Below are 144,179 nucleotides of genomic sequence, written 5' to 3'. Positions count from 1 at the left end.
CCCTCCCCCCAACCACACCCCCCGCCGACCGAAGTTGGAATGTGTATTATCAACGTATAAGTACGATAATTTACTCAAGCCTAATAAAAATACTCTTATGACGGCCTTTTTTAATATTTATTAAAATTGTACTAAAAATTCCTTAGTTACAACTGCAACTGCAACTAAACCATTTCATTTTAAATGACACACAATAATTACAGCCATTAACTCGGTTTATATCTCCACTTTAACACAAATCGACATGTGCAACAAGAAATGAATCTACCCGTCCATTTGGGTAGATACGGGTAAATACCGGGTAGATGGGTATTTACCGGGTATTTACCTGGGTGGGTAAATTGGGTAAATACCCGCGACCCATCTCTAGTTTTACACCTAGCAGGATCCTTTGTGCTCCGACATCGCTGTTTCGCGAGCTTGTAAATGGACTTCTGGCCTTCTTTTGTGTTTAACTGCCTGTAAAGGTTTTTCTGTGAGTTTGCCTGTTCGATGGCTATTACTTTTTTGGTACTCTTTTTTGCTATTTTGTATGCTTCTCGATCTTCAGGGGATTGAGTGGACTGCCAGGTTTTGAAGGCAATTTTCTTGGCATGAATGGCATTCTGTGCGTCTTGTGTCCACCACCAAGTTTCTCTGTTATGTCTTCTTCCCCCTTTTGTGCGACCGAGAGTTTTATTTGCTGCAGTTATAATGGACTTGCTTAAGAGCTCCCAGGTGCTGTCAACATTTAAGGTATTGTCTACCTTAAGATTGGCCAGATGTTGACGGAACTCCGGGATTTTTTCACCTTTTAGGTTCCACCACTTGGTGAGCTCTGGAGTTTGTGTTGGATTCTCCTTTGGTATTTTCTTAAAAGCCATGTCCATCACAACAATGCGGTGTTGTGGAGTGACACATTCTCCCGGAATAACCTTGCAGTTTGTAACCCGACTAATGCACGCTCGGTTTATTAAGATGTAGTCAATTTGCGATGATGTCTGACCGCTTTTGTACGTAATAAGGTGTTCTGGCGTCTTAGCAAAAAAGGAATTTACTATTGCGAGATCAAAAGCTGTGGCTGTTGCGAGGATGACCTTACCAGCGTCGTTTATTGTACCGTATGCATGACCTCCGTGTACTCTTTCAAATGCACTGTTTGATTCTCCAATATGGCCATTTAGGTCACCTCCTATCAGGATGGTTTCCTTTGTAGGTATTTGCTGCAGTGTACCTTCTAGGGCGGCCCAGAATGTATCCTTCTCGTTTTGGCTACAACCCACCTGGGGAGCGTACGCCGAAATAACATTTAGGACTTCCCCTCCCACCAGTACTTTTAGAGATATAAGTCTGTCACTTATACGATTGATCTCTAGGATGTTGTTTAGGTGTTCTTCCTTACCCGCAATTCCTACGCCGTTCGACAAAATGGCGAAAATGAGTTATGAATGTTATACTTAGTATTTTTTTCTCTTTCGAATGGTATGTTTAACGTCTCGATAACTTGAAAAAAATGTCCGTTAAGCCCTATGGAAAATCAATACTTGAACACAATTTTCCAACGCAGTTTGCCGTATCTGCCAATTCAAATAAATGTTGTGAGACATTTTGGCGTAACTCCACATTTTTTGTACGATACGCCCTTTTGCGTCAGAAATTTTATTAAATCTGTGGTAATTTATTGTCAGTTACGCCTATTTGCAGTACATTTTTGAGTGGTTAATGTACGTTACGCCCACAAGTAGTGGATATTTATACGAGTGTTAGAGAATTCAGTGTAAGAGATACGCCAACATACTATGTAAAATTTCAAGTTTATAATTGTTGTTTTTTTTTGTGTTTAAGTGGGATGACCTAGTACTTTCCTTGTCATTTTTTTTATTACGTAGGTACTTGCATTACCTGCTCATGTGTTCATTAATGCTTTATTCATAGGGTTACTAAAATTTGACAATTTATTTTCATCACTTTTATGAAAATAATAAAACATGACTATATTCAAATGATAATTATGGCGATTAAGGTTAGACTGATAACTTTTAGTTTTGTATGTGACTGGGGCATTTGCGATTTTGATTAGACGTAATATTAATACTTTTTTGTTTAAACCCTAATTTATAGGATTAGCTTTATGAAAGTTACTGTCTATAACGTTTGGATGCTGTCCTGCATCCAATCAATCCATAGAAGTACGTATGTCTGGCCATATGCCTATTTTGCTACCTACTCTAATGTTATGTCATAAATAATCGCATAGGTATTCATTAAGTTTTACTGAACAGACATACGAAATGTCAAAACCACTATTGTACTTACCTAATAGTATTATAGTATGTAAAAGTAAAATGTCTTATCAAATTAAGATTACAAACAGAAATAACGCATACCTACATACTTTCTACAGTAAAAGTAATTGTTATAAATTGTTTTGATATACATAAATAGATATAGATGGTAGGACAGCAGTGATTCTGTTGAAGTAATATAAACAAATAAAAAAAATAGACATTGGTTTTGTGCCTAAAAAACGACCTTTTCCACGTTTATGTATCCAAAATAACAAAAATGGGGAAAAGAACTTAACAGTGAATACATCTCTATAAGTTTGTGAAAACAAATGTAAATTATAGTACTTAGAAGTATAGTGTTCCTTAAATGCAAGTTGCCAATATTGCAACGAAATTGTTGGATTTACGCCAAATGATTCTAAAACAGTTAAATTTTTTGTACATTACGCCCTTTTTCTAATAAGATAAACCATAAAAAAGAGGCGTAAGAGACGCCCTTCTTAAAAACAGTCGTGTTTTTTGGCTAAACGGACATGCTATTTTCGTAAATAAGTATTGTATTATAAGTTCAAGCAATCGATTTAAAAGAGCTCAAAAAGTTAAGAATAAGACATACAGGCATCAGTTTATTCAAACAAATAAAAAAGTTATGATTTTTTTTCTCAAAACAAAACTGTTTTTTGGCTCTCCTGAAAAATCGCGTTTTGTCCGTTAAGCTCTTTGAGCCTACTGTAGTCGATATATACATATTTGCCTATTAGATGTAGATACGCCCCTAGTGTAACCAAGTAAGTCGGTACATAGCAAATCTCATTATAGATTTTCCAATGCGTGTGCAGCAGTTTATAAGGTTTCAGTTCTCGTTTGCTGTCCTGCTTCCAATCTACATAATTGCATTACAAAATCGCGATGGCAGGGTAGTAAAGGGTACACAGAAGCCAGACTATTGCTGTGTGGACATACAGTGGAGGGAGGCCCATGTACACATGAATAATTATGTAAACTTAGTAGGTAGCTACAGTTATGAAGGCACCTACATAAGACGAGTATTTTTAGTATCATAGAATAAATATTTAATAGTACTACCGTACAGACAGGGGCGTATTTACCCTAGGGCCATCCGGGCCATGGCCCGGGGCGCCAACCTCCAGGGGCGGCATATGCCAACCCCCAGGGGCGGCATGCCGGATTGCATTTTGTTTTTCTTCCTTGACTTCTGGGGCGGCAAAACGTATTGGCCCGGGGCGCCAAATTTCAAAATACGCCCCTGCGTACAGAATGGAAACTTCCTACCCTAAAAAACCGTTGTTTGACAACGATTTACGGACGAATCATGTCCCTTTCTAATGTATGTCCCTTTCGGCTATTTAGGGTTGTCAAAATTCAAGTCATTATCTTATTCTGCGGTTGTGCACGTCTTCCTGAACAACATTACCGTACCTATTAGTATATCTAGCAGAAATTGCGAAGTACTTAGATACAGTTAAAAAGTTTTTGGTGTACGTCATAAGTACCTAGTTTTTCTACCCACCTATCTAACAGCAGCCGCAATGGCCGCATGTAGGTATTCGTATTGTAAGCAATCTACCAATTTGTTTTGTTATCAGTCCAATAAACGATATTAAAAAATTCTTTTAGTGCTCCATCCTCACATTAAATCGACGTGTATCACGCGACGGCCAGCGTATTTTGATTTCGTTACTACATTACTCGACAAAATGAAATGAAAACGACACAACAAACACAATTAATTCGGAATGATCGTCGGAGGTGACGTACAACACTGTTCACACCTCACCTTACCCATTATAATAGATTGTTTTCTGTCAGTTATGTACTTATGTAGATACTATACAGTGTACCTTTAATAGTGATTTCATGAAATTATATTGATGAAATTAATGAGTTAATTCAAGTAGTACAAGTAATTACCGTCGTCATCAGATATATCGGAGCGGCCGAGGTGCCTTGACAATAGTAGAGTATTCAGGATATTTATACCTATTTGTCCACTCGGATATAAGTATCTGAAGGCGACTACTGTACGTCGTACCTACTTACAGGCCTATTCGGATTTCGAGATAATCACAAGATCTTGAGACGATTTAGAGATCAACTCTAGATCTACATTAGATATCGACTAGATGGGACTTGGATATCTAAGTCATAACTTGTCGAAATCGTTCAAGAGGACCTCCAGAATCGCGGAAACGTCAAATTTGACATATCTATCTTACACATATCTTTAAATTATCCGTATCGTAACTTGTTGAAGTCTAGTAGAAATCTAATTCATTTTCCGAATCGAGCCGTTTAACAGCTACTTATAACAATGATGATAGCTTATAGGAACACAATTATTGACTCCGTAAATTTGTTTGGATTAAGTTAACATATAAGTACCATAAATTAATTCAGCACCCCCGATTTATACGAAAATGATACCAAACACGGCCGCTTCACTTATCCTTCTTTTCTCTTAATGAATGTGTTAATTATACAGGATTTTGACTCTTGGAGACCCGATACATCTCTAAGGATAATTTGATAAACTATAATATATAATCTTATAGTTCTGACACCTAGAGACATTTACACCTCTAAATATTATAGATTTTTTTGTGTTTTTGTGTCTGTATTTTTTTATATATTAATATTATAGGTTTTTTTACGTAATTCGACATTAAGAGACCATATACATCTCTAAGTAATTGTAATACGTTAGTTTGAATTGTTAGTTGTATTTTATAAAATTGTTGATGTATTATTATTATTTTTGCTTGTATGTAAATTCAATGTTGACGTGTAAAAGTGCCCTTGTGACCCCTATTTGCTGAATAAATGTTGATGTTTGATGATGTTAGATATCAAGATAAAATTAAGAGCACTAAATAAACTTTCAAGAGCGGATATCTCAAAAACTATTCAAGATATCGAAAAACTTGATTAAATAAAACTTGTAACAAATTTTAGCAGCTTTCGGTTTGTCTAAGCAGTCATGTCGCTAAGACGCAAAGTTTCCAAGATATAAGTGAAAAACCGAAAAATGAGACCTTACCCCCTCTCCCCCCAGCACCGAGGCTACGGCCGGGGACTTTTGATATGTTCTCCTCCTAACTAGTCCAAACAAAATTACGGAGTCAAAAATTGTGTTCCAAGATTTTCCCTATACAACTGTTTTTGAGCATTCATTTCCTGACCTATTGTTACCGCCGACAGATCAAATCCATGCACTGCATGCATGACTTTCAGAGCAGGAAATTAAAATCGGAATCGGACTCTAGGGCGAAAAAAAGCACACCTCCTTTTAAGTACAAGGTTATAGGTAAGGGACTGAGTACTGATACATGGTGTCCGGAACTAGAAAAAGAGTACCTAAACTGATCACCGTTTAAAATAGTTATTTATGATACAAGTGCGGAAAAGAGGAAACACCTATTCGCACGTGTATCGTACAACGTTTTACAGTACATATGGTCCTATTTTCCCGCACTAGTGCGTAAAATATCACTTTTCGTGCGATGTCAAAAGTTTAAAGAGCCATATATATGTACCTACTGTAAAACGTTGTACGATACGTGCGAATAGGTAATTCGCAACTCGTGTCGATTTAAAACACTCCCACCGGTCGTGTTTTAATGTATCGCCACTCGTTTCGAATTTCCTCTTTTCCGCACTTGTATCGTAAATAACTATTCTAATTCAGCCTTATTTAGGTAAACATCCGGATGCGAGTTTATAGTTGTAATGAATAAGGTTCCTGGGAACTTTTAATGGGTGGTAGTAGGACCGGTAGGGCTGTTTTTAGGGTTCCGTAGTCAACTAGGAACCCTTATATTCGCCATGGTCGTCTGTCTGTCTGTCCGAGGCTTTGCTCAGTGATAGCGGGTGATAGTTAGTGATAGAAAGCTGAAATTTGGCATGGATATAAATCAACCAATCCGAAAAAATCGTAAAATATAATGGTAAAAAAAAATTTTTTTAGGGTACTTGTCATACAAAATGGATTTTTTTGTTTTTTTTTTTCGCGTGAACTTAATAGTCTGGGAACTGTGATATCGTTAGATAGGTCTTTAAAAATAATAAGGGTCTTCAACTTCGAGCAACACGGAAGGGAGGCGGCATTCGCACTATTTCCCCTCTGCCGAGGTACAAGATTAGCGCGTCAATCTAATCTAGCGCGGTAATAAAACTAGTTGCACGTGGATTTTTCACTAGACCGAGTCCAGACGCGCGCGTGAACACTGCTGCACAAAAATGCCTGTTTGCTCGGTTTTTTGTTATAAAAAGAGGTCGGGGACATCAAATTTACAAAAAGAAAGTGTTACATTTCACATGTAATATTTTTTTTTACATATCATACGTTTAATTACATTCAAACACAATTATTATATTTTAGTCTGATGTAATTGTTGGATTTATCAATTTTGCTCGCTTAGTACAAATTGCGGATCGGTCGAGCGACAAATCCGACTTCTCATCTCTCAGAATACAATAACATACTTCAACGAAAATGTGTTAGTGTGCGTGTTGTGACACTTGTCACTCGTCCGTACACAAAAAGAGATCGAGGTTTGCAAGATTTGTCTTTGACGTGTGTCATTTTCTATGTATTTGTGTCGTCATTACAGATTGGATTTTGTATGTAAGTGTGTGAGAAGTGCGACTGTGTGCACCTTTCCCCCCGCGAAAAATGGCAGAAAGATTTGTACGGTGAGGTATCGCTTGGGCCCCTCCCTTCCGATGTGTCGGAAGCCGGTGTTGCTCGAAGGTCTTCAACAACCATTTTGTAATAAAGTGAATTTTGTTGGAAATATTAGAGAAAAATATCTGTCTTACTCCCCTCTAACTTTTGAACCATGGGTCCAAAAATAAAAAAATATATCGTAAAACAAAAGCTGCATAAATACTTTCAATGCCGTTTCTCAGTTATACTAATAGCCCCCGTTTAGCCTATTCTGACAGAATGGTATGGTGCCTGTGACCTGTGACCACGAACGTAAAGTCAGGCCATAATAAACGTAAGTTTTACACGATTAAGTCCCGTGTGAGTTATAAAAGTATGAGTGAAAATCGTGTTAGTTTAAATCAATATAGAATGGTATAACTACGGAACCCTACAATAAAATATTTGTTATTAAATAGATTTTACATATGTTATTGGCCAATATTTGTTATTAAATAGATTTTACATATAAAGCTGTAAACGCCTTCACGAATTAAATTAGCAATATATTTTATATACCTAAAAATATGTAAACCCACCCAATACCCGGAATATTATCATATTATGATATTAAATAGGTAGGTAGGTATTTGGAATAAACCCTGCCACACCAATTACAGTTTACTTTCGATATTCGTGCGTAAATCTGCATTCGTATGTGACACGCGTAGGAATTTCCATGAAATCAAATACAATCGCTGGTAAATATTCATATATTAAACTGGCCTAAATAAATTACAAGTACTTTGAAAAGATACACAAAAAAACAAATTGCGTGTAAGTAGCAAGTAAGTAGGTACCTACCTATTCATAATAACTGTAAGTATCGATATTGCCCCAAGAACTCAACGCAATTTTACCTCGTATATTAGATACACGAATAACACGAATTACCTACTATTAATATCATATATAGCACTCAAGATTGGTCAAAGGGTTGTTTGCGTTGAATCCCCGAGCAATGCCAAGCAAGTGTAGTAAATATCAAAATTGAAATAAAACGGTCACCGCACTATTTAAAAATACAAGGAATAGGTATATATTTTGTAGGTCTATTCTTAACATTTATCTGGAATACAAAAATGTTACAGAAAAACGTTAAGAATTTTTACAAAGACTTTTTACGTTACATTTCAGGTTCAAAATGTTTAAGGTAATTCGGCATAGGATATGTAGTTAATTGCAATGTACCTACACAAATGTACAGATAAATCTTGACACTGGTATTATACGAGTTTTCGTAGCGGGTACTCTTTGGTGTTCTAGCCGTTATCTTCACCAATGTGCAGATTCAACGTGACGCCACACTTGCAATGAGAACACTCATTTATTATAAAATTATACTTACTAGGTAAATTAAATTAAGCTTTAATTAACTATAACAAAGAAGCGTATATTTAAACCATTGCATCAGGTGCTCGTTATTGCTAGCATAACGTATATTATAATTTATGATATTATATTTATCATCACTTTCGAATTATACCAATAAGTATAATTTGCACTATATATGGATGTCGTAGTCAGATCGTATAATCCGCCGTATTACATTACGGCTAGCCGTTTTCAAAAACAGGGGCGTTTTGAAATGCGGTGGTTCGACGATTAGCCGGATTGTCATTGCGATACGTTCTTCAATAAGGCGGCCTACGTTTAGCCGCATCGTACTACTATTTTAGATTGTAGAGTGACCAGTTCTTTCGGTCGCCTACGTAACCGGAGTTTGACAATGTTTGCAATTTAATTTATTTTTACCATGGTCCCACCGCACTACATGTGTTTCTTTTCCAAAACATTTCCTTTACAACTTAAATAGACGGAGCCCCGCAAGCGGGGCTCCTATTTCTGGGCGGTTTGCCCTTCGGGCATCTGAAGTTACCTAACGAACCTAACCTACTTACCTACCTACGCTTTTTTCCCCAAAGTATAATGTTTTCACGGACGTCTCACTAAATCAATAGGTAGGTAGGTTAGGTTCGTTAGGTAGCTTCAGATGCCCGAAGGGAAAACCGCTCAGAAATAGGAGCCCCGCGAAGCGGGGCTCCGTCTAGTTAAGTTACGGAGGAAATGTTTTTTGAAAAGAAACAGTCCGACGAACTCCAGATTTGATGGACACCCCAGCATTTGTCAGGCAGCGCCACAGGTGTTAAAAATGGGAACTAAAAACTGTCAAAGCGGCGGCTAATGACTCGCTGTATTACATTACGGCTAGCCGTGTTGAAGAACGTATGGCGCCGAATACATTCCGGCGGATTCTCATTCAGCCGCATTCAATCCGGCTACTCGTTAAACCGCCGCATTTCAAAACGCCCCTGTTTTTGAAAACGGCTAGCCGTAATGTAATACGGCGGATTATACGATCCGACTGCGACATGGACACGGGCTCTAAAATAATGTATAGGTAATATTACAGACGATAGTTATACCTATACCTATAGGTACACTTTTAACACTGCGCTGCCGTTTTCATTTCTTTTGTAGGGTCGTATCAATAAATCAGTGGCCAGTGAATAAAGATAAATCGTGCCTGTGCAATCGACCACTTTACAATATTCACATTCATAAGGTTCAACAGTCTTAAATATTTAAATTTAAATCACCTAGCACCAACCTACTTACATTGTGATGTACCAGGTTTTTGAAACTACATAATTTAAAGATGAACAGAAAATTCAATTGGTAAACGCATGAAAGAGGTTCTGAAATCGTTCTGGTAGATTTATTAAGCGCCACTTGCACCATTACACTAACCCGGGGTTAACCGGTTAAAACTGGAGTTACCGTGGTTACTAGTACAATTTGACACTGGGTTAACGGTTTAACCGCTTAACCCCGGGTTAATGGGATGGTTCAAGTGGCGCTAATATCACTATGCCTACCTTATAGTATGATATGATTTACTTGTTTTAAGGTTAAAGAAATGCATTATATTTCAGTTTTTTAAGTTTTAGTTCGAAATGTTCAATTTTCATGTAGTGCAATTGCAAACTACGTTTTTACGAAGTTCTATCGGTAACGAATTAAAATGGTAACAATAAGTACATATATAGCATTTCTGAATGATCGGTACATATTTAATTCGTAGTAGGTAAGGAACATATTATACGTTTAGTTGCCATAGGTAATAAACGGCAGGATATTCTGTAGTATTAAACTTTAAACTGGTTACTTACTTAGTATACATACATAAGACACTTGGTATAATTTAGATAAATTAGTACTTAATAATATAGACCTGGCCTGGCTATTATAAAAAAAATCCATTCGTAATAACAATATTAATTAAAAAAATACAATCACATGAATTAGGTACACGTTGTACGAGTATACCTAATACATTCGTACAATACTTGGTGCATAAAACTAGTAATTTTGACTGTAAGTTATACTACATATTTAAATGCATAATTCATGATTGACTTAGACTATCGAATGATAATCATAATCCTTAAATTCTAAATGTATGTCAAACATTACAGTATTATTAGCACAAGTCTAAAGTAATAAGGCGCAAAGATGCAATACCTTACTGACATCTTATTCTAAATAAATAAAGCGTTTCACACTGACCTAAACCTAAGACACTTTACTTTGGTTTTTAATAGACTATTCTTATATTAATGGTCTGCCTGTATGTTTCTAACAGGTTTCTGGTATGTATGCACTCATAAAATTAACTAACTTGTATGTACATATACTTTTATCACGTTGACAAAGGACGGATTAATTAATTTCGGACAATTCATTTGTACAGCCACTATTACTACCTACAATTTAATGATCTGTAATTTGCTTGTCTATCACAACATACTTGATTGGATAAGTACATTTGTTCAATAAATGCTTTTGTTTATTAAGGTACCTATTCATGAATTGGACATGCAAAACACGTCAGTTAGCAATAAATTACTAACTCATTTAGGCACTATACCTAGGGTAACAACAATTGATAAATATAAGCAGCCTCGGATTCACAGAATCACATATCTTTTAACTAGGGACACAATGATCGTAAGGTACAAATTTGTACTGTGCCAGTGCATGAATTACATATAATTTGGATTATTCAATGAATTAAAGATTCAAATTATAAATTTGATTAAGGAGTTCAATGCCGTGTTCTTTGGTCACTAAAAAAACATAAAGGAAATAGGTAGGTACTTACCTACTACCTAGTTGACATATTCAACCGACTCGTATTGTGGTGGTAACAATGTAAAGCAGCAGCTGCCCGCCGCCGACGACTAGTGAGAAACGAGTAGCGGTGATAAGTTGTACCTATCTTCACTAGTGATTACTTTCTTTTAGGAAAATGTAAGGCAACTAATATTTGCAATTTCTGTTATATGCGTTTTTTGCAGAATAATATGACTATATCGACTGATCGCTAGTCGTTTTCTCGTCCTCATCCATAAGTGCTTAAGGTAATCAAAATGACCCACTTCGTCGATTGACTTAGAAATCATAGAACATTCCGATAGGTAGGTAACACATTAAAAATGTTCAAAGTCTAGTTGGTGACAATAGGCGCGAGAGGTGTGGGCGATTCGTCGCCGTAGTAGCGGTAGCGAAGCGGCGCAGGCGGCGCTTCGGCGTTAGCGTGCTGCGAATCGCGGTGCCGGCGCAGGTCCACCTTGCGCTGGAACGCTTTATCGCACAATCCGCACGAGAAGGGCTTGTAGCCGGTGTGCTTGCGCATGTGCGTGATCAAATTAGAGCTCTGGCTGAACGCCTTCGAGCACACCACGCACTTGTGAGGTTTCTCGCCTGCAACAAATGTTCTCTATAAATATTTAATCGTTAGTAAGTTAGTTATGCGCAAGTGTATCGACCGCTATGTATACGAAACTCGATCGAAAATATATTAGCTCCTGCAATAGCTCCCACTGCTTATACATCATAGTATGGGAAATATACTAAACCAGGAGCTTGATTTTTAATTATACTTAACTAAGAGTATTTATGTATATTCATCTAGAAATGACATAATAATTAATAATTTCAGGTCAATGTCGTCTTTGTCGGACTCTGTAGAAGCTTTAGAGATAAATAGAAGGTATATCTATAAAGCCAAAAACACTAGAATTTTCCACCAGTAAGGAAATCCCAATGACATAGGTAAGAAAAAGGCACCTGCTTAAACAGTACGAGTACCTACGTAGGTTGTTGGTTTTTGTGTTGAAAAAGACTAGGAAGGCCTAATAAAGGCATTTTATAGTAAAATCACTATAAAACAATAATTAAAACTAAGTGTCCCATTTTCATATTGGAAACAGTAAATCAAAAACAGGTGCGTAATACGCGTTTCGAAATGATTTCGACTTGTATTTAATTATAACATGCGTGGAGCCTACTGACGATAGCGTGCCATCACCTCGTAATTAGGCTTCATAAGCAAACCACTACTTGTCATAATCATAGCCTCCTTTATTATTTATAGTGAAGTTCTCAAACTGATTTAATATGCAGAATCGTTAAAGGTACACTGACATTTATTAGTATTCGTTCGGAAAGTCAGCTGGAAAAAATACTAAAGAATCGATGCTTGTATTGGTTAGGACTAGGTAGTCAAATTCCATTTTTAAAAATAAGTAAGTAAGTATCTAGCAAATGATTGGTAACCATTTGGTTTAAATTGTCTTCTATATTTAAATGAAGCTACCTTGGTCAGTTTAAATTAGCAGTATAATAGCGATATGTTATATGCTACCCACAGCTCGCAACATGTTAACAAAATGAATAAAATGTATTGTAAAGATAGAACAGGATTTAAGGTAGGTTTTTGCCGGTGGCTGGGCAGTTCGGAGCGCCACGTGAAGGCCTGTGAAGGCTGCACGGCTAATTGCAGGCCGAGCCGCATTTTGGAATATTGATGATGAGGCATTTATCGGGAGGACGAGAACCATGTAGGGCCGTTGTAAATCATTGGGAACAGAGCAGCGACGTGACGAGACGTCTCCGGCCAAGACAAATATGTCCGTCACATTTTTTAGGTAATTCGTCTTGTTGAGTTTACTGGAAGTTGTCAGACCGTTATAAAAAACGTTCCTCTTTGATCGCTGCAGCTTCGATTGCGGTCGCGCACGTAGATAGCGCTAAGTGCTGGCTATAAATAAACCGCCAGAACCAGTATAAGATTTATATAGGTTCACCTAGTAGTTTTTGTGAGAGTAGGTACCGATTCCTAGCTAATTAATGTAGAATTGTATTTTTACAGTAGCCCATATTTGGAACATAAAATGAGTCTGAGTAAGGAACTTTCAAAAATGAACAACATGAATGATCGCTTAACGACTAACCTAGCCATTGTACCTTACATACCTATACCTGCCTATATATACATAGGTATTTTACAAGAGCCGTGTATGATACGATCCAGTTTTTTTAAATTTTGATGTTGATAAGAACCTAGTGTTCTATTGCTGGATAAATACCGCCTTCTCTTTCTTTCACTTATCCTGATAATGTTAAGAAAATGTTATGTAGAAAGGAAAGTTTAGTTATTTTCTGTTTTAGGTACATACAAAAAAATCTAACTTATCTACTACTAAATTAAAACTAAAAACTAATACTAAATAAAATTAAAACGTATCTAAGTAATTGGGCCCCTTTGGCATGGTGCCGAGGACGCTAGCTATTTAGAAATAGTTATATACTAATTTGTAGGTACTAAGTATGATTGAATCAATCGTTGGAAGTATGACTACGATTTAAACACGGGCTCATCACCTTCTGAAATTTAAAGCATAAGTTACCGCCGTTACCGGTAATTAAATCATTTAATGGAGTCGATAAAATCAAAACGCTTGCTCGTGTCAGTACCTACTGTCATTTATTTTGTGGCCCCAGTGACTACTTATAGTGCATTCTGCATGAATGAAGAAGGCTTAACGGCGGATCGCGAAGCGATACACCTTCAATTTAATGAACTTGTCTCGGAAGAGGTGCACTTCGGTCATTATCTCGTTCCCGAGCGGCTCGTTAAAAGCGATGAAAACGGTTGAATAATGGTCTTCTTGCGATTGTCGTTTTACTTATAAATTATGCATAATAATTAAACAATTAACAATTTATATCCTTGTAATCATCTTTACGCTGGTTACTAAATAGCTGGAATCGTTATGTGTTTATAGATCTTTCAAACGATTTATTCAATCGTTTATTCAAATCATCAGAAGACTTAAGTATCTATTAGGAAAGTTTGAGTTGGAAATAACAGGGGAGGCTAAGTTGTAGTGACAGTCGAGTTAAAGTGGGCTGTTATGCCTGTTATCGAACGTCACAGCCAGGTGTATCTAATTGGTTAGCATATAATACCATAATATTTTTACAGATTTTTTATACAAAATATTTATCTAATTTCATAACAATAACATTTACTAAGTAGGTTTATATAATTACCTATGTATGACATTACCTAAATACATTTAAGTAATTAAAATATAAGCCTAGTAGGCTTAAGAGGAAAGGGGACGACTGCTTCTCCATACAAACGTAGTCCCCATTTTCCTCCCTGGATATTAACATTATAGAAAATATTTATATGCAATTTGATGTATATTAACGATAGCTATGCCCATTCGTTTGAATTTTTTTTTATAAAAGTTAGGAGCGAAAAACTAATTCCATTTAAGTGTTTTTAAATGCTCATAACTCTTATAATAAGTAATTAAAAATTATAGGAGAAAGGGGCATAACTGTGGTATACATCAAATTGTGTAAAAATATTTTCAATAATGTTAATATCCAGAGAGGAAAATGGGAACTACGTTTGTATAGAAAGGTGATTTCGGGGCGGATTTCCACTGTTGTCTTAAGTGGCTGAATTCCTTCATTACTGGGATTACCAGTTTACGATTCAAGTTAAAGTGAATTGTTCCTATTTTCTACTTAAACTTTCACTTAGTTACAGCTTTCATCGTTTTCATACTTAGATTAAGTTGAAGTCGAACAAAAGTAGAGGTGTCATAATTCGAATAGTTGGCCAAGTTGTTTCAAACTACGAAATTGCTCTGTGTTTTTGCTATTATTGAATATGTAAGTAAGTAGCTAGCTATGGAAAGAATGACTATCATTAAATTCATTGATTTACATCCACCGCCTGCCATACGAATAATTTGCAAAATAACACGCACATTGTACAACAAAAAAGGGAATAGGCGAGTCATTTTTATAGTTCAAACCTTATTTCTATAAGAGTTTTAAAATCGATTTGAATTTATTCTACTTAACTATCCGAGGGAACTTACTAGGTTATAGAGGAGCTGCTGGAAATTTCCGATTATTGCCGCGGACGCACCTCTGTACTAGTACCTATTATTTTTCTACTGACCTGTATGTATGTATGTGTGTTTCTTCATGTCGGACTTCTGGTGGAAGCGTTTCCCGCAGTACTGACAGGGATAGGGTCGTGTGTCCGAGTGGATGAGGAGGTGCGTCGACAAAGTGCTCGACCGCTTGAAGCATTTTCCGCACTGCTTGCACTGCGACAAAAACACAAGCTACTTATCTACAGATATAGTGCAGAATTATTTTCCATCGTATTTTCACGGAAACGTACGAAAGTGTCGTGGTAGTTCAGTCAGTCTCGGTACAAAAAGTACTGACGTCGACTGAAGTAGCATGACGAATACGAACGTTTCCGAGAAAGTACGATGGAAAACAATTATGCACTAGGTACATCTGTATCTGTAGTTCTGTACTTAGTAAAGATTTTAATGTTATTGTTACACTGAAGGCAACCCTTGAGTCGTTTCAAAGGAGCTTTATATCTATTTAGTGCAAGATATTGCATTATCGTATTTATCGTATATTGCACATTTGTATTGGATTATCTTACGTTAAGCGTAACTGCTAAAACACCTTGACACAAAAAGCTTCAAAAGTTTCTAGTTTCAAAGAGTTTTCAGACGATATTTCCGTCCAGCATGAATAGATAATTCTACATTCTGTGTCCGAGACAGTACACAAAGGTTAGTAGGTAGATAGGTACCTACTATATTATCTGAGCGTAACATCAAGCGATCGAAGTTGATGAGCGATCCAATAGAGTTTGATTATCTTGATTACAATATTATTGGGAATAGGTAGGTACATATGTATATAAAAAGTAACAATTTTGCAAAACAAAGAAAATGTGTGTTCTGATACAAATGATGCGTTAATTATTAATTAGACGAGCAGCCTCGCGGCCGTCGGTGTCCATCACCTTCAGCGGTGACAGCCCGCAATAAACTAATTACAGGCCTCACCCTGGCTTTCTTTGATTTCCTTCTACCCGTGATAGCTAAAAAACATTTTTTCCCTGCCCAGTAATTAGTTTCTATCAACGGGTTATTACACGTATTTTACACGCAGTAGGTAAGTAAAACTCGACGTTGAATTTAAAATACAGCTACGGGTTTTACCTGAGGTTCGTTCGCGATCATTAATTCAGTAAGACTGGAGTTCCTATTAACACCTTTCTATCAAATTTTACCTAGAGCTTTTCCTAAGGACCGATTAGGTGGTACCTAGCGATTCTTCTTCTTTGTCGTTATACTCTTTGAGAGTCGTGGTGAACTGACATCAGACACAGATTAAATTTTTAATTAATTTAATTTATTTTCTGCGATTTTCCGCGGTTGGAGGTCATTCTGGCAAATACATTCAGGGGTCTACGTCATAGGTGATGGCCTTTTCATTCATTGTTTCGCCTCGAGACGTGACCGAAGAAACTGAGTATGCGGGTCTTTACGAGAGTCGAAAACCCTTAGCGATCAGATACTAATATTTTAGATTGCGGAAACATAATATCTATGCGGTTCTTAAGTATACATATATATAATTTTACAGTACACTTTGGTTACGATTTTAAAATAGTATTTTAGGTATTTTGTATAAAAATGTTACCAAGAACCTATTGCGCCATCTCTCAACTCGAGTTGGACTCGAATAGAATATGAATTCTCGGCAAACAAATTCTTGCCACTATTGCTACTGGATTGTTGGTTCTGGATTAGACAATAGGTTTTCTTTAGATTTGTTTAAACAGATGTTTCTGGTATGCCACTGAATAATTTCGTCACCTGACTGTTGTGTATTCAAACTTCGTTTTTATGAAATAAATCCGGGCCACGGTATGTTTCAGTTTATTTAGTAAATGTACCTAAGTGTAGGTAACGTATTTCGTGAGTTTCAAATTAATATTTTAACAGACTTGAGTCTTCTTTCTTAGCCATGCCTGTACCGTTTTACATATTCATGCAACCTATTAACCTTAAATATTAATCACGTTTTCAATATTTCCGATTCTTCGTAATCTTACAATCTCGACGTTATACCTACCCGTACCTACCCGTACTAACCGCGCGAAACTTTTACAAGAATCTGATGAAGCCACAAAAATTAATGTATTTGGTCTCATTGCAGGAACGATTAAAGGTGTAATGAGGATCGAGTAGCGGCCATAATCAGGCGGTTAGCCGTTAAGTGCGCCCGCGCAATCCGCGGCGCTCGGTGACAGTTGGCCGGGCAGCTGCCTGCACTCGCGCGCACAAAAACTGATACTTTTTTGGCCGCCTTTTTATACAGTCGATGCACTCTCTTATAAACAACACAGGTGCTAGGGGATGACTGTCCACATATGGTTATAAAGGCAATAAGATTCTTCGTAAGCTTTATAGGTGGAGAAATATAATAATTAAGTACAATTTTGATAACTGACTAAAATAATAATATTTGATAACTATGAGAAAGTATAAATCTAGAAGATGCACCTAATACAACATCACTACACCTTATAAAACTAAGTCACCCGACGCGTCTGTCTATTTGTATGTTCGCGTTAAACTCTAAAACTACTGAACGAATTTTCACGCGGTTTTCACCTATCAATAGAGTGATTCTTGAGGAAGGTTTAGGTGTATAATTTGCTAACCCGTGCGAAGTTGGGGCGGGTCGCTACGCTAGTACCATTATAAAAATATCCGCCGACCGGTCTTGCCTAAGGGGTCATCCATTAATTACGTCACACGTTTAGGGGGAGGGAGGGGGTCAAGAAAATGTGACATATTGTGACATGGGGTAGGGGGGAGACACAAACTTTGTGACGTCACTTTAACTTCATCAGTAACCGAAATTTTTTTTTAAATTATTTTATTCGCTGTACATTTAAATAACAAGTTTTTAAAACGATAATCGTTTTTATTCTTTTAATTTTCTTTCCTAAGCAGTTTTGGGTTATAAAATTACTAATATTTATATCGTCAAAAATATTTTGATAAAATATTAATAATACTTAGGTACTTACTTAATTCGATTTGGCGATTTCGTAGAAAAAATGTGACGTCACACTAGGGGGGAGGGGTTTGCCAAATGTGACCAAATGTGACAAGGGGGGGAGGGGTCAAAAAACCTAGAAATTCGTGTGACGTAATTAATGGATGACCCCTAATGACGCCTATGAAGCCGGGGTTCGAATCCCGGTAAGGGCATTTATTTATTTATGTGATGAGCACAAATATTTGTTTCTGAGTCATGGACGTTTTCTATGTAGACTTCTTAAGATTACCGTGGGACTTAGACAATTCGTGTACTTAAGAATGTCCCTATAATATTTATAATTTATTTATTTATCTGACGTGCATCAACTCGAACATAAAAAAATGCGTCGCCACAAAGTTACTCAAATTACTTAACCTTTGTCGCGAGTAAAACGAACTAAGTAAATTAGTTATGAATGTATCAGATCGTAATAAACGGCTCGTATTTGATTAAGCACTTAGCTAGATCGTAATGAGAGGCACGCGAGCGCCACGCGCCTCACGCCGGCCCGGACGGGCCGCGCCGGCCGCCGCGCGCCGCGCGCGATCTTATGCGGTCCAATGCTAATGGTACCTAATCTACAGTGACTACAGTGACTGTAATTAGTCTAAAATTTGAAAGCTCTTCAATACATCTTAGAGTGTGAACTTTATGGGATAACGAATTTTCCTTCGTAATATCGTATTCCTTTATAATAACGATTGTTTAAACTATGATTTAAGTGACACTATTTACCACGCAAGCTGTTTGGAAGTTTTTAGTACCGCTGTTCAGGCGAACATCGCATACCATAAGTACCCGCTGCTTCAATGCTACCACTTAATTTAATGATAAAGTGTGCAAAACACTGAGTGGCGCTGCAACATTTTTATCGCCGTATGACACAAGGTAATTATTTCTCCAATTATAAACAGAGCCGCGCTGTGATATTAAAAGTTGGAATTTTGATTAAAACCGATGCGGATTTTTATAATGGCGGTGTAGAAAAAACGAAAGGTACAAAAATGGCGAGAAGACGAGCGAGAGGCCGCGCCGCGCGACTCGTTTCGAAGCGCGACTACTTATTAAGACAAGGGCAGTTTTTGCTATTTGATTTGTTAAAGAGACTCAAACGGGCTACTGGTTTGCTATTTAAAAACATTTCGAACGGAAACTGGACAGTTATTCTACTGGTTATTCTGGACTCACAGGATGTCGCTTCGCTGATTTCAAAGCTGTAGATTATTTTCGTCCTTTTTCGTACGTTAAACCAAGTATATATGTGTATGCAACCTTGAACACACACAAGGCAAATATATACCTATACACTACTATACATAGGTACAAGGATTATTATATAGTGTAGTCCACGATAAAATCACAAATAATCGGCCGACTTACTTGAAATGACTTTTCGCTTCTGTTTTCGCTCTTGATGAGTGAGAAATTGAGATCAGCCGCGGGCGTTTGAAGGGCAGCGTAAGGTTGGTGTTGTGGGGTGGAGGGACACCGGCAGGGGTCGGGGGTGGACGGACGGTCGGCGTCGGGGCTGGTGCGGCCGCGCTTCACCAGCTCCAGCGGCGCGTCGTCGCGTGGCTCCCAGCGCGGGGACTCGGGCCCACGCTCGCGCTCGCACGCGCTGCCCGGCGACCAGATCTGACGGTTCTTTGTGGACAGGTTCAGCGGCAGCTCCTCGTCGTCTGCAAACAAACTTGTCGGTCACGCAACCGTTCTTCACGCTTTAGGCGCAGGTCACAGAGAACGTCTGAAAGACTTCTAAAATCTCTACAGCTGTTTAATGTTTACAGAAAACTACGTCAATGTAAATGAAATTCATTACAAAATAGCTCATTTTAAGAGACTTCGGCAAACGGCACTTCAAATATAACTTTTTAAAATTGACCATGAGATAGGGAAAAATCTGGATTCTATGGTGATGCACTGGTATCTGTATCTGGGCTACTTGGATACCTACTGGTAAACCGGTGTTAGTTTGAGCACTTTTTTAGCACACGTAGTCAAGTACGAGCTCTTTTACTTCTCATATTTAATATGGCGCTGGTACTTAACCATGGTATAATAATATACTCCGCCTGGTACTCCATTCCCGTCTTTTCTAGGTCACCTAACTGACACGGGCCTACGTCATCATGCGACAGCGCTATATGATAATATGCGATAGCGCTATATATAGCGGCCATGTTGTTGTGACGTAGGCCCGTGTCACTCTGGGAATGGAAGACCATGTTTTATTAGACTATGGTACTTAACGAAAGGATCTTAAATACCTATCCTGCAAATTCATTAAATAATTTTAAATTTTGAGCGCGCTTTTACCGGAACTACAATAGTCCAATTTATTTAAAATTAACATACGTTTTTATTATTTCCATAATAACAAATAACATATATTTACATAAAAGATATATACAGTGGTACTACTAAACTAAATTAATAACTATAATTAATATAGGTTTATAGCTTAAATCTAAAATAGGCCCTTGAGGTATTGTACCAAGGATGCTGGCGGCATTTCCTCGTTGTATCGCAATGCTGATACATTGTGCGAGGAAGCCGCCAGCTCTTCGGTCACCAGTTACATCAACCAGACGCTTCGCGATTTCTGCAAACAACTTGTGCACGCTGGAGCCCCATAATATAGTTTTCCAACATCTCTAACAACTATTTTCATAAAAATCGTAACTAGGTCCTAGGTATGTCTACCTAGAGTCTGGCTACTGAAATATTACACAAATGTTTGGCGGGAAATTCAAAAAATCTTGGGCTGGTCACACTTTGTGTAGTAGGAATTATAGTTTTGATACTAGAAAATATTTTTGATTTTCTGTGCACACGTAAGGTACCTAAGGATATAAGTTAAATATATGTAGACGTGCACTCAAAGTCAACTCACATAATTTCTACCACTATGTAAAGTACAGTCAACGATAAACACATATGTTAACACTTTCTCACCATATACCATTGTTACAAGGCGAAAAATGAAATGTAGTGTAAATAAGACCTAGCTCGATAATACCGTAATATTAATCCATCACCAAAAACAATACATAAGTACTACGTCAAATATCTAAATGCTAAGTATCAAAATATTTATAGAGCACCAACCTCCTAATTTGTTTACATTTGTGTAGGAGTTGTAAACATTGCAGTTTTTTTGTTATACAACGCTACACGTCGACTTCGCACATTGTCGTAATTATTCAAGAGCTTAAATAATAGTTTGCGAACCTCACTCACTATAGACATTATTCATTTTATTTAAAATAAACCCCTTATAAACCGCAAACAATTTGAATGAATGACATAAATTGACAACTGACTTTTAGCTTTTTTTTAAATCATAGACAATTGGTGATACAACAACGAAATATCTGTCAACAATTTTTGGCTAGCCAGACTCTATCTACAGTATAAACATATAAAAAAAATTTATAAAAAAAAATATTGTCATCGTAGGTATTGACAATCATAGTGAATGATATCTCTAGAGGTTAAATAAAAGTTGCTTAAATATTAATTTTGTCTGAAAACATGACGCACCTGAGCAATCAAATATTTTAAAGGTTATACTTTACATCTGATTTCAAGTTATTACCGAACGAGACTGGCGATCCAACAAGTTAAAATGTACTAAGTATATGTTTCAGAAATATTCGCAATTCGTCATTAATCGTGATAAATGTCTTGTATCAATGGTAGTATATCACTACGATAATGTAGGTGTCTACATACATTCTAACCTGTTTGAAGTAGGTAAGTCAATTCACTGCGCATGTTAGATAGTGAGTGTTAGCAATGTAGGTTTTCACTATCTTTACTGCTGAATCTTAACTGGCAGCAATAGGTAGGTACTCAAACGCGACAATTAGAATAAGTAATCAGACCTCGGTGTGGAAAACTCGGTTTTCGCCGAGGAGGTAAACGACTTTTAACTAACGTCGTATCGTACGAGTTATTAATCAGCACCTTACTTACGCCGATAGCTATTCTAATGAGGCATGTACCGAAAGAGGAAGCCTTGTAAGGAGGCCAAAGTGACATGCGTATGTCGCTACAGGTTTTCGACTGCTTTTAAAATATTTAGGTTACGTGGCAGATTCTTGGAAAAAATAAAATATGCAAATACCTTTTTAGATGCGTTTCTTTACATCAACCATTACATATACTTAATCAGTAAATACCTATACCTAGTAGAACACCTCTCCAAAATTAAAAGTTATTAGGTATCCATTTTTTAGTAATAATTATTTAAATTTAACGTGCCAAATGGGAAAGGAAATGTACATCTCCGCCTAAAGGATGACTCACGCTAGACCGGGCCGTGCCCGGGCCGAGGCGTTCGATATGTCATTATCTATGACGGCTGATCGGTGATCACGTGGTGCTTTCCATAGAAAACGAAGCTCCGGGCCGGCCTCGGCCCGGTCTAGCGTGAGTCAACCTTAACGCGGATGGTATTCATAAGTAGAGCACGGGTTAGTATTTTTAATACATGCCTTCTCTAGGTGGCGTGTGTCTGGCAAGCTCGATAGGAGTTCGGGCGTACTGCGGAGAGTGGCGAGGCAGCAGCAGTGGCCAGACACCTCCTCCTGCGCCGTATAGGGCTCCGAGGCCGCTGCAGTACATCAATGCTCCTAGTTCTGTGTATAATAGTAAACAACGGTTTATTAATCTATTTCATTAGAGGTATTCATAAAATATGTGAAGTTTAGGGCCGTTTCTCATTGTTCGGCCCGTAATGGGGTATCGCATATGACTCCTATGTGTCAGTGACTATAGTAACTATATTTATGATGAGCTACCAGCAACAGCCGAACCTTACACAATAATATGTTATGATCGGGCAAAACGGCACCTACCCGTGGCTCTAGCATACTGCTTCAGAGCTCTGCCTGCTATCTCGATGTCTCCGAGCTGCAGCAAGTTATGGGGTAGAGTCGGCGACTGCGGCGGCGACTGCGGGGAGGACGGCGACTGGGGCGACACACTTCGCTCAGGGGAGGGGAAGCGGTGCGCGGGCGGCGGGGACGACAGCTGGAACTGCTCCGCCAGACGGGAGAGAAGTACGTGCCTGGACATCCTGAAACAAAATAACCAGAATGAAGATAGCAACGCCCAAATAGAAGTCCATCAAACTCTGTGCCGAAAATCATTCTGAAGTAATTTTACAGGTCAATAATTATCTCTACCTACTATTCATGGCAAATAAGTTACGAATACCCTAAATTTACCATACACCGATTGGAATTAATCCCAAGCAAACCTTTTTATTAGTATCTAATTAAGTAATTGACTCATCATCATCATCATCATTTCAGCCTATATACGTCCCACTGCTGGGCACAGGCCTCCTCTCATGCGCGAGAGGGCTTGGGCTATAGTCCCCACGCTAGCCCAATGCGGATTGGGGACTTCACATACACCTTTGAATTTCTTCGCAGATGTATGCAGGTTTCCTCACGATGTTTTCCTTCACCGAAAAGCTAGTGGTAAACATCAAATGATATTTCGTACATAAGTTCCGAAAAACTCATTGGTACGAGCCAGGATTTGAACCCGCGACCTCCGGATTGAAAGTCGGACGTCATATCCACTCGGCCACCACCGCTCCTAAGTAATTGACTAAAAAGTAAAAAATATCCTTAGATTGATGAACATACTTAATTGGTGTATTCTCTTTCGTTGACAGCATAACGTGCATAGCAGCAAAACACATTTATCAAGATTTCACAGGCATTAGTGAACGATTCTAAAGTGGCGATATCATCGTAGTTTTCACGTGACCGGCGTCATTACGCCGGCCATCTATTTGTCGACACCGCTCGCCCTGATTAATCCATTCGCTTGTGTTGACAGCGAATCGCATTAAAAGCTCAATCAAGTAAATGTAGAATCAGAATAATGGAGCGACACGGCGCCCTCTGCGTACGCGCATTAATAATGCACACTTCAGCAAAAACAATCTTCATTAAACTAACGCACCTCCACCACCCATTTGACCGATGAAAGTGTCGTACGTAAACATCAATTTACGGCTACTATAGCTATTCCCATTACAAATTAACAAAAATATATCATACGTTCACATCAAAATGTCAAAGCAAATCAAAAGTAATGAGTTTCAGGAATGATTTGCCGAAACTATCTAATTACTGTAATGACGGTAGAAATGCAAAGCTATACGATACGTTAGATTAGTTATTAGACTCTATATTAATCGTTCCAGCGAATGTGCACCTTATAGTGAGGGTCCCGATAACGATCTTATTTATGAAGCAAATTGTGTAATTTCATTTCTTGTCCTACAAATAGGGCAATTGATTCGAGCTACCTATTACAGCTAATTGAGTAACGAGTGAACTTATGAGGGGGTTGTGTGTCGCAATTTCTTGTGTCTATAAAGAGTGGTAATTATTTGCCGTCGACTGCTGTCATATTTTTTACTGTGTGAACCCAGTGGGAACTCGCGCAAGTGTTAAGAAAATCAATCAGCGCTATATAGCATTCGAGAACACCTCGAATGCGAAAACTAGATATGAAAACTCGTTGTGAGTTCTATTAAGAAAGGAATAAATTATTATTTTTCATCACGATTGAAATGTACCTATCTGTATAATTAAATTACCCAGTAAAATCGATATACAAAGACAATACAATCCAGCAGCAATACATATATCGAAACGAGCTAGATTTTCACAAATATCTGGACACGACTTTATTGTGACAGCAAGGATGACTCACGCTAGACCGGGCCGTGCCCGGGCCGAGGCGTCCGACATTTCATTTTCTATGAAGATCTGTGATCACGTGGTGCTTTCCATAGAAAACGAAGCGTCGGAAGCTCCGGCCCGGCCCGGCCCGGTCTAGCGCGAGTCATCCTTTAAAGTGCATGTTCAAATAATTTTGAGCATAGTAGAGTATAGAGCAAATACGATGGCGTATTCATGTGCTCATTAAATGTGAAGAGCGCTTGTAGTTAAAGCCTATCCAAGTTTTGTTATAATTAGTTGTAGATTCTAATCTAACGTAGGTATAATTGCTGTATTATCGATTTCAATACGTTCTAAAGATTGCTGTGCTTTGAATTGTCACAACCTGGTTGGAAAGCGCTAGAATTACCCACTTCAGTGTAATTTGCAGCGTATAACTTATACTACTGGCGGAATGTAGGCCTGAATAAATAATATGCTAAAATTACCTTCGCTATCACTTATGACTTTTCAATCAACATTTAAGCAGCTTGTCAGCCAGTTATTTCATGATACTTTTGCAGAAAGGATTTAATGACGGACCAATTTGCTCTGGCTATGTTAGGACTTTAATTTGTATCCTTAATTTACCTACTTAATATCGTGCATAACATAATTTTATTGTATTTCTAACTTCCATCAGATGTGAGATGAGATATGACCAAACTAAATAACTGGCCGAGTTTTAGGGGCGAAATGTTGAGAGAAATCTTTGCAATAGTGTAAGCTCGAAATGACATCTGGGTCATACTACTTTGTCTTGTTTGTCCCCAAAAGTAAACATTGAGCATTGGTAAATCAAATGTTCCTAATTTTTGTTCAACCCAATACTACAAGGCCGGATTAAGGCGACATAAGTCACAACTAGAAATGCGGCTATAATTATTAAACATTAATTTTCCTTTTCTTAGGCCGCTTGTAGTTGTTATATAAATTATAATCTGAAAAAACGGGGCACTTAACTTATAGCGTGATGCCTGCTGTTATTTGAGTTATATATGTCAACTTATATGAAATCAGAATCAGTATTTAATGCTACTCCGGGTCTTCGAAAGGAATATATTTTAATTCTGTATTAATTTATTACGATAATAAGCTATTTATATTATATTATATTTCTATATCTTATTTATATTATATTTCATTTTATTTTATTTTATATTTCACGATACCATAAAATACACACGTAAGTATTCAATTAAAATTAATAAATAATAACTACTTAAAACATAAATCTAAAAATATAAAAATTAACCTAAAAATAAAAATCTAAGACTAAAAACAGATAAAAATATTCCTAAAATTAATGCAAATCGTTAATTTATTATTCATTTTATATTGATCGTAGTATGTATGATATTTGCTAATTAGATAGCAATAAATTTTGTTCCTTTTTTTCTCACATCCTGTCATAAAGGAAGCATCTATCGTATTCTTTTATATTATGCAATTTTAGTTCTTAACAAATTTAATGAATATTCAATAGGTATTTGTTTTTTTATTATTATTAAGAAATGTCAATGTATTAAAAAAATACCTAATATTAAAAGAAGGATCGGATAAGATAATTCAGTAGATAGGTAATTTTATTTGATTTAATTTCACACACACGATAATGGCATCACAAACACGAGGACAATTAGAAGGCTAGGTACCTACACTACTAATATCAGTTATCGATTTACACTGTCTTTGTTATTGAAACGTCGCCTTTTCATACAAACGTTGTCCACATTTTCCTCTCTGGATATTAACATTATTGAAAATATTTTGACACAATTATTTTTGAATTAGTATAAGAGTTAAAAGCATTTATAATTTTGTATGAAATCTGGTTTTTGCTCCGAATTTTTACAATAATCAAAAAATCGAAAAAAGACACGTTGAGGCATAGCTATGGTTAATATACATAAAATTATATAAAAATATTTTCCATAATATCAATATCAAGAGAGGAGAATGGGGACTACATTTGTATGGAAAGTTGCCGTCCCCTTTGCTCTTAATTACTCAAACAATTTTGTTGCGGCTGACTAAACACAATGAGCGGTATTATGAACTTTTGGGTGTTTGTGTGTCTGATGTCTGCGGCGTCGTAGCTCCTGAACGAAAGTTTCAGTCTTCGCAATGCTTGAATTGTCCCCGGTAAAATGTTTGATTTTAACAAATGTACGTGTATCCTTCACTTAAATTGTGATAGGGTGTTAATTAGGAGAGGTAATTTAAGAGTCTTAGATAAATTCGAAGATCCATTCCTAATCAATTCATAGAAAAATTGTTCAATGTTGTTTGAAATAGGTACATATTTACTATAAAACTGTTATAAACACCTTATAATTGTTTAAATCTGTGATTTGTTCGTTAAAAATCAAATTAGCTTTGATTATTAAAGATTAACTTAAAATGGGCGGGCGTACTTACCTCGTTTGGGCGGGAAACTACAAAATGATTTTCCTATCGCACTCACTGCTGCTTCCACTGTAACGTTGACGTCAATGTACTTAGAATTGATTTCAAATCCACCAATTAATTCTAGATTTAATCATAACTAGAGGTTGTGTTACGTAGGGGTGTCGAGATCGCGAGCGCGCAGGCTGCGACGCTGGCATGCGCTAGAGGTGCGGTGCGTTCGGCGCTCGGCACCTGACTGAGTGGAGGCTCTCGCGCCCCGACCTACCCGACTACAGTACCACTATAACGTTATTTTTTTCAAAACTCTGCTAACAAAAAACGAGCAGGTCGGGGAGGCTGCGCATTTAAGAAATGATTTGATGAAACGGCCACTTGACAGGTGGCTCGCGTCGCGCTCGCATCGAGTACCAGTTAATTGTCGGTTGCACTTAGATAGTACGCCGACGGCAAAGAGAAGCCCTGAAAAATTGCTTTTGTACATTAATGCCCTCAAATAAGCGGTTGCTGCTTCTGTGACATTAAAGTTCCCCTATTTTGAAGTGCTGCTTTTAGCTAGAAGCAGGTTTTTAAATTGCAGTTCAGCTGAACGGCATGTTGCGCTTGCACCTTTGTAACTCTTGATTTTCTTAATAATTTCAAAAGCGCGGGGGCCTTATTTAGATGTAGGTATTTTAATTTAGATTAATTTAGTTTTTAATTTTATTATAAGTAGTTTTATATAATAATAAGGAAAGTTTATTTGTAACACCCAATATTATAGTAAAATAAATGTAAAATTTACAAAGTTTAAACACATTTACAAATATTCAGGTAAATATTTTCAAGCACGTTAATCGCTGGTTCTCAATACTGTCTGTATAGGTATGTCGTTATATACGTATGTAATCAGTGGCTAATCTTTAAATCCGAGTACTGTAATCGTATATGTTGAGATTAGAGGATTTTAGGCGCGCGGGAAGCTCCGTTAGTTCGGGCGCGCTCCGCCCACCGCGCCGCATTGGCTGCCGTCTAGCGCTGGGCGGGGCGACGCTTAGATTTGACTTAGGGAAACAACGTGAAAATTTGCTGTGATTTGTTAAGTATCAAACTTTGTCGTTTCATTTAAGTACCATATGTAATTAGTTAAGAGAGTAGAAAATACAAAGCAAATCAAATACAATTTTGGATTTAAATTGCATAGATCTGCAACAGTCGATTTTTCAACGCTGAAAAGTATGTAAAAAAGAGGCCGAGCCGACGCCACGGGAGCAGCTGACCGAGCCTTATTTATTCGCGGCCGTTGTAAGGCGACGTGTACAAAGAAACGTAACATATATCTACTATAGGTAGGTACCTTACTAGAGAAACAGATAGGAATGTTTTAATGATTTTACGTCTGTTTTTGTTCGGTTTATAAAACGAGCTTTAGACCAATAAAACGATAAGTAGGCTTATAATTACAGTTTTGGCCTTTTAATTTTTCTTTAATATTTCATTTCGGGACAACCGGTATTGCAGATGAGGCAAGGTTCATAGTCCTACCAAATTTTCTAACCAGGTTCACCAAATTAGTATTTTTTACAGTTACATTTTTTGTAGCGCTACCTATCCATTTCAATATTTATAATTGCTCGTGTATTTTTAAGTGTGTGTGAGAGTTGTAAAAACCTGTGCGAATTAAAAAAACACTCGCCGACTACGAGATGAAGCAGTTTTAGCGACATTAAAACCTATTAAAGTAATTATATACTTAGTCGATTAACTCTTTGTAATAGCAATCTGGGAAATTCAATTAGGCGTCTAATCTGCTTTGGTTGCATCGTGTTGCGTTACAGGAGCTTATAGGGCTTCAGGGGAGGTGCTTCAGGCGCGGCGCGTGCAGCGCACAGACTAACGATCACAGAGGTTACATTGGGTTAGCAATTTAGCATTTATGTATCACGTGTGACATTAATATATCAAAAAAGTGACAGCAATACTTACCTATACGGATTGAAACGTACTACTTATAGGTAATACTTACCTCTCTTGTCGAATGATGCTCAGTGCGAGTAACTGTCACATAAAATGTTTGTAGACAGTTTTGAAGTTTAGCACACTAATTTATTTCCTTGTAAATGTAAGATATAAGTAATAAAAATACGGTATATATAGGTTTCGACCGGTAAAGATATAGATATGTATGTTTTTATACTACATACATACTTTAATAATTTTTTAAATTAAGTTAAAAACTTTCTTTATTTTTTTGCTTAAAGTCTGCTATCCAAAAAGAAATATACTTACAATTATGTAATTCAGTTTCCTAAGGGGATTAATTTCTATGAAATTTTTTAGACTCCAAACCAATCAGGTAGAAAGATTAATACTTAGTAGTCGGTTAAAAATTTATGGAACTTTTAGGTAACAACTTAAAACTAAACTGAGTTGAGAACCTGGAGTTTTTCAGAAGTCATATGCTTAATAGTGACAAGACCGTGGAATCACTGTTCGCTAAACTACGATGTGTCATAACGGCGAGCGAGTCGCGTGGATGCGCAGGCGTCGCAGGGCGCGCGGCGGCGGGGGAGGGGCGTCACGGCCCGTTAGCGCGGATCCTCGGCGCGTGCACATGTCGCCCCGGCACGCGCCCAACTTTTTATCATCCTTTTTCTGTTTTTGTTTTCTCCCTTTGTTCGAATTTTGAATTAAATCGGTTTTTTCGATTCGGCATTAATGAAGCTCTGGGTCGGTTACGATTGCTTTTGTGATTCAGAGATAAGTAAAAACGTGGACACACGTTTTTAAACTGAATCAGAATAAGGATCTTGATAATTTACATACGATTAGTGCGCACCTACTTAATATTTACTCAGTTTTCTGTGTCCTAAGCGAAAAATTAATGTTTTTATTTGTTTAGACTTTTAATCTGACAGCGCTTAGATTGCATCGCAGTACACATTACAGCTTTTAAGTGAAGTGACTAGATAAGTAAATCAAAATAAAACGCCGGGAGGGTATGTTTCAGCTGCGGGCGTACCGGTTTGCGCAGCGCAGGCCGCTGTCGCCGCTCGCCATTCCTCGCAGTCAACTTTTATTAATTGGGCAGATGAGAGCCACGGCTACCATGATGAATACTTCTACCTTATAAGGCCATCAGTTTGCGAAACCTTTTATAGATTCTCAATTAAAAGTGTCTATTATAGTTAATAGGACGCTCGGACATAGTAGTTTATAGAAAAAGGAATATTTGCTTTAAGTACGGGATAAAAAACAGGTAATATAACGGAAAGGACGATTAAGTGGAATAAAATATAGCGTGGGGGTGCGGGTGGCAGGTGGCTGCGGCCTAGTGCGGAGCCCGGGCCGTCCTGCCGACGTGCCAACGCCGCAGTGCCCGACTGACTAAACGTCTTTAAGATTTTATTTCCTTTCTTTATTAGGTTTAGATTTAGAATCGAACATGCTTTATTTTAATGAGTACATTCCGTAAAGCTGAAATGTATTTCCTATAACTGAAGGGCTTTATTTCTTTCTTTAATTGCCAATACTTGGACTCCAGACAAATGAATGTAATCGGTGCCTAAGCGCGTAGTAGGTATTTTAGAAAATTACAAAGCTACTACCTAATTAAGTACATATTAAAATGTAGGGTGCAAGTTTGTGTTCTTCTAATAAGAATCTAATCAGTAAATAAATAAAGCAGAATAAACTTGGTAAAATTTTGCAGATTATGTATCAAATTTAAAAATAAGGGCCTAAAATAAAAAATAAAAAACTCATGCATGAACATACATCGGGGTTTTTGGTGCGGGAATGTTAACACTAGCCATAAAATAGGTAAAAACTGTAAAACAGATACTTTTTAAACATACTAAGGGCCACTTGCACCAGTACAATTAGGACACTGGGTTAACGGTTTAACCGGTTAACCCCGGGTTAGTGGTATGGTGCAAGTGGCGCTAAGCATATTTGGAGCTTACTACCTACCTATTTTCAATAGTTTGGTAATTATTTTACAATAAACAAAGTTAATAAATACACGCAATCATTCCCGCACCAAAAACCCCGATGCATGTATGTTTATGAGTCACCTGGGTGTCTACAATCATGTTATCATGTATCGCCAACGTTTGTGTGCGACGGTCACATCACTACCCACCCTCGGTAGACACGGCCAAGACTCTCGACTAGCGGCATGTGCACCCTTAACGGATTTATGTAAACGCGCGGGTCGCGTGCCGCACAGATGCCTTACACACCGACCGACCCTGATTTAAATAACCGACTTACCTGTGCCGGACTAAAAGTGTCGTTTTACTAATGTGCCTAAATGAAAATATTTATTTATTTTCAGGCAACTATTGGCCCATAGATAAATACCTTAAAACTAGCATACCTACATATTATTATAAAATATATCTTAAAACTAAAAACACACAATTATGGCTGTGATCTAGTTCGCAACCCCACAGTGTCAGGGAGCCGGCCGCGGAACCGCCGGAACTTGACACTCTTCGGCCAAAACTCCTCCTTGGTTAGATGTTCAGTCGGAACGCTCAGCACAATAAAAAAATCACACTGTGTCGAGATTCCAACTTCACGACCCTCAGGATGAATCCGGACTTGACTCGTACATACTTTACGATCTCCTCGACCTTCGTAAGAGAGTTTTCTAAAGAGGGATCAATTGAAAACGAACTCAAAATCCTCCATCGACGTAACAAACCCTTGATAATTCTGCTGTGCTTATGTTTAATTAAGTTTTAATAATGAAACCTACCAAATTAAGTAGGCGTGGACTGGATCCCTCAGTATAGATAGAGGGGTAGAAGAAGACCCAAACGAAGATGACGGGACAACCTCGATACATTCTGTGTGGAGTGGCAGAAATGTGTAATTGTGCACTGGACTGGACAGAGCCAAGTGGCGGGAAAGAGGGGAGAGCTTTGCCCAGCAGTGGGGCACACCGCACACTAAAAGGCTGATTTAATAGGTAGACGCGGGCAAAATTCCTGCATCGCGGAGGCCAATTCGAACCTACATTCCGATATCAAAATTATGTCAATTTTTTATTATTCGTCCGTGCCTCTCGTGCGTGCGTATATTTGAATGAATTTGGCCTCACTGGCATGTGCTGGCTTGGGTGTAGCTGTCGGTTTCTTTTGAAGATTTGATTAAATTTTATTGAGATTAAAACAGTATTTTATTACCGATTTAATCAAATTGATAAGTTTAATAACGAGTAACCAACTTTGTCCATAAGTACTCTTAATATCAGTTTTATTTTAATATCAAATTCTATCATGGCTTTAATACTCGGCTATCATTGAAGTGGAACGAGATTATGTTCAGTATAATGTCAAGCCTGCGTAGCCGCCGCTGTAATCCACTCAAATAATCGCTAAAAGGTCTAAGCATATTATATATGAACCTTATACACATGTAATAGAGTCGTAACTCCATCGCAGACACAAGCCCTGTATTTGTGTTTGAAGACTCGCTAATAAACCAGTAAACACTCATGATTTATACGATCGAATCTCGCAGAAGCGCCATTGGCTTTTATTGCATTATTATAAAATTTATTCTTATTAAAGCTGCCTGTATTACAGTACTGGGTGAAATATAGCTCATCGATTTATTTTAAATGGATTGAGAAATTATTTTTAATAAATTTAATTCTGTTTGCAAGTGTTTGTTATAATTAAAGCTCTAAACTCGGTATCTACTAAGTTTTTATGGCTTGGGCAAGCTGTGAGCGTTTACGTTGGATTTACGTTTAATACGGTGTTAGGTGTTAGTTTTGACTTTGCGAACTAAGGACTATAAGTATACCAAAATAGGTCTATGAAGTATACCTGATTCTAATCGTGCATAAGTAACAAACTAATAAGGCCAATTAAAAAGTAAATACGTATTGGGAAGGTGCTCTAAAGTAATTAGTTAAAGTTTTGTAAGAATAAACGTGGTAGGTAGGTAGTTAAAAGAATCACTTAAATGGTTGGTAACTCAGGTCCAGTAGAAGTTACATTTACAAAAAAAATCAATACAGTTTTTTTTTAATTTATAGGTAGGTATGTACTTGTTTCCATTTCGGTTCAAATCTGTTCTATTAAGGAACCGCCTTAATGTAGGTACCATAGCTATGTATGTATTAGTATTTAGTAGCATAGCTGATGACACTTTCATATTTAATTGACATCATTGATGTGTGAAGGAGCTGATGGTGTCATCAATATTGATGACACCAGCTCCTGGTTCACCTCATCGCGCAAGTCGACTATAACCAACCTTCCCTTTCTTATTAAGTATATAGTAGAGCTACGGTACTGTGCGGCAAAGGGACGAAATACGCTAGAGTTAGACCAAGAAAAGTCCGGAACTATTTTGATAGCAGATAGCACAAGCAGTGCAAGTGTTATTTTAAATGTCAAACTTCTATGAAATTCGTTGCAGACTTGTCTTGGTCTAACCCTAGCTTGACTTGAGTCAAGTCTCAAAATACGAGTAAGTAGCATATTTGCAAACCGTTAGACGTAGGTACCTACATCGAAACAAAAATCAAAGAATTTCGGTAGGCAAAAAGTACAGTTTTGGCTGAATGCTCCGCCGAATGTGAAATTTGGGTAAAAAATGCTAACATATCTATAATTACGAATTCGTGATATAGGATTGAAGGTCCCAGGGCAACAGTTTGCCGGAGTCATATGGCGGGCGGGCGGCGCGCGTACAGAAACCGTAAAAGATTGTCGTGGGTACGCAATCGCGCTTCGAGCGATACAAAGCTGCATTGTGTCGCGTGCAGGCGGCGCGCGTTGCACAAGGCCATGGACTCCCATCGGTTTAAGAGAACAGGCGCGGCAAACGAGTCAACCAGTGTAATTATATTCTGAGGATCCGTGAAAACTATACGCCACTGGAGAACGGGATCTTAGTGGATATTCTGAACGTATAACTTATAAGTGATAGGAACAACGCCCAAGGTACAACTCTTCTGCACTAATTGCGGTCATTCTTGCGCGCTCCCATATTGACTGAGCACATGCTGCCGACTCCGAGGCCGCAGACTGCTGCGATGTTGTGGTTTTCGATTACTGCACACGTAATTACTACGCACGCTCCCGACAATACCCCTTTTACGCTATTATAATATTTTATAACTTTTATTAATCAATATTAACTTGCCATTAAAAATAAATCAACAGCAGTTACGAGTTGCGGTAGCCGGAACGGCGCGCGTGTGTGCGAATAATCACAAAAGTACAGCTTCGAGGGAGGGTATAAATACTTTCTTGACTTTTGATTATTTCATGCTATCAGGAGCGTACGTACACGGGTCTTTGACAATTTAATAGCATATGCGCGCGCACCTGCCATTGCAAAAAGTAGGCGCACGCTTCAGGCAGTGCGAGGCGCGGAATTCGTCGCCGTGACCATGCCCCTAGCCTATCTTATACGCTATTTATTGGTAATTGATTGGTGGTATAGGTACTTTATATCCAGTTTTTATTCCTTCGTATACAAAGACCTTTCGCCATTTTAATGTGTTTGATCTCCCTATATAATTCTTTATTGAACAAAAATACATACAATTAGTAATACTTATAAAATAAAATTATTATAATATAATATAACATAATATAATCCCTATATGTATAATTGTTTTATCCATAAATGCCGATTTCATAAAAACACATATGTACTTAAAACAGTCAGGTGCTTTATATATTATTAAAACGTTGATACTGCAGAATTTATTTACCTAATTAATCCAATGATGTATTTTTTAATGGAAGTAGCGGTAAAACTCCTTCGGCGAATAGCAAAATGGGGAATATATAATATGTTCAGATTTCAAAAATGCAATACTAATATCATACCAATCTATAGGTACTATAGGTAGGGCTGTCATCGCCTATATCGACGAAGCTGAACAAAATGCGCGTATTATTATTTCCCATAAGTACCAGGAAAAAGCTGGGGAGACCCGGACGGATGACAATTATATACCCATTTTAACACATTGCTCTTGCACAAATAAACTAAGTGCAAGTAGCACGCACCAAAATTGAAAAGTATATAGTATATATAGGTACTTTTAAAATTGGAATACGTCTGTAGCTTCTGCGCGGGCGCAGTGCAGTGCAGTGAAGATGTCTGCGCGAGTTAACGCGCGCCCCGCGGCGGTGCTGCGGTCGCCGCGCCGCTCATGTCCGCTTAATGAGTATTTTAACTACTGCAGCTAAATCATACCCCACGTCCTTCATGCTCACTCTGCTCTAGCCTTACATGCTACCAGTAATGAGAGGTTTCAAGCGATGGAATAGATTTAACATGAAGCCTGGAGCTTGCCTAAGTGCCTCTTGAGATGAAAATAAAAGTGCATGCAGATCGTAAAGAGCGACCGTAATCAAGACTGGGATACTTGCTTCGGGTATAAGTGGATATATGTAATAAAATTAATATTCAAATCTTTGTCGCTTGAACGGACAAGACCGACTTAATTGATCGAGTTCATTTGATAGCTCATTTTATGTTCTTTGTACTATTGTACATTTTGTATTCTTTAGGTACTCACTTATTTAAGTTTATTAACAGATTGCGAGCGTTCTATGGGACTAGCAAATTTTGCAAAAGTTTAATAAAATAAAGCTCACCACAACACACACAGGTCAACGAGATAATTGTACGTCGCCAGTTATTAAATAAATTTAAATATTAACTAAATGACGATACGAGTAGGAATTTTAGCGCAACAATTGTCTTGGTCTAAATGTATGAACATATTTATATTATGAATTTATGACCTAGTTAAAACCTACTTGTATAATATATAAATAAATATATAAATATTATAGGACATTTCTTACATAAATTGACTAAGCCCCACGGTAAGCTCAAGAAGGCTTGTGTTGTGGGTACTCAGACAACGATATATATAATATATAAATACTTAAATACATAGAAAACAACCATGACTCAGGAACAAATATCTGTATCATCATACAAATAAATGCCCTTACCAGGATTCGAACCCGGGACCATCGGCTTCATAGGCAGGGTCACTACCCACTGGGCCAGACCGGTCGTCAAACCTGTCATGGTATAATAATATACTCCGCCTGGTACTCTATTCCGAGATTCGCGTATGACCTAACTGACACGGGCCTACGTCATCATGCTGTTTACAGGTTCTCAAACTTTAAAATGTGGGAGAATTTTAACCAACGGTGAAAATTATTTTAACGGCATTAATTTTAAGTTATTCATGTAGAAACATAGTAAAATAAAACAAATCTAATGTATTAAATTAAACTTTATTTGTCTATACAAGACAAACGTTTGAAAAACTAATTCACAGTTACACATTAATTACCAAGCTTACGACGTGAAAAGTTTGGAAAACACTGCGACTGCTGACACTGAGCGAGAAGGAAATAACAATTAACACGCGTTCGACAAGGATGACGGTCAGGGCATGAAGTTATCTAGATCCGAATTGTCAAATGTGACAGCGCTATCCTGTGGTGCCAGTAATGTAAACAGAATTACCCGAACGTCTGAAATTTCTTTTGTGAATCGGAAGATATTGCTAACGAATAATTAAAAATGACGTGTTATTGTAAAATTTAAGATAAAATACATATAAATGAAAAAATCTCAATAATAAATATCTGGGAATAGAAGACCATGTTTTATTAGACCATGAAACCTGTATTATTCTCGAGCATTGAAAATGTTTTCATTGTAATTCAGCGCGTAAAGCCGAAATTGAATACCGCTTCTCCCGCAAAAGCGTTGTTGTGACAAAGTAGCTGAATGAAATCTGGCCAAATACTCTCTTACATAATATGCAAAACGTGACTGCCTTATGCAGGCCCTTGCGCGTACTGGGCCTCCGTGCGTCCTCAGGCTAAGTTTCGTAAAACGTATAACTGATAGCATTAATTTGTCCTCAGCAAGACGTATTCGTTCATTTAGTCATTAATAACATTTAAATAAATCGGTTGGAAGAACGGTGCCGATGGAGCGGCGCGCAGGTGCCGCGAAGGCCGGTCGGGAGCACCCGGGCGCCTCGCCTCCAGTTAATTGATTCCAATCAAGGCAAGACCCTCGATAATTCTCCCTGGGCACAGTCCAGTCTGCTCTGCATCGTAATTATTAACAGCTGACCGTAACGTTGGTAAGTAACACTTTGCTGGGACCGCAAGTACACATTACAGAAATAAATAAAGGTAGATAGTAGATATAAATTTCATTTGTAGGTCGCGTCTTAGTACGTATTAAAGCGCAATGGATCCAAACGATTGCTTTGAGAGCGTTAAATAAACACTTATTGGTTTTAAATATATAATTAGATTTGGTATTATGGATTAAAATAAAACATTAATTTAATAATTATTAACTTAATAGGATTAAAACATTAATTTAATAGGATTAAATTAAAATTTAATATAATATAGGTACATACAGTGATACATATGGAAAAAGGATAGAATAACTGTAATAATTTAAATATCGTAAAATGGTTCCAATTTTCATAATGAAATATAAGTTTGTCAGAATAGCGTTGTTAAAACGCTACGCGAAGTAAATGGTATTTAAATAATTCGTTAACTCAAAAGATTCATTAAGTTAATCATTAAGGCGGCTAGCATAGTGCATTTAAAGACGCAGTACGTTATGCTTGTTGTCGAATGCTTCTTAATCAGGGAGCCAAAGTGCTTTTTGCACAAATAACTTGTTAAGATAAGCGTAAGTTATTTCGTTTGCTGGATTCCGCAGATAACTTCAATATTTTTTATTAGTTGTACAAACTCGTACTTATAATATTATGCGCTATTTACTGAAAAGTCTAATATACCTACTTATAAACTATCAGGCCGATTGTAATTTACGAATTGATGACAATTCGATCTCATTTTGATATCACTCGCACATGGTGCGACTATAGGGTTACTATATAAAAAAAATGGAATATGCTTAGATAAGTCCGGACATAACCCTAAAACCTTTTGCTGGATGATCATTTCATCAAACTTTTAGCTAGCTTGTTCCCCACTTTTAGACCAAAAATCCTGACGAATGGCAACCCTATTATAGGTCTAAAGTCTAACTATTAACAGTCCGCCGGACGGTATCGGCCTGTCACTTGTTCGGAACTGTCAAAATTTTGTTCTAACTGACAGGCCGATACCGTCCGGCGGCCGGTTAATCAGTGGGCCCCTTAACTGAAATGCGTTAAGAGCTGTATTAAATAAGAATAACAAACAGGCGTATTCGGATTTTAATAACAGGTTTTGATTAGATCTAATCCATATCAATCCAGATCTAATTCATAACCTGGTATTACAATCAGAACACGCCTGAATATCATTAGATTACAGTTCGATGCCGCTCTTGTCGATTAGTAATTGCTACGAATATGTCGGTAACCTACGCACGCTACGCCGTAGCTGGTAAGTACCTACCGTGCTTACCAATAGAAATAATTTCACTTAAGTACCTACATACTATGAGCGGCATATTAGGTACAGTCGACGTCAAAGATATGTTTACATTTTTCACCTTATTACAAAGGAGTAAGGTGCAAAAGTGTAAACATATCTTTGACGTCGACTGTACATTATGATATCTACGTCATTAATACATTGTAATGTGACTAATGTGGAGGTATGATAAGATTTAGTTAAAAATATAGCCACAATATGATTTAATATCGTCGCATTCCTTTCCCATATATCCTTGTGTCAAGGTTTAAAACACTTGTAGATAGACTTGTAATTTTTTAATACGTACCTTCTTTACACCTAAATAAAATGTTACACGTAAGTTTGTATTGAGTATATGGCTAGGAGCAAATTAACAAACTAAAATATAATAATGAATTTATAAACATTCTGAGTAAGTGCACTTTTTTTGTGGCGAAAAGCTAAAGGTATCGTTCGACCGAGGTCAATGCTACATCTCGAGATTCTCGAGCTAAGATCTACATGTGTGTTGTCGCGCGGGTCCCTAAAAACACGCTCCCGACCGCGGCGGGCGCCGCCGTCGAAGCTCCGATTTAATTGCGACCATTAATCCGTGATCACAGATCACTTAGGTACCAACTAAACTGACCATGCAGGTAAGACAACACATTGCCGATCTCGTACTCATGTACTTAGCATAGAGAACGAACGCTAATTCCTAGTTACGACTGACCGATACAGTCAAATGTAAAGTCACCTTTTCATGTCCATACATGATTGAGTATTGACTTTTTGATTGGCGTTAACGATTAATGCTTAGCTAATATACGCGCTGTAGTCATCATGTAGGTACATTAATTACAAATATAATAAACAAAAATTGAGTTCTAGTGTGAACATGGCCTATTATAATATTTATAATGCAACACAAAATGATGTAAAAAGCAAAAAAGTGTGTTTCGAGTTCTAATATAAATATTACATATTAAAGAGTACTAGTTTATGTGTGGTGACCTAGGCAGCTATAGGTTGTATAAACGCGGTACCGTAGAGTCTATGTGAGGTGGTCTATGTCCGCGATCAACCGCTTCCTCTGCGTACGCGCATCCTTTTTATAGCCATTTTACAATAAGCATTATTATAATAACTAAAAATTACCACAGGATGTGCACATTCGGTCCTTGAGCTTCTGAGCGGTTTCAATTAAACAACTTGCTCATGCATTGGGGCATATATTAAAAAAAAACATATTGTAGCGGATTTCAGATACATAGGTAGGTACTTATTGTCAAGGCAAGTATAAACCTTACTAATATTAATGCGAAAGGAACTTTATCTTTACATTTTATATACAGTTGCATAAATAGTACAATTTACAAGTAATCCTAAAAACAAATTATGCTAATAAAAATTAATAAATTAAGAACTAAAGAGACTATACTAAAACTACATAAAAAATAAAAACCTACATATAAAAAATTGTCCCAAGGTCTGTGCCGTCCGGTAGGGTGCCCAGAAGGCTGGTGGCGTTACCGCGCTCAACGGCAACGCCGATGCGTTGGGCGAGGTAGGCTCCAGCCTTCCGGTCACCCGTTGCGTCTATTAGGCGCTTGGCCAACTCTTTATAGATGCTGCGCGCGCCTTGACCCCACGGCCCAAGCGTCTCCACACCAACCGGCTCAAACATGCAGACGCTGTCTATGGCTGCATATTTGCGCCGCTTGAGATGCTCGGCCGCATCGGCAGCGGCGCCAGCCCTGGAAGATGGGACGGCGCGAGGGTATCCACGCACGTGGCGTCCCAGACGAGGGGTCGACCCAGCCTCCAGGAAACCAGTGTCATGCCATCTGGCCTCTTCCCATCGTCACGCGCTAGACCCGTCGGTTCTATACATATGACGAATGCCAGCATGGCATGGGTGTTGTACACAGGATGGCGAGTGGGCGTAGTATCTCAATGTATTACTTCACAGCTAACTTAGTATGCTACCAGTGCATGAAATAAACTTTCGGACTTGTTAACCATACTAGTGCCTACTAAAATATCTAGTCGCTATTGGGATGTATTTGGATTGCACTCAAATAAAAGGATCGCATAAAATCGTTCAAGTCTTTATTCAAATCAAGCTAGGCCGGCTCCAACCGTACACCTCTGACCCGAGAAGATTTAATTCCTTCTCAATTGGAGAAGGGTATCCCAATATGGGACCGGCAACAAACTCGGCGGGACACATCTTTTCAAAACAACACGTCTTCTCTTTATTTTACAAAGGTAAGCTTCTAATCACACGTAAGAAATCAAAATAACACTTGGAATAAAACACTTAGCTCAATGGTTAAAGAACGTTGGATTCTATAAGCTTTCAGAATAATCCTTCAGGTATAAGCCTTCAGGAACGTGGCGAATTAGGCACGAGGTTGGCTAACGTCCGATCTCTAGCGCAGCTCGATCAATTCTCTTCGAGGAGCCTCCCCGCTCCCGCCTTTAAGTCAAGTAGGCAAACCTGCTCGACCGGTCTACCAACATAACGACAAAAATGCCAACTCGTACCTAACTTCACCCAAGTTACACTACTTGACGTTCCAAAGCCTTCTACCTGTCATCTTAGTTCAACAATACGCCAACAGAGGGCGAAACAAGTACTCTTTACGCGACTTTATGAATTTCGTTACAACCAAGTAATACATAGCTCAACATTGCTAATCGATTTTATACAGGCGTCAAACTATGAAACTGTAACGCTGCAATACGTCCTTCTGGAGTCACGCTCCGACACATATATATATTATATGTATATATTTTAACGCTTAAACCGCTAGTCCAAATTAGGTGAAATTTGGCATGTAGGTAGATAGATAGTTTGAATCCCGGGAAAGGACATAGACAAGATATCAATCGTTCCTAAGGAGGCAAAAGTGGGGGAGGGGGGGTCGACAGAGACTACAGTATAACTATAGTCTGCCAAATAACTTTCTCAGTAGAAAAAGGAGCGAAATTTAAATTTTCTATGGGACGATTAACCTTTCGCGCCAAATTTTTTTAAATTTGTCCTTTTTTCTACTGACGGAAATGGCTTGACATACTATAATTAAAAAATATATAGGCAAATTTGTTATGTAGATATATTACGTTAATACAATAAATAGTTACAAACACCTAATTAAAGAACAAGTATAAATTGCTCTATTTCAAGATCACACCGGGCGCGGTGCGGGTTGACAGTTTAAACACAGTTAATTAGCTAGAACGATTAAAATCGAGAAAAAATGTTAATCAAAGGGCGAGTGTGCTGCAAAGTAGCACTTTCCATACAAGTCGTATTTAGTTATTATAAGACATAATAAACAAGAGCTCTACTTCTTTGTGCTGTCTAGCGGGTAACCTAATCACATACATACTTATATTATTAATTTGCATCTCCTTAGATAACACGGGCCTATAAATCCCGGTCTTTTGATAGGCTTGCGTGGGGATATAGATCCAACACGTAGAGGCCCTTTGGAGAGCTTTAATGTCATGTAGAACGCCTGCTGGAACCCGTTCACAGGCGCAACAATAGACACCCATGAACCGGTCTCAGCAGGCATTGGGACTATTGTAGAAAAAGTGAACAGTATGCCGGTCTATGGATTGATGTTTGGGTGGACAATGAGACTGGGCTATTGTAAAAGAGTTCCGGACACCTGCCATAACAATGTTAACACCGTCATCGAGGCAGGCGGTGACTCGCCGCTGACTAGATGGGCCCCTGAAACTGCCGTCGTAAAGACGACCAGGAGCAACACCGGTGTGAGCGGCTCAGGGGTGTAGAGAGGTGTGCGCCGCTTTCTACCCAGTGGCTGTTACCAGCCACTGTGCCAACTCGCGTCTTATGCGTCTTATGCTTTCACTTCCACCCCTGGAGCATATAGCTCTAGCGACTCCTCTCTGGACGGCCAATGAAGGCAAGCCAGAGCTGAGAGTCTTGCGGGTCCCCTTGGGGTCCACTCCGACCGACGAAGACACGCCGGAGACGGAGACCCTGACCGACTCTCGGGAGCACTCGGGTCCGTGGGGTCGTTACTTCCCAACAGCTCGCCACAAGCTGCCCTGTAATTGTTAAATCTTGACGAAATATATATATAAATATATATATTGTACCTCTAATTAAAATCTGAAATATATATTATGTACAATTACAGATTTTACATTATATGAAATGTCTTTAGACTGTCTCTATTGTATAGGTACTTATGTACAGTATATCAGTAGAATTTATGTATATGTTTAGATGCGTGTAAGCACTTTTGTAAAATTTTATTTTGTTTATTGAAGCCTGATAAGAGTGATAAGCTTATAGAAAAAAAATTGATAAATATTTGTGTGTATGTTTTAGTGCCCTGAGTACTTTAGGACTAGGTCGATTTGTGAAAGATTGTTCTATAATTATTTAGTAAACTGTTGTTCAAAATGAATTAGAGTATAGGTTATGCGATGCGTGTGCCGGTGCGCACGCGCTAATAATTACAGGCAAAAGGTCGCGCGCGCACATTGCGCCGCCTGCGCCGCGCCGCCCGCGCCGCGCCGCCCGCGGCATCAATGACATTTGATTATGCGCGCCGCGGATAGTACCGTTAATCTGAAAATTATTATTTAGAGAACATAATAAGTATGTGAAACAGGAGAAAGACCACAACGAAGAAGTTCAAGGAAAGAATGAGCGTGACGAAAAACGAAAGAACATTAAAAGTCAGACAAGACTTTAACCAAAGAAGATAATGACAAAAAGCTAATAAGACGAATAAAGAACGAGGGATGAATACAGAATAATACGAAATAAGAAAAAACGTAAAACGAATGAGACGAGCGCTGATGATACCGTGATTGCGAAGGACCATCAAATTAAATCATGTGATTTAATTTTATTACTCGTTTTAACAAAAAAAAAAATTACTGCTGTAAGATATTCACTGCAAAGATTATTCTTCAATGCTTTTCCACAAAAGGGCATAATTACACTATCGGGCCACTACTTCATCAGTATTCACCGAAGCTTCTATATTTACAATTTTACATAACACATGCATATACTTTAAATGCACATTTAATAGGCATCTACTATTTTCATGCATTGCCAGCAATCGCCTGCAAAAAACACTCGTTGACTTTTGTAATTACCATATCAAGAATGCGCAAGTATTTGTAGAATCTTTGAGAAGCAATTACTTACACCGCTGCGACTCTATGTGAGTTGAAACAGGACTCCTGCCACTGGCGAGTGTGTAATCGCCTTATCTTATTGCTCCTAACAGACTTGTATGAACATTCTTACAATGTATCGTCGCAGTCGTACAAGAAGAGTATTTACTGTTTACCTGTTCTACTCGTACTTATTAAGTTTTTAATTTGTTTATTAACGATGGTATGTATGCTTATTTATGCAAACAATGTCAGCAAACTGATTTTCATAAATTACTTATTATAAAGCCGCTATTTTACGTTGAGTGGATTCGTTCAAACGAAACCTAAAATACATAATACACACATAGTAAAAATATACTGATTTTTTTAAAGTTGTTATATATATTAACTAAATACCTATGTACATATATGTAATAATGTTATATATGTTATGTGGTAATGTTCAAAGAAAATATTTTGGTCAACAGAGGGAATCGCCCTAAAATGTAGGCGAGACTTAGAAACAGGGCTCGGAACCGGTATTTTTTAAAAACCCCGAAATAGCACAATATTTATAATTATTTTATGCTATTTACGTAGGAGTGAATCATGTATTTAGGTAACGACTTTGTATTATTAGGTCGTTCCTTTAAAAATGAAATAATATACCAAAGAACGAAAAATACCGTAATAATACCGATATTTTTGTATGGAGCAAATACCGGTTTCCGAGCACTGCTTAGAAAGTTACGCGAATAACGTTCCTGCTTAGAAAGTTAGTCAAATTTACGCAAGACGCGTAAATTTGACTTTTAAGAAATGATTTCAATGATAAATATTATTTTCATACCGTTTTGGATTTTATACAAATATTTTAATAGTAATATTTTTCAGTTAGTATTTCCTCGTGTTGGTGTGGTGTATCACTTGGTAGCAAAGTTTGTTTAACCCACGTGCCTTGAAACGCAACGCTCAAGATTTCACTTTTCGAACCATTCGCTACGCTCTTGGTTCAATTTTAGAATGTTTCGCTTGTTGGGGTATCAATATTAACACTTGGAACTGAACAACACGTGTGCCCTCTTGTGAAACAAATAACTATTTACCTACTCACTGTCTCAGATTATGTTGTAAATGTTGCTTATATGCATATACCTAGATAATATCTGTGCAGTGTTTATTCGTACTTATTACTTGTTGTCGGTCAAAGGATTCCAAGTCACGCAATGCAGTATTTAATTAAAATGCATTAAAAGGCAGTTATTTTTTTAAACGTATTCATTTACCAGCCCCGGGTATGGAATCAAAGTAACCAAGTTAATCGCCTCAAAGTATTCATAAATTTATACAGAATGTCTGCATGCTCGTTTAAACCAGTAGCAAAATACTCGTACTTACCACTCAGCGAATTTCTAAAGCTACTTTTTTTCTGTTTTATAGAATTAATATGATGGTGATATAGAATTAATGAAAAAGGTTTAAAAAAGTGAGAAAAATTCCTAACGGATTTAGCGTGTCTTGTTTTTTCCTGTTCTGATCTTTAATCCCAAAGGGAGGCAGCGGCGTGTAAGCATTAATAGTCGCATAAAGTGCGTTTATTGGCCACCTAAGAGCGTTTTCACATTGTCCGATCCGATATCGGATGTCGGTAGGAAGTAAAATGTAAGAAATATGTGTTACCTACTCTGTATTTATTTATACATTGAATAAATCATTATTACTAGAAAACGATAGACAACAGAAAAAAGGCGGACTTAATGCCAATGGCACTCTCCTGCAGCAATTTTTGTCATAGGCGCCATCCGACATCCGATATCGAAAAGGCGCTTCCGATAAATTCAGCCATGTCGGAGCCCTCCGTCAGCTGTCGGACCGATAATATTTGCTTGTGTGCGTATGTATAGGCATAATGTTTATTGTAGTGTGCGTGACCGCTAAAGACGGCACCTGGGCGAGCCCCCGCGGCCTGACTACGCGGATGTAGGATCCTAAAGTGTAATTCTATAGAACTTGCTAACTATGTAAACAAACCGCCATATTGAAATTGTCAAAGAATGATGAATTTACTAGTGACTTTTGTTTACATAGTTAGCAAGTTCCATAGAATGACACTATACATCCGATATCGGATCGGGTAATGTGAAAACGCTCTAAAGCAGATGTGGCGTCCGCAGCGAGTCGGGCGGATTGTCACAATCATAACCAGATGAAATTCACGGTCAGTGGGCTCGTAATTGTGGCTCTGCTGCCCTACCGCTCGCAGGGCTGCGCAACGCCTCTGCGCCTGCTATGTTTCATATAGTGTACGCCATTATTTTTCTCCACCCTTTATAGCAAAAATGGCGTTGATTTTAGAAAAGTACAATTTAATTGAATACTTACCTACCTCATGTTTATCGGTAACTATTAGCTAATTTAAGTAGGTACACGAGAGTTTTACATACCTACATTATATATTAGTACATATAAATAAATAAATAAAGTTGCACTGTTCGCTACGTTTTAAGTTAGATATTTACAGTGGAACCTGGATAATTGCAATCTCAAGGGACCGGCCATTTTTTGTCAATTAACCAGGTTTTTCATTTAAGCAGGTCGTGTCAATTAACGAGGTTCAAAAAATCGTTGTGTCAATTATAGAGGTTTTCATTAATAGAGGTTGCGTTCTGACAAATTTCTTTTATGGAGGTACAAATAACCATTGAAAGTAGATTTACACGCTTACGTTCTGGGTTTCTGGTCTATTATATACACTACATTAATTACTACTTCATTTTCTTATTAATCATTTGGGTTTGAAAAATTTCCTTGAATTGTAGAAGAAAGTTTTACTAGAATGTAAAAAGCATACTTTGTTTTTGATTTAATCAAAACTATTTCACCTACTACAGGCTGCGATAAATACCCAATAAATAAATTGAATTCTGGATGAAGATATAAATAAAATGATCATTGCTATTAAAATATTGTTTCTGCTGTCTATTATTTAATTTATTTCAATTACAGAGGTAATAAGTAAGACTAGTTTCAATAATAGAGGTAAAAAGAAGAGCAGAAATAACGGATTTTTTTAGCACAGTGTCAATTATAGAGGTCTTAGTTGCGATGTGGTCAATTACAGAGGCAAAATTACGAAAAGCCCTAAAAATCTAAATTGCAATTATAGAGGTTCCATAATTTCAATTATAGAGGCCTTTTGGTCTCAAGGGACCGGGACCGGACTTTTGGTTGCAATTATTGAGTTTTTCCATTTATCCAGGTGCCAATTAACCAGGTTTCACTGTATTTATAAATGCCTTATATTTAAAAAATAATTAGCATAGTCTCAATATTTCGTTACGTTACGCGGACCTGTACTGGAGCAACTACCCGCAGCTCAAGCCCAGAGGCAAAATTGATCGAGTATTATAGAAATTAACCATTTTAATTGTTAAATTATACGTATAGTGATAAATAGCGGCCGCAATTTAGGTCGCAATCTATAAACGACAGACCTTTATTTCATCGTCGATAGTATACCTATAGGTATGGACTTTAAATTTCATCTCCATTTACCTCGATTGTGGGAAATGAGCTAGAGGTATCGACGCGGGCAGCCCTGGCGAGCGAGGCGACACGTAATTGCAATCGACCGTCAGTAATCAACCGGCTCCGGCGTTTATCGGAAACATCTTTATTAAATTTATCGAGTCTCCATCGTCATTGCCACTCAAACTAGGCAAAGAATGTCTCCTAAAAAAATCTTGAGATATCCTTATAAGGTGTTTATTAAAAAAAACTTTTCTTCAAAAGAAATCAGATAAAGGCACTTAACGGAATACTGACATTGTTGAGAATATACATAGGTAGAGTCGGACCGAGCTAACTCTGCACGGCATTTGCAATGACAAAGTGTGGTCATGTTATCATTCATGTAAAATTTCTAAGAATATATGACGTGTATGATGGCACTTTCTCACTTTATTTTGTTCAAGTCACTGCTAAGTTAACATAGTTAGATTTAAGAACCATATAATATAATGTATGCACGTAAGTAGATAAATGGACTGAATAGATATTTCTAAAGCTTATTATACCACACAAGACTACATGAATGATATTACAACGTGGGATTAATTGTTATTCGAAATGATTATGTATTTATTAGGTATATTTGATTATTGATGAGGAAATGGATATTCCGATGTAATACTATCTACTTCTTTTGTTACTTATGCTTTTTTTTTTGACATTTAGATTTTATTCTAGAAATTCTAGACTAGTATTTTTTTATACAATCTTTTTAATGTTTGACGATCCTTTTGTGAAATTCTGAATTTTGTGAATTTTGTGGAGGGTGGGAATATTAATTGCATGTAAAAATACGCAAGTAAGTATAACGGGTTAGCACTGATTGACTAGCACGTTATCTTTTCGCGGATTAGCAAAGTAATATTTTGGTTTTAATTTGAAATTCTTAGTGTTAAATTTGATATGTATAATAATCCAATTTTATTATGGAATAATATTAACATCAATAAATTGCTCTGATAATTAGATTAAGATTAATTACGATTCATAAGAGCTTGTTGCTAGGCCTACATGAATAAAGTATATTTTTGATTTTGATTTTTGATTTTGGACTCAATATGAATGCAACACCAAATGATGATATTTCTTTTAGGATTAGTAAGTGCCTTGCCTATATGCCTATATATACCGCAGAATTAACAACTTGAAAATTAACCATTAGGAATTGAAGTCACGTCCAAACACCCGCAATTCGACAGGTGACTGCAAACAGCAATTTATTTGCGCCTAAGCCATAAATTCGTCCAAGTCGGATCCAAACCGGCTCGATTCGGAAAATGAATTAGATTTCTACTAGACTTCAACAAGTTACGATATGGATAATTTAAAGATATTTGTAAGATAGATATGTCAAATTTGACGTTTCCGCGATTCTGGAGGTCCTCTTGAACGATTTCGACAAGTTATGACTTAGATATCCAAGTCACATCTAGTCGATATCTAATGTAGATCTAGTTGATCTCTAAATCGTCTCTAGATCTTGTGATTATCTCGAAATCCGAATAGGCCTGTAAGAACATTTTTCACAAAATTACAAGCTTCATGCAGTGTAATCGCCGTGATGCATTCGCGGCTATAAATAAAACGTTTGCGGCGCAAGCGCGTTGAATCGAATCCGACGATGGCTGGAACTCGTCCGAGGAGCACCTGCGACAATTTTTATAGTATAAATTTGCATTAATTCATTTAGGCCTGTTTTCATCGCGACGGCGTATAAATGGGTTAGCCGGTAAGTGGTGGATCTAGCCGGTGGGGACGCGACGGGAGACGGGAGGCGACGGTGGTGCGAGAGGGAGGGTATAATTGACGGAGTGTGCGCGGGCGTCGCGTCGCTACAGCCTGTTTTTAATCGTAAAGCGGATTTTGATTAGATATGGGTTAGCGGTACTTTATATATTAAATATACATATAATAGAAATTAAATATATATATAATGTGCTCTCTTTTTACTTTATCAAAGAAAGTCTTATATTTGTATTGTAGGTACGTCGGTTGTTTGTCCATAACAAGACGTAAAGTTTAATAGCGATTCCAAATTTTATTTTAACTTTGTTTAATCATTCAGCGAATCCATAAAAGTTAAACATCGAAACAATACATTAAAACATAGCTGTGCAATCACATATAAATAGTATATGTATAGGTATACGTAGTAAGAGCCTATTCGAGTATAATAATTGAAAATAAAAATAAAAATCTGTGGCTTACCTATTAGTGGCGCTACTAAATTTTGATCATCCGTAAGAAAAAACTCTTTCATTTAAAAGGAAACAGGACAAATCGCCCTTGTTGAAGCCCTAGCCTCACCTGTCACTGCGCGTAGGCCGCCGCGTGTGTCGGTTACTCGCAAGTTACAACTGCACCATCGAACATTTCAAATCTAACATCTCGCAGCCCTTGGAATTATGTCAAACTGACATTTGTTTGCCACTTGTCCAGCCCATAAACAAGACAAGGAGGGTAATTAACATTTTATAAGTTTGTACGACTGTACGTTTGAGCTCCAATATAAATATATGCAGGCATTCAACGCATTCTATTGGTCTTATGCTGCAAGTACAAAAGTGTAAAAACATATTTATGACGTCGAATGTCTTAAGTTGAAATAAATTCTGGTATTGAAACGGCCGGGTGTAGGTATTATTGTATCGCAAACTGTATAGGTACGCGTTACCTTCAAATAGGTACCTAAATCTTGCGTTGCGAGTGATATTGCTATAAAAAAGTAAGAAGCAGGTAGGTAAGTAATTAATAGAATATAGACAGATAGAGGCGAATTCGTTTTTTTATTTGAATAATAAGTAGTTATAGTTTATTATATTACAAATAAATTTTGTGCTAGAGCTCTTAGCAAATAACATGTATTCACTACGAGTATGTAGCTGTGTCACAAATTTCAGTCTCTCAATACATATTATGTCGTTATAAAACTAAAATAACTTGTAATAACATCATAAGCATTAAGCTAATTATGTTTCAGCGCACGTGTTTTGCCGTGGACATGGAAATGCACTTGAAGACGGTTCCGGGCGCTTCCAAGCCTGCGTCGCCGGATCCGGGCCAACCGTCTCAACGGGCTTTCTGGATTCGGTTAGAAACAAACGGTGTATTATCAACATAAAATAAACAATAAAAAAAAAAATTAAATCTTCCTCGTGCTTTGTCCCCCTTTTTCTCCCTGGATATTGACATTATCAAAATTATTTTAATTAATTGCATATTAACTATTATATAGCTAATGCACCGATTATTTTGAGACAGGAGCAAAAAAATATTTCAATACGAATGTTTAAACACTACCAACTCTTATAATAACTAAAAAGTTGAAAAAAAAACAAACGAAGGGACATAGCTGTTATTAATAGACATAGACATAGAAAAACTTTATTTAACATCACAAACATCACATTAATGGTACATTTGAACATAGATCTAATGTATTTAGTCTAAGCATTTAAACATAAAACCTTAAAAACTTTTAAAACAAATTAAATTTATGTTTACATATAAACAAAACAGCGTGATGTTAAAAAGGGGCTCGACTCAGCATGATGTTACAGTAAAATTAACTGCAACGCTGGTTTTCAGTCGTACCCTAATAAAATAATAAAGAACCTAAAGTAGGTAAAAGAGGAAAATAAAATATGTGACGGAACGGAGAGCGGAGTGCAAGTTATAAAAAATATATGTGTAATACCTACTGTGTATTTTATGTGTGTTCGTTAGTTTGTGTAATACAGTATCATATTAAAATATACATATTAAAAAAGGAACGTTTTGTGTATATAGATTGGGATATATATTGAGTGTGAAGTGCATACGTATTTGTTAAGAATATAGTCTAGTGTATTGTTTGGCTGGGCTATTATCAGAGATAAGAAGGTAGGTAAGAGGGTATTGCTCTACCGCTAAGAGGTAGTTCTTTTTGAATCTGAAGAAGATGTCGCTTAAGTCGGGTTTTGAAACTATGAAGACCATTTAATATCTGTAGTGGTGGAGGTATATTATTCCAGCACTTAGTTGCTGTGTATTTAAAACTACCTCGAAAAGCGGTGGTGCAGTGATGTGAAGCTACTAATTTGCTGCTGACCGATCTAAGGCCATATTTCATTGAAGTGTTTGAGCGCCAGGTGAACTTTTCAAAGAGGTACTCCGGTTTTGCAAACTTTACTACGCCGAACAATAAGGAAGAAAGATGGAGTTCTCTTCTGTAAGCCATTTTGAGAATGCCTGGTGAATTTAAATAAGGAGTCACATGCGCTCGCGGGGAAATTTTAAAACAATAGCGCGCACATGCATTTTGGACTCTTTGTATGATGCGGTCTGTCCGTGCTAATAAGCGTGGACCATATACTACATCCGCGTAATCAAATCTTGAGAGTATAAGCGTATCACAAAGTTTGATTCGAAGGTCTTCGCTAAGAAAATCACGGATTCTATAGAGGATTTTTAGTCTATAAAACGAGTTTCTGGCAATATTTGCTATGTGACTTTCAAACCGAAGAGTCTCGTCCATTATAAGACCTAAATTACGCGACTCGAAAACACGATCTATTTGTTCGCCTGAAATGAAAATTATTGGTTTATGGCTATCTATTTGTATTAATTGGTGTTTGGAACCGAAAAACATAACTTTTGATTTGCTGGGATTTAGAACTAAAGAATTTGAGGAGGACCAAGTTGTTATATTGTTCAAGTCTTCATTTATTTTGGCAACTGCTACAGCAACATTAGTAGGATCACATGGGATGTAGATTTGGATATCATCAGCGTATAAGTGGAAGTTACTATGTTTTATTACATCACGGACATCAGCTGTATATAAAATAAATAATAGCGGGCCTAAGATCGATCCCTGTGGCACTCCTCTTGATAATATAGATGGTTTAGACTTCAAAATCATACCGCTACTATCTTGAAGTTTGACCATTTGTGTTCGATCAGTAAGATAACTCGAAAACCATTTAATTGTGTCCGGTTCAAAACCATAATATTTCATTTTGGATAACAATAAGTTTGTATTTATGGCATCAAAGGCACGAGAGAAATCAAGCAGTGCCATTATAGTTCCCCTGCCCATATCTTGTGCAGATAGTATATTGTCTACTACATCAAGAAGTGCAGTTGCCGTGCTATGCGATTTACGAAACCCAGATTGTAGAACAGGAAGAACTTGATTTTTTTCAAGAAAAGCAGATAACTGAGTATATACAAGTCGTTCGATTATTTTAGATATACAAGGAAGAATGCTTATTGGTCGCAAATCTTTAAAACTACTTACGTTACTTTTTTTGGGAAGAGGCGTTACTAATGCTATTTTCCAGGCATCGGGAAAGACTGAGGATATTATAGATTTATTTATTATTGCAGTGATAGTACCTAGTGAATGAGGAAGAGTTAAAAGTAGCATATCTAATGAAATACCGTCATCGCCCGGAGCAGAGGATTTAAGTGATCTAATTATTTTTAGTACTGAGATTTCATCTACTGGCTCTAAGCTAAATGATAAGGCATGGTAGCGATTGGATTCAAAGTAAGATTGATATGGCTGAGGAGCTACAGGATTACCTGCAACTTCGAGAAAATGCGAGTTAATAAGATCTGGGTCACGTAAATGAGTAGGAATATCATGGTTTTGAGATTTCTGAGTTACTTTCACGGTGCGTTTAAGATTGTTCCACAGAGATCGAGAATTACTAGCATTACGGTTAATATGTTGATTGAAATATGCCCGTGTTTCATTAAATATAGCTTTGTTAACGCAGCTTTTTAAATCAGTGTAGTATTTTTTATGCTCATCTAGTCCTTTTTGAGGTGCATATAAGTCAAACAATGATAAAACTATGCTATTAAAAGAATTTACCATATCATTTACAGTTGATAGTGAAATAATGTTGTCCCATGGAATACATTCAAGAGTTTGATTGAATATTAGTGTGTCAATATCTTTTAGTGGTCTTAAAATAATTTTCTGTTGTACAGGTTTACTTTTCTTTATATTTAGTTCACAAGTCAAGAATGCATGATGACTAAGGGTAGGTATATATTCTACTTGAGTATTTAAAACGGCTATGTTGCTACTAATTAAATCTATTAATGTACTGCTATGACTTGTAAAGTGAGTGGGCTCATTTACATGTTGTGTAAGATTGAAATAGGTAAAAAATTGGATGAGTTTAATGCGATTCCTGTCGTTACTTAACAAATTTACATTAAAATCTCCCATTAACATAATATAGTCGTAACTGGAGAACGAGGAAATAGTTTCAGTTAGTGAATCTATAAAAGTATCAATGTCAAACCACGGTGGCCGGTAAGCTGTTCCTATGAGTAAAACTACGCCTTTAATAGATAATTTAAGCCACATTTGTTCAACTGCGGAGCCGGAGGGATGGGCACAGCGCCGCGCAGTAATACCTTTTCTGATGTAGAAGCCGACGCCGCCGCCGCGCTCGCGCACCGATCGCGGCCGGGGGACGTGGCGCAGACTATAGTTCGGCACGACCGGTATACATATTACATCAATTTGCGCAAGAGGTGATTTCATAAATGTGGTGGCAATTCCAATAGGTACTGGACAATTTAAGCGTAATGAACCTAGTAACTAGGTAAACTTAAGTACAATAAATCCGACCATATACTAATCCACAATAAAAATTACTTATTCCCACATCGCATAACCAGTCCTGCTTCTTATATCTCGAATAGCTTTATTTAGCCGGCAAATAACTAGATTATGAAGAGTACATTTATGTTCACGACCATACTTTAGCTTAGTATGTAGCGCACTGGAATCCCTCCAGGAGCAATAACGCCTATCGATTCACGGTAATAAAATCATTATTCATAGGATATTAATACGGGCCATACAAAAGACATCAACGGCATGGCGCGCGTTCCGCCGCCTGAGCTTCCAATTTCTCCCCACATGAAAACCGTATGTAAAATAAAACCACGTCACTTTTTGTGATACACCTTATGATATTCTAAAAAATCCAGGTTTTTCTTTAACGTAAAAAGTTGTGGGGTGAAGTTAAGAAGCCGTTAGCTTAAAGTGAAGTGGACGTATGTCGCATCTGGAAATGACTCAGTTGCCCGTTTAATGGTATCGAATAAAATATTTAAATTAAAAAGTTTACGACCAATAAAGTTTGAAATACAAAGAGATTGAGAATAAATATAATGCGAGTAAGACAGATATTGCATGGAAAATATGTTACATATTATAAATATGTTAATTTGGTATATAATGTTGGTTGATTGAATTGTAATCGAACTATACAGTGTGTCCGCAAATACGGGCGAATCTCTTAGCGGTGGTTAGTATAGGACAAAGTAAAGGTAATTAGATAACATTTACTTAAAGTTGCAACAATAATTTTGTCCATACAAAATAATTCAGCCCGCAATGTAATGCAAACACACTCACGTTAAACGCTCGTTGACAGTTACTTTCAAAAACTCCTATTGCGTATGTAATGTCATTAACTGTCATGAGTGGGTAAATAATAAATAAGTATGATGTTTTTTATCTGACGAAATGAGTAAATGACTACCTAGTTTAAAATCAAATTACATCAAAAAATCTTATTAATAAGATTGCTTTAAAGCAATCATTTATTTTAATAACGACCCATTGAAATTACAACTGAAATCTACTGAAGTTGCTGAAATACTTCTAAAGAAAACCAACTAAAAAAGAAAACTAAAAAACACAATTTACAACAATACAAATTCTGAGAAACCTGAGTTTAGTTTTGCCGGTTTCGCCGCAAATACCTATTCTCGATGTGCCTTCCTTGTATTTCAGAACAGGTTTCGCAACGACGTTTGATTGACTCCATAAAATAACAACTCGTATTAAATCGTCTTCCTGCATCCCTTGTACTACTTTCAGGATTAAGTGCAAAATGGCGAAGGATTCGGTCTTGCAATGGAACTGGAAGCTCATCGTGCATAGCTGCTCCCTCCACCCTTCCAGTTACGGGCAATCCTTCGCGTGCTCGCTGTATCGCGTTTACAATTACTCGAGCGTTTCTTGGTACAACCCGATGAGGGAATCGCTCTCTGTACACAGCTAGCGCTCGATGACAATTTTGTAGTGTTTCACCGTAAATTAAAATCATGTCCATTAATTCAGGAGCAGTAAAAGTTGTTAAACGAGGCATTTTTATAACATACGATTACTTTTGAATCGAAAGACTGACATTGTCAAATCAGAGTTGAAATAAAATAAGAAACTTGCAATTCCACCAAAGAGTTTGCCACGTTTTCACACAATTTACCAAGTTTTGTGGTGTTTAGACGGTTTAGTTAATTCTCGAAATAATTTTGGTAATAACTGTACAACTATTAGGCGGGCCGTATGCTTATTTTCCGCCATCCTGGTATAAAAAATCAGGCAAATTAAATACGAAATGAATACACAATAATCACTTATGAGATACTGATATTAAATTAATTTTCAAAAAAGGTGTGCTATCAAAGGTGCTTGTCTATTGCTCAGATTAGAAATAATCACGTCAAGTGCTGTTATCGTGACTGATTAAAATGAAGTCAGTTTCTTGTTGATAAACATGATAAATAAATAAGATTTAATATCTTTTAACACGCCTAGTAATAGTACTTTAATCTACCAAAATAACTACAAAACATTAAACGCAGTGTAATGCTAACATGTATTGTGAATGTTCCTCCAGATAGGTAAGTTTATAAATGCTATTGTTGTATTGCTAATGAACATTTGACATTTCGGTACCGCAACCATGTTTACAGTACATTGCTGCTGAGAAATTAAAAAAAAAAAAATTATGGGCTCGTAATGAACTGCAACTTAAAAAAACCTTTTACTTCATGATTACACTAATGAATACTATGTCCGATTTAATTTATCGCCCGTATTAGACTTACACACTGTATAGTCATTCTAACAAACGTTTAAAGTTAAATTACGTTAAAAATTTCATCCTTCACAGAAAAATGATTTGTACTACTTATTTCTAATGTAAAACGAGTTAAGCTGATGCCGATTAGTAAATGAACGAATGACGAATGAACTTTGCTAAAGGAACTAACTGTTCTATGTAACTAGTAGTGATAATTGATATTTGAAATTTGTGGTATAACTTAAACTATGCACTCATTAATTCCTTGGATATTTAAGAAGCTATATATACGTTTCTGTAAACTGTATACAACTACATCCAAGAGGAGCTTTACGTAAGTTGTACCGTAATATTATAATCATTTAGCATTGTCACGAGTGCGTGACATAAATAGTAATTAGGTGAACATAAATAAGTAAAGTAGGTAGGTACATTACATTCGATCACCAGACCAAATTTTTACAGTGATTTTATAAGTATACCACAGCCTGTTCCAAAAGCCTCAAATACAAGACCATTCCAGACATTTTAGATCTACGTTGAGGATCCACGGCGACTAGCCGCGACTCGCCATATGGCAGCGCACATGCCTCGCCCAAATTGCAGGTTATTTCTATCGCTTTCATTCAATAAAACGGTTTTGGGGTACGACACGATTAAAACAACAATCAGACTTAGGTGGCCTATTACCATAAAAGAAGAAGATACTTAGTTGAATCATTAATGGGAAAGAGCTAGGTGATTGCAATATATATGTACAGTCACCGGCAATAGTATGTTACTCTTTGAAGGCCGCAAAAATATCTGACACGATCTTATTTGTAGAGCCCTAAGAGCGTGTCACATATTTTTGGGGCCTTCAGAGAGTAACATACTATTGCAGGTGACTGTACCTACTTATATATCGGAATGACAGATGCAAATAAAAGTAACGTACTTAATAAACACTTCTACTCGTATAGGTACATAATTTTACTTTCACATTGAATTGCCAAGCATACGTTAGTAAAAAATATTTAAACTACTTATCATAGGTTTTACTGAAGGTCATGAATTCAGCTGTAGGTATAAAAAAAATAGCACAAAATTTTATAAAATATGTTTTGATTTATTAATAGGTACGTCTTCATTAAATACTAATAAAATAGTTGCGTTTATAATGGTGAACACATTAATCTATACCCCATAACTAGATGAGCTTGCAGACAGCAAGGCAAGCATAGTTAGCAACGTTAGACAGCGGGCCCTTCGCTAGACGCCCCCCAAACATTTTACATTTGTAATTCCATCCCGTCTATCATGATGAGATAACCGGGTCAAACACAAAACTGTGTTCGCGTCTTTCCTGTAGACATACTCAAAAGTTAAGGGCTATAAAGGTTAATTTTCTTATGTAATCCTTATCCACGTGAAAAGGTACTCCTTTTATTTAGATAACTATGATAAAATCATTACCTACATGCCCACAAGCTGTTAAATATTGCCCACAGGAGAGAAAAATTTACAGTTCGCGCGAACACACTAGTTTTCTCTCCTGTGGGCAATAGTTAACAGCTTGTGGGCATGAAGGTAATGATTTTATCATAGTTCTCTAAATAAAAGGAGTACCTTTTCACGTGGATAAGGGTTAAATAAGAAAATTAACCTTTATAGCCCTTAACTTTTGTGTATGTCTACAGGAAAAACGCGAACACAGTTTTCTGTTTGACCCAACCACATCCTCTCAGTAACAACGCAACTAGAGAATCTAAGATTTAATTGTTACACTTTCTTGGCCTTACATTTGATATGACCATGTCCGTTTTGATAGTACATATATAACAAATTAACAAACTAGGTCACTTTATTATCAGCAGTAGAGTACACATTAGTTAAACATGTTTAAACTAATTATTGATCAAAAATTCAGCGTTAAAAAATGCTACAATACATTTGCGTTAAAATGAACACAGGTACATTAGTTAAAAATGTTTAATCTACGGTCATTGGATGGTCATAAACTCATAAACTCATTGGCAAAGAATACGAATAAAATAACTTTAATAAGAGATGTTAATGATGTGCACATTAATCACATATCCCGTAACTAGATGAGCTTACGAAAAGCATGACAAATATAGTTAGCAACGCTTTAGTTAGGTAGACCATTTGCTAAAAACTCCCCTCAGAAATTTATGATCCCCGAGAGTGAACACCCCGAGAGTGAACTTTTAATTGTTACACATTGTTTTAGATCGCAATATGTCGGCGAGCCGTTATCTGATGAAATATGTCCGTTATGATTGGCAAACAAACAGTATGGCGCCGCCATATGTCGCGGCACGTGCGCCTGCGCTTCGCTGCTCGCTCAGGGATGAAACTCCATTGTAGACTTTACAATGTTTTAGGTTAAGAAATTGTATAACATACCGCAGCAAAGAGTTAAGTTTAATTTTTATTTAAGATTTTTACTTGAATGAATTATATTTGATTTTGAAGATATCATTGTTATAATTTTAATTTGTACATTGTTATCATCATCCTCCTAGCGTTGTAATTTGCCACCACTGGCTTAGATGATATGACAGATTTTATATTGATATTAAATAATTGTATAATATTATATTTTTGTTAATGATGTTTATTAGTTACCAAGTGTAATTGGTATACTGTAACCTTGTGGAAATAAGTAAATTAGATGATCAAGGGTCCGCTCGGTAACCTAATCCTAAAAATTGGCACAGGCACTAATTTTAACGAAGGCCACTGCCATATGAGCTTCCACCCAGACCAACTAGTCCGGTTTCCTCACGATGTTTTTACCGAAAAGCGATTTGTAAATAGGTAGGTATCAAATTATATTTCGTAGGTAAGTGCATAGGTTCCAAGAAACTGACTGTATACCTACTGCCTTGCATATTTTTCACTTAGTAGAAGGAAAGCTGAAATCATTAAATATCTCACCTGACGGTTGTACTCGTAACTACCTACCTAACTCTATGGTGCAGGAAAGCCAGGGTGCGGCGTCATCCGTCACTGTAATCGCTTGTTAATCATTTTTCGGTTGATGGGGCTCATCGCGCCGCCCTTTGCGGATTATAATATTCACAGCCAATTTTAAGGGTACTAGTTTTTTCCATAACACTAGTGTTTAATGGAAAAAAAATACTTCAACAGCATGTAAGTTATTGTTGTGTTCACCAATAATAACTTCCTCCTCTTGACAGGAGTAACTACTTAGGTAGGTATAGATTAGTGTAAAATTATTTATATTGTCATTTCATATTATGAAATAAATAAATCGAGTACGATAAATATAAATAAATAAATAATTTAGCGTATAAACGTCCCACTGCTGGGCACAGGCCTCCTCTCAAGCACGAGAGGGTTTGGGCCATAGTCCCCACGCTGGCCCAATGCGGATTGGGTACTTCACATACACCTTTGAATTTCTTCGCGGATGTATGCAGGTTTCCTTACGATGTTTTCCTTCACCGAAAAGCTAGCGGTAAATATCAAATGATATTCCGTACATAAGTTCCGAAAAACTTATGGAGCCAGGATTTGAACCCGCGACCTCCGGATTGAAAGTCTGACGTCAGATCCACACGGCCACCACCGCTTCCTATGGGTACGAAAAATAGATTTTGCGCCAAAAGTTTGGAATTAAAATGTTCATACTCGTAATAGACCCAATTATGCTGCTTTTTATTAAAAGGGGGTTACTAATCCATATTTCTTCGCATCATATTTATGGGGTTTATTAATTGTATACAGTACCTAGATAGGTATAGGTAGTAAATAAAATTCCTGTCATATTCCTCTCCAGCAATAAACAACGAGCTTCAAATCGTGTAAACCGCAAATTTACCCCTTTAAAAACAAAACCAATCAAACAAACAGTGGAGTAATAAAGTCGTGTCGAAGTGCGAAGTAGCGCCCGTATCGGCCGCGGCCCTACCATTGACATTGAACTCGCGCGTTCAATCAGAGGAGGTTGGGGAGGCAGGCAGTAACACTACTGGCCAATGTAGACAGAATATGTAACAATAAAATGTAGGTAAGACAAAAAGTATAATACCAAATACTTAGGTATTCAACCCCTAATTCGACGAAATACTGGAGCATAACCGTAGCCCATCATATTTTTTGTAAGTAGATACTTATTTTTTTCCTAACCGGAATCATCAGTCATCATCAGAAAACAAAGCCGTCTTTTCTGTCGGTCTTTAACCGACTTCATATTCTTCATAAGCAAACGAATTATAAGCACTTGGGTTTAAAATGTATAAAATCGCCTACATCACCATCTTCCTACCTTCTTTCGAAAAACTGAAAAGTAGCAACAATTAAATCAATTATTATTCTACTCTACATTAACGTAGGGTAATTATTTTATTATACTGTAATAAAAAAGCCTCATAATCCTAATATCCCGCTTCTCCCCTAGCACCCGCATACCACATGCCCGCGGTGATTTGCATGCCTGTCTATACTATTACATGTATGTTACATACACACTGAACAGATAGCCGGCGTGATAACGTACCCACGACGTTCCGAAAATGAAGGGATTCCATGACGCAATTACCGCAGACGTCAGCGTTTATCTTTCACATGATTGCCTGTAATAAAACGAAGCTGGGGGCACAATAACATATGGCCTGTAATCAGGCAGGTATGCTAAGTATTGAATTTCAAATGTTAGAATAGAATAGAATAGAAAAAAAAATATTTGAAACAATTACACAATCTTAAAATGAATACAGACAAACATGTAACATAAATTATGTAATTGGTATGTTTCAGTGGGAATATATCTATTATTTTTCCTTATAAGCTTTTATGTCAGTCCAGTAACTTTGTCGAGTCTTTGATATCCGTCCACCTTTTAGGCTGCAGGGCGTGCCAAGAAAAACATTCAAACATCTACTTTGAAAAAAACTTATTTTCTATTCTTCAGTCGTGTGAAATTGCAGCTTTTTGTAGCTCTAGTTACATACCTACCATTATTAACTAGGCAATAGACTTCCACTGTAAAATATCAAACCAGCTGATAGGTATGAGTTTTTGTAAATAAGCCCTAAACGTCATATGAAATCTGCTGTTTTAATATAGTTTAATGAATTTAGTACCTCCTTTAGATGTGTAATATGCGTGTGTTATGGTGTGTGTGTGTTTATGTGCGTATGTTAAATTAACTTGTAATTTTTATTACCTAGAAATAAGAGCAATAACTATAAATTAACCGTTAATCGAATAGTCCCTTATTTCCCACAGGGTATCAATTAACCCTGAGCACTGCGCTATAAAACAAAGATAAGATTGCAAATGTGTGTATTCACACGGTTAATTTTGCCCTCCACTCTCTTTAATTTCAGTTTAGATTAAATATGGCGTAATAAATTTAACGTTTTTAATCAAGTATGTCGCGAAAGGAAATTGTCTATGGGCCCCAATTCTTAGGTGACGTGCGATAAGGGTTATAAAACAAATAAACATCGAGGTGGAACTATTAGTGAGGTTGTTAATGTACGCACCTGGGTGCGCAGGTGCCCGCGCACGGGTGTTATTGTCATTAAATTAACCAACTAACCAGTATAGCTGTCACGGCGGACGCCTCAGGACTCTACGTAATTGGGGATACATTTAAACTGGTATTGACAAGGGATTCATGGCGCTTGGTAGGAAAGTTATGGGAATAACGGTGTTGGATGCGCCTGTGGGAATTAACGTGTTCCTATTGTTTTAGGACACTTTGGTTTCGTCGATTAATTTGGGGTTTATTGGTTGCTGTCATGCGAATATTTGGGTTATGACGAGTCGTAAAACTATTGATTATGGAAGATAGTGGAATATTGCGTCGACTGCGACGAGTGGTTGACATAGGTAAATATTTATTTATACATATACAATTATAATTAGTTGATGAGTGGTTGTTGAGCGTAGCGAGGAGTAATATATTTTTTATATTGATGGAAATTTCTAGTGGGTAAACATTTTACGAGTACACTTTAGGTAACTACTTTAATTTACACATTTTAATATTCACATAATATTAGATAATTTCGGGCTATTTTTCATATAAATAGGTTCAATAAGGTGCAGAAGTAAAATAAAAAGCATCTGATTAACACTTCCCCCTTTATTTAGAATAATTCAATAGTATTATCACATGTCTGATCGAACTTGTATAGGTATGTATATGTAAGCACGTTAAATATTCTCTTTATGGAGAACTTCACAATTTCACACTTTTAACCGTTGTTAAGGGCTCGGCGCGGATACTATTATTTCATATATAGTCAAGCAAAAACTAAATTATGAGGAACCACTGCTTAGATAGGCAAGATACCAGCTTGATCGGCATAGATTATTTCCCATAGATTTCGCATACAAACACATTTGGTACAAACACAATACATGTAGCTATGTAGCTAGCTTTACCAGCATACATGTACAAAATGAGTTGGTTACTGACCAGGGTGCCTAGCCAAGGTGACAATCGCTTACGCTACGATACCGAAACGCGTTGTCTCTCTATCACTCTTCCATATAAGTGCGACAGTGACAGTTGCGTTTCGTTCGCTACGGAGCGTAAACAATTGGCATATTGGCTACGCACCCTGACATTTGTAAACCTATCAATGGTCGATTACATGTGTGGTGGTTAGTAGGTACGGCGCTATTATAAAAAACCGGACAAGTGCGAGTCGGACTCGCCCACCGAGGGTTCCGTACTTTTTAGTATTTGTTGTTATAGCGGCAACAGAAATACCTACATCATCTGTGAAAATTTCAACTGTCTAGCTATCACGGTTCGTGAGATACAGCCTGGTGACAGACGGACGGACGGACAGCGGAGTCTTAGTAATAGGATCCCGTTTTACCCTTTGGGTACGGAACCCTAAAAACCTGTAAAGTACTGCTCTACGTACACAGACATCATTACAGATCACAATTTTCGTTGATATTTTTAATTTCAGCACGAACTTGTCTAACACGTGACTGAAATAAGCGTCTGATCGTGTTTTCATAAAAAATTAGTATCGATTGTGTAGTCAAAGTACTTGTATGCGCTATCTATTGGATAAGTAACGTGTACCGAACGGTTATACCGCAGCCGCGCGAGCCCTAGCCAACATTAACATACACACATGTTATGCAAAAAACTTGACAAATGCCAACGCAGCAGCGTCCGTCCCCACAAATGTCATGCAACCAGTTATCGTGGCACCATAGACACCGATATGTCATAACCGCGCACTGTGTTTATGTCTAGTGAGCCACCTTAGGCTTGAGGTGCGGAGACTAAGCAGCTGCGTCGCTAACAAGATACAGCTAAGTATAGACAGTTTGAGATATGGACATGAATTAAAAGTGCAATGTGGACGTTGAAAGTTATTTAGCTTTTTGTTATCTGAACAAGTCAATCCACATAGAATAATTGGAATACAGGCCGATTCACCGATGCTGGCGTGAATTACGCCTTTGAATTTCAAAAAAAGAATATTCTACTTTTAATTGGATTAAAATTTCAACGGATTTTTCCTTACTTAAAAGGGTTCAGTAATGAACGTAGTTCACGCCAGCATTGGTAAATCTGTAGGTACATTATACGCGTTGTAAGAGACAATACGCGTTGTAGGGGGCGGGTTAACATTAAAGGGGATAAGTATAGTGAATATAATACAAGGGCTAACACGTTTCGTGGCCACTATATGTATTATGAAATAAAATCATATTTTGCTCCCTGCTTCAAAAAAGCTCCACGTAGCTTTTAAGAAAGTTACATTAAAACTTCAAAAATAGCTCTTAGTAAATCAGATGCCATAGCTCCATATAAAACTAACGCTACAAAATTTTAAAATATTTATACCTCAGCGTAGTCATGGAAATATACATCACAATGAATAAAAGTGACATCCACACATAAGTTAAAAGTAATACTAATGCTAAGACAACTTCGAATTCTAATTTTGCCCTTTAGAAAATAAAAAGAGGGAGCAAAAACTTCTTAAGCCTAAATGGTAACTACTTAAGTTTAAAAATAAAGAAGTATAATAAAAATAAAAAGGTACAAGGAACATAAGAATAATATCATGAAATAGACCATACGCATACGCAACCCTGCGTGGGTAAAGAAAATTGAGATCACTCTGTTTGCTGTCAGAGTATCGAGCACGAAAAAAAGGTCTAAAAGGTTTTGATGTCATTAAATGGGTGCGTGTCGGATTTTAATAGCAGCCTCCGGTGAAATTCATTAAGTTGGTGTTTGAACTGAGGACCCGAGTCCAGGCCACTTTGCATGACGACTGGTTACGCGGCCTATGTACATTGTATACTAGCTATAGGTTTATTCAGCCCGGTGACTACCTCCAATAGAATCGGCAAAGTTCAGCATATACCAAAAACCGTGTTCAACACGCAAGTGGTCACGTCACATACTTGCTAGCTGCACCATTCAGTTACATCTCACCTCATTGGATATTAAAACATGGACTTTACCCCTGGAACCCAAATTTTGATTATGTTGTTAACTAACAGGCGCATTGATAAATAACCGTTTCTAGACTTTCTAGGAAGCATGAAACTTGTAAAATAAGCAAAAGTTAAAACAGCCTTTCGCTATTATATTTTAAAAGTTATAAGCTGTAGTGAAATATTGCCTTGTCGTCAACGTTGACGTAACTGAAACAAGCGTTTGCGCTAAACGAATTATATGCGAGCGCCATTGCGTGGCGAGCGCGTTTCGTCTTATAAACACCACCTAGTGTACACATAGGTAAGTGATCTGTTATTGAACCGTCTTGCAGTAGAAAAGTGTTATAAAGGCTATACATGACATGCACCACCTGACAGCACCTGTCATTCCAATAATAGCATTAAATTACTAATAACTGGCGTAATATGGTGTAATGACTATACCGTAGCATAATGTAACATGAATTAATCCAATTATGAAACGAATAGCGAAAACGAGGACGTTAAATGTGTAGCATGTGTTGTAGTCAAACCTCAAAACTACGTCACTTCTAGGTTTGCCTACTGCAGTGAGAAACTTTGACAAATCCCCAAACGCAAGTGGATCAAATCGGAGCGTCAGGCTCTATAGGTTTGTTAACTCTAGATAGGTACCGAGGTATGATCGTTAATTTCCTTGCGTCAGTTAGTCAGCGAAAAAAGCTATATGGGGGTTTGCCAACATTATGTTTATCTAATACCAAATACAGATTTGATCATTGGGATTTGGAGGTCCATGCTTCTCCACCAGTTAAATTTGGGCATTGACCGCTCGCTAAACTTGAGGTTCGACTAATAGGTAAAACTAGTTGTGCCGAAGCTTCCGAGGTATGACTACAAGGTTGCAATTCAATGTATGTTCTTTTTGCAGGCATTGTGCGAAAGTTAAGTTAATTAAATGAGGGCAAATATAGGCATGTTCTTTTAACCAGTTACTCTTTGTCTCAATACCGCAAAATTTTGTATTGCCATACACAAATTATATAACACTATACCCTTATCTTAGGCTTTAAGCATTTAGTTTTTTTCAATGTTTTAAACCATTGTTTTATAACTTATAACCCGTTCAACGACAATTTAAAACCAAAATGAAGCAAGCGTCCCGCCTACCAAAGAGTAATTGACTGTAATATAGGTAAAATCTAAGAAAATAACGTGCCCTCTAGTTTGACAGCCGAATCAGATGGCGCTGTACACTAAAAGGCTTGCTTCGGATCGACCAAGACAAGACAACTTCATTAAGTTGCACCGACAAGAGCCCAGCTCTTAAATTGAATGAATGAATGAGTTGTCAAACGTCAACTTTCGAAAATCAGGGTTACCACATAATGTACAAAGCCGTACAGCGCCATCTCGTTTAGCTGTAGAATTCGAAAGATGAAATTGGCTTAGACTTGACACATCTTACGCAATCAATTTATCTTTGCGCCTACTAAGTACCTAACATCCCAATATACGCCTATTAAACTCGATACCACTTCTGACTATGATACAATGAATGACAATGTTAGTTAGAAATGTGATGCTGATGATTAGGATTATTAAGAACTGCGAAAGATAAAATTCCCAGTAGTTACCACCAACTCGGCTTTAGTGGTAACTACTGGGAATTTTTATTCCCAGTAGTTACCAGTGGTAAAAGGTGGGAAAAAATTCCCAGTAGTTACCACTGGTAAAAACTTGGTGGTAACTAGTGGGAATAACCCGATTTCTATAGTAAATACGGACATAACGAAAAGTTTTTACCTTAAGTCAGGGAAAAACGAAGAATATCCCTCAATGCTAGAGACACTTCTTTCCATTGTTTTCACAAGTAAATTCAGACATAAGGAACTGGAATAAAATTACATCTAGTCTATTGAATGTGACTATTATTACCTAGGTGAAAATTTCAAATGTTTCCTGGTAGTTTTGTATGCTACCTCTAGGACGATCGACATTTCTACTGTCATATTAGACTTAACGGCTTGCTCAAAATAATAAATTATACAGTCTTGTATCTTATATGCATGTTGTGTGTTGCATGTTTTACCGTTTTTGCATGTTTCACAGAAAAGTTAGTTAGCACCAACTTCATACACTGATTGCAAGTAAATTGTGTGACAATTTATGTACGTACATAAAGACAACATTTCTCTCCTATAGATGAAGACCTATGAAAACAATGAAATGTAGTTCACTCTTTACTTTTGTTTGATACTAGTCAAATTATATTATCAGTACCGAACAATCGTTACGCCAAGCTGTGGGTACTACCATAGGCAAAATATATATACTAGACTAGAAGCTCGGAGTATACAATCCAGGTACGAGATCCTCAACCAACCGCTACCAAATTTACCAAGTAATGTAATGGGGTGTGTAAGTGTGTATATTAATCAGATTACCGCGTTCTTGTTTTTAGATACCACATGCCTAAACTTTGTCACATATATTTTGTTTTTTTTCTAAAATGCCTTCGTTTACTAATTCTGAAAATGACTGTAGCTGACAAAACCACTCTAATGCTCCGAAAATCTAGTATATCATATTTTGTGCATGGTACCACAGGTTATGCGCGAGATGTAATATTTGTTAATTTACCTATAGCATATTTGCCTGCTCTACCTACATTCTTAAAGAATAAGCCTCTGAATATCACTCAAACCACCGCCGGTGCATCACTATACGCCTCTATTATTGTGAATACATAACTTTATTCTAACGATGAGCACTATAATGAAAAAATATCTCTTTCTAATTTGCGAATAATCACATATTGTTAAATATGTCTAGGTGGGCTAAAAATATCTATGTAATACAAAGCGGACATGTATGTGAATATACAATTCCAATAATAGTTTACACATATATTTGCCATAGTCTAATAAAACATGGTCTTCTCTTCCCAGAGTGACACAAGCCTACGTCACAATAATATTGCCACTTTATATAGCGCTATCGCATGATGACGTAGGCTTGTGTCAGTCACGTGGTCGGAAGAGAGTACCAGGCGGAGTATATTATTATACCATGTATATTTGCATAGAGAGTAAAATGCGACGGAGTTACAAATATCAATGACAAACGTTTTAAACAACTATCGATAGACATACAGGTGAAGGGAACGTTCCAGAACCAATGTATACGCAAGTATAATTATACTTTATAAGAAATTACAGTTTATAATTAACAATATTATCTATAAAAGGGCGACTTTAAATATGTAACACCAACTAATGGACACTGGGTTAAGTAACAATTAAAACTTAATACTTATCCACATTTTTAAAAGATCTTTTACCGATGCTCGTTGAAATAAGCCGTAATTGTGCAACTTGCTGATACAACAAAGTGACATATTGTTCAAGGGGCAAGCTATGATGGCGCCATCTATGCAAACCTTTGCCAACCCCATTGTTAATATTGAGCCAGTCACTTGTTTTGCATTACGAATTCAAAGCCACCAAAAACTTATATGTAAACGACAGTCTCACTCATGCTTGTGTTTTCAGAAATATACATACTGTTTGAATCAGAAAAACATTATAAAGTAAATAATAGGTACAATGTAAATGATATATTATTTGGCTACTCAAGGCGCTCCAGTCCTATGTACTATTGGATTCTAAACCGCCACCTCGATATTTATTTATTGCAGCATTTCACTATTTATATGAATGTAACCCTTAATACTATCTCACAAATGAACATATAGCAACCGTATTGATATATAGTGTAACAATATAGTCAATAATATGTCATCTGGCGAGTTTCCACTGGTATACAAAAGGCGGTAAACAAAACAAGAAATACATCATCATTGCTTTACAGTAAGCTTACATTTGCAAGAAGATATACATTCATAAGTTAAAATGATTTGATATTTAAATACTTTCCATTTGGTAACGAGATGATACCATCGCGTCTTAAGAGCCCATCAACGGGCACACTAGCGCCACTGCTAAATAATCGTGATTATTTAAATTTAACGATAGGTATTTAAAAAAGGGGGCACTACGTAGCGGCACACTAGCGCCCGTTGATGGGCTCTTAATATTTTCTTACGTCGTTTCAAAAAACATGACATGAAACACCCCTGGAGTAGCATGCGCATTCAGATTAGAGTATCCAAATTTCCGATTCTACGCATAGTCGCAACTATTGTAATAAAAAAAACTTAATTTCTAGTTGTAACCTGCCAGTCCAAGTGGAAATACCAGACAACACTGAATGAACCGCTAGTGCAGAGGTCACCAAATGGCGGACCGCGGTCCGGATCCGGATCGCCGCCTTATATCTTTTTTTTTGCTTATTTGAGTAGAAACGGACCGCGATGGCCATTTTATTTTAAGAACCGGACCCTTGAAGATACTAATTGGTGACCCGTGCGCTAGTGTATGGTATGTGTGATGCAGGAGGTAACGTACGTTAGTAGTAGCGTTTACTTGTGCACGAGCGAGGCGAGCCGCCGCACGCCCGACTTGCCCGAGCCCTTGGTCCTCTTCGTCTGTTCCTTCACACCCCTGAAAGGAAGAAAGTGATAATTAGTGATACTGATGCGAAGTTGAATCGAGTTTTGACATAACGGTTCACGTGGTTACTTATAAACGTAAATTAGAGATCTAGAAGTCAGTAAATATAATTCAAACTCTTGCAATATTTGATAGTATAGTCGACATCAGATATATCAGAGCGTCCAAGGTGTTCTCAAATATCTGAACAAAACCTCTATGCATGTGCAGATATTTTTGACCACCATGGCCACTCCGATATATCTGATGGCGACTGTAGTTCAATAATAACTCAGAGTCAAACTTTAAAATGGAATGTGCAGAGTACACCAAGCGCTTGGACTGCGCCTGCCCGCACCATGAGCCGCGCACAAGGACAGAACCTGCCAGGCTGTAAACACTATGACAGTGAGGATGGACTACCTACTCTATTGGATGATAGCCTCAACGTCTGCTCAAATAAAACAGTAATTATTAAATTTAAAACTTGTAGGTCTATTTTGATTGCATACTTCTACATATGCGGAATAGGTAAATATGTATACTCGTATTTACCTCGCAGAGTTAGAAGGCTAGGGGTCGCAAAAGACATTTAGTATTTTTGTTGCTGACAGACGTCATTGATTGTCTTGACTGTCCGGTGGACATGGACAATGAATATTATTGTAAGTACTCACAGATAACGGGTGAGGTCCTCGATGTCGACGAGCATGGAGTCCTGCCCCATGTGCAGCTCGTCGCGCGCCATCAGCAGCTGCACGAGGGACTCGTTCAGAGACTCGATCTGCGAGTGCAGCTCGTTCACTACCACCTGCAACGAGATTTATTGGTTTAGTACATAATATTAACAGATTTTTATCAAATTTAAACTGTCGAGTCATGATAATAATAAATTAATTTTACGGTTTAACTCAATCAAGATTTAGATTTTTTTGCAGTTTTAGACTCCGTAAAAACACTTGGCGATATAAGAAAAACAAGAAGACTTTTGTAAATAATGAATATATTAAATCGAGTAACACCGGTAAGTAAACGTGTCCGACCAAACGTCCACCAGCGCCACATGGCCAGTTTAGGAACTAAACATAAAAACTAAAGCGCTGTCTATGACAGCAGTCAAATCAGCCAATATCAAATTTCTATATTCAATACTCCCACTAAATTTGAAATGACTGATGCAATAATACAATTACTCCCAGTACATATTTAACTAAAACAAAACTATAAACCATAGGCGCGGTGTGTAGTAAAATGCGCTTTTTTGTCACTATATTTACAGACTTTTACAAGGATTTCATGCATTATTTTCTAGTATGTATAACTTCAGTTCTTGAACTACGTTATTGCTTGTCAGAAACACGACGGCTCATTATTTTCTCGATAGAATCTTAAGTTGAAAACATGCCTAACACTGTCTTTATTTCCTTATGTTAGAAGTACTGCGACGAAAATGTATATGAAACTTACTTCAGTCGATAGCTTTTAAGTAAATCTTCATTATTGCTTGTCCTTTTATCGATACGTTAATTTTTTCATTCATCATTTGATGAATTCAACATTTTGCCTACTAAATTACATCCTACGCGGCAATACCTTGCGCCCATTCCTCACGCCAGTACGCCCGTGACCACTGTCAGCGTCGGACCTATGCTAGTTTAGCGGATGTTTCATAAAATGGGTAATCACAGTATAAATATGTTATACACACAATGTTTTTCAACATACTTGCGAAGAAAAGCAAAATAATTCTTAAATACGGTGACATTTCAGACATTCGTCCGTCATATTGTCATTTTATAGCAAGTTGGGCAGCAAAGGCACACACCCATCTAACCAATCCGGAATTCAGTCACGATTGATAAATTGTGTAAACATATTTTAAAAGGCTATAAAATTAATCAAATTGAATAATTTTTAAACAAATATTTTAGACTGGTCAGATTTTTCATAAAATCGATTTCAATTGGCAAATCGTATTACTTTTTGGCAACCGGGTTTTTTAACCTAATTAGACCCCGCTGAATCCGAATTTGCTGGTTGCTTGATCGAATTCTTGACCGGAAGTGAGATATTTGATATTAAAGGACCCTTTTTTTAGTTTTTCGTAAATAACTCTTAAACGGTGGCGCATAGCAAAAAATATTCTATTACATAAGTAATCTGCATAAAATTGCCTACAAGAAAGATTTAGTACAATTTTTTGCTAGGATCAATATTCAAAGAGATATTAACGCGGGAAATTCAATTATAATCAATTCTAAGGTCCCCTTTTTTAGATTTTCGTAAATAACTCGTAAACGGTGGCCAATATCAAAAAATGTTATAAAACGTTAATAATCTACACAAAATTTTGTACCAAAAAGATTCAGTACACTTTTCGCAGGGATCAATATTCAAAAAGATAATAAAGAAGGAAAGTTAATTATAATAAATTCTAAGGTTCATTGTTTGTATGTTTTCGTTAATAATTTGAAAAGTATGACTCATTGCATCTTATACATAAATAATAAACATAAAATTTCCTACTAAACATGTAGAACTTTTCGCTAGGATCAATATTAAAAAAGACAAAGCAGCGGGTAAGTTAATTATAATCAACTTTAAAGGCCCCTTTTAGTTTTTTGTAAATAACTCGTAAACGGTGTCCCATAGCAAAATAGGTTTTAATTAATAAATAATTTACATAAAATTTTCTCCAAAAACATCTTGAACTTTTTTTCTCTAAGATCAAATTTAAAACAATATTAAAGGAATAAAGTTAATTACAATCAGTTCACAGGTCACTTTTTTTTTAGTTTTTCGTAAATAACTCGTAAACGGTGGCCCGTTGCAAAAAAATATTATACATAAATATTGAACATAAAATTGTCCACAAAAAAGGTTCTTTACACTTTTGCGCTACGATCAATATTTAAAGAGGTATTAAAGGGGGTAAGTTAATTAGAATCAATTTCCAGGTCCCTATTTTTAGGTTTTCGTAAATGATTCGTAAAATAAGGCTCATAGCAAAATAAGTTCTTAATGTTCTTGTAAATAAATAATCGGCATACAATTTTCTACGAAAAACATAACACTTTTCTCTAGGATCAATATTTGAAATGACGAAACGTTTTCTTAAATCAACTTTTTATCTCTTTGTTAACTTTAACAACCCTAAAGTATTGATCGTAACGTAAAAATAAAAAGATCCAAATTTGTAGGAAATTTTATGTTAAAACTTTTGTTATTGTTTTGTACCTATGCGATTCGTACAGATATTCGAGATATGAGCAAAAATATGAAAAAGGTACCTTCACCCCCCTCCCCCCTACACCCTCAGCACACCCGCTAAGCTCGAGGACATTAAGTATGGTTATCTGGACACCAGTGGCGGCGCGTGGAATTTTTCGCTAGACAACTCGGAGCAAAAAAAAAACACCTACATGAAACACCTACATTATGTACTTATTTTTTCATGATAAGCGAAGGTAAAGTAAAGCGCTAGGTGTGTCCTTGAGTTCGTTCTTTTGCAGTTAGTGTATAACCACCTTTGCCATACTTGTCATCACTGACGTCACATAAACAGTGTATGTCGTGTATGACAAAAGCGGATTCCTACTCCTAAATTCCTAACAATCCTAACTAATAAGTTTTTTGCAAAAATTTCATTTTTGGTACAAGCTTTTATCGCTGACTATACTTTTCTTACGACAGACAACTAATACTCATCGAGACAATTCTAAAAACCCCTAACACAATTAGGTTGCGTTGTTTCATCACAGAGTTCTTATGGCGACCTCCTGTCTCCATCATCAGATCAGTTCGACAGTATGATATTATTGTATTGTCAGCAGAACTACATACAGCTGTCAATTTTCATGACGCTACGATCCTTGGAAGATGTTTAAATTAGTTACCTTAGATTCCATTACATTAGTTACATACAGATCGACCTAATAAAAGCTTGTTAAAAACAAGGACTGACCTTGAAACACCTGCACGAACAATACGCAACACTAATAACACTCAAAAATTCACTGCTTTAGTCTTTATATATAAATATATGCACACAACTAAGTAAAATCTCATTAAAACCTATAAAACTCTAATAAAAACAACAATAACAACAAATCTTGGCAATAACCGGAACGGAAGTGTTGTCATAATATTATTCCATTTTCACCCACGACCTACGGACTTCCAAAACCTATTACTACAAATTTATAAACAGTACTTTCTTCGAAGAAACCCTCGTTATCAAATTACCTTAACTAAACTTGCGACTCCATAATATTCTTAGATTTTGTAATAAAATTTCTTTTTTTAAAGGTTTTTTGAAAATTTGGTATTAATGATAGCAAAATACAAAAAAAAATTACCCATTAATTCAATTCAATGTTTTGGTACGGCAACATTAACCACACGAGCGGCAAACGCGACTCGATTCAAAATTGTGAAACATTACACTCCAATATAAATCTTACCAATTTGTATTTAAGGTTTAAATTCAAATGAAGCATGGTGTACAGCACTCACGCCACTCGCGGACTTTGACTGTGTGCGTGCATTTTTCCAATATAAACCTTATCATGTTACGTTTAAGGTTTTTATTTAAATGAATAACTCGATACAAAACCGTGTTATTTTGATGCGTAAATACGCGGACTTTCTTTAGCGAACTTTATGAGCGTGTGCGTGAGTTTTCGTATGTGTGTGGTGGCTCATGAATGAATACTCAAGCTTAAACTTAGTCGCCCGCGCGCCCGCTATGATTAGTTGAAATTTAATCAATAGTGAAGCTTTAGTAAATCGTGTTATCGATTACAAGGTAATACGTAGTGTTTTCATTATGGATATATATGTAGCAATAAATTTTAGGCAAGCCGGTGGGAATCGGGTTGTATGAAGCCGCCGCTACTGCTGGACACCACAAGGTATAACTGTGCCAATTTTCAAAATTATACGAATTATTTCCGCAGATTTTTTTTATTTTCTTGAGCTATTAACTAACTCGAATGTCGAAGTAGAAGTGTTTTTTGTCATTACAATCTTTAAATGCTTGACTTTTACTCGTCAATTCAAAATTAGAAAAATAGTAAGTAATTACAGTTAGAGTTATAAATTGTTATAATTCTTTTTGTGAAGATAGCTAAATTATCTTAGCTTTGCTAGTATTCTTCCTTATTTTCACTACCTACTTGCCCGAAATTGACTGCTAGAGTTAGACCAAGTCTGCTACGATTTTGATAGCATAGGCAGTGCAAGTATTATACATAATTTCATAGAAGTTTGACGTTTAAAATAACACTTGCACTGCGTGTGCAATCAAAATCGTTGCAGACTTTTCTGGTCTAGCTCTATTACATTTTTAATGTCTATTAGTAAGAACTATTATTTGTCTCATAATAATTTGGTATCATTTGATTAGATTCTCAGTTTGTCGCGGTATACACTCGTATTGTATATATAATTAATAATTATTTACACTCACCGTCTTACCTACCATTTTTAATTTCATTAAGTACTCATCAAAATTCGAATTTGCTAATAAATCTTATTCAATATTAATTGCCGGAAAAAATCCCGGAACTGACAATTCAGAATACCGATGTCGTCAGAATAAGGACGTAGACGTGCTGCGCGGGAATGGTGCGGTGCGCCGCGCGGGGCGCCCGCCTGCCCGTTCTACCACGTGTCTGCTTCACCCCCTTGAAAACGTAAAACTCGAGTATAAGAGCGCCTTAACAGAACAACTTCTTGACTGTAAAACAAAGAAAATTACAATACTGAAAGTATCTGATTTCTATTATAGTTCATAAACTGAACAGCCGGTAAAGCCTTGGTAAAAATGTCTGCAAGTTGTTCTGAACTAGGCACATATTTAATATCAATCAACTTTTGTTAGACCTTTTCACGAATGAAATTAAATTTTACATCTATGTGCTTACTTTTCTTATGAAACACTGGGTTATTTATCAGCTTTATAGCACTTTGATTGTCGATACACAAAGTTGTACAATTCATGTCAAAGTGTCTTTAAAAAACTGCTTTAGCCATAAAAGATTCTTGATTGTGGTAGCAGAGCGTGGTTAGTGAAAAAGTTTTAAGTAGAAAACGTAAAACGTCGAAATCAATCTTCAAAGATCTTGTGGCTGCACCCAATATTATAGGCGAGACAAAGGCTCACCGTCTCCGCTGGCTCGGCCACGTTTTGTGAATGGAGGAGGATCGCGGCGCTAAAAGGGTATACCTGGGACGCTCGGTAGAGAGGCCGATCGGACGTCCCAGGTATCGCTGGGGCGATGCGGTTGAAGCGGACTTGCGCGATCTCAATGCCGATAACTGGCGGGAGATGGCACAGGATCGAGACAACTGGCGTGTCCTCGTGTCGGAGGCCAAGACTCATTTTGGGTCGCTGCGCCATTAAGTGGTGGTGGTACGGTTTAACTCGCGTGCTTTTAGTTATTTTCTTTAGTTAGAGTGTTTATTCTATAAAATGATACTTTGACGAGTTTGGCGAGTGACTGATAGCAACGGGAAACAGAGAAAAGTTGACTGTCTGTAAAATTAAGTATGTATTGCAAAAGTATCCTAATGTGACTGCAGTATTCGAACTATACTATATTTTGAATCGACTGTAGGCACAGGAGAAATATAACTTTTAGTACTTAATCTTAACTTCTAAAAATATATGGTAGTTAAGTATGTAGGTTGTAGACCTAATCTGTTTTACATTTTTTTTTATTACAAAAACAATCCTAATCTCCAATGACCTTCGTTTTAGTTTATATAAGTACTAACTACTACGTTAATCAGCCAACTTAATCACTAAAATAACTCATTTTTAACAAAAATAAAATTATATTCGGCAACAAACAACGTCTGCTGATAAATAGTTACTTAACAAAACAGAAGTCTACGTGACACCATTATAAAGTTCGGAAACACGCAACAAAAACACCTATTGTTTTGTTTTACGAGCCGCCGCACGCCAAGAACAAAATCAAGGTCAATAACGTACAAAAGACTAGTCATAACTGTAGCCGCGAGTACTATTCAACTAAGCGGGTGAACTAGCCACTTCCGGATTATTCGGTACCTAATGGTCATTGAATCCCTCTTTCAACACTGCCTTTAAACAAATGAGCGGACTTTCTCGCGTGTCGTAATCAAGCATCTAGCTTGAGGGAATATTGTATAAAAGGCTAGGTGTGTGTCGTACATGTTGCTGCCTTGTCAATGTCTAGGTTACAGTAACATCTAAAAATATGATACGGACAAAGTGCCAGAAATATGTATACACGAACTTATAGCCCAATTATATTAAGATGGTGAGTATCGATATTTTTACATGTAACTGTACATTACTTCACTTTTGTGTGTGCCTGTTTGAATATTTTTTACTATGTAAAACTTCTAAATATGATCACTAACGGAATGATATAACGGAAGCTTGTACCTTGTACAGTGAGCTGCGAAATTGCATGGAGAAATTATGAATGGATTCATTGATAAACTCGCCATGCATTTTTGCGGCTAATGGTACATACCTACGGACAAATGAAATAGCATCTAATCTGAAAAGTACAGCCAACATAAACAATCGAATGATTTTATTATTTTCCTAAGAATAATAATATTACATACGTCCACTAATACCCAGTACTCAGTGTGGCAAAATCCGGTAAGGAAGTTCTAAAGAAACTCAGAAACCGACTAGCTATATTTTACCCAGTTTGCGTGCGTGTAGTCTACGGCATTTTAGAACGTAAGCCAATATATTAAGGTTCCTAACTGTACAGTTAGTTAATAATTTACGTTTTTTGTGGATGTGTCAATGTGTAAATACTATCAGATTGTCAGCGTATAATAAAGGAATTACGACCGTGACGCTGCCTACACCCTGCACACTTTCTGCACCTCATTACACACTTGGCAGAACTCGCTGTACATCTAGACGAGCAAATCTAGATACAGACAGATATAAAAATGCCTACCTATACACATTTCCTGTTAAAACCAGTAATTTTATTCTACGCTAACTAAATAGAGGTACCTACATTCTGTTGTCTAAATCAGTTTTCGAACAGCTTTAATGATTTTGAAGAAATACAGTGGAAACTGGATAAGTGGAATCGCAAGGGACCGGCTGTTTAGTTCCGCTTATCCAGGTTTTCCATTTATCCAGTTTTCCACTTAACCAGGTTCAAATAAAACGTTTTCTCACTTAGAGAGGCTCTCGCTAACAGAGGTTGTGGATGCTAGTAATGTCGCTTATAGAGGTCACGTATGGTATGATCAAGACTTAAATTAGCATCTTTTATTAAATATGTATGTATTAACAAAAATAGGTATGTAATCCTGACTTTAAAAAAAGCAATACAGTAAATAATCCACAGTACCTACTCGTATACAATTTTCAAAATTACAAAAACAAAATCACAAATATTTATTTATGCAAGAGAAACCAGTATGGGTAAATAAATCAATGTACCGATTGTACTTTAATGCAAAAAAACTGAACGATGTGTGATCTCATACAAAATACGTAGTTAAAACACGAACCATAATGTTAACGAAACAAACTACCCTCCTTGTGACGGTTTATTAAAAATACAAATTTTATAACGCCGAGCTATTCCACTCATAGAGGTTTCGGAGACGGCTGCTTCCAGTTACAGAGGTAAAAATAAGAAATTTTCGAAAAAATGGATTTCGCTTATAGAGTTCCCAAAATTCCACTTATAGAGGTAATTCGTTGCCAAGGGACTGGAACCGAGAACTTGGGTCCACTTTTGCCACGCGCTAAATGTGCAATGTACCTACACACTAAACAGGAGTTTTTGATACGCACTAACAACAGTCGTTGTTGGCCGGTTCACGCCATAAGTGGTAATCGTGGCGTCTGAATGCTTTGATAGTTACTATCAAATCGTACTGGGACTCACCGGTTGACGCTTGTATTGGCACTTGATGCATGCTGCCTACGAAAGCCGTACGTGGTGTCTCAACTCGAACGTCAAAGAATATCAATGACATGCGATAACTGAGGCAGCGTGGTACTTGCGTGTTTTAAACTTTCTAAATTTCTCGAGATACTCGAGAAACTCGAGAAATCCTGGTCGAGAATTCCCGTGCCTCGAGAAATAAAAAAGGTAGAGAAACCAGAAACCCTATACTTGCGTTTAGTTGTCGACCGGAGCGTTTAGCCAGAGACAAGACCTAAGACGACTACATCGCATTACAACTTAGGAACCTTCCAGTCAGCGCCATACTGCCGTCGTCACGGTGCCGTTGCGCCAACGTTGTGCCAAGCAGCCACGGCGTTAAATAGACACCAGCACTCGTGAGACTGGGGGATCACAGTTAAAAAACCCGAAGCATCCACTTTTTCTTGTCAATTGTTGCCACGATTACGTTCTCTCAAACCTGGTGTTATGGTATCTAACTTAACCAAAAAAGCATGTTCTAATAAGTAAAAGCGCTTTCCATAATGGGCCATCTATTGAACATGTTAGAAGTACATGGTTCAACAACAGTTCCTCAAACAATTTGTTCCCTGGCTGATGGGACACTATAACAAGTAAAATAGTAGATGGACGCACCTGCAGCTGGGCGACGTTCATGTCGGTGAGCAGCTGGCGCGACACGCGGCGGCGGTCGGGCGCGAGCGGCGCGTTGGCCTTGCGCATGGAGTTGCGCAGCATCTCCGTCACCGGCGACGCGCCGCGGCTGCGACGCTCGCGCTGAAATTACACACGCTCGTGACAACATATGAACGATAACAGTTCACTTGGTTACGGATTCATGAATTTGTTTTTTTTTTACTAGTAAGGATAAAAATGTTAGTTGACATGACGTAGATAACAATACTGAAGCGAATGCGATTTTATACAATGTTAATGTAACTTTATCATTCATCATCATCATCATCATCTCAGCCATAAGACGTCCACTGCTGAACATAGGCCTCCCCCTTGGACCTCCATACGTGCCGGTTGGAAGCGACCCGCATCCAGCGTCTTCCGGCGACCTTAACAAGATCGTCTGTCCATCTTGTGGGTGGACGTCCTACGCTGCGCTTGCTAGTCCGTGGTCTCCACTCGAGCACTTTTCGACCCCATCGGCCATCTTCTCTGCGTGCAATGTGGCCTGCCCATTGCCACTTCAGCTTGCTAATCCGGTGGGCTATGTCGGTGACTTTAGTTCGTCTACGGATCTCGTAGAGAAACTCCGAGCATAGCCCTCTCCATAGCTCGTTGAGCGACTTTGAGTTTTGAGATGAGGCCGATAGTGAAAGACCACGTTTCGGAGCCGTAAGTCATCACTGGTAACACACATTGATTAAAGACTTTCGTCTTGAGGCACTGAGGTATGTCGGACGAAAAGACATTACGTAGTTTCCCGAACGCTGCCCAACCGAGTTGGATTCGGCGGTTGACCTCTTTCTCGAAGTTGGACCTACCTAATTGGACTACTTGTCCTAGGTAGATGTACGAGTCAACAACTTCGAGTACCGAGTTCCCAACAGAGACTGGGATGGGCACAACATTGGCATTTGACATAAGTTTCGTCTTGTCCATGTTCATTTTCAAGCCCACCCGTTGTGAAACTCGGTTGAGGTCATCGAGCATCATGCTGAGTTCCTCCATCGACTTTGCCATGACTACGATATCGTCGGCAAACCGAAGGTGAGTGATGTATTCGCCGTTGATGTTGATGCCAAGTCCTTCCCATTCCAGGAGCTTGAAGGCGTCTTCCATTACGGCAGTAAACAGTTTCGGAGAGATAACGTCTCCCTGCCTTACGCCTCTTCGCAATGGAATCGCCCTCGTGCTCTGCTCCTGTACTCGGACCGACATGGTGGCGTTACTATACAAACACTTCAACACTTCGATGTACCGATAATCAATATGGCATCGCTGAAGAGACTCAAGCACCGCCCATGTTTCCACCGAATCGAAGGCTTTCTCATAGTCCACAAACGCTAAGCATAATGGCAAGTTATACTCTTCGGTCTTCTGTATAACTTGCCGCAGCGTATGGATGTGGTCTATGGTACTATAGCCTTTTCGGAAACCGGCTTGTTCGGGAGGCTGGAAGTCATCAAGTCTGTGTTCGAGACGGTTCGTGATGACCCTTGAAAACAGCTTATAGATATGGCTCAGAAGCGTGATGGGTCTGTAGTTCTTCAATAGGTTGTTATCACCTTTTTTGAAGAACAGCACCACCTCGCCTCTATTCCATGTTTCAGGCGTTATGCCCTCGGACAAGACGGAATTAAACTTTATCATTAGGGACCAGAAATTTAGCAGCAGATTAAAGATTTAACAATTATTACATACAGTCGCTATCAGATATATCAGAGCAGCTAAGGTGATGAAATGATGTCTCAACTCTCAATATTGTTTTTCCAAATATTTGTGAACACCTTGATCACATTGATATTGATCCGATACTTACTGAAGTTGTTTCACATTTAAGTGTTTTAATGCACCAATTATGTAGTTATTACTCAGTAATTTAGTTTGCAGTATGTTATCTAATTATGTTATCACACTATGTGGTGTCATACACCTACCTCCATCTGAATTCGGGCTAACTCTTTAGCCTGGGCGAGCGCAATCCTTGCCTCGGTTTGAAGCGTCGCCTGAAGTGCGTAGAAATCTGACTCCTTTAGCTCAATGTGTCCCAGGGACTGTGAAGATCGAGACTTGGATGTCTTCAGTGAAAGGGATGTGGGACGCAACTTAGCAACTGAAAGGAAAGAATAATACATTATTAAAAAAAAACAAGTATTAAAAAAAAAACAGCTTCTGCATGCATTATGATAAGTCAACAAAGTTTTGGTCAACTGTCAACTCTACCGTTCGACATGCAACTCCATTGTAACCTGGACTTTGCAAGACATTCTCCCTGATGTCTGCTTAGGTGCAATGCTAAAGTCAGTAGCCACAAACAAGTCAATACAGAAAAGTACAGATTACCAACATTGAAACCATGAAACATAGAAAGAAACGGTCACAGACAAACAACAATGTTAGTTCTGCCCATTGTAACAAACAAAATCAATTTACCAATTAGCTAAAACAATACATCATATACTTACCAGATGGAACAATGCCAATTTTGTCATGTTTTGTAATGCTGACAGACAGTGGCCTTGTCTGGTATGGATGGTTATTGAGGCTGTAATTGGACTTGCTGAAAATGCTTGACCGGGACAGGCTTTTGGAGCTATAGTTGATATTCCTGTCCACCTCTGACGATGATTCATTGTCAGATGCAGTTTCATTCATGAAACATATTTGGAGATTCTTCCCTGCATAGCCACACCACAACATAACACATTTTAATGACACAACACAAAATAGCCCATAATTTAGATGGTTAGGGAACAGTAATTATGAGATATGTTAAACCCATGATAGGAATGAACTAAATGACTAGTAACATTGTGGCTCAAAATGATACAACCGATAGCCGCCCAGATACCTGTTTTTTTTTTCTTAGGCAAATCTATTATTGCATTCGTTGATAGGTTTTACCTTGTGAGCGGCTAGAGGGTATAATGGTCTACCACTCTGTGTGTTTTAGTTTAGCATCAAGAGCCAAAATGATAAGATTATCACTTTGCAAGTACTGCATTTACCAATACAAAATGAACGCACTGAGCGGGTGAATGTGTTAACCAAAAATTTGTAGTATTTCTCTTACACTTCTGGTAGAGTAATATAATGTGGAAAGAGAAAATGAACTGTTGAGCTTTTTAGGTGCCACCAAAAAAGGATGTAGGTCAGGCATAAAGGTGCAAGAGACTGCATACTGCTACCATTTTTTTTATCCCACATTTAGTGAAAATAAAAATACCATCATAACACAAACCATAAAAACTGAAGAAACTATATTGGAATAAAGCATTCCGTCAATTGCAGTTTCAATATCTAGTCTTTTTAGTATGGCTATAAACTTGGTGTTGATTACATTATACATATTTTGTAAAATGTTTAAAAACACCCTTTATTTTTTTATTTGCTATGAACTCACATTCTTGTTTAATTCTTACTAAATTATTATGTGGTCTATAATTGAAATATATTTCTTTAATAATCTCTTGGTATTTTATCTGCGGCTTCTTTCAAATTGTGTTATACATAACATAATATGCTACCATTACAAGCAGCATCCAAGACATTCTAGAGACGTTCATAATACTATTGTAATTTAAATAAAATTAATGCAAATTAGCAATGTAATATGAAAACACATTTGCTCTTATATTTTGATGCAGCAGAAAGATAAAACATCAATTAGATTTTTTTTCTAGACAACACAAACAATTACCCTAGATGAGATGTTTCATAATCTACATTTGATAACGCACTCATAACCCTCTCCCAAAGCACGACCAAAATTATTTGACTAACCAAATAATAATACAATTTATGTGTACAAACTCACCATTCTGCAGTCTTGAGTGTAGGCTGGGTTTCTTTCCTGGCCTATCAGTGTGTCCCATACTATAATATTCCTCACTGTCAGCCCCCATGGCCAAACGTTTTCTGATCTCTTCCCTATCATTGCGTTTCTGAAAATTAAATTAGAAAAAATTACATCAGAAGGCCATGAGCAAACCAGAATGTCACAAAAACAAAATTCATAAAAATACTACATTTAAATTGCTTGAAGGTTCTTCTGATATGGTAACTATTCTTGTAAATTTGTCTAAAATATCATTGTCCGTGAGAATCGGCCACTCGAACTCTGTTTCAGCACATTCAGCAGTACCGATGGTACCAATGGCTCTTGGACTTAAAGCTGTATTATCACAATTATATTCATTGGTGGGTTGAACATTTTTTTTGACGAATTTCGTCTTGAGCAAATGCAGGCTTCGCTTCAATCCTGATATTTCTAAATGATCTCCATTGTCAGGTGTTTCCAATGACGTTTTGCTAAACCTTCTTTTAATGTTAGTAAATAGACCCTCAAACATCTTATATTAAAGAACAGTCTTCTGTTTTTTTGGCAAAAATATGGCACAGCCTATTAGTAGAAACAAACTACGGTAAGTTATTAGACTTAAATAAAATAGCAAAAAATAACATTATCCTCATAGCTGTCACTTCGTTGTCGTTTCGTTTGTTGTTTGACATTTAGGGCTGTGATATAGGGCAAGGACAAGAGACGTTCCATTTTTAATCGATTCCCAGTATCCTTTATCCTTAATATCGATAAAAAAAAATGACTTACAAGGCAACAAACATTATCCACTGATTCATGGTTATCATATGTAATTGTGTATAAATCTAAAAGAAACCTTGTATCTTTTTTATAATGTCTTTGTTCGGAATTAAAATATGGCATCGATGCCATCACTCAAATTTATGCTGGAGCTATTTGCACAGTAAAATTAGCCGTAGTTAACTCAAACACTGCCCGCACACCTTGATTTGTGTTGGTGGCTTGGTAGAGACTGGCCGCCTATATGCCCGCGTAGTTGAATCACCGGTAGAAAGTTGAACTTACTACTTATTGATAATTATTAAATTGTTACACATGGTTGCGGCAGACGTGGTTCAGACGTATACTTTTTACCGTTACCTTAGTACGCGGCGCGGCTAATTTAAATATACCAATGGCTATACAAAGACTGACAATATTTTTTATAGGTAGGTACTTATAATAGGATTGTACATCATAAAAAACTCGTACCCGTCTCTCTGCTTCTTTAGCTGCCTTCAAATGATTTTCAATCGCATCGAAATCTAACTTAGGCAGAGCAGTTTCGATGTTGTAGACGTCGAAACTTCCTGAAAAATAAAATAACAATTTTCAGACTTGGTTTTAGTTAATAGAACAGGGTAAGTCTACTTCTTTAAGCTGCAGAAGTGCATACCCACCTACCTAAAGCTTACATCTATAATAAACTTGGAATCAAGATCAAGTGTTAGGAGCACTTACTTAATTTTAATTTTTTGTGTGACTTATGAATTCCTAGAGCTGTAATATTATAATATATTTTATAGTTTTTATACTTTATATGTTGTTTTAAACTGATTGTTATGATCAAAGAGTAATAAGTAAGTACCTACCTAAATAGTTATATGGTTGAGGTTAACCTCCTTCCTCCGTGTTTATGTAAATGCAGCTGAGCAAGAGCATCTCCGTTAAATGTTCTAAGTTCTAAATAATTACATACAAATTAAATAGTAGGTACTTAGTACTTTTTAGGGTTCCGTACCCAAAAGGTAAAACGGGACCCTATTACTAAGACTTCGCTGTCCGTCCGTCCGTCCGTCTGTCTGTCACCAGGCTGTATCTCACGAACCGTGATAGCTAGACAGTTGAAATTTTCACAGATGATGTATTTCTGTTGCCGCTATAACAACAAATACTAAAAACAGAATAAAATAAAGATTTATGTAAATGGGGCTCCCATACAACAAACGTGATTTTTGACCAAAGTTAAGCAACGTCGGGCGTGGACAGTACTTGGATGGGTGACCGTTTTTTTTTTGCATTTTTTTTCCGTTTTTTTTTTCATTATGGTACGGAACCCTTCGTGCGCGAGTCCGACTCGCACTTGCCCGGTTTTTATCATAATAAGTAGGTATTTACAAAATTATAAAGAGTGATGAGTGATATAGACTCTGTAATTTGCTTACCTCTTCAAAATAGAATTCCACCCTTTATACCTAACACGATTACTGAACCAATACCAAATATGGTTTCAACAACCTACATTAATGGAGAATTACACGCTCTACAAATCATTAACCCTACATATAAGTAGTTGAAGACGGGAACGGTTGAATTTTGTATGTTACGACGATTGCATGCGTAATGAGGTAATTGGTAAGTATAGCTTGTATCGTAGTATAAACCATTCTTTTCCGTAGTAGGAGTAACTAGTTTATCTATTGAAAACACTTAAACATTAATTAAACTTACCTAAATCACATTTGTCTACATTTTCACCTATTCGGACGGATGAGTTGCTTTGAGCTGATCTGGTATACTTCTTAGCAGGTGCCAATTGCTTTGGCTGTTCCTTTGGCGCCGATGGTTCACTGGATTGGAACATGATTAACACTTCAGTACAAAACACTCAGTATTTATATTTGTCAATGATCAAGTAAGTACCACACCCAAGTATGAGTGAATTATGATGAGGTAAAGCGCCACAAATGATGTTCCCGCTCAATTTGAGTTGATTAACCGCGCGTCAGTGCACCGAGTCATACTTTTCTCTCGAATTTAAGAGAGTAACTGCTCTGTCGAATCTATTTTAAGCTTCAACGCCTGTTATTGCATGGCGGTAAATTTATGTTGATTCTATTAAACTACTGACCGCTGTGCATCGATCGCAACATACCTACATATTGGTGCTTCTATGTTCAATGGTGAATTTCCATGCCTACTTACTCAATATTATTTCTGAATATAAAATTTCAGTACCTAAGTTCTCAGTGCGTCCCGTTCTCATTAATAAATAAACATAATTGGTGTGAGCAGATTTTTTTAACCAAAACCTCAACGGTAAACAAACGTATAGGTATCCCGCCATCTGTAGAGCGGTTAACTTAGCCTACGCTTGCACCGTCAGCACCCTTCAGTGCAAGTCTTCGGTGTTTGTGGGTGTTATCCTGTACTAACATTTATTTATTGAAAAAAACAATTTTGGGTAGGTACCGATTGATTGAGAAAACTGTGGAAGGTTAGAGGTTGTGCAATTGTATTCCGAATCTGGGACAAATAAGACTAAATTCAAATCGGTCTACTATTTTTAAAATCCCTCTTAATTTAAATAATAAGTATATGACTCCATACAAAGAATGTCCACACAGAGTTTCGTTTTTATTGCTTTTTAAGTACCTTCCTCCAATAGACTAGACAAATAAATTCATAATCGCTCTCCTTCTTGATGCGACTGGCAAATCATATTACTTTTTGGCAACCGGGTTTTTTAACCTAATTAAACCCCGCTGAATCCGAATTTTCCGGTTGCTCGATCGAAATCTTCACCGGAAGTCAGATATTTAATATTAAAGGTCCCTTTTTTAGTTTTTCGTAAATAACTCTTAAACGGTGGCGAATAGCAAAAAATGTTCTATTACATAAGTAATCTACATAAAATTGCCTACAAGAAAGATTAAGTACCATTTTTCGCTAGGATCAATATTCAAAGAGATATTAACGCGGGAAATTTAATTATATTCACTTCTAAGGTCCCTTTTTTTAGTTTTTCGTAAATAACTCGTAAACGGTGGCCTATATCAAAAAATATTGTTTAACGTTAATAATCTACACAAAATTTTGTACCAAAAAGATACAGTACACTTTTTGCAGGTATCAATATTTAAAAAGATAATAAAGAGGGAAAGTTAATTATAATAAATTCTAAGGTTCCTTGTTTTTATTTTTACGTTAATAATTTGAAAAGTTTGACTCATAGCAAAATAAATCTTATACATAAATAATAAACATAAAATTTCCTACAAGAAACATGTAGAACACTTTTCGCTAGGATCAATATTTAAAAAGATAAAGCAGCGGGTAAGTTAATTATAATCAATTTTAAAGTCCCTTTTTAGTTTTTTAACAAGCTTTTATAAATTTGTAAATAACTCGTAAACGGTGTCTCATAGCAAAATAGGTTTTAATGAATAAATAATCTATATAAAATTTTCTCCGACAACATTTTGATCCTTTTTTTCTGTAGGATCAATATTTAAAACGATATTAAAGGAAGAAAGTTAATTACAATCAGTTCACATGTCACTTTTTTTTAATTTTTCGTAAATAACTCGTAAACGGTGACCCGTTGCAAAAAAAATATTAAACATAATTATTGAACATAAAATTGTTCACAAAAAAGGTTCTGTACACTTTTTCGCTACGATCAATATTTAATGAGGTTTTAAAGGGGGAAAGTTAATTATAATCAATTCCACACATTATTTAACTTTCCCGCTTTAATAGCTTTATAAATATTGATCCTTTCCACATGTGTCTTATAGGAAATTAAATGTACCTAAATTATTTATGTATCAGATTTTTTTTGCTACGGGTCATACTTTACAAATTATTTACGAAAAACTAAAAAAAAGTGTCATGTGAATTGATTGTAATGAACTTTCTTCCTTTAATATCGTTTCAAATATTGATCCTAGAGAAAAGTGTTCAATATGTTTTTCGTAGAAAATTTTATGCCAATTATTTATTTACAAGAACTTTAAGAAGGAACCTATTTTGCTATGAGCCTTATTTTACGAAAACCTAAAAATAGGGACCTGGAAATTGATTATAATTAACTTATCCCCTTTAATACCTCTTTGATTATTGATCGTAGCGAAAATGTGTACAAAACCTTTTTTGTGGACAATTTTATATTCAATATTTATGGTTAATATTTTTTTGCAACGGGTCACCGTTTACGAGTTATTTACGAAAAACTTAAAAAAGTGAATGTGAACTGATTGTAAGTAACTTTCTTCCTTTAATATCGTTTTAAATATTGATCCTAGAGAAAAAAGGTTCAAAATATTATTGGAGAAAATTTTATGTAGATTATTTATTCATTAAAACCTATTTTGCCATGGGACACCGTTTACGAGTTATTTACAAAAAACTAAAAAGGGACTTTAAAATTGATTATAATTAACATACTCGCTGCTTTGTCTTTTTAAATATTGATCCTAGCGAAAAGTGTTCTACATGTTTCTTGTACGAAATTTTGTGTTTATTAAATAATAAATATGTATAAGATTTATTTTGCTATGAGTCATACTTTTCAAATTATTAACGTAAAAATAAAAATAAGGAACCTTAGAATTTATTATAATTTACTTTCCCTCTTTATTATCTTTTTAAATATTGAACCCTGCAAAAAGTGAACTGGATTATTTATGTACAAAATTTTGTGTAGATTATTAACGTTTAAGAACATTTTTTGACATTGGCCACCGTTTACGAGTTACCCACGAAAACCTAAAAAAAGGGACCTTGGAAGTAATTATAATTAAATTTCCCGCGTTAATACCTCTTTGAATATTGATCCTAGCGAAAAATTGTACTGAATCTTTCTTGTAGGCAATTTTATGCAGATTACTTATGTGATAGAACATTTTTTACTATGCGCCACCGTTTAAGAGTTTGTTACGAAAAACTAAAAAAAGGGACCTTTAATATCAAATATCTCACTTCCAGTCACGAATTCGATCAAGCAACCGGCAAATTCGGATTCAGCGGGATCTAATTAGGTTAATAAACCCGGTTGCCAAAAAGTAATATGATTTGCCAGTCGAAATCGATTTTATGAAAAATAAAACCAGTCTAGTTATAAGTTAAACAATAGCAAATCGCAAGAATTACAACTTACCTTAATACCTTGACCGGTTTTCTTGCAAGTACATCAGGATTGCTTCCACTTACGTCTCCGGTATATCGAGATGAATTTGCAACTTCATTGAAATTACCATCTGTAAGGATCACAGACGGTTCTTTTTTATTCCTTATCCATAATCTATCACGTTCTCGCATTTCATCTAACTTCGGAATTATTTTTCTTAACTCAGTGCTAAGTTGTTTTATTGTATTTTCGACGTTGTTGCTCATATTTTTTGCGTCGTATTCGTTATCATAAAGGGTAATTTCATCTTTTCCGTCTGATAAGAATGCATCGGTTATCTTATTCGTGTTATTTTCTATCAATAAAAATGTAGGCCTACTGAGATTCATCTCTTTTATTGCATTTGTTTCATTTTGTTTAATGTCGCTAATATCATTGTTTAACACTTCTCTACTACTTGTTCCATTTGCTGACTTATCCGGACTGATCTCGATTTCATCAGCATGAGTTTCAACGAGTTTCTTTATAACATGATTTACGACTTCACTTATGTTATTTATGGTATTCTCGATTGGCTTCGCAAATGTATCTTTGATATCTTTTCTTAATTCTTCTAAATCATCTTGAATATTAATGTTATAATTTAATAATTGTTTTATTTCGTCCTCAATTTCTTTATTAAAATCCCCTATTATGTCTTTAGTGTGAAAGTTATTTTCTATATCTGTATCCGTGCAAGCTATTTCAAATTCACTACGGTTAATGTTGTTATTATTTTCCGATATTGTTTTTAATAAATCAGGAATTTCCGTTTGTGAAAGACTATCTGACGTTGCTGTTATTTTACTTTCAATAGGTGAACTTAGTATTTTAGAATTGTTTAAGTCTTCCTGGTTATTATTATTGATATTTTTACATACAATGGTGGTTTCATTTAAGTTAAGCTCTGGTTCGTATGTTGATTCAGTTATCTCTAAATCTATATCGTCATCCGTCATATCATTTTCAGAGTGATAAAAATTTTCAATGTTTGAAGAATAATCCTGGAAAAGAAAAATATCCTTTTTTAATATTTACAATTATGTATAATATATTATAGGTACCTACCCTATTCTACCTTCTTTACAATACAATACAAATACTCTTTATTGCACACCTCATTACAAAAAACAATACAAATAATACGAAAGTAGAGGTTAAACAAGGCGGTCTTATCGCTAAAAAGCGATCTCTTCCAGACAACCTGATTAAAAGATATAGAGTTCCCTAATGAAATAAAAGTATTACATACTTCAATTGTTTACAAATATACATTCATATCTGCGACATCTATTAAAACCATGCTTATGATAAACATTTCATATGTATAACTTTTAACAAATAGTAAGTACGTACTAATGAGGCTTCCTGTCAGCCCCAGATCTGGGTCAGTGCCCGCACTACAAGGGCATCTGTCAGCGAAACTTGACCCACCTGTAACGTATGCGCCAAGTGTTGAAAACCTGGATAATTTGGATTCACGATTCCTCTAGGCACAGGGCGACTGCCATTCTCAGACATCTCATCCGTGTCTGAATGATCGAATGGCCGCTCGTCATCAATTGGGGTTGTATTCGAAGACACATTACTACCTGAAATATCGATTTTCAGACGTTACGCACACACGTCCAAAGTATTAGACACTGCTTCTAAACGTTCATTCACCCACGCACCCACGCATTTAACAGTCTAAATAATTAAACGCCTAAAGAAAATATAGCTCCCTCGTCCAAATAAATACGGGCAGCGTTACCTTTACGCGTAACGTGGATATTAGATTACGCTTGTTCACTTAAATTTTCATCCAAATACACTTACCATTTCATTCAGATGATTTGTAATTGAAATAAGCTTTTATAAGACTCTTGAATTATAAACCGCTTGAAAGAAATAACAGGCAACAAAATTATCAGGCGCTTTGAACGTAGTTTATATAGGTTATGAGTCGCTTAGGTAGTATTCGTGTAAGTACTTTATTAAAAGCTGATTACCACGGCTTTACCTATATGTTTACCAATTTACTTGCACAGTAAATGTTTCGGTAACATTGTACCTAACTAAAGTAGCTTTGTAAAAACAAAAGCAACATGCGTGATGGCGTATCTTGGAGAAAGATTAAATCAAGGCCTGCCAATTAAGTTTTCTTTTAATACGTACCTAGAAAGCTTTCACGGGGAGCGAGGAAGTTTTCCGTGGCGCCCTCCAGATTGCTAGCTTCTGTGTTATTCAAATTCAAGAATACTGGGTTATTTTGATTGTTCAGCCTATACAGGGTATTGCACACTGGTTCAGCAGTCAAGTTGGAGGTTTCGTTTGTAGCATTCTTATTTTGCACACTATTATTTCTGATCAAACCAGTAGTAATACTCGAATTATTGTAATTAGAATTAAATTGGAAATGTTCCGTCCTGTTAATATTATTATAAAAATATTCCGAGCTGGTGTGATTAGGTAGCCAGCTCCTGTTGTCAGAGTTTACGTGTGACAGTATCTGACGCCCGTTCTCTGCGGCCAGATTACCATTATCGGTAATCTGTTTGATTCTCATGATTACCTGAAACAACATAAAGCCGAGTTAATATATTTCTCAATACAGTAACGCTTGGCGTTTATTTAGTATTGCTTTCCTCGGAAATTCCATTTGACGGTATAAAATTATTCTATTTATACAGTATGTGTTGGTAATGCTTGGCAACAAAAATAACGTAATAATCTCTAATTTAGTTACATCAATATCATGACGAGTTTGTGTTCATAATAAAAATGTGAACCCCAATCTAGCGTGGTTCTTACGACGCTTGGGGTCAAATTATGCGAGACGTGCCAAGACAAAAATGTTTTGTAAATTAGGCAGCAAGAAATATACTGACATTGGATTATATTAAATTCTTATAAAGTGTGATAATGGGCCGGGAGGTGAGGTAGGTGTCTCCTTGGAAGTTGAACTGACTGGGGCGGAAAGGTCTCTGGGAACGAACTTTGCAAGTTTCGCGCTGTTGCCAACTAATCACCAAGAGTCGCAGCGTGTCTCGCATCACATTTTCTAACTCGCTTTCTCAATTATTTGTTGTGTAAGAAATTAGATATACAAAGTAATTACCCGAGTACAAAGTATGTACAGTCAACCAATATGAATCCTAGGCCACTATAGAACCTTGTCGCTTTAACTATTAGGTACAATGGAGAACTGTCAGATATCGTAGAAGATTTTAAACAAATTGATTCGTTATGACATGGCTCTATCTCTATAGGTCTATAGTGACCTAGAAATGAAATTGTTTGACTGTACCAACCTAATACAGTGCCAGCTTTCAGTTGTTTTTTCATGTCAGCTGGTAAACATGCTCGTTAAACCACTGATATGTTTTTTTTGTGTTGCTCATTACTAAACTTAGAAAAGTTTCTTAGCTTCTCATTCTTGAAAATCATGCAACGCACAATATTTCCCTTGTACCACTTATTATGCATGTTATTCAATTTACTACGGATAAGATTTCAAAATATGATTAGGTTAATAAAACAGAGTTAGTTGACGGTTCCTAGAATTTTACAAGACACCACAATAGGAAGAAGTAAAATCAATAATAAGATATTAAAATAAGGACCTACCTACATAGTTTCAGCATCAAGTAAATAATTAAGAGGTGAATAACACTTTAAGAATGACTCACGCTAGACCGGGTCGGGGCCGGGCCGGAGCTTCCGGCGCTTCGTTTTCTATGGAAAGCACCACGTGATCACCGATCAGCCGTCATAGATAATGACATGTCGGACGCCTCGGCGGTAAATAAATTATAATTCTAATAGGTACCTAATTTACCTACTACTACTACACTATATTATGTAGAGACTTTATACTATTCTTGTTATTTGGGACAAAAGAGCTGGCAGCTTCCTCGCTAAACGAATAAGCGTTGCGATTCAGCGAGAAAATGCTGCCAGCATCCTTGGCACTATGCCCCAGGGGCCCTCTGTAGATATAGATTTTTAGGTTGTTTTCTTTTTTCTTTTTTAGGTTTAGTTTTAGTTTTGCAGGTAGTTTTAATTTTAGGTTATTTTTTATTGTAAGTTTGGTGTTGTGTAACAAGTAATAATTAAATGAAAGAGCTTCTTGTTATTTACTTATCCGATAATTTATTTTATTTTGGTAGTAACATTACATGATGTTTTATTTTTTCAACATTGAGGTTTTCGCTCCGGGAAAACGTAAGCGTATTCCATTAAAGCTTACGGAAGCAATATCGGCGGCATACCGAAAGCGACAGTACGTATACATTAACATATATGTATAATTGTATACCTACATGTATAAAGCTAAGATTTTCCTTCCAGAAACTCGTGATGTGAAAAATGTAGCCTTAAAGGTGCCTACAACTTGCCTACAACCGTGAAATGAATTCACTTCAACAAATGTAACAGCTAGTAACAACGTATCTAAAATATAGGTAAGGTATATTTCTAACAATACTTGCTAATTGTTAAATGCGTATTTGTACTATATAAACAATATATCCAGAATGATAACGTTTTCTTGAATCCATATCGAAATTTTAGAGCCTCGAGCACCTGTCCCATTGACTGGTTTCTATATTACCCTGCGCTTAGATAGGTAGATGCGAGACAAACCTGCCGGCCTAGCCAAGGTTACAATCGCTATCGCTTCGACAACGAAAAGCATTATGTCTCTCTATCACTCTTCCATATTAGCGCGACAGTGACAGTTGCGTTTCGATCGCTACGGAGCGTAAGCGATTGACATCTTGGCTACGCGGCCAGATAGAACCTTTACCATGTTTACACAAAAGGAGGAGACGTTGTTAAAGTTTTTGTGTTATGTTATTATCATTGGATTTTATGTCCTAAATCCATAGAGGGCTATATTGCGGATCAGAGCCGGATATTGTAAGCGGCGCGCCCTCGTCCTCGCGACAGGCACGCGGCGGCGGCGCCGACCTCAATCCGCTTATACCTACAGCCTGATAAGCTCTACCCGCCATGCCATTATTACAATAAAACACTTCTTTAAAAGCAAAAGTTTCACTTTCCACCGACTGGCATTTTGAGGTCTATGTTTCATGTAGATACCCTACCGCAGAAGTAACAAACAAACAAACAAACGCCTCCCTTCCGATCACTACTTATCGAATCCAACAATCTAAATTAAATTCCAGACACGTTAATAGATATTAATCGAGTAGGAAGACGGAATATTTTGCGATTTTTTAAGAGCACGTGTTTTTTATAATTAGCCAATGTTATTCTGTACCTATAGTATAATATAGGTACCTACTTACTGTATAGTTGAATTATCGAGAAGATGGAATTGCATTTGTAGTGGTTGTATGCTGATAGTACAAGAAAATAGAAAATTCAAATATAGAATGCCTGTAAACAAACAATACTACTACATATGCAATTCCACGCTCTCGATGATACGACTATACTACTCGTATTAGAGTATAGTAAACCGTAAACTCATAATCGTTAGGTAGGTACATGACGTGGCGTTACTGAACTATTTCTCCTGAAATTACGTGTCATCAATAAATCAATTAAAATTACTGCTTCAATGGAGGGTGAAAACCCGCTTTATATACCGAAAAAAGTTAGGCATATTTTAGCAAAAATGGACAATCATGATGTACAGTTTGGACAGCCCTGTCGGCCCTCTTTAAGTAAAGCACCCAACTCCGAGGAGAAAAGTTTCAATTTTATGTCTCTAGATAAGAAAGTCCTGAGATAAGCAGCAGATTTAATTAATTTCAACTCCAGTAGGTACGTCAGGATTACGATTCTCACCAACTTCTATTGTCTTCCAATCTGTATTGTGTACATAGATATGCTGTAGGCTGTCTAATCCATGGAATTGCCTTTAATTTGATCGCAGAGTCAAGTCAAACATTGCAAGATTGAGACTCAGATAGCTTTGAGCACATTTCGTTGAATCGGTATAAGATATATTGACACGATTAAGAGTCTAGACGGTATTCAATTCCCTTTCGCTGAAATCCGTGGCATTTCACCTTTCAGTCCTTCACTAATTCAAATTCAGTAGGTACTCAGTATTGTATTTTCACAAAAGTATGGATATATGGATTTTAGGAACCTAAACTATTATGAAAGCTGCCTGATTCGACAGGTAAGTATTTTTATTTATTAGGTGTCGTGTTTTGGTTTCTCGGAAACGAATAATCTCATCTTTCTTAGACCGTAAAATATTACGGGCTTAAATTGGAAAATGCCAAAACTTAGAATTTTTAAATATGACTAGGTCGCGAATAGGAAGAGATGGGGTTGTATAGTTAAAAATACCAAATGTGAAGAAAAACGAATGCGGTAAATTGCGAATGTGAAGAATGCATACCTATTGTGCAGAATCGCGAACAGTAGTAAAGGATGTAGGTATGTAAGTATAGCAATTTAAAATTACTAGTAGTTCGCCCCGAAAGACATGTGCGCCGCGCCGCCGCGCCGCCGCCGCCGACGATTCTTCCACGCCGCCGCCGCCGATAAATCTGATCGGCGTATAATCGGCGTGGAAAATTTTGATACCTATCGTGTCTTATTGCATGTTGCGTAATGAGTAGATAGTGTCAGAGGTATAATAAGGACTGTTCATTTTATTAAGCGGACAGACAAAAAAGTATAAATTACATTTTTCTAATTCTGGAATCGCTTTATTTAGATAAATATAATAAAAACGGAAACCAAAGCAAAACATTTTAATGTAAATATAGTATAATATAATAACATCGGTAAGATTTTCGTACTTTTACACGGTTGCGCCGTTCAAGTGCCTGCACATCAATTTTTGACACTTTGAATTCTTTCAATGTTTTAGCTTCTCATCTACCCTTTTTTAAGTGCATCTTCACATTGGTCTAGTGCCACTCGATGGGGTGGAGCTCCGGGCAATTAGATGAGTTGACTTGTTATTGAACGAAATCAATGTTTTTCAAATTCAGTAGCTTCACTTTCTGACCAGCATAGTGGGCACTTGCCAAATCAGGCCGAAATGAAGAGTTGACATTATGCGTTTGATAGACGGAAAGTACTCGTTATTGGATGCATTATTTTCTATAAATGTCGCAACCAAAGTTCATGTCGCAAAATAGAACAAACTTTTTAAGGCCACAGGAACCAATTGTCTGCCAGACAAGGACTTTCTTCATGAATTGGTCAATTTTGATGTTACTCTCCTCGTCGAATATATGATCTTCTACAACGGCATGGTAGCATCAGACCTCTGTGAACTTGGCACCCGACCTTGACCAATTTTTTATTTATATTTTTTTTCTTATAGTATTTTGTTTGTAGTTAGTTGTAGTTAAAAGGATTTTATTTGTAGTTGCCCCAAAAAAAAGTTATGGGGGTGAAAAAAATCCCAGCACCCCACTTTTGAAATCTTATACTTTTATTGTTGATACTGGCTTAGAATCGTTTGTAGTTGATTGTAGTTCCTTTATTTTCATTTGTAGTAGCCAAAAAACCCCAAAAAATAAAAAAAAATAAAAACGCCTTAAGAGCCCGTTGATGTCTTTTCCCGATAGAGAGCGATAAACAGTAGTACTACGGCTTGGTCGTTACTTGACATGAACGCGCTCTCGTCTTTAATTTCATGAAAAAGCTCTTTATCGGGAAAAGACATCAACGGGCTCTTAAGGCGTTTTTATTTTTTTTTATTTTTTGGGGTTTTTTGGCTACTACAAATGAAAATAAAGGAACTACAATCAACTACAAACGATTCTAAGCCAGTATCAACAATAAAAGTATAAGATTTCAAAAGTGGGGTGCTGGGATTTTTTTCACCCCCATAACTTTTTTTTGGGGCAACTACAAATAAAATCCTTTTAACTACAATTAACTACAAACAAAATACTATAAGAAAAAAAATATAAATAAAAAATTGGTCAAGGTCGGGTGCCAAGTTCACAGAGGTTAGCATCAGAGCCATTGGTGACGTACTACAGCAAAATTTTACGCATTTTCCGTTGTCCATTATAATGCTACGAAATTTATCTTAATGTAAAATGTACAGTACAGTTTGACGCTTCTTTTTTTCGATTGCTTTCGCTGCTCTGCAATTCTTTTGTCCATTTTTTTCTTTTTATGGGTCCATTTATTGTACATACTTCTTATATTTTAATCTGTGCCTACTCTAACGCCTGCTGTCTTAGGAATTTCGCGAACCGATAAGTAATTTTTTTTATTTTAACAGCCGCATGTGTGACGTTTATACAATAAAAGTGCAATGCGAACTACCTGCAAGTCGACATTCTGTTGTCAACTGTCATGGCGTACAGGCGGGTCGCGGACCACACGTGACTGACCAACTGAGTTTTATTTATCACCTTGTAATACAACAGAACCTAGACGTCACAATGGCGACGAGGATAAAGAACGTAAGAAAAAACAAAAAATCGATGTAGTTGCTAAATAACCGACAAAAAGTTATCAGTTTGAAATTATTTTTTCAATAAAAGGGAGGGAGACGAATGACCCAAATAGCACAGGTATGATGGACCCATTGTGGACTTAATTTATAGCTCTGAGCACATAAACATCTTTATAAGGTACACTTCTGGTATTTAAACTATATTTTGATCGAGAAAAGAGCTATTTTTACGCTAATATTATTACTATAGGGCACATTTCAACGTCTTATTCAGTTTAAATACTATTTAATGCTTTTACCTTTCCAAAAAACGGGTCGGTGAACAGAAATTAAGCCAAATACAGTAAAATAAGTTATTATAAAATAGAAATAAAACTTTTATAGCGACTGTGTATTTAAGGAAGCGTGTAAAACTATAATTAAGTTATACGTATAATAAATAAACTGTCGCGCATATTGCTGTGTAGTGCTGAATATGTCTGTTCACCGGTAATTTACTACAGGTAACTAAGTATACCAACGTGGTGCTGTCTGCGTTAACGGTTGTTGAAACAATATCTGGGTGCGCTGTAGTTTATTATTAGCTCACAAATGTATCAAATTAACGACAAATGCTTAATAATAGTTCACCTAATAGGTTTAACACTTTTAACCAGAAGCTATCTACCTAAATAAATAATAAGTGTACGCTTTATTTAGCGTCAGACTCAATAAAAATCAACAGATCATCTGCTATACAACATGGTGCTACTTAGCTTACTCGTGCTAGTTAGATATGCATTTAAATTATTTAACCAAATCAGCATAATATTATCTGGGTCTTGTTTCTATAATGCAAAAGGAAAAATAAGTAAACAAACTGATACTGTCGGTGAAATTTGTCGTAAAGCTTAAGCTTAATACGAGTATTCTCCAAAAATGGAATACTTTTATGGTTGTAAATGTTGTTGTGTTAATATTGCTCTCACCCTCCTGGGGCCCAGCCATACAAGGAAAAAGTCTGAAATTTGCTATTGAAATTTGAATCTATAGTGTAGGATTCAGGGTTGATTTTGTTTTGTTTAAAATGGAACGAAGCAAAACAGATGCAACTCTGCTTCAATTAAACATTAGGTTGTGTCGCTAAGGAGCAAAATGTCATGGTTACGGCGACGGCAAACATTGAATCCTGAACGAAGCGAGGTATTAATATGGAATACTGAGCGTAGTGAGGGATTCAAGTGTTAACGCCCAAAGTGAAAATAATTTTGCTACCATGTGACCCATACTGCTTTTCACATCACATAGTATATGTATAAGGAAATAAAAAATAAAAATAAGTTAGATTAAAGAACCTAAAGTCTTAAGAGTTTAAACCTAAAGAGTCTAAAGAGTCTAAAGAGTCTAAAGAGTCTAAAGAGTCTAAAGAGTCTAAAGAGTCTAAAGAGTCTAAAGAGTCTAAAGAGTCTAAAGAGTCTATGGAGTCTATGGAGTCTAAAGAGTCTAAAGAGTCTAAAGAGTCTAAAGAGTCTAAAGAGTAAATAGTCTAAAGAGCCTAAAGAGACTAAATAGTCTAAATAGTCTAGAGTCTAAAGAGTCTAAAGAGTCTAAATAGTCTAAAGAGTCTAAAGAGTCTAAAGAGTCTAAAGAGTCTAAAGAGTCTAAAGAGTCTAAAGAGTCTAAAGCGTTTAAAGAGTCTAAATAGTCTAAAAAGTCTAAAGAGTCAGAGTCTCAAGAGATTAAAGAGTAAAGAGTCTAAATAGTCTAAAAAGTAAAGAGACTACAGAATCTAAGTTAGAGTCTAAAGATTGTAAGAGTTTAAATAGTCTAAAGAAGTCTAAAGGGTCTAAGAGTCTTGAGAGTCTGAAGAATCTAGAGTCGTACATGTGTGCAGTAAACAGATTTTGTTGAAAATAATTATAATAAAAAAATAAAAAAAACATTTTCCGAATAAATGTAAAAAAATTCTTCCACCGAACTTAGAAAGTACCTACTACAGCTGGTAGGACCGTGGGCCTTGGGAAGGTATGGCTATGCTTAATAATTCTGCCGCGCCAGCAATGATTGCGCGGTGATCGATTACATTTGGAAACTCATGAAATGCTTATCTTGTCCTCCTTAAATTAGTACATTATTGTCGAGGCTCGGAAGTAGCTACTTGCAGGCTGAGGATTCGTTTTAAACGGACGACCTTGGGATGGGAGTCCGTTTAATTGAATCCGAAGCCAGCAAATAGCCTTCCAGCCGAGTCATATATAGTGCTTTTCTCAAAAATGGTGCAAGAAATATAAATATCATAGAAATATTTTACAAAAGCAACTTTCTTACGTATATATTTTCAAAGAAAAAAGTAGAAACAATTGAAAAAATTTGCTTTGCCGCCTTTTTATTTTTTTAATAAAAAAATAGAAGTGTATTTTTCTGCCGAAAATAACCATGCCTATTTGAGACACCTTCAACCTATTTGAGACAGCTAAATAGTCGCGGTACTAATCATCTGTTTGGCTGTTTAATGGGCCTGTGCCTTCATATGATATGGCCATTTCAACTTTTAAAAAGTTTGGAACTCGACAAATAATGGAATTTGTATGCAACATTGCAGTCCCAAAATCGAGACTGCAATGTTTTTAACTTTTTAATTTTTGACTGACCATAAACTACGCGCTTCGCAACCTATTTTTTAAACGGCAAAGTCGACTTTGCCGTCCATTTTTGAGAAAAAGTTCTTTATTTAATTATTTAAACGAGTTTTCAAATGCAAGTACCGCGGTTATGGTGGTGGGGCGGGGTTGCTGATGCCGACTATGGTGTATTTAAAATAACTAACTAGACATTGACACAACCTTGCCTATAAATATGAAAACTAGAAAAGTCGAGTTTCATAGGCTGAAAAGACAATGGTATTAATGTATAGTTTATGCAAGATACGAGTTCCGTATAAATAAATACCTACAATTGGAGTGAAGACTCCGTGAGTGGAACCTAAGTCCGAATAAGGAAATACCATTGGAGTGAAAACTCCGCGAGTGCTGCATGGGATATCGGCCCATGTAGTGCAAATGATAAGTTCTTCAGAATTAAAAATAAATATAGCTCAGGAAAAATTCCATAAAATTTAAATTGTTAGTAATATGTGACTATAATTAACGTTAAGGAGTGAAACTCAGGTTATTGTCACAAAGACTCGTTGAACTTTAATGTATGTCTTGGGGTCCAATCCTATGTATATGTGTCTACCTGTTCTGTTTGTTACATGTTAGGTTACTTCGATAACTCCTTAAGTACAGAAACTCGGTAGTTAGAAGGTACTTACCTAACGCACATGTTCCGTGCTTACTTACGGATAGTATTACAATGATGTCTTAATTGTCCGCTTTAGAATGTGCCTGAGTGTCGTGTGCCTGCTAACTGCGAGCACTCTTCCAAGTACGCACGTTTCAGAAGCTAGCGAAATGGACATTTTTAAAGTTGCTGTCGACAAATTATAAGAATACTTTTCGCAAAAACAGAGTTTGTATGAACGATTCGTGTTTCGACTGATGCAACAAGAATTGTACTTTGGAAATTTCTAATCTAATCTTTTCCTAATGATTCTAAATGTGATTTCAATGCGGAAAATTGAGCCTCCGCCGATCTAAAGGAAAATATTGAATCTAGGGGTTTCAGTTACAATAAACAAGTGATTATGGGAACAAATTTGATAAAATGTTAGGAGGCAACTGAAAGAGTTTTTGGGCAAACATAACAAACAGGTAGACAGGATTGCGATAATGGCGCCGCCTTCCCCCTAAAAGATAAAATGTGCCGGCATGTGATAAATGTGCCTACAAAGGCCAATTCAAAATGCAAAGCTGCACTAGGACTAAATGAGTACCGATAAAAGTCGACGGGCCGACTAAATTAAAGTCCAAAAATAAATAAATTACCTAAAGCCAATCAACTAATTTTAGTGCCAAAAGAACACAATAGTAATTCTATAATTTTACAATCAGGTCAAAGGTCAATTTAAGGTAAATAAATAGACGCTGGGTCCGTCACAATGCCACACATTGTGTAGGTATCTAAAGTAAATGCTGAAAAAAATACAAAGTACCAATCAGTGACGATGCGTGAAACCTTGCACTCCCACTGCGCTACTTTATATATGACTTGTTCCTAATAGTGAAAACATACACATACGAACATAGTAACCAAATCCGTAAAATGGACGGCCAAGCGATGGCGTCAATATCGGACAGTTACCAGATAGAGATGAGTTTTAATTAAGTGTAATAAAAAGGCACGTTAGTGGGAAATTTATACTGTGTACGTATAAAAACGTAAGGACCAGACGTGATCTTGATTGCACCAAATTGCAGTTTGCTTAGTTGAGGTTGAAACTAACAAAATCAAACAAACCTTGTAAATTGAGGTTGCAGATCGAGCCTCTATATTTGCAAGAGTACATATATATTATCAAAGAGTTATTTACTTAAGTCGTTGTTTAATTATCGTACAGGTACTAAGTACCAAGTATGAACTAAAACCCAAAATGGCCTAGGGTTTTATTAAAGCAACGGAATAATAATAAAGTAAATCTTCAGAACAATGTACTCGGTGAAACCGTGTTCATGGTAATGAAATTCCATTGGTTCCTTGTAAAATATACATAATTAGAGTTAAACAATATATGCCACCATCAAAATGAACATACACAGGTGCTAGTTTTGCTCTATAATATATCTGTAAGTAATTGAACCTAAGGGAAGCAAAATGTCTATAAAAAAAAAATATTAATGTGACTGTAACCATGGTCAAATTAAGGCTGTGTATATTGTAGTCAAGGGCTACTGTAGACTATAGTCAAGGCTAAAATCAACTTCCAATTGTAAGCAGGGATTAAAGTTGTTTTCATAACATAAATAATATCATTCATTGTATAAGTAACATTAAGTTGCTAGATTAACAGTAGGTCGATATACCATACTTGAATATAATTGAGGTCAATACTGTATTCAGCAAGTATTATAATTAAAAAACGGTAGTAAAATAATGTATCCAATGCAATTTATAATAATAACGGTCAAATATGTACGTACCTACATCATTTTACCCGAGTAATAGAAATCTATTTGTATAGATCATGGTTTGCGTAAATAACATACCAGTACACAAGTAAAACTAAATAGGTTGTGATATCTGGTATGACTTTTTACCTTACTTAACATTGGACCATTTACGTATATTAGAAATTGCATTATATCTATATATTATACTATATTACCTATCAAACAGCCAAGTAAAACTGAGGAAATCAGTTGTTGCCAATAAATAATGTACATGTACGAGATGTTATTGGAAAGCGACCTGTATGTTACAATTTTATTGGAAATTCACGAAATAGGTATTAATTGTGTGAAACGTGTATATAGCTTGAACGCTAATGAAAATACCTAGAAAAGTGTAAGCATCCAAAGAAAATATGTATCAATTAAGGTTAAACTCGTAAGATATTTAAACCTCGAGTTATTATCATTTTGAATAAAAGAAAGCAGACTCAAAATTCAAAACTGAAAAAAGGAGAAGGAGCGAGACTGATATTGTAAAAGTAAAACCATAATTGTATTAAAACACTTTATTACGCTAAACAAGTACATAACAATAAGAGAATAGAATAAATTTGTACAAAGGCGAACTCATCCCTTTAAAGGATCTCTTCCAGCTGACCGCTAAGCAACTGAGAGAGATACTAGGAATAGTGTAAATATTCCAAGGTTATATTGTTAAAAAATGTTTATTGTTGAACGGTTGAGAAATGAATATATCCACACCTCGCCGAGTTTCTTCCGCCGGTTCTTCTCGGGTCTGAGGTTAACGCTGTTTTCCGAACCAGTGGTAGTATGTCGGAATTAGAATCTAAATTAACCTAGCAGTTATAAGATAAACAGATGTGAGATGGCTGAACTATTGTTGCATGGCTAACGCATAAAATAAAATAAATAAATCATTATAAAAAGGAAGAGATGTGACGTTTATACAATAAAAGTGCAATGCGAACTACCTGCAAGTCGACATTCTGTTGTCAACTGTCATGGCGTACAGGCGGGTCGCGGAGCACACGTGACTGACCAACTGAGTTTTATTTATCACCTTGTAATACAACAGAACCTAGACGTCACAGCATGACAATACTTTTGTTTCTGGATTGGCCGGGCCGCTTCTGTGCCGGGATTTTGTAAAATCTTCAAGCATATGATGCTCTCTAAATGTTTTAATTATTTTATTCACGTTTAACTTGGAAAATTTGTATATATTTACGATTTTTCGCAGTGAATACTAGCCTGTGCATCCTAATTGCAGAACTAACTTGCTATGTTCCAAATTTGTTCGGTCCTTCGGGAAAAATATTTGACTGTTATGGGAACAAATATGTAGCAATTGATAAATAAGGGATTGTTAATTATATTGTTATGAGCTGTACGTCAATTGATTTTAAATTCGCCGATTAAAAGAGGTGTAAGAGTGTCCGCTTAGTAAACTGAACAGTCCTTATAAGATCCTTATGCTTTTTCGCCTACTATTTGCCATTGAACTAAATTAGCATCATTTTTGTCGTTGCGGTGTTAGCTGTGATAACGATTTAACGTTAATTTAAACAAGATCTAGTTTCTGGATCTCAGGTTATTATTTGATATTTTATCGCACAGCTTTTTTGTAGAACGCATTTTGTTTTAGATCAATAGTCTCTTGATTGTCAATTTAATCAGTGAACTAAAGTCAAGCAAATAGCAGGTTCATATCCTAGGACATAAACATGCTATTTTCTTAGAATCTCCAGCAAGCTGTCACCACGATTATAATTGCGTATTTTAGGATTTCTCGTGTGATGCTGGTAACACGCATAAGGGTCTTCATATGATAGATATGATTTGATTTTTTTACAATTTAATTTAAAATTACACACGATCAATTGTTAGTCATTTTATGGTGATTATCAGCTTCTTTTACTTAACAATATATATTTCAATCAAGTCAGATTAAAGCTTCGTAATAAGCTATACCTAAACAATTATACCTACTTATAGGAACTTAAATCACCAAGTATCATCACTAAGCTAGCAGTAAAGAAAACAAAGTAGACCTTAATATTCCATAAAACGCCGACACTTCAAAGACATTCTGTTGAGCGAATCAACCTGCCAGAGACGTTTACTTTCGAAAACGATGACATCTTTATTCTAACATACGTTTCTGTTAAACTTCAGTTGAGACAAATGTAAAGTATGTAGTTCATCATTATTTCGTAACAAATCCTAGGTGAGGCGACAGTGGTTGGGAAAAGTCAATATAGATTTAAGACTTAACTTATAAAGATTTTTTTTGTGATTGTTTGTATTCCGCTTACAAAGTTAAAATACTGCCTAAAATGTAGCGTTATAAAGTATCCTTTTTATTTTAATATTTAAACATACCGTTGGTAACGGTTAGGTTGGTATTGGTAATAAATGGTTGCCAAGAAACATGATGTGATATAATTTTAGGCAATAATTTAGAAAACACACATAATATGTTTTGGATAGCCTAGTAAATACTCAGAACTCTCAGAATGCTTTAATGTAGAGTTTCTACAGCCAAGTTCTCATGCAGTATCAAAAATTATGCCACGCCGATTTCACGCCGATCACGCCGCCGCCGCCGGTCAAAAAATCATCGGACGCCGCCGCCGATGATTTTGCCATCTCTACCCCGAACTGAGAACTCGCCGTTTGCCAAAAATTATATAGAGGGATAGACTTTGTTGCACCTACTTACTCGTATAGTTCGACATAATATAGTAGAAAATAATTTTCAGGAAAAAAAACGACTTCTATGGGGGCCAGTGAAAGATTATTGTACTTACATAGATGGTGCACTATGTAGAAAGGAGGTAAAACCACCCACTTTTCTAGTAGGTATTTCGTTTCTGTAAGGCTCGCAGTTCTACTCGTAACCTAACCTAACCCACTTAACGGCGCGTGCGGTGCCGTGTACGGGGGTTTGAGCGGGAGGGGCTAGTAAGTTTGGCATCATTATACTTTATACCTACATTTTATGGTAGGTAATCATAGTGGTTTATTTAGCTTAGGTATCAGTGGTTTTCCGGGTCAAGGTCCGAGTCCGGTTCTGGTTCCAGTTCCGGGTCCAGGACCAGGTCCAGGTCGAGGTCCAGGTCTACGTCCAAGTCCAGGTCCAAGCTTAGATCCAAGTCCCCCATGGTAGGTAATCATAGTGGTTTATTTAGCTTAGGTATCAGTGGTTTTCCGGGTCCAGGTCCGGGTTCAGGTCCAGATAAGAGCCCGGATCCGGGTCAGGTCTGGCTCCAGGGCCAGCTCCGTCAAAATCGAAATTCGAAATCGCCAAACGTGTATTGAAGAGTTCTGTTCTGATCATCATCAGCAGTTCCACTTCATCAAATGCGACAGTTTTTAATGTAAATTCTTGATTTTCTGATGAAAATACACAAATCTCTATACACATGCCTTTAAGATTTGAGGAGTTCCCTCGATTCCTCATGGATACCATTATCAGACCTCGAGCTTGACAAAAATGTGGCTTAAAAACTTAACTTGCTTAACAAACATAACGAAGAGGACAAATCGCCAAACGTGAACTATGCGTCGTTGAAGAGTTCCGTTCTGATCATCATCAGCAGTTCCACTTCATCAAATGCGACAGTTTTTAATGAAAATGCTTGATTTTCTGATGAAAATACAAAAATCTCTATACGCATGCCTTTAAGATTTGAGGAGTTCCCTGGATTCCTCGTGGATCCCATCATCAGAACTCGAGCTTGACAAAAATGTGACTTAAAAACTTAACTTGCTTAACAAACATAACGAAGAGGACAAATCGCCAAACGTGAACTATGCTTCGTTGAAGAGTTCCGTTCTGATCATCATCAGCAGTTGCACTTCATCAAATGTCACTTTTTTGAATGTATATGCTTGATTTGTTGATAAAACACATAAATCACTATATATATGTATGCCTTTAAGATTTGAGGAGTTTCCTCGATTCCTCATAGATCCCATCATCAGAACTGGGTTTTGACAAAAACGGGACCAACCTGTATGCATATACTCGTACATACAATCAAAAATAATTTTCAAAATCGGTCCTGTAATGACGGAGATATGGAGTAACAAACATAAATAAAATCACAATTTAATCTCCTCCTTTTGAGATTTGGAAGTCGGTTAATAAATGAGGGCGCCACTTTCTACTTAGCTGTCACATTTTTGACGTCAAATGCTTACACATGGCAACAATTTATAGTCTGTCAAGCCATTTCCGTCAGTAGAAAAAAGCGGCTAAAAAATGTGGGCGCGAAAAGGGTTATCGTCCCATAGAAAATTTGAATATCGCGCCTTTTTCTACTGACAAACTTGTTTGATCGAGTACGGAAATTTTAGAGTTCCATTTTATTTAATTTCTACTATTTTATGTCCCACTATAGGCGGCAATGGATCAAAAATCGCATTGATATATTACAAGGTCTGTGGAGCCCTTAACTGATACTGTATCTGTGTAAAGCCGAAATATTTCCTGTCAAATGTCAAATACCTATATTATGTTTATTTTTATCTTGCTAATTATTTCAAAATGGTAAATTTAAAAACGATATTATAAAAGTGCAAACCGAGCACTTTCATTTGATACCAAACTCGACCATACTTTCTTGCAAAAAGATGACCAGAATAGCAAGACCCCTCACAAATAGCTTTTTAGCCTTCGAAGCTCTTCTAGCTCAATAAACCCTTGATCGAGCCTGCTCATAATTTAATGACTAAAATGTAATGCCCTCAACTACACGTTTACCCAATTTCATTTAAATTAGAACAAATTTACTTAAGTTCTTGAGTATCAAACTATCCTCTGATAGTTCAGCTTAAAAACATCGAAATGCCGGGACGTGCCCCTAGCCAGCCGCGTGTCCCAAGTCGAATGTAAGAACTTCGTTCGCTTCTATCGCTCGTTCGATAAAAAATATATCTACTGTCAAGTTAACATAATGAGGGGAAGAACTTCCATTAACACATTTTCTTTGAATAATTTAATAAGGTTTAGTTTCAAAACCTACAAAAAATATCAACATCAAAAAATTTAAGAGTCACGTTTAGTATTAACAATTTAATGGGAGATCGTAGATTAAACTTCATAATCGTTATTTACTCTAAGTCAGCCATTCTCTAAGTGTGTTCCGCGGAACCCTAGGGTTCCGCGACACCCCTGCAGGGGTTCCGCAAGAATTTAGAACATGCTTTAGTCGCCTCGAAAAATTTTACTATGCAAAAAACACACTTCTAAAAACTATTATTTTATTGTAGGGTTCCATCAAGTATTTCGCTTTCCAAAAGGGTTCCGTCAAAAAAAAAGATTGAGAACCGCTGCTCTAAGTAATTGGCTACTGATTCATTAAACGCTAATGAAAATAAAAATGAGATTATTGATACTCATAATTTTCGGGATCAAATAAAAGAGTAAATAGACACATTATTTTCCAAAAACAGAGGTTTACCGATAAAGGATTACTTAAATGCAGTAGAAACTGAAAAATAACAATAAGAAAAAGAAAGCACGGCGCACATCCGTTGTTGGGGTAGCGTAGGAGCGCGTGGCTGCTTGCCAACAAATTGATTTTTTGTTAACACCCGGAAACTAATCCTGTTCAGAAGGAAAGCGTACTTTGTATGTCTAACCAACATTGCAATTCCCTTCATTAATAACAAATAAGGTAAATTGTACGAAGGGACTAAGCAACATATTGGCTAATAAAGAAACATCACTGTGCAAAACTCTAGGTAAATAAAGCAATTGAGGTTTGAAATTGTTAATTGCAGAGCCTTAATGATATTTGTTTAGTCAATTCATGCGAGCAAACAGTACCGCGCCGTGCTCGCATCTCCATAAAGCCAAAATTAGAAAACGGCTGAACATCCACAAGCGGTTAAATGGGGTAGGGTAGTGGACTTCTGTCTGAATTTTCCATATTACAATATTTGTGACGTTACCAGGCAAAAATGTACCAACCATTTTATTGATTAACAATTTATATCTACGTATTAGAATTTTATAGATAGTCTGTGCGGAAGAGTCGTATTGCACTTATAAAGGGACACCTTTTCTCTAAAAGCAATACTATATTTTATTACTAGGTACCTACAGCAACAACTTAGTACTTAGGTATTTTTAGAATTATAACAACACCACATTTCTTTAAGTTTTAAATTGATTTAATTAAGTATTTATCTTAAATACCTATTTATAAATTTTCGTACTTGCTACCCTACCTATGGCAAAATACTACTTCCGCAAAGGTAAGACAAAAAAAACACATAACTGGTACGTACATTTACTGACGCTTATTATGAGAAAATAAATGAACCTACTGAATTACTAAAAGTTGTTTATCACATTTGAGTGCCGGGAACCCGCTCGGCGGGCGCTCTGTTCGTAGTCGCTCGACTACGCGCCGCGTGTAGCGCTAAGAAATCGTTGTTGGTAGTGAATGCGTTATGCAATCCTCAGGCAACCTTCATGGCTTTAACGGCATGAGCCACGACTGCCACGAGTAACCAAGCGTAGCAAACTAACAAGTATTAGGTTTAGGGAGGCAATAATAAGGTATTTAAATTAATTGGGGAATGTAAGGTAACAGCACCAGTCATGGGACATTTAACACATTCAGGGCCAAGAACCCGACTGTCGGGTACACTGATCGTAGCGACTACGCGCTACATACGGTGAAACCGTGGCTACGCGCTACGAGCGTAACCCGTAGCACTTAGTGGCAATGAATGTGTTAAGAGGTAATTTGGAGTATTTGTGATATTTCCCTGATACATGTAAATGGTCTACCACTTAGCATGTTAAAAGATTAATGTCCTATCCGTCCTTCATGTTTCAGGCGTGTTGTATCAAAGATACTGCAATGAGTTTCCACATACTTAACAAATTAAAACTATGTTTTTTTTCTCCAGTCATGGACACCAAAGCTCCAGTAATGGAACCCCGGTAATGGACGTGGATTCAGTAATGGGCCCCCTATAATGGACATTGCTCTATCAGTATAAAATATTGAAATACTTAGGGAATAAGTTATGTCAAAAAAATCTAATTTTGGTATAAGCTTTTATCGCTGAATGTATTTTTCTTTCCACAGCCAATTATTATTGTATTAGACCCATCGAGACAATTCTAATATACCCAAACACAATTAGTTAGCGTTTATCGCAGAGTTCCCATGGCCACCTCCTGTCTCCATCATCAGATCAGGTCCATGTTATCATAATATTGCATTATCATCCGATTTGCATACTTAATTACGTATACAAAATTTCAACTCAATCGGAAATCGGAAAGTGGCTCAAATTCAGCTACCAAGATTGGACCCACACTAACTAACAGGGCAAGTTAAATAAAAGTTTGGAAAAACGATATTAATTTATCCGAAGTCCGAGCATACCTCAAAACTACATGAGACTACTCGAGGGACATATTTCGAAACTACATTTTACTTCTGAATTGTTTAAACATGAAGTTATGGCATCATTATGTAAATTGTCCCATCATAGGAGGTATGCAGTTTTACAGCTCCTATAATGGGATTGGGCCAAATACCACGAGTCACAACATAGTGTGTTGTATTCCTTATCTCATGGTAAATGCAATTAACAAAACACATTCTAGTTTTCACCAATTATTAATTAATTAAAATTTAATAAATTAACTCACCTCTTTTAGCGAAGTTGTTAAGAATTCTTACTGGTATTTTTTTTTCAGTGACACGACACACTTTGGGTTGACGCCAATTTCTTAAAAAATGACCGAATTTAATAAAAGATCAAACTGAGACAGCTCTAGTACGGATATGATGGTCGTTCTTGTCTACGTGACAGAGTGATAAAACGGTGTCCGTCACTTTCTATCCCACGGTGTTAAAAAGTGACAGTTATTTTATCATGTGGATAAAAATGGATAAAGCCATCGATAATTCGCCGACAGGACTCTTATTTATGATAAAATATAGCCAGTGTTTATAAACTACTTTTAGATACTTATTTTAGAGGATTTGTGGTTTTTTGTCCCATTACCGGTTCCACGTCCATTATAGGGTATACTACTATAGGTATAGTTAACGACTTGGTAACGACCGAACTATATTTAAATTAAACACGAATTATATGTTCTTGCTTTATGAACGTTCTTTCGGTTGAAAAGTTGTACCTAGTCAAAAAGTTATATGTATATTTAATTTATTTTATTACAGATTAAGAAAGAAATAGGCTAATACCTACGCATTTTCTTGTTGTCCAAAATTAAATACATAGACAATTTATTCCCGCATTATCGTTAATCTTAAACTTTGACTGTTAATAAAACAGGTGTAAAAAACATATTAATAAGATACACATCCAAGTCCTTTGGGAGTAATACGGGCTATTTATCATCGCTACGGCGCGGCGGCGAGGATAACCCGATACGGCAAAGGCTCGCAATGTAAATGATAATATTTTAAACAAGATTATGCTACAAGCTACAAGATACTAGGATATCTTGTGGCAAATGAAACGATAAATAGCAAAAAAAAAGTGTAACGAAATATGATAATATGCATAGATCCTGCCTGGTTTTTAACCAATATCAACGAACGGCACACCAAAATTTTTAATAGTTATTACAGTACCTATATACCTACATATGGTACTACTTTATCGCACGTCTAGTAATAATTGGCACATTAATAGTCACGTAATGTGTCGAAAATTTAAAGGACCATGTGTACTGAAAAAACGTTGTACGATACTTCCTAATTTTCGCGAATTTCCTATTTTTCGCACTAATTTACTTGATACTCAGCTATGGAGCGATATTAATTAAATGCCTAATTGTTTTGAAAATTTTTGGTATCTCGATTTTTTTAAATAGGTAAATCTAGAATTTTAAGTAAATAAATATTTATAAGAATTAACAAAATACATAAGTACGGAATATACAATGAAAAACAAGATAATCGAACGAGCGAGCGAAGCGAAGTGAAGTTCTTACATTCGACTTTGAACACACGGCTGGCTAGGGGCACGTCCCGGCATTTCGATGTTTTTAAGCTGAACTATCAGAGGATAGTTTGACACTCGATAACTTAAGTAAAAATGTTCTAATTTAAATGAAATTGGGTGAAGGTATAGTTGAGGGCATTATATTTTAGTGATTAAATTTTGAGCTGGCTCGAACAAGAGGTTATTGAGCTAGAAGAGCTGATAGTGCTAAAAAGCTATTTGTGAGGGGTCTTACTATTCTGGTCATTTTAATTGGAAGAAAGTATGGTCGAGTTTGGTATCAAATGAAAGTACTCGGTTTACACATTTATTATTTTAGGTTGTATTGTAAGAACAATTGCTTCATAAGTCAGAAACGCGCATGTGACACCCTTAATATATAAACACCATAGACTACGAAAACCGCTTAGCGTTACTTGTTAGTCTCCATAGGCTACGGTGGCTAAAATCGAGAAAAAAACTGTTTAAAAATTGAATTTAGCTAGGAGCAAGTACCAGCTAGGGCCTCATGAGTTACGAGAAGGTGTCGTTGACCAACCCGCAGTGGGGCGCGGGGCGCGGCGGCCGAGGCGGGTACCAGTATGAAGGTATCGCGGCTATATACTCGCGTATCTTAGCTGTTTACTTTTGGTTTGGTTTGTTTGTATGATTCTACTAATTTAAAGACTTTAAAGTATTATTTTTGTTGACTTGTAGAAAAAGTATTGTATACAATTATAGTGATGTAGTCAAGCTTTTCAGTCTCGTGACTACTTGGGCAACGAAGCTTGCTGAGTAATAGTAATACGGCAGTAAGTAGCACTGCATTCAATTGATCTTTTTGGCGAACCGCGAGTTTTCAGTTCGGGGCGAACTACTAGTTAATTAAATTCTCCTTAGTACAATATTTACATTTATTTCAATTATTGTATTGCGTATTTGTTTGTGTGTTAACACAAGGCGATTCAATTTCATCAATATATTTTTTATCATATCAATCATTCTAATAAGTCCTACTGTCTCCTCCATATATTGATATATTGTTTACGTCGAAATAAATCACACATTTTGACATGTTGTAATAAGAAAATTAAAAGAGGCTATTATTAATATCAATATAATATCATTGAAGCGGGCACTGCTAACCGTAATGACCCACACAATACGTGCAGCAAAGTTGTTATCGATAGAACTTCTACCTCGGCCCTATTCGAACAATACTTATAAGATGTCACAGCTAAACGATACCGATCTGTCAGTGTCAAAGGTGACATTTCTTCAACCAAAAACGTCACTTTTGACACGGACAGATCTGTATCGTATCGGTGTGACATCTTATAAGCATTGTTCGAATTGGGCCGTTATGCCTTACCGATCTCTTTGCGATACGTACGCCTATATCACACCATGTACACTTAGATAAATGTACATGGTGTGATATAGGTACCAGCGGTGGGTAAATAAAACGTAGCGTTCAGACCGAAACGGGCCCTCGGGAATAGAAATACCTCGTGGATATTACTTGTGTTATATTAGAATGTGTGGGACGGAATAGTGGTAGCTATGGTGCTGATATTGATTCACGCGACTATCTCTACCACCGGTCTGCCTTCCGTTTCCGTAATAAATATTTATATAGAGACATTCTAACGGCAGCGGACGAGGCCCTTTACTCTATATATATCCTGTATTACCTATAGGTGTACGTAAAAGTTGATCCGAAACGGGTAGACGGGATATTTTGGGCGAGGTATAAATATATATTGGTACCTGTTTGATGTGAAGGTGAAAAAGATCGCATGGTTCCAGGAACTTAAAAAGTTCATTCTTTAAAACTAGAACATCACTACACCTTATAAATGTGTGTTTGTATGTTCGCGATAAACTCAAAAACTACTGAACGGATTTTCATGCTGTTTTCACCTACCTATATCAATAGAGTGATTCTTGAGGAAGGTTTATGTGTATAATTTGTTAACCCGTGCGAATCCGGGGCGGGTCGCTAGTGTGATATAGTTCCATCAGTGACAATGTCACCAATCTGCAATTATGGTAAAGTAGAAATTTAAACCTCTACGCTTGTTCACGTTTTCAAATCATTCAAAAGTGATTAAGTAAGTTATTAGCGGTGCGACGTCCATATGTATTTAATGGATTCATCTGGTTTGACTCAATATAAAACAATAAGCAAAATTTCGGCATTAAGTGAAACAAAGAGTGTATAAGAAAACAAATGAGATTGTATTATAAGCCCAAATATAGGTTTGGAGTTTAATATTTGTGCAGAATAGAATTATACGTCGAAATCTGATGTTCTATTGTTTAACCATGAATTAATAATATACCTATGCACAGTTATAGATAGACTACTTCCATGAAAAAGTCAACCAGTCAAGGCAAATTACTTTTATTTGAATAATATTCTTGTTAGCCCAAGACGAAGTAAATGGTTACTTTGCTACCATTAACCAGTAACCTAGGAAAAAAGGGTCAGTGGTCATGAAAACGAAACTATTACTTAGAAAGCTTTTAAGATTTCGTGAAAATACAAACACATCTAAAAGCTCCTGTGACCGTCGTCTGGCCGGAGCATTAACCCTCCAGTTCCATTTTTCAGAGTCAGATAAAATCTCCATCCAAGTGAAAGAGTTACAGTGATTGATAATTTATTACGTTTTTTGCTGGCTTTATCAGAGGGTGCTGTCCCCAGGGAATAATTCCATCTTCAAATAATACCGTGATTTTAGTAAAATTATTACACTCGGGTTTCGGAAAGCGATCGGGCAAAAGTAAAAAATGTTACATTATGTAATGGCACCTGTTTGAATACTTATGTCAAAGTGGTAAAATAAAAGGTGTTTTCACCAACCTATAAACCTAAATGATGCAAGCAAAATAACATTTATGGCTAATAAGTTTAATTCTATGAGATAGTCAAATGAAAACCGTTAAAACTAGACAATTTGAACACCCTCTAACTTTGATACAAAAAAAAGATGCACTTATGATGTTTTAATTTTAAATGCTCTTTCTCAGAGTCATTTTTGTTGCAAATGCAAAAACCTGCATTGGTGATGCCATGGTTGAGCATTGTGGGCACTAAATTGCACCGGATAAGAAGCGGGTATGACGAATTACTTTTTTGTAATCGTTTTTGTTTAAATAAATTAAGATTAAATGTAATGTGGTGGTTAGGTATCATTAAAAGCTGGTATTTTGAAGGAAGCCGAAATAAAGTATTCTTTGATGCCGCCGAAAAAGCGTAGCATATTGAAGAAAAACCTATTATAGGAAACAAAGTGGTGCAGAAAAGAAACAGAACTAAATTGGTGCTAACCAACCTAGTGAATTAATTTCAGAAAGGCAGCTTTTAAAGCCAAGTTGGGCGCAGAGCCAATACTCGTATTACTGTACTATACAGTTGGGTTATGCACAACGCCTTATAACTTGGGGAAAGGACGGGACCCGCGACGTGCGTGACCCGCGAAGCCTTCGCGCGCGTTAATGGCCCAAAATGATGGATCGCCTACACCTACCAGCAAACAGGCTGCAACGTAAGCCAAAGCTGTAAATATTAATTACCTTGTAAAAATTACACACGGATTACACGACACAGCGAGCGTTTTGACATGGAAATCATTCATTCTCAATTTAGCACCATTTAATATTTTTTTAATTTTTTATATTGTAACACAATAAACATGTCTAAAATCGGCTACGTTTGAGTAGGAGACTGCTTTGACTGAATGTATTTATTCCTAAAGCATTTCGATTTTGTATGCTAATGTGAGAAAGGAGAATTTAAAAAGTTAACCCAATGGAAGTTAACCCTGGTTATTTAAATTTGAAAAGATAATAATAATGGGTTCCTCCCGTATTTAATTGACAAAAAAATGTAGGCATGTTTGAGAATAGTACATTGTTGAAGGAGCTAGAAAGTGACCAATAGATGGAAGAGTTAGTTTGAGATACGAGTCCATAGTCTACTTCACGGCTACTGTGAGGAAGTTAATTTATTATATATGTTTTAATCGTTTAACGGAAGATGACAATTTCATATTCTTACCTATTTTTACTCAAAATTCAACACAGCCAACCTTGCAATCGCTTTAATAATTTATATCAAGCGTAACCATTAACTCTGTTTTTACTAGAATTATTTGTCTATACAAGATATTTCATAATTATATTGACTCAGTAAATTAATTATACTGAAACTTGAAACACACATAACTTGTCAGTTTTCTATAGGAGATCAACCCTTCGCGCTTACATTTTACCACCTTTTTCTTCTGACAAAGTCGCTGTGCCAGAATATATATATATATATATACAAAATTCGTCATTGGACTGTTATTTTTTTTTTTGGTGCGCTGAGATTTGTTGAGTGTCAACGTTGTCAACCAATCAGTGAATGGCGCTAATTTCTAGTCAAGATTTAGACATCTATTGCCATATTTCCGAGCAGTGGAGTGAAAATTTTATAGATGACAAGAGTTTAGCAGAAAGAGTCTGCGCGGAAAGAGAAAAGACGTGAAATGTATTGGGCTCCCTTAAGGTTCCGTCACAAAGGCGCGTTTTCCGGGCGGGGCGTGAGCGTATTATATGTAAACGCTCACGACCCGCCCGGAAAACGCGCCTGTGTGACGAAGCCTTTACATTGCACGACTCTTCTCTTTCCGCACAGACTTTAATTAGAGGTTTATTCTCCTTGGTTTTGTAATCAAGTCTGTCACCATCATTGTCAATGTGACAGGTGTAAATTGTAAAAAAAAACTTGACGGTAGCAGAAAAGATTCATATTGATAATAGTATTTAATAAGATAATTAAGGGTTCACGCAAATACAGCAGGATTCTGAAATTTGTGTTTTTTCGTACCGGTAACAAGTTCTTTAGGAAACTTTTGAAAAATGTAATTAACGATTGACCAAAAAGTTTCTCTAAGGAACCTATTTACCTTATTACCTACCATGTTATTAAATAATAACATTCATTCATTCCTTCATTTATTCTGTTTTCGCAATTAAGTAATCATTCATCGTGTGTGTGTAATCATTCGCCTCAATTCTCCTGCCGACACATATTGATATACGTTGAAATTATTTTCGACATCAATGCAGTGCTGGCGATGTTGTAGCTATAGACATATATTGGGAAACAGCAAATTGAATTATGCTTCTGGTTCACTGATTCAACTCTTTGAAAACATTTCGCAACGTCCATGTGTGAAAGCAATTTTAGTAGGTTTTGCTGTAAGTACCTAAGTTTAATAGACGAATGAATTGTACATTTTCTCGAGAACTGTAGGACTGGGAAATATTAAATAAGAGTTAGGTAGTACATAATTTTGATATGACATTATTAACACATTCACTGCCAGTGCGAGCTACGCGCTACGAGCAGCCGAATACGGGAAATCCGTATGATAATAAAGGCTACAAATATAATGACCACCAAAAAATACTTTGGTACCCTAAATAAAAAAATCATGCTTACCAAAAAAAATTACTGAACACCAAAAAAATAAGGCCTAAAAATACAAAAGTACCACCACTTTAATTACGACTGCACTTCAAATTGTATTCAAATACCAAATATATTGAATGATCACCAAAAATCATTAATGATCACCAAATCTTGAAGACCAAATTAATGCGATATTTTCACCTAAATAAACCACTATGATTACCAAAAAATGTATACATATTACCAAATAAAGTAAACTGATGCCAAAATTACTAGCCCCTCCCGCTCAACCCCCCGTAGCCCGCACCGCATACCTACCTAACCTAATCTACTTTTCTAGTAGCATTTCGTTATGCTACTAGAAAAGTAAGTTAAACTGCTATCAGTTAAGTGGGTTAGGTTAGGTTAGCACTGCGACCCTTACGGAAACGAAATGGTACTAGAAAAGTAGGTTAGGTTAAGTTTCAACTGCTACCCATACAGATACGAAACGCTACTAGAAAAGTGGGTTAGGTTAGGTTTGAACTGCGACCCTTACAGAAAAGAAATGCTACTAGAAAAGTGGGTTAGGTTAGGTTTGAACTGCGACCCATACAGAAACGAAATGCTACTAGAAAAGTGGGTTAGGTTAGGTTTGAACTGCGACCCTTGCAGAAAAGAAATGCTACTAGAAAAGTGGGTTAGGTTAGGTTTGAACTGCGACCCTTACAGAAACAAAATGCTACTAGAAAAGTGGGTTAGGTTAGGTTAGAACTGCGACTGTTACAGAAATAAAATGCCACTAGAAAAAGGTGACGAATTGGATTAATTAATTTAATAGGATAACGATATATTAAATAATTGCACATTTTTAATTAAAATGTGGTTACAATTTTGTGATCATTTACTATTTTTGCGTTTACAATGATTATTTTGGAGCCATTTGCTTTAATAGGATAGCAAGATTTAAAAATTTGGTTATCATTTTACATTAAAATGGAGTTCTAATTTTGGTGGTCATTTACTATTTTTGGGTTTACAATGATTATTTTGGTGTCATTTTCTTTAATAGGATAGCAAGATGTAAAAATTTGGTTATCATTTCACATTAAAATGGGGATTGAAATTTGGTAATCATTGACTATTTTTGGGTTAATAATGATTATTTTGGTGTCATTTCCTTTAAAAGGATAGTAAAATGTAATAAAATTGGTAATCATTTCACATTAAAATGGTGTTATAATTTTGGTGATCATTCATGATTTTAGGGTGGTAAAATAGATTTTTTTGGTATTAAATTTTATTAAATCTGGTGATCAGTTAAATAGCAGCCGATAATAAACGCCTACAAATAGACAACCCGCGTAGCGGGTCGCCGGCACTGAATGTGCTAATCCAAATTATTTACATGTGTGTTGTGACACTTTTGGCTTTCAGAAAATAAGTTAGTAAAAGTTATGGTCAGCTTTATCTATTGTACGGGCGTTAGTTTTAAATGTCAAACGATTAAACTGCTCTCGAAATGGACAAGACGCCTACACTTCGCCCACGTAAACACGTGGTACACAGACATACACCGAAAGCTCTAATTTTTGTTTCAGTTAATATGTTCTTGATTCGTTTGTTTCTCTTTTTCATCACAGAAGTCTGAATATATTGCTATCCCGGTTATCATAAAATGTGAATTTTAAGGTATTCGCTCGCAGAAAACAAAAGCCAATTGGGACTTGGGAGGAGGGACTTTTATCGAACAAGAGCGGTACACATAGTTATGGACTAGTATTTATTTAGACTTTGAACATATTATGTGTTATCAATATTTTTCACTTTTAGGAACAGAGTAGACAAATATGCGTATGTCCTAAATGTCTTCTCCGTGACGGGTTAAACAAAGCTTTTACTTTATACCGAAATTTCACCTACGAGTAATACACCTATTTAATAAAATAATGATTTAGTATTTTTGTATGCAGATAAAAAAAACTTCTCACAGAAGCTAAATTACTCTTTTTTTCCACCCTCCAGCTAATGATGCCACAATATTTGGAGAAGATTAAGTAAAGTTCATGTTAGCAATAAAGTGACCGACGGCAAATAAACCGTTCGCGCCGTAAATAGCGCTTACGAGCACCCGGTGGCCCCTTCCGCACTACCGACACTGCTCAATAGCTTGTTTTGCCAACCTAATGCGGATATTCTTACCTACGACCCAATACGGTATCCCATGTATTGGATCGTATAAAATTAAATTACATATTCAAAGGGAACAAGCCTAGTTTTTTTACTGGATGTGGAGATCGAATATCAAAATAATAAGGACTGGTCCGAGATTATTTTTTGGTTGGTTGAATACCTACATCAATTTGGTGCAATATATTATTTGCAAGATTACCATATGTATTACATTATGTAAGTATATTTTATTTAGACAGTATACCAAAAATCTGTTTCAAGTTTATGAAAATTTTACCTTAAAGTTGCGCAAACATAAGTAATCAAAGAGTTTTTATTTTCTTAGCCCTCATTTAGATCTTATTGAACGTTGTGAAAGTAACAAGTCACGCAAGCTGTTATTCAGCGGCCGCGGTAAATGTAAAGAAATGTTCATTTAATAAGGGCGCCTTTGTATCAGCCCGTAAAACATTATTCATCATTAAGTCAGTCTATCAAGCTTTTAACTATTGGTAGTGAAGTAATGTGAACCAACACATATGCTACCTTATTGTGTGCGTTCGTCTAGAGTCTAGACTACATATATATGCTGTCTAAAATAGCTATCAAGTTCCGTAGCGGAGTTAGTGTGTAACTATATCAAAGCTCAGCATCTTCAATTTGTTTAAGAATCATACCTGTAAAGGGCGCCATCCTGGCTGAAGCTTAGCGCAGTCACTGAATAATAAATGCAGCGAGCAAGGTTATCTTTTATGTGCCAATAATCCTGGCTTGGAGTGCAGCGGCCGGCCGTTTCCAATTCTCACGCGCTCACTACACACACCTACGTATAAGAATGTACGTCACTTGGACTAACGAGGTTATAGTATAAGAGATAGGAGCGAGGCGCAGGCGGACAACGCAGTGTGGAGGCTCTAGACGTGCGCCCCCTAACACCGTGCTCTGCGAAATGATCGCGTGGCGCCGCCGCCCGCCCGCGCGCCCGGTGCAGGCCTTACATTTCCTTCGCTTTTAGAGCGTGGACAACACGCGGACCATTATAACTAAGACCTGAAGGTCTACACCAAGTATCCGTCATCAATATCAAACATAAACCGGCTCGTCTGAAACAAACGCTCGCCTGAGGATGGCCAACGGATGAGACTAACAGCACAGGCTCGGCCGGCACTCGGCACAACCCACATCTACAGTAAATATTAAAACAACAGATGAATCTCCATACCGCTACATTATTCAAAACAGCGTTACTAATGCAAACAGTACCTTTGCTACCATTTTTATTATAATTACAACTGTAATGTAAGCTTTGTTGCTCCGATGCTAATAGGTTAAATACGAAAGAAACCTATACAGGCCGTAGGTACTTAATGTTAAGTGTGCCCTTTTCTTGAGGCAGAATCTAAGCTAACTAGGTCGATATAATGGTCCCTAATGTTGCTGCGTCTTTACATATATTACGATTATGCCTCACATGTACGATAGATGCTTATACCTAAATGTACATATATCTACAGCTCGTTATGTTTAAACGTACGTTGGATAAGTATGTACAACTACAATGTCATTTAAAAATTCTTTCAGTGAAATTGCCACGACTCTTTTCATACATTTTACATGGGTCGCGGCAATTAGACCGCAGACATATTTTTTGAGAATAACCTATAGAACCCTATATCTGCTATAGAACTTACAGATGATGGAGGCTGATTTTATTTAAGTACCACGTCTTAAGGTTTTGGTGATATCTCGATAGGACCTTGACAATCGTTCATGCTAATTGGTGTGCGCAAATTGCAATTACAGTCACGTCATTACTGTCATTAGGCATGAGGTCGCACTTATTGGAGCGCGTGAGCATCTTCGTTTACTACGTACAAACGAAACATGCTACGCCGTAGCACCACGTCGTAGCACTCATCCAACGTTTATGCTTCGTCTCGTTTTTATAACGAATACATATTTTTTTAACCAAGATATAGTCCGTATACTATTAATACTATTATAGATTAAAAGGGTAATTATGATCTCAGTAGGTAATGAAATAAAACCTATCGTAATAAAATTCGACCCGAACAGATCAAACCAAATCACTAACGAGGATACCCATTTTAATACGATTACATAACCGAAATGCATATAAATATAATGACAACAATTTGATGCTCGTAACTGGACAAAGCGGCTGCACAAAATGCACTGTATACTGTATGAATGTACCTAAGCATCCGGTGGGCACTTTTATATTTTATCGTGGTCGTCCACGGTAACGACACGATTCAGTGGTTTTTGGGTAATTCTCACTAGTTACCACCAAGTTGTTATCAGTGGTAACGACTGAATTTTTTTTCCCACCCAGTGGTAACAACTGAGAAAAAAAATGCAAGTACCATTACCATAATCACCAACTCAATTTGGAGGCAACTAGTTGGAATTTAGTTGTTACCACTAAAATACTGTTATGTTCAATACTGACAAAAATACCTAAATAAATATGAAGTGGGAATGTTTCACGTAAAAAGGTCATTTATATGTGTATGTAAATATAGCTCTTATTGTTTTGCTGTTCGTGGCTATTATGAGTACAATTATTGTAGTAGTATTATAAGTAGAAAAATGTTAGTATAATTTGCTTTCTTTATTTTTTAAAAGGGCCTCAAATTCTTATGTGCCCAAGGGCCCCAGCATAGTTTAAGTCGGCCCTGCCTGGTTCCTCGTAATAATAAATCGTGTCGTTACCGTGGACATCCACGATAAAGTATAAAAGCGCCGGGTAACTCGGAAATTCGTTGATTCAGCCGAATTGCTGAGCTTACAGGAACTGCACCATTATGACACAATTACATGACCTACATACTAAGTCCTTTCACAATCGAACTTTATTATTTCACTAGGTTTTGTAGTCGGTACGTAGTTAAAATGAAGAAAAGGTTGAATAAAATATACGCGGAACAATACTAAACACAAATGGTTGACTCACGAGTAAAAAATTGCTAATCAGGTCTCTGGAATCAATTTTTTTTTGGTAAAAGCTTTTATTATCTACTAAATTTACTATTTTTTAAAGCCTGACAACAGTTTATTTAACCCTGAGATAGTGTCGCTGCAAACAGCTTACGTATGGCAATAATGTGCGTACGTCATGTATAGTTGGGGTAGTGGGCATTAGCTTCATGTTGTTGTTGATACCTACTCTTATAATGTCAGAAACATTGCATACAGAGAATTCGGTTCTTTCAATTTACCTATTCGTCAAAACTGATTCTAAATATTAAATATATTTAATATTCTTCGTTTTCTGACTCTGACGAAGTCTGATTTTCATTAGATGTTGTGTCGCTTTCAGGACCACCAACCTCGATTATAAAACTAAATAATATAGGACCTTTATTCCTATAATCGTCTTCAATTTTTTTAACAAGGTCACAGCAATTGCTCCAATTTTTTTTAGTTACTTCCTATACGATACGATAACCAGTTCAATACAACCGCAATATAATAGTAGTTTATGTGACTGCTACATAATGAAAGGCATTAAAATACGAGTGTGGGTTTATGAAACGAATGAAATGAGTTTCATAATAGTATCACAGGAGTGTTTTAATGCCTAATTATGTAGAGTTACATACACTGCTTTATCTACACACATATTATAAACTTTCTATGATATATTCACTAACCTCATATTACAGCCGACTTTGCTCTCTGGCGGAACTCGCGGATATGAGATGGCGTCTCCGAAATATCTTTATCGCACATTTTACATGAAACTTTTGTTATAGTTTCTTTAAAAATAACAAAACAAATTATTTTTTACTTACAAACTAATTAAAAGATAAACTGTACGTCAAATGGCGGCAAATGAAAACTTTTTTCACGCACGTCACGCATCCGTAGTTTTTTTTTAATTCAGAGACAAACTAGAGTCGGGGTCGATTACCATATCGTCCGATACCAACTTACATGCGAGATTTGTCAATATTGTAAGCAAATGGCATTTGATTTCGAATAAAACGTCATCTCGACTGATATTAGAATAGGGGTCAAATCAAATTGCTTTTTTTTTCAGAGATGTTCGAAATTTTAATTGCATTACCAAATCGATTTTGATATAGTTATGAAGCTATTACCACATTTTCACAGATAAGAAGTTTGCTGTAACAAAACAGTTTATCGTAATGTGGGCCATTATTTACGGATTTTGAAGGCATCATAGACAGTTTATGATATGTGTGTAGATAAAACTTCAATACCGGTCATGTCAACAACAAACTTTAAAACATTGTTTATTGGAATGCTATGTAATCCTTCGTCTTTTTTAAGCTGTAAGTATTTGATTGCATTCACTACAAATTTTTTTGCATCTTTTGAATATTTTTTTGGCATTTTTGTAATAAAACCGTTTATATTTGAATATATTCGTAGATATTTTCTATTTGTTTACATCCGTGACATTCGATGACATCCAACGTTCGTTGTCAAAGAGTATTTGTTGCCAGTTAAAGAAATTAGTACCATTAAAAATCCGCAAAATGGCGAGGGTCAAATAAACTGTTGTCAGGCTTTATACAATAACATAATATGAAATATTGCTGGCCACTCTAGAGTCATCCGATAAAAGTCAAAAAGTAAAATTATAATAAAACACAGTGTGTTCTGTTTTTAATATCCTAAAAGAAAGACCTAAACCTATGTAAAGACTATCATATTGGATTGACTTATAAAATGATGTCAATTTGATCTTATTTGGACATCGTTTTCATTTCACTAGCACTTAGGTACCTATACATAATTTTGTGAACGAGACTGGGAGTAGGTTTAAAATGTTTAAATAACATATCAATAATAGATGTTTAAAGTTCAAATGCCGCTCCTGGCCGTTTGGAGGTATACATATATACTATCCCTAATAGGATATTCTTTATTCTTTATTATTCTTTATTCTTTATTCAAACACTATGTATAAGTTTACAGCTCAAGCCAAGGCACTTATACTGTTAATTAGGTACATATATGTTGTCAGTATCAGTCAGTATCATAAAATTAGTAGGTACACTTATTGTATTACACACTTATCTTTATAATTGAACATACATATTATGTATTACTAAGTTACATAGAGATAAAAAAAAGAATCTGATATTAAATAACATAGGTAGAGTTTAAAAAAATCCTGATACTACGTTGTAGGGACGGCCACTTGTCTGCGAATATGTCTGCGTTTTGGACTGTAGCTATGAAGTTATTTAGTAATTCTATTGCTCGGTACGTGGGTGCGTTTGAACCGTGATAGGTGCGAACATTTGGATATGCAAAAAGGTTTCTGGCTCTACGTGCGCTACGCCCTACTGCAGCTATGTAGTTGTCTGGGGTAAAAATACGCATACGCTCCAGAACGGATGGGTTGTCAATACGATTTCTTAAAAGCAGACAATAGTGTAAGGCAAGCGTTTGCTTACGCCTTAGCTCGAGAGACTCTAATGGTATCTTTATTACAGGTTTTATTCTAAACAGCACAAAAAACTGATTCCATTTTATACAGAATTCTCGCGCAATAAATCCCAAATTCAAACTGGTTTTCCAATGGCTGTTACGGCTGTTTTGCTTCGTGGGGCAGTACTACTTACCTACTCTACGCGCGTCTGTCGGTTTTCGTTCATTCAGGACAATTTTCTGCAACAAGCGCTCTCTACAGGCAAACTTGAAAATACGCTACGGTAGACTTCACGTCTTGTACGTACGTAAAAGCAACTGAAAAACCAGATGTCGCTTTTGTTTGCTTTAACAGACATTTCCTACGTGGACAAAATTCAACGTCCAAGTGTTTTGCCAACCCTTCAATAGGTGGCGTTGCGAAGACATACTAGGAACACGACGCGCTTCAAATCTTGTAACTTAAATATGAACCACTTCCTAGAATCGGATTTAGCTGAAATTTGGAGTAGGTAGTTCCATAATTCCGATGATAAATATACAGTAATATGCTAACACTAACATCAAAGACATATCTAACTTCGTATAAGACGAATAAAGTCTAAGGAAAAAACGTGCCTCGGAATTGAAGCAAGTCATTCTCGAATAGATGGCGCACACACCTTTAGCCTATCCTCGGCTAGATGGCGTGACGACACCGTTTCATATTTAACAATTTTAACACATAGATATTAGTGAAGGAACATGGATCAAAATGATATAAAAATAATAAAATCATTTATCCATATATATACATTTTTTGATAACTTTATACGTTTTCATTTTGAGTTTTAGTCGTGTGTCGATAGATGGCAGTAAATTTACAGTGACTACAAAATTTACAATGACAGGACCCCTCTATACTATCTATTCTTTTTGCTAACATGTAGTTGGGGTCTCGCCAAGATGACAATCGTTCATGGACAAACGCCGATCGAAAAAAAATATCGGCATGACAAATGCAATAAAAAGTCGCATAATCATTTTCCATAAATACATTATTTTAGTTTCGATTGGCGTTTTCCATCAACAATTGTCAGTTCTAGACACTATGTGATAATGCAGTTAGAACGTAGCAAACCGAACTCTTCGATGGAAAAACACAAACGCATCGAGTTTACGATCATAAGAAAGAAATCAAGAATTACTAAAGTCTGCGCGAAAAGAGAAGAGTGGTGAAATTTATGGGATCAATACATTCTACGACTCTTCTCTTTTCACAAAGACTCGTATATAGACATGCAAATGAGAAGTACAGTCAGCAATAAAAGCTTGTCACAAAAAAATTAAACATGATCACGTTAAAAATACAAAACTTCTAGTTACTCGCTCCATTTTCTTGGTATTGGTGTTTACGGCCTGGCCACATATTGCGCGACTGGCTTCGGCTAAGGCGACAACCATAAGTGGGAACGAAAGGTCCGATCGCTGTGTCTCGCTCCAACCTATGGTTGTCGCCTTAGCCGAAGCGAGTCGCGCAATGTCGTGGCCAGCGCTTTAACCATTTTAGCTACAAAAACTACTTAGTCATAAATAATTCATGTTACATAAATGTTTATGCCAAGTTTCGTTTAATTTAAGCATATCGTTTTAAAATGAGAGCGTAAATTCAATTGTATGAGAGCGGGTTTTTTGGCGGCGGATTCGTGTGACTCTTAACACTTTACACCCATTTGATAGGTCATCAGCGCCTATGTATAAAATATAGACGATAGACACGCGCGTTTCACAAATCACCCTATATAAAAAAGAGGCAAATTTAATAAAGATTCCTTGTGAGACTTATGTCGGTAATGCTTATCGCCAATCGACCCGACGTGAAGTATTTTGTCCTCTAACCGTTGTCCTCATTGAGAGACGAAAGCAACGCAATACTGAAGTCGACTGACTTTAAATTCTATTAATTTAATGGAATATAATACTTAAGTACCTCAATATATACATAAAAGCATCAATATTCCCGCGAAAGGTGCGCTCTGAATCCGTATTAATTTTGAATAAGTAATTTGTGAAAACCAGTTTTCACTAAAGCGTTTCGAAAAACTAGTTTTAACTAACGAAAACGCGTGTTTTCCCCAAGTATTAATTTTAACATGATTAAATCTTCCCGCATACAAGCGAAAAACTCAAAAGCTATAAGGAAATCGGAATAAAAGCAATTGAGGGCGAAAGTTTCAGCCAAGTTAACTTAAGCCATTAGCGAATACAATGCCAATTTTATCCTGCTCATTGCGATCAGTTCCATTACATTATGCCTATAACTGGAACAGCGACTTCGGTTAGCTACTTTCATTCCAATTGTAAGTCCGGTTACAAATTAAGTAAGCGACACCATTTACCCTTATCGAACTTGTATCGTATCGAACTGAAAAGCAACGGTTTAAACGTTGGAAGATGCTACCAATTATATTCATTGGCTTAAATATTTTGTTTAGCGTGCATATTTCATTTGCTTTTGTTTGCACGTAGTAATTTTTATTTTATTTTTAATTTTATTGATTCATAAAATTTACACAGCATTACAGCGGACTAATACACTGTGAAATTTATAATATACAGTATTTATACAAACAAGGTACATGATACAGTCTAGAAAGGACAAACAGAACAAAATGTCAGAAAGAAAAACTACTTAAGACTGCGTCGAGCAAAATCAGCGAAAAAGGCAGTCACCGTTTAGTCGCTAGCGTTCACATCTCTTGATAAAAAAAATTATAATAAATGTCATTATTATCTCAAAGAGTGTGTTTACAACGAATCACCCTTGAAAATCTGAAATCTTTTACAATATAATAAATACACTTATGCAAAGTTGTACCTAAAACGAGATGAACGAGTGTCAGCGTTTAGTAAAATTTGTATAAAAAAATCGATGCTCAAACTATAAAATCGAGTGATTTCGAAAGCCAGATAACTGGACTACAACGAATCAGGCTTTTCCTATTTTTCCTCTTAAAGGCAGCAGAGAAATTCCATCGTAAACGTAAACTTCCATACATCGGCCATATCTGTCAAATTATCTTTTGAATCAGATGCAAAGAGTATAATAATATATGTATAGTAAAAGAGAGCCAACTCGCGAGTAAATGTCAAAAAACGTCGACACTAACGCTCCTAGTGGATTTTTGTTACAAACCTTTACGTATGTGTGCGTGGCACACATGCATAGTAATAAAGACTATGGCGCCTTTTTCCTTGACCCTTTACAGTGAACTACAATGAGGGTTCCATTCTTTCACCTTCTTGCAAAGCAATCACGTGAAAAATGAATACACCTCATTGTAGTGCACTGTACACGGTCAAGGAAAAAGGCGCCAATATATTATGTACTATAATACCTATTCATTCAGTGACGATTTACTACCTAGACCAGTATTTTATAAATGTTCATACCAAAGAATATTTTAGTCGCAAAAGTAAAAACACGATGTGTAAAAATATCATTTATTTTTCATTACTTACATGCGTAACAAACCAAAAAAATATTTTCTAAGGGTTCCACTTATTATAATAAATTAGTACGAAATAATACAAATCCACTATTAAAACTTGGACTTAAATTTGACTAGCTAGCACGAGCCACGAAGCATTGATGCGTTTTGGAGTCATGTTGTTTTAATTCGCACAGCCGAAAAGGCAATAACGTTTCTTTCTCCCAGGCGCACTCATTTTCATCAATTTATAGTGATTATACTTTAAATTATTAATTAAAATTACAAAAAATTAGAATCTTCTGTTTGACTTTTATAGTTTGACGGTTACTATGTTTTTTGTTTTGACGTTTCCTTTCACGTAAGGCACTTGGCGAAACTATTTAGTTAAATGTTCTTAATAAAAACGATTATATTATTTTAATATTAAATACAATTATATTAAGACGATTAAAAAATGTGAGGTACCTAAATTACTGAAAATTTTAAACGTTTCATACTTGAAACGGAATTTGTGATAAAAATGCAAAGACAAAGTTTTTTTTCTTTTTAACAATTATGGCCTGGATGCATGTTTTTTAAGACACCACAGACAAAGCGGTGACACCATCTAGTTGATTTACATGGAAGCATCAGGTGAGGAAATGTTGCTGTAAACATAATGCTGACTGCGCTAGTTTCCATGTATAAGGTACCCCTCTTTGAAGTTTCGCCCCCCTGCTCAGATGCCCGCTGTGGCTCGTCGGGAGCGGTCGCGTACCTGGATCTCCCATTTTGACATTTCGTTTTGGCATATATATTGACAGAAATTCATGTCCGTATACGAATGATGATACCAGTGAAAAACTGTGTTCAAAATAAATAGGGTAAATGAATAATGTCACACGGAGATCTAGAGTCATGAAAATTTTGATTTGTTTTTATTCACATTAAAAAATATACGAACACAACCAAATCAGTGTAATTCGTTTCTTCCTAATTTACTCAAAATGAAAAGAGTTTGAAGATTAGTTTTTTCTTATTGGAATATATTTTCATTGTGCTGGCATTCATATTACGTCATTTTAGAAACATATATGACATAATGTCAATATACTAGACAGACAATTTATCAACAAAATTTCACATTTTAACGTAAACCATTTTAATTATTAAAATTTTATTTATGAAGACACATAAATAAAATTATTTATGTTGTTCACATAATTTCAGCAATAAAATTCTTAGTTTCAACCTATTCTAGGAGCTAGCACGTGCTTTGAAAGTTAATTCAATGATATATCATCAAGAAATTGAAATCAAGACTCGACCTGCAGTCTCAGCGAGTTTTTGTTTCTATATTATCAGTTGAAAGAACGATATTTAAAGCCAATACCATCGTAGTGGTCTGATGTTCACTGATTATTAACATTACGTGTTAAAGAACCGTGTCCCGATTTGGGCCATGGTGCGTCCATTAATGAATCGCATACTAACGGATAGAGGTTTACGAGTACATTCACGGAAAAATAGTTTCATTGTTAATTGAAGTGGGCATATGATTATAGGCAACTCAATACTGGTGGCTTAGTTGCCGTTTATAAATCTGAAGATTCTTCATGGATACTGTCAAATCTTATAAAATATGTCTCCCATTTCTGTTCATGAAGGTTTTATTAGCTGTGTTAGATGCTTTGCATACCGTTATTACCAAATAATGGGCTGATTTGGCCCGGTAGCAACGAGATCGTACCATGTACCAAAAAGAAGGGAAGAGGGGAAATGGTTGGCTCTCCAGGTCCAATCTATGCTATACTTCTTCATGCTCTTAGCAACTAGGGCAAGTTATCATCATCTTTGTATAATTTAGGGACGAGGAATTCAGTTTTTAAATAATCGTTATACCTTTTCATACAAATAAATGATTTTTGCTCAATAAATGAAAATTATATGTATTTTTTGGGACTATTTTGGCCTTTACAATCACAGTGTGGCGATTTGTACTAAATAAAAAAAATTAAAATTTTGCTCAATTATTCCTCATTCTAAAAAGTATCACTTTAAAAGAGGCACTCATATATTTTTTGTGAATAATAATTAGTAGCGCGTGGCGGTGATAATTTCTATTTAAATTGAATTATGGGCAAAGTCAAACATTAAAAATATTATTATTAAATATTTTACAGATAAATTACAGGCGACAATTTTACAAATTAAATGGGTTTCTGTCACCAGTGCCACCTTATTATAAAGCAGTAGACTTTTTTGCTAACAAGGTATGCCCACCAAATACGCTCATAAGAACGATATATTCTATCGATATAGGCTATGAAATATCTAATGATATACAGGTTGTAATCGTTAAGTGTAGCCGGGCTATAATTCCGTAAATATAACAGATATCAGAAAACTTTAAATTGATATCGAAAGTGCGTTGAGTGCGTTGAGTGCGTACCCAATGAGTAAAATTACTTCAATAACTTTTTTTAAATAAAAGCAGAAATACCCCAAACATTAACTTCAAACCCTCCCATACATTTAGTACGACGACTCACCCCTCAAAGAACGTCGGTGTCGTAAGAGGTAAAACTGCTTGAGATTAATTATTTGTATTTGTTGTGTTATTTGTTATTTGTAACTGTAATAAAATATTAAACGGTAGCGTTTATGAAATAATAAATCTAACATTTATTTTTTAAGTAATTAATTTTTTTGATTACAGTAGTTGCTCGAAGTGACGCCCTTCTTGTGCGATACATTGACGGGCCCTCTTAAATATTTCTAAATGAACTATTCTTAAAATTTGCGGTGTAGTAAAAAAATAAATGCCAGATTTATTACTTCATTAACAGTAGTTTTATTATTTTATTACAGTTTATTACCGTAAATAATGTATCTCAAGCAGTTTTATCTCTTACGACACCGACGTTCTTTGAGGGGTGAGTCGTCGTACTAAATGTATGGGAGGGTTTGAAGTTAATGTTTGGGATATTTCTGCTTTTATTAAAAAAAAGTTATTAATGTAATTTTACTCATTGGGTAACGCACTTTCGATATCAATTTGAAGTTTTCTGATATCTGCTATATTTACGGAATTATAGCCAGGCTACACTTAACGATTACAGCCTGTATAAGTTACTTCGGGACGCGTCATGGTCCAGAACCCATACTATCCGGGACACAGTTCTTTAATATTATGTAGGGCTAAAAAGGCCCTCTGTCAGTGCGAGTGACAAGGCCCGGTCCCGGGCCTTATTGAACGTATGAGATGAAATAGTAAATTTAAATATTTTAATATAGGTAATTATGAGTTCTTTGATTTCCCGATAAGCTTTAAGTAAGCATCACTTACTGACTTACAAAAGTATAAGTGTAGTACGGTCAGCCAAGAAAGTGGTTTCCCACTTTTCGACTCTATTATCTGATTGATAGAGTCGAAAAGTGGTAAATCACTTTGTTGGCTGACTGCACCTGAATTTTATTAGATGTTTTTAAAGCGAAATTTAATAAGCGTCTTTAGTTGTAAAAAATATGTTACAAGACCTATAACTAATGAAGGGATAGTTTTAGATAGGTATAGTCCACTTTTTTCGAGTAGGTAAAAAGACGATTTCTTATATCTTTAATAAAAAAACTCCTAGGTTTAATTCGGTCTATGTTTACAAACCGCATACCATCGCCCGCCACCACACTGGTAACTGACAGCTCGTAAACCTTATTACAAAAGGCATAAGGTCCACCGATGGACAGTTAAGAGCGCGCCGTTTGTACTATCTTAATACAAAAGTCAACAACGAAAATAATTAATTACCTAATACGTCACATACCTATGACATGACATGAACAAACAAGGAAAGCTATAAGGTTTACTCGGGTAATTCCGAATGTCGAAAACTGTCGGATAATTCCGAAAAGAGACTTTTATTATGATGGAATTAAAGGTGATTTTCATCTGAATTTCGGAATTATCCGACATTCGGTAATATCCGAATACACCTGTATATAAAAACTTAAAAAGTGTTTTTTCTCTGTCTTCTCACAAAGGAAAGCTTTGACAGTTTGAATTCCTCAAAGGAGGTAAGTAGTTAACACTAAACTCGAAACAGCACCTTTAAATAAACATTAGGGGTTACTGACCTGTCTTGGACCTGTCCCAGTAAATTGAGGTAGTGTGCGTGAGCTGCGTTTGTGTGTGAAATGGGGTAATTTGACAGAATCTGAAAATTTACCCTCCTCTACGCCCTCTTAATACAAGACAGATGATTCACGCTTATCCAAAGCCTCACAGAATTTCATACATTCTTTACACAGGTCCATCCAACTACTTGCAAATACATCACATTCCGGTGCTGATGCGAATTATATCCATATAATGTAAATTCCTACATTCTTATTCGAAAGGGGTCATCCATTAATTACATCATACGAATTTCTAGGTTTTTTGACCCCCCCCCCCCCCCCCCATTGTCACACTTGGTCAGTGGTCACACTTGGCAAACCCCTCCCCCCTGGTGTGACGTCACATTTTTTCGTTCAACGAAATTGGCAAATCGAATAAAGTAGGTTTTTCTTAAATATTTTATCAAAATATGTTTGAAAAAAGATATATTAGTAATTTTATAACCCAAAACTGATTACGAAAGAAAATTAAACGAATAAAAATGATTATCGTTCCATAAACTTGTTATTTAACTATACAGCGAATTCAATAATTTAAATAAGTTAGAGTGACGTCACAATGTTTGTGACTCCCCCTCCCCCCTGTCACAACATGTCACAGTTTCTTGACATTTTTATTGTGGATTCCAAGACCTATTTGTACCGTGCCTCTACAAAGATTTTTGACTAAACATATATTTGCTACGCGCTACGGCGTAGAGCTAGAGTTACACCATTAAAAGTCTGCAGCGATTTCGATAGCCCCCGCAGAGCAAGTGTTATTTATACGTCATAATTTCATAGATGTTTGACGTTTAAAATGACACTTGCACTGCGTGGGCTATCAAAATCGCTGCAGACTTTTCTCGGTCTGACTCTAGGGCATTATTAAATATACGGCCGTATTCAAACAATGCTTATAAGATGTCACAGATATGATTCCGATATGACAGTGTCAAAAGTGAAATTTCTTCAACCAAAAACGTCACTTTCGACACTGACGTTACATCTAATAAGCATTGCTCGAATACGGCCGATAGGTATTTCTTTTCTGAAACACGAAGGCGTAGATTTAATTCTCAGAAATATAAGACATGCTTGTAGTAGATTTAATGACATAAAAATATGAATTATGTACATCAGCATCACGCGCGACCTTGCAGAGCTTCCCCGGGGAAACTTCTAACGTTATTGGTACTAATCCCTTACGTGACATTCAATCTAAAACTGTTTCTCTTTGTTCTTAATACTTTTGCTTAAACGGATTTCGCTTTCTTCTAAAGGTACAGGAAAATCTGTCCTCTTTTTACCTTTTACTAACTCTCCGCCTGCAATCACGTTCGCGGTTTTTGGTGGATATTTCCCTTGGGAGCCAAATAGAGTTTCCAAACATCAGCGATGGTAGATAAACTTGTAACAAGATAAATAATACTTCGAGTATATAATAATACGTCGAATTTTGTAAGTGTGTGCAGATGTTTGGCCAACTTGTTTTATTGAATTGGCTATTTAACTGAAATTGCTTAGCAATTAAATTCTGTGATCGTACTCAGAGTAACTGAATTTATTTCCTTCTATGACAATTTCTACGAGCAATTTTGAAAAAAATATCATAATAGTTTAATCTTAGTTGCTATTAGATTCACTATAGATATATATATATTTATTAATTTCGCTCTTACTTTAAGCATTACGACATCGATAGGCAGACTTTAAATATTTGTTACACACACGCCTACATCAAATGGAGTTATAATTAAAATTTATCTATCTCCACACAATGACTTTCCCTCGCCATAAGCATCAGATGTTCGCGTAAAATATGTCCAGACACAAAGTTACGATCATTTTAACGAGCACATTACTTTACGGCAGCTTCCTATGAAAACTTGGATCATTTATGATCAATACGTGCATTGGCAAAGTTAGAAATTATTTAAGGCACGGAACGGATTGGCAGTTAAGAACCTACCTAGGGTAAAGGCACCAGTAGTCAGCCTTATAACGACTTTTTTAAGTTTGAACGTTCGGCATTTCTACATGATCAGTCGGATAATTAAACGAATCACATGGTTAGGTCAATTGTTTATTATAGTTTCAAAACAAAATAGTTAAAAAAATAACAATCCTCTTTATAATATCTATAATTAACTTTAAACACAAAGTGGCACTTTTCTCCAGTAGTCAGCCTCCAAAATCCAGTAAGCAGCCTTTGTCTACCCAGTACTCAGCCTATAAACTATTCATAATAATGGGATCAAAATCAACGACATTATAATATTTATTATTTCTTATAAATACATACAATTCTTATGAAACGAAATTTGTTGGCCATAGGCACTTAACTAACTAAAACTGAGAATCGCAATATTTATTTTCTAATAATTATTCCGTCAAAAAATTAACTAGGTAAGTCAGGTAATATATAATATGTTCCTAGTATTCGGTAAAAAATAATGAAACGAGTCTATGCAGATCTAATTATCATTAATAAACAAACATACATACATTTTACATATACCTACCAGGTAAAAACAAAATATCATTCAATTACTTAGGTACTACAGAATCTGTATAGTTAACGTCAAACTATGTATACAGTTTTGAACCTTATTTCAATGAGATAGAGTTTTAAAATGTGGACAAATTTTTGGCGGTGACGTACCAAGCAAGGTCAATGGCTGAGTACTGGATCCGCAAAATCCAGTGGTCAGCCGCATTAAAACGTTATTTCAAATGCGGCTGACTACTGGGTTTTACTTTAAATTGACTAGGGCATGCCTAACTAAATTTGAAAATGTAAATTTAACGGTCCTTACGGTCGCATTGATTCGAAAATAATAAAATAAACGAATAACCCAAAGGTCAGCCGTGGGGGGCTGGGCACTGGATTTTTTGTAAAAAAGTGTTATCCAGTGACCAGCCCCCTCAATTTATAAGTTAAATATTGATATTTTCATTCAAACATAATGCAATTTAATAGATAAACTAATAAATAAACCAATCATTAACAAAAAACAATAACTTTTAACATCAAAACATAGTTTTTCTCACCTGTTAAGAGAACACCACGTGCAGTAAAAAATATGGCGGACGGCGGACATGACACTTTTGTACTCGTCGACAAACAGCACCTGTATGAACGACTATATTTCTTCCCCCCGTTCCCTCACCGCACCTGTCATGTGAAGTAATAATAATAATAAATAAATAAATAATAATAAAATTGTTTATTCATTATAAGTGTTAGGTTACATTGTACAGGGTTGGTACCTCTTTTTAAGTAAACAGATACTTGTATTAAGAGGCACCGCTCTTCCTTAGTTGCTAAGTGAACAACAATAAATTATTTCATGAATAAAATTAAAAGAAATAATATTAACATTTCAGTGAATAACAAAAGTAGTTAGAGATAATTTAATTTAAATTTAAACTGAAATTAATGAGCGAATGTGTGTGTGTGTGTGTGTGTGTGTGTGCGCGCGCGTGTGTGTGTGTGTGTTTAGATATCAAAAACATTATGGATTAAGTTTTCAATATCATGATAGCTTTTAAATTTTAGCCAATTTGTTACATGTTTTTGCATTCGTAATATGATAATGGATATATATTTAAATCTTTATTAATAGAATTATATAGTTTAACGGATTTACAAACGAATTGTCTACTAGCATACGTTGTGTTTATTTGAACTGTTGGAATTAAATTGTTTCTTCTCCTTCTATTATGTGTGTTTGGTGTATATGGTACGGTCTTGTGTAATTTTAGGGTCGTAAATAATATGTACAGTTTTCTGACAGATAATACATTAGAAAGATTATATAACTCTATGGTAGGAAATCTAAACGGCTTGAAATACATAACATAACTTTAAGCAATGATCTCTGGGCTCTTTCGAGTTCTAAAAATTTGGTTTTTGTAGCACCCCCCCAGACCGGTATACAGTAACTTATGACTGATTGGACAAGGGTTACATATATTTGTTTGAGAAGTTGTGAGGTACAAATGTGTCTTAGGTTTTTAAAGACCCATACAAGTTTCCTGATACGGCTCATGAGCAGCTCTATGTGCAAATGCCATGTTAGGCGTTGGTCCACTAGTATCCCTAGATACTTAGTAATAGCCAATAAGGAATCAAAGCTCCTATTTCTGTCCTCGCGATTTGTATAAACGAATATACCAGATATTTATGACCAATAAACGACTCAAAAGGCTGACCACTGGTCCCTGGCTGGCCACTGGTGCTGTTACCCTACTAGTGAGTTTTAACACGATTTAAAAAGCCATTCTTTTTCGTTAATACTTAACTTATAAAATAATACCTGGTATAAGATTATCTAATTCTTAAATCTCTGTGATTTGGTACATTAATATCAATTTACAGTCATGTATTTGTGAATAATTTGTGTACTCAAAGAAGAAACTAAAAGAAACATAAAAGGACACTCTACAGTCTAACTCGCATTATAAATTCATGTCACTTACGTCTCTGAACATACGATACGGCCCTTTTTATTTGGCAACGCCAGCTAAATACGAATTAAAGCTCAAACTTAACTGCGGATTCCAGGCTGTGGCCATTATTCTACGCCAGGGAAAACGACATGTATATAAATATACACGCTTGGCTCCTTCTCACAGAGAATAGAGAACACTCGTGTTTTGTCCGGTGGCGTTACCGCCCATTCAACGTTTCTAGGTTTCCACTCGGCAGACAACAGTGTTTCGAGCTCTCTAATTAGGTCGCTGTTATGAAGGTATTGTTCGTATCACACAGTTACTTTGACTTTGTGAAAGTTATTTATACGTATATATGTACACGTACAGTACCTATAGCTTTAAAGTAGCAAATCGTTTTTTTTTTTTTTTCAAAGTCTAAGTAAAATATTTTTTCACTTTAAATCTATGTAAACTTGTTTTAGGCCCTACAAACTAAACTATTTTATTACTATAAAAACCATCTCACTGCTGAGTTCAGTACTACCTACCTATAGTTTAGTAATAGCTGTGATACCTAAATAATATAATAGTAAACTTATAAAGCTAAGTAACTATAGGTGCAATCATTTGTATTCTTGCTTAGTAGGCTTAAATATAATGTAGGGTGTCCTAGAGGTCAATATGGAGTTGGTAGACAATGAAGCGTAGGTACCTACTGTAATTTTTATCGAGAACGTGTTTAGTCGTTACCGTAAATTGGATTCCTAAAATGGTAGTCTAGGCCCCCGTATAGAAATCGAAGATAGAGACCGCAGTCGCGTAAAAATTCCGAATCCGCACATAATAATGGAAAAAAGACAATGCCTATCGTGGCGCTGGCACGTTCACTAAAAGCAATCACAGTAGAGACGTTTTCATAACAAAGAATGGCCTCTTTGCGCGGCTGCTCCGCAGCCCTGAGTGGATTGGTCTCTGTGGAATAAACTTTGAACACACGAAATTTTTCATTAACCCAACCGCTAACTTATTACGGGATAAGTGGAATTTCAAATCAGAGTTCTGGTGTTAAACACTGGTATATATACTTACACTATGTATACAAATCAAATATGATGAATCATGTTTCAGCAAGATGATTTCATTTATTTATATATTCGACTTATTGCATGAATATTAAGAAGTCACAGAAATAAGAAATCTAAACCTGCAGAGGTTTGGGGTAAAACAAAAATAGTACCTACTCAAACAAAGTTTATATTAAACTGACATGGAAAGTGTTTATTTTTACCCGTTAAACAGAAGTAATATATATCATTTGCTAAAACAAAACGGCGGGCATGTAAGGAAAGGCCGCTGTACGTTCAAATTGGCTGACGTCGGGATTTCGGCCGATCGATGCAAAGCCCATTCATCGCTCGACCCTGAATCACCATTCATAGACCAGTTTGCGTTAGCCTGCAAACTCTCAAAACATCCTTCAAATTGAGTGTTTCCAACTTTTCCGCAACCTCACGTTTAAACGACGACATTCAAAATGATTAAGAGTTTGTAATCGACCCTTCAGCTGTTTGTTTTATGATTTTTCGGGCCGTAATGACTGTTATCGCATATTTTAAAATGAGTAGGGCTTTTTCGTGACTAAATGACATTATTGCAACGTCGGGAGTGGCGCGAGGGGACGCGAACTCCTTACAGGTGCGTTATTCGGAATATACTAAACAAACAATTCTAAGAAGTTTGTTTATTTAGGAACTTGTAACACAATATGAAGTTACGAGGGTTAACATGTACAGTGTACACGTCGTAGGTATTATATTCTCAAACATTTTAGGGTTAGGGTTTAGCAGCGAGCTTAATTAAGCTCAAGAGGGGAGGTATGTACCTACCTCGAATCAAATTTAGGTACAATATTTATATTTTGGTGTTTGACATGCAACACTTCTTCTTTCCTTGAAATGATAGGCTAATTACTAAAAAAAATATATGTAAAAACTTGATTAAAAATTTAAAAATAAATCTCTAAAAGTTTGTTGCAGTCACATGTATGTTTATACAGGCCCATATTTTACACCTTAGGGCAATCGAGTCAACACCATAATACCATATCGGCATGTAGTGCATGAAAAATTAAATTATCACCGTTTTATTTTCATTCTTTTATGTATTTTTAACTGTATTATATGTAAGAAAACTTAATATGTTGACTTCTATGCTGAACGGAAACTATATAACATGCTATTAAACGTTAGCCTGTAAAAATACTAAATGGCAGGCTTAGGCAGGTACACGACTGGGCGGAATCGGGACGAGCAGGCAGTTCGCGAGTCCGAACTACGAAGAGCAGCCATTGTGAATACAAATGCGGCCTTATCAGCGCGCAGGCACGAGCGATCACTGAACAGGTAAATTGGGATACAATTCCAACTAGACAGATGTAATTCAACATGCCACATTTGATGTAGGTACTGCTGTTCTACACAAACCAACGATTTACCATACAAGTAATTTGATACGTACCTAGGTGCTCATATTTATTATGCTGAAAACTACACCGATATTTTATATCGGTACCTATGCAGCAAATTATTTTTCACATCACCTAATCAGAAAATGGATTTTTCACCTCAGCAGCTCGAACAAGGGTACTTTGCTTCTTAAAAACAGTGAGCAAAATGCGATTTTGCTCACTGAGTCATTTTGTCTCACTCAGTGAGCAAAATCGCATTTTACTCACTGAGTGAGACACACTTAGTGAGCAAAATGCGATTTTGCTCACTGAGTGAGACAAAATGACATTCAAGTGACCTTTATAGTCAAATGTCATTTCAACATGCGGGGTCTAATACAAGTTCGATATACTTGGGTTCTATTATCTCTGTCCCTCTAGGTATGTTCTCACTGCTTAATAGGGTGAAAAATTTTGTGTACTACACGAGATCAAAGTTATTTACATCTCGTGCGCTTTTGAATCCCTTACTACGCTCAAGATTCTAAATTAGATTCACGAGCGTAGCGAGCGATTATAGAATCTTTCGCTTGCACGGGACTCAAAATAAGCACTCGAAGAAATATCAAACTTTGATCTCTTGTTGTACAAATAACTATTTCTTCCCTGCTAGGAGGGATCAAAGTGCCACTTTTCTGTTCAACGACATTTCATTGCCACTATAAAAGTGTTCGTATTCGTATGTATAAGTATAAAGCAATTTTTCTGTAGGTACATACGAGCATTAAACTCTTTAGTATAAACTACATGCAAAATGTTTTTACAGTATGTTACGATTAAATACTTCATATAAAACAATAATAATTAAACTCTTATTTAACTTTTTTATGTCAATTAATTGAATATGAGCTATAAAAGAAAAGTTTTGGCGTCAGCCTCTAAGTACCATGTCTGTACCCAACAATCAAACTGAATACAAAATTACTATGAATTGAATTGCTTATCGGAGAACTGAGATCCCAGTGTCGTGTTAACATCGTTATCTCTCTAACCCGTGCAATATTATTTCATTTGTAATAATTGCTGTAGGCGTTGGGTTAGTGAGATGTAGCTTTCGTTAAAATAGACTCGATCATTAAAAGTACAGAAATTCTTCAAGAGCTTATTTATAAGTATATTTCCTAGTAATCCCACGATTGTATGTCGTTCGTATGAGGACAACTACCTATACTTATTTGATTTCTAAGAAAATAAAATTACAATTAGTTGAGGTCCATATTTTATTTAACTAGCATCTACGCATATTACGCGATTTTAGTGTAGGTACCTACCACAAACTACTAAGAAGATACTACGGTACCTACTCACTGATTCTAGTATGCTGCTTATGTTTGTGCTAACTTGACTCAAGTTTTTCTCTGTTGGTTTTTATAGCACACATAAGCCGTTTCGAGTGGCCGTCAAGTCGAGTCGAGCACTCGTATCGTAAACATGGCCCGGTATATATGGCGAAGATATCAATTTATTTTCATCAAGAGAGGCTTTTGCTTCATAAGTATCATAACCATATTTTGATGGTTTGGCCTTGATCCTTGAATAAAAGTCGATATATATCTCACGTTTCTAGGTTTCGAAAAATGGCGGTCATGATTTTTTCGTCATAGGATTCGTTTTAAATGTTCTTTTACAGATTTCAAAAATGAAAAATTGGACTCATATTTTATTTTTGTAGTTACGCATAGGTACGTTTTTTTCGAAAGTTGTTGTGAAAGTGCATTCTCAGGTTTCCAGGAATGCAGATGTCAAACTTTGTAAAAATGGAAATCACTTTCAGGATTTAGGTACCTATAAAGTACTCAACGTTTTGGACTCCAGGATGGTGACCTTTTTTCGTAAAAGTCTTAAAAGTCGCTTTCAGGGTTTCAGGATTCAAAGATCATAGTAGATGGTACATAAATTCACTTCGTATGGCCATTGAGTCACGCATTCATAAAACATGGCTCGGTTAACTTGACAAATATTTATCATTGTTTTATTAAGATACGTTTGCCAAATAACCCTGTTTTGCTGGTTTGCTTTAGGAGAGAACGGAAACTCATCAGTTGGAGGCCGTTTATTATGAGAGCAAAATGAGCTTTTGTTCTGCTAATGATGACAGCATAAGCATAATTATTAGGTCAAACTGTATCAAAAATAAAGACGGTTTTTATTTTCTGCTAAGCTACGCTCGTGGCGCTACATAGCAAGGTTTTCCCCGTATGTAGAGAAAATGCTTCGTATCAACGGACTATGTGTCATGATACTCATGTTTAAGCTAAATGGGTTACTAAATAAAAATAAATCATCCTGCACAAAGTGTGGCTGTAGGTAAATTTAACTGAGTGTGAGCATCTCGGCTTGATTTGTTTATGATCCGATTGCTCACGCTTAACGTTGTTATATCAAACATATCAGGTTGCTAATAAAATAAAATACTAAATACAGCTTAACCTAAACTAAAATCGTATACAACGTATACCCAGCTCCAAACTGTTATCTAGAACGTAGACGCAATTTATGAGGATTTATCCTAGCTTTATTCCTCCATGTCTATACGATTTATAAAACGAAATAGCCATTTATCATTACTATAAACTATTATTACCGTAGCCATTATTAAGCTTAATATTAACTATGTAGAATTAAATTTCCAGCCTTGGCTATTATTATTATTATGAAACTAAATCCGAAATTCCTGGCTTGATTAATTTGTTACTTAAATTATATTTATTTGTTACTTAAAATATATATACGAGTATTAGAATTTTGTTAAGGTATTGTTAAACACTTTAGAATTCATTTCAAAAACTGCACTTATTCGCAATGGCCGCTAATTTTCTTGTTAGCCACTACGGTATTTTAAGTTTTTTTATTAAAACAGAACCTTTACCATTTTGACTAACTTGAAAAGATAATGCTGATTGTTTTAATTATCCCGTCTCGCTACGAGCCCGCTACGAGGTGCTACGAGGCTACGAGTCCATAAATCTGTCACACGTAATAACGTTATTTTCCAACAGCCCACACTCTCCTAAAATATATATCACTTTTTTTTATTAACCTTTGTCAACCCTTTATTAAAAAATGTTTTATTCCAAAGCTGGGTAATTTGAGTCCATAAATTCCTTGTTAATATTTTTTTTTAATAATCATGAACAATAGGTACAGACAATAAACGAAGCCGTATTACCAACAAAGCTAGGTACATACTTATGATTTTGTAAGACTACACGCTTAAGAAAAGGGGTTGTTAGTGGCGTAGTATTTTAATCCCATTATTTTATTATGAAGCGCAACCAAGACTCTTGAATCTAGTAAAAAATGTTTTACTTAACTTTTGTTCAACGCTCACCAGTTAATAAGCCCTTTGAAATATGATATTACGTTTGAAAAGGCTGAACGGGCGTTTGAAAAGGCCTTTTTTTTACGCTTAAGGCTGCGATTTATTTTACTGTTTCACGGTCCGCACCGACTCCCCCTTTCCTCGTCATTAATTTTCAGTTATCACGTCACATTTATTCAAACCGTAGTCCGGTACGGTCACTAAATTCTAAAATGTAAATCCGAATATATTATGCAACGTTATTTAAAATACTGGCAAATTGCTATAAATGAATATTATGAATTAAATAATAGCGCTGTGGTTATATTATACTGGCTTAATACATTCGTTATATATGGTAATCTTCAATCAAGATAAATAGTCATTTTCTAAACTTATACAACTACTTTTTAAACATTTTGCATTTTAATGAAACTAAATGTTTAAAAAAATAGTAACTTACCAGGTCTTCACAGCTCTGGTTCAAATATCTACAATCCTTTAGTCGCGCACTGTGTTCGTGAAGGTTGTCATCGCGAGCTATACAAATACAGGGTGTCGTACCGAGCGCGTCGCAAAGGCAACGGGCCGCTACTGCCGTGCCGCCGAGCCTCCGAACCTCCGAGCCACCCCGCCGCGCCCGCTTCCTGCCAAAGCAGTTGTTCCCGACACTTACTGAACGCATCGCTTTAGGAAAACCAGAATAAAGCGTGACCACGAGATACATAACGGCTACGCGTGGTTGGAGATCATAATTATAACAGAAAGCGTAAGTTGAAGTGCTTACTCAGAGACAGGAATAAAGGGCCTACCGTGACGCAAAGCTAGGCGAACTGTGCCGACCTAGGGGAATCTCCTAGCTAGCTGCATATTTACAACCCACTCTGTTTCACCCTGACACGACGTCCGTGAATCACTGCACAAAAGAAAAAAAAACACCTGAAAATTAGTGCTGTTTCGCACCAACGGTTAAGGAATACTGAGGTGAATTAAAATAAAACAAACGTTAGTTGAAGCAACGTCAATTTTGCGGTATTTATAATCGTCTTGAGGCATGGACGCATATTGAGGGACCCGCGGGCGGTGGGACGCGGCTAAACATCGTTTTTTTTTCAAAGTCGTTAACAGTTATATAGATATCTCAAGATTGACGTTGTTTCAACCTACCTCGGTCTCCCCTACTGCGACTCAGTAGGTATTACTAGGCATGTTTAGCTGTGCATTTTACGTTGTACGCTTTTGATTAGCCTAAGTGGGTACATTCGCCACATTAGTTATGTCCAACTTTTTAATGCAAAATAAATAAAATAAAATGGCTTAAAATATATTTTTTAAATATCTATTCTACATTGTAAAAGAAACAAAAAATAATTTCCGCCCATCGAGTGGCTATAATATAATTGGATTTTCTTAATCAACAAAAAAAATTAACCCACGTAAGAAACTTACCTACATTTTTTTCCAGCAGCAGTTTGAGGACCGGGTAGATAGACTGTCGGCTTGATCTTTTGGATAGGTAGTTAGGTAGTTCTGTAGAAATCTATTTGCAGTATGGACACACAAGTTCTGAAACCTAGAACACCACCAAAAGTACCTTACATACATGCTCTGTATTCATATATTTTAGTTCGTAAGTATAAAAACTGAACAGATTCATATAACAAACGTGTAAGAACTGAACAATTTATGCACCCTAGGGGCTATTCATAAATTACGTCATTTCAAATTAGGGGGGGGGGTCTGGACATCGGATGACGGTAGCATGAAGTAGGAGGAAATGGGGTCATTTGAAGCATGATTTTTGGATGATTATAGGGGGGGGGGGGGGGGGGGTCAAAAATCGTCAAAAATCGTCAAAAATCGATGACGTAATTTATGGACAGCCCCCTACAAGGTTTAAATCAGCCGTTTTCCACTTCCCGTAAAGTCTTTAGGCATCTAAACCGGCCGATAAAGTCTATTCGTCTGTAA

The 144,179-nt window shown here is 36.4% G+C and overlaps 2 protein-coding genes across 5 annotated transcripts; both read right to left on the bottom strand.

The window, feature by feature from the left end:
* Positions 1-11,381: 11,381 nt before the first annotated feature.
* On the bottom strand, positions 11,382-27,955 carry LOC134791102 (endothelial zinc finger protein induced by tumor necrosis factor alpha-like). The gene is made up of 6 exons (XM_063762135.1): positions 27,471-27,955; positions 23,160-23,380; positions 22,797-22,940; positions 19,678-19,976; positions 15,326-15,476; positions 11,382-11,760 (listed from the first exon to the last, which is right to left on the bottom strand). Exons 2-6 carry the CDS (start codon positions 23,377-23,379, stop codon positions 11,504-11,506), a joined length of 1,071 nt encoding a protein of 356 aa, XP_063618205.1. The 5' UTR covers position 23,380; positions 27,471-27,955; the 3' UTR covers positions 11,382-11,503.
* A 41,342-nt stretch (positions 27,956-69,297) lies between these two features.
* LOC134790662 (putative uncharacterized protein DDB_G0282133) lies at positions 69,298-142,855 on the bottom strand. 4 transcript variants are annotated; one of them, XM_063761541.1, is made up of 12 exons: positions 142,672-142,855; positions 91,033-91,429; positions 90,310-90,467; positions 88,867-89,879; positions 85,437-85,555; positions 84,198-84,295; positions 82,944-83,070; positions 81,592-81,804; positions 81,064-81,239; positions 79,088-79,228; positions 70,181-70,314; positions 69,298-69,515 (listed from the first exon to the last, which is right to left on the bottom strand). In XM_063761541.1, the coding sequence occupies exons 2-12, from the start codon at positions 91,421-91,423 to the stop codon at positions 69,434-69,436; spliced, it is 2,652 nt and encodes an 883-aa protein (XP_063617611.1). In that variant the 5' UTR covers positions 91,424-91,429; positions 142,672-142,855; the 3' UTR covers positions 69,298-69,433. The 4 variants fall into 4 exon arrangements, with proteins under 4 accessions (XP_063617611.1, XP_063617610.1, XP_063617612.1 ...); XM_063761540.1 differs by lacking the exon at positions 142,672-142,855 and adding an exon at positions 119,602-120,143; XM_063761542.1 differs by lacking the exons at positions 81,592-81,804; positions 142,672-142,855 and adding an exon at positions 119,602-120,148.
* Between the last annotated feature and the right edge of the window lie 1,324 nt (positions 142,856-144,179).

Source organism: Cydia splendana, chromosome 5 (assembly GCF_910591565.1).
Source record: "Cydia splendana chromosome 5, ilCydSple1.2, whole genome shotgun sequence".
Classification (NCBI taxonomy): domain Eukaryota; kingdom Metazoa; phylum Arthropoda; class Insecta; order Lepidoptera; family Tortricidae; genus Cydia; species Cydia splendana.
The sequence above is the reverse complement of the archived record's forward strand: the minus strand, read 5'-3'. Positions and strand labels throughout refer to the sequence as shown.

Coding starts and splice junctions, on each gene's coding strand:
- LOC134790662 (XM_063761541.1), bottom strand. CDS start 91,423: ATGAGAATCAAACAGATTACCGATAATGGTAATCTGGCCGCAGAGAAC. Junction 85,556..88,866: donor AAACCGGTCAAGGTATTAAG/GTAAGTTGTAAT, acceptor GTTCCAATCCAG/TGAACCATCGGCGCCAAAGG. Junction 83,071..84,197: donor CTAAAGAAGCAGAGAGACGG/GTACGAGTTTTT, acceptor TTTAATTTTCAG/AAACGCAATGATAGGGAAGA.
- LOC134791102 (XM_063762135.1), bottom strand. CDS start 23,379: ATGTCCAGGCACGTACTTCTCTCCCGTCTGGCGGAGCAGTTCCAGCTG. Junction 19,977..22,796: donor ACACACGCCACCTAGAGAAG/GCATGTATTAAA, acceptor GTTTGTTTGCAG/ACGACGAGGAGCTGCCGCTG. Junction 15,477..19,677: donor GAAGCGAAAAGTCATTTCAA/GTAAGTCGGCCG, acceptor TTTTTGTCGCAG/TGCAAGCAGTGCGGAAAATG.